The 144,179-nt window shown below is 45.7% G+C and overlaps 1 protein-coding gene across 3 annotated transcripts; it reads left to right on the top strand.

Annotated features, from left to right (window-relative positions):
- Positions 1 to 642: 642 nt before the first annotated feature.
- On the top strand, positions 643 to 105,538 carry YWHAZ (tyrosine 3-monooxygenase/tryptophan 5-monooxygenase activation protein zeta). 3 transcript variants are annotated; one of them, XM_033934369.1, is made up of 6 exons: positions 643 to 800; positions 2,857 to 3,161; positions 63,115 to 63,238; positions 84,520 to 84,683; positions 84,777 to 84,872; positions 104,507 to 105,538. In XM_033934369.1, exons 2-6 carry the CDS (start codon positions 2,868 to 2,870, stop codon positions 104,564 to 104,566), a joined length of 738 nt encoding a protein of 245 aa, XP_033790260.1. In that variant the 5' UTR covers positions 643 to 800; positions 2,857 to 2,867; the 3' UTR covers positions 104,567 to 105,538. The 3 variants fall into 3 exon arrangements, with proteins under 3 accessions (XP_033790260.1, XP_033790262.1, XP_033790263.1); XM_033934371.1 differs by lacking the exon at positions 643 to 800 and adding an exon at positions 1,532 to 1,646; XM_033934372.1 differs by lacking the exon at positions 643 to 800 and adding an exon at positions 1,702 to 1,726.
- The last annotated feature ends 38,641 nt before the right edge of the window (positions 105,539 to 144,179 follow it).

Consider the following 144,179-nt stretch of genomic DNA (forward strand, 5'->3'; position numbering starts at 1 on the left):
TAAAGAAATAAAAGAAAGAAAATAATATAAGATGATATAGGTCAGCATCGGCACCAACTCTTCAAAATGATTGGAGGTGCTAAATCCAATAAAGTTATCCCACCCCTAGACACAATCAAGGAGTTTGCTCAGTGGAGTGCTCAAGCATCCATTGCACCCACAGAGCTGGCTCCTACGTAGGTCAACGCAATAAATAAATACCACCTTATATTATTCTTTTGTTGTAGTTCTTATTTATTAATTCCTGTTTCTATTTTCCAATGGACTACCACAACCGCATCTCCTTTTTAAAAAGCCCTAACCATGAGAGAAAGATAACACGCAAGACTTCCTGGCTCGATTTTATCCCTAAGAGAAAATCAAAAACTACAAATCACAGCGTGGCTTGGAACAAGCATCGAAAGGGTTTAGTTCTCCCCAGTCTTGAAGCGTAATGCGTATTTTTAATCCATAGGGCTTACATTCGAAGTAAATTTAAAAAAAATAATAAGATTAGTAACAAAATTCAAACCGTCCAGCAGTTAGCGGCCGAAAACATTACGTAAGGCACGCGACAAGACCTGACAGAAAGCACTCGCCGGAATCGTGCGGACCCTAATTAGCGGTTGCCATGGCAGCGCTGACGTCACGTTCCCTGCCCAGCCCCTGCTCACCGTGCCGGCGATTGGAGGAAACCCCGTGGATCGGCGGGCAGGCTCACTAAGGGGGAATAGGAGAGAGACTGGCAGAGAGCGAGCGAGAGGTGCACGCAGCAGCAAGGGAAGTGAGCTTAGCTCTATTTTTAGCGCTTTCCAGCCCAGGTAAGGAGCGGGAGTCCTGGCTGTGCTATCCCCTCGTTATAGTGCTGATGGCCTCCTTATTGACTTCGGTTGTTTCTTCAGCCGCGGCCGTCTTTTAGGGAAAATAGTTGCTTGCTAGGGAAGGATGGCTGATGTATTATTCATTGCTGAGATTGGAGAGAGGGAAGGGGATGACGGGGCAGCCCGGCAGACATTAGAGGAGAACGGAGCCTTGTTTTTACAGCCGCTTTCTCGGCGGTTACACGCGTGAGTCGCGCCCATCTTGCTCTAGTAACCCTACGAGAAGATCCGTGGGAGGAGGAGAGGGGACAAAGGTACCGAGTAGACGTGTAGCGCTGCCCCCCCCCCCCTGCTTTCGGTGAAATCTCCCCAAGCATGTCCCCCCCCTCCCCTCCCCCCTTGTTTTAATTTTTATCTGTGAAAGGAGCTCGGGCCGCCTCGCGCACCCTAAGCGGGCTTTTGCAGCGCAGGTGAGGCCGGCGGAGCAGCCCTGGGTCGGGCGGGGACAGCGAGAGAGGGGAGGGCGGTGGCGCTGGAGGCTCTGCGGCCGCCGCCGCCGCCGCCAACGCCTCTCCTCAGCCCGGAAAATGTGGGCGTGGAGCCCGCGTCCTGGGCATTTAGCGCTGCCACCTCCCTGACCCCGGGGCTCCCGGCAGACGCGGTGCCTCAGCCAGGCAATGCAAAGCGTGTTCTCTCTCTCTCTCTCTTTTTTTTTTTTTTTTTTTTATAATCGTCTTTTATTTTGGAAGGTTGGGGGATAATGACGTTGGACGTGTGGGTCCCGTTACTAGTCCGGCGAGCGTCGTAGGTCCGCACGTTCAGAGCATAAAAGGTGCCCGGCGACAGGTAAAGCGCTCGGGGTGGGGCCTGGCTTTGGTGCACTCTCCTTGGCGAAGAGCTGTTGCAACTCTCTGCCTTTCCTCCGGGTGAGAGGGGCGACAACGCGCCGTTTCTTCCCCCGGGAAGTGGCTTTGCACGCTTTATGACAGCGTTTCAGATTTAGTTCTAGAAAGCAAATTGGGTTTTTAGTTTAACGAGTCTTTAGTAAAAAAAAAAAACACAAAAAAACAACCCACTAGAGTTTCTTGAATTGTGCAGGAATTTCGGTTCTGTCTGGCTCTTTGGGTGTGGTTGACTTGATCTCGTCCTTGATAGTACGGGGGTGGATGAGTGTGGGGAGAAAGCAGTCGGCGCTGAATGATTTGAATTCATCTTTGTCTTCAGGGTTCCCCCCCCCCCCCCTTTTGAGTATACTTTATTTGGCTGTGAATATTTTTTTTTTCAATTTTTTTGCGTTTATTCTTTGTGAGAGCTTGCAGGTTTCTTTATTTCTCTCGCTGTTGTGTGCAGTAGGTGGTGAGTGGGGTTTCCGTTGAAAAATAGGCTGGGCTAAATGACATAGATCCGCCATGATAGAAAAAAAAAAAAAAAAAAAAAAGCTTTTTATCCTGTAACCTGGGCGGATGCTTGAAATTTAATATACTCCCCTACAAAGGTTTAAGCTTTGATTAAAAGTCAAAAGTTTTAAGGTAGGATGAAAGAGTGGATCATGATGCAGTCCTAACTGTAATAAATGTCAAATCTGTACAGAGTAACTTGCTTATTATAGTAAACTTTTTTAGTTCTCTAGCACCATTGGTATTCTGAAGGCCTGAACTAGAAGAGTAAATGAAATGACAGCCTTTTTATCCATATACAAGGGGAGGGCATAGAATGAAAGCTAAAGGGACTACAACTGCTTTTGAAAGATACATTTTTAATCTATTCCTTTATTTAATAAGAAAAGTCACAAATTGCTACATGGTATTTTTTTTAACTTGTAACCAGCAAGCTACTTCTCTTTAGTCTTCATATTGCAGTGTTTTTTTATAAACTCTGTTCTAGTAGGATGATGCATCATAATTCTGCATATCCGATATGCTACCCAGACAGACCTCTTATTATAATCTGGTAATTTACTTAAAATGCCATGTTAATGGGTTTGTCAAATTGCATGTTGTCTTATGAAATTGATTATAATGATTGCCGTATTTGAGGAACCTTTTTCCTTTTTCAGCATAAATAGCCATGGATAAGAGTGAGTTGGTGCAGAAGGCCAAATTGTCTGAGCAGGCTGAGAGATATGATGATATGGCAGCCTGCATGAAGGCTGTAACAGAAGAAGGAGCTGAATTGTCCAATGAAGAGAGAAATCTTCTCTCGGTTGCCTACAAAAATGTAGTGGGAGCTCGTAGGTCGTCTTGGAGAGTTGTCTCCAGTATTGAGCAAAAGACGGAAGGCAGTGAGAAAAAGCAGCACATGGCTCGAGAATACAGAGAGAAAATAGAGTCTGAGCTAAAAGAGATCTGCAGTGATGTGCTGGTGAGATTTATTAAATGTCTTCTACAGTTAAAGTCCAATTGAATGCATTATACAGTCTCTCTTTGGGTGAAGTATACCTATGAATTTTTCATGTTGCTTTTAGTTTATTTTCAGTTGATTCATTCTGTATTTTATTTCTTTATTTATTTTTTACTATGTGTAAGGTTTTGATTTAGTCTTTTTTTTTTTTTTTTTTTTACTTACAGCACTGTAGTTAGAGAATATGCAGTCATATAAAAAACATTTATTGTGTATCTAAACTTATCTGCACCTTTTATGTTGGAGAAATATTATATTTGTCACTATTTCATGTGCTAAAATATCCTTCACAAATAGAGAGAGGCTTTTTTTTTTTGCCAAGTTTTTAGCCAAGGCCATTGCTAAGGGGACAACCAAAGCAATTGTCTTATGAATCTAGCCCACTTGGAGCTCTGAGTCACCCTTAAGCTGAATAGACAGTCTACTGGTGGACTTCAGACCCTGCATATTTAAAACCTGCCCTGGTTATAGTCTATTTAGACGTCACAAAACTAAAAAAAATGTATCTGCTCCTTTGATTCTGCCATATAATTTTCCCTTTTTCTCCCCTAAATGGGGTGGTATCTCTGAATTCACAGATCAAAAGATGCAGTTTTGTTAGGCTGGTATAAAATTGCAGAAAACTACGTGTTACGTGTTTTTAAGGTTAGCTAGATAACTTGGCAATGTTTTTCTGCAGACTAATAGTATAGTGAACTTGCACTGTAAGAATGATTTTAGGTTAGTCTGGGTGCAAAAGGTAGAAGACAAAACTGTCATGATTCCATCAAAGAATTATAACGTTGCAAGAAATGACTGTTCTGGTTTTTCATCCAGATTTTAGTCTTGTAATTGATGTGTTTTGGTGGATTTTTGGTAGCTAGTTCCTTTATAATCCATGGCAGTTTTCAAAACTATGGCAGTGGCGTAAATTTGCTCTACAATGCGAGTCTGAGGAGGCAGAGAAGTATCTGAGAATGTCACTGGGTAGATTTTCAATCGCTTGCAAGCATCACAACAAACATTGACTGAACTTTCCCCAGAGAAGCCTGATATGAAAACAGCCAACAAGCTATCAGTTTTTTGTTGTTTTTTTTTACCAACAGGTTTTACAGTAGAAGTTACTTTGTTTTCTAAAACAAGACTATTTGCTGATGTTTTAGTGCTATGCAATCTCAACTGATTTTCACCATGTTGATGAAAAACTTTTTTTCCAAAACCCTGTGTGCTTGTGGTGCATTTAGAAAATGTAAGAGCCAAGAGAATCATTTTTTTTTTTTTTTTTAAAGGGGCCTAGATAACCTTCTTTAAACTCACTAACTAATCAGGGCAGACAGAAATTAGATACAGTGGCCAAAGGTGATAAAGCATTTCACTTTTGTATGTTTCTAATGGGTGTAAAAAAGCCTCCAAGAACACATACAAATCCATAGACCTTTACAGAAAACATCTGGGAGAGTTGAAAAGCCTTGTTCCAGACTTCTGGCAATATCTATACATGCTAAAACTGCTCTGGAGCATTTTTTGTTTGTTTGCAATTGCAGTCTGGCATGTCTGTTGCATAGTGTATCACATCTATATGATGATTCAAATGAGTAATGGTTTAGCTTTCAAGGAGTGTTGTTAAAGTATGGGAACAGGGATAAACAGTTCTGGTCCTCAAGAGCCACAGGAAGGTCAGGTGTTCAGGATATCCACAATAAATATGCATATGAGAGATTTGCATTTCAAGGAGGCGGTGCATGCAAATCCTTCTCCTACATATTCATTGTGGATATCCTGAAAACCTGACCTGCCTGTGGCTCTTGAGGACTGGAATTGCCTACATTTACAGCAGGTAAGATTCCAAGACCCTTGTAATCTGCCCATTTGTGATACAAGGCCGAATCAAAAATTAAAGGCAATTGTTAAGTTATTCAGTAACCGGAACAGAGCTAACGAAATGCAACCTATACATACAATCATGCGAAAAAAATTAGGACACCCCATGAAATATTCAGTAATTTCTTAAGAAATGTTCACATATTTATGTCAAATCCTTCTCCTTTTTTTTTATTATCTCTGGAAAAGAAAGTGATGTAGTTGCAGGTAAACAACCAAACTTTTCCTTGATTTACTCATGAAACAAGATATCCACAAAAATGTGTATTCTGAGCAATAAATTAGGAAAACCTAATAGCTAGTGTTACCCCCTTTTGCTGAAATAACTGCAGTGAGATGCTTCTTGTAGCCATCTACCAATCTCTGACATTGGTCTGAGGAAAGTTAGTCCACTCCTCAATGCAGAATTCTTTCAGCTGTGAGATGTTTGAGGGGTTTCTTGCATGTACAGCCTGTTTCAAATCACCCCACAGTATCTCAATAGGATTAAGATCAGGGCTTTGACTCAGCCATTCCAGGACTCTCCATTTCTTAATTTTCAGCCAGTCCTTGGTGAATTTACTGTTATGTTTTGGGTCATTGCTGTGTTGCAGGGTCCAGTTCCACTTCCGCTATAATTTTCTTACAGATGGTCGCACATGTTCCACAAGCACCCTTTGATACACAGTCGAATTCATGGTGGATTCTATGATAGTGAGCTGGCCAGGTCCTTCTGCAGCAGAACATCTCCAAATCATGACACCTGCACTTCCATGCCTCATAGTTGGTATGAGGTTCTTTTCCTGGAATGCTGTATTTGGTGTACGCCAAACATGTCCTCTTTTCTGGTGGCTAAATAATTCAATTTTAGATTCATCTCTCCATAGAACACTATTCCAGAAGTCCTAGTGTTTTGTCTATATTCTCTCTGGCAAACTTCAGTCTGGCCTTGATGTTTCTCTTAGAGAGCAAAGGTTTCCTTCTTGCACACCTCACATGCAAGTTAAATTTGTGCAGTCTCTTTCTAATTATAGAGGCATGCACTTTCACATCAACAGTAGCAAGAGCCTGTTGTAGGTCCCATGATGACATTGTTGGGTTTTTGGAGACTTCTTTTAGCATCTTGCGGTCTGCTCTGGGTGTCAACTTGCTTGGACGGCCAGCAGTTGTTTGGAAAGTCATCCACGTGTACACTATTTTCCAGACTTTGGAATGGGAAGGTAAAATTCTTTTGAGATTTTTTTTTTAATTCCATACCAGACTTGTAAGCTGCTACAATCTTATTTCTGAAGGCCTCGGATGGCTTTTTTGATCTCACCGAAGCAGTCATGAGCATACCAAACTAAATATCTGAGGTTTAAGTAGGGCAAACCTCCTTCAAAATGCTGAGTAACGATGTTCTAATCATGTGCACCTGATGTGATGCACCTGTGTGTGATTTGAGCCACTTTAAGTGGGAGGATATGTGGGGTGTCCTAATTTATTCCTCAGCATACACATTTTTGTGGATATCTCTTGTTTCATCGATATGTGAACATTTATTAAGAGAACTGAATATTTCATGAGGTGTCCTAGTTTTTGCACATAACTGTATACTCCCACATTGCCTCTTGGATAGTTCATCCATGCACAGTGCAGACTCGACCTTTAGTTGTGTGGCAGCCACTAGGTCAGAAACATGGACACTCCATTGCAAGATTGCACCATCAAAGAACAACGTGCAGTAGTACGCTTTCTTTGGACAGGAGTGAAACCTTTGGAAATTCACAATCAGATATTGACTCAATATGGACATAGCACCATGAATCAACAAAAGACTTGAGTAGGTAAAAAGGTTTAAATCAGTAACCTACGTAGGTAGTTCTGGTCACCCATCAACGTCGTGCACACAAGAGCACCTTGATGGGGCAGATGCCTGAATTGGAGAAGACCGATGGCTAACTGTGTCTCAGCTGGTCGCCCATCAACGTCGTGCACACAAGAGCACCTTGACGGGGCAGATGCCTGAATTGGAGAAGACAGATGGCTAACTTTCAGCCAAATCTGTAGGCAGCCAACTATCTGCTATGGATCTGCATTATGTATGATGACTTGGGATATGGGAAAGCCTGCACATGATGGGTTCCTAAACAGGTACATGCAACAGCATGTGGAGATCATGACTCAGTTTGAGACGGTATGAAGATACATCTGGAGAGGAATTGTAACCGGCGATGAGACATGGGCACATCACTGTAACCCGGAGAGCAAAAGATAAAGCATGACGAAGTAAAGGAAGTGGTGCTCACCTGGCTTCAGAAACAGCAGTAAAATTTCTTCTCTGCAGGCATGCAGAAGCTAGTTGAACAATATAACAAATGTCATTTTGCATGGGGACTGTCTGGGAAAGTGATATGTTCAATTGCTCACAGTTCTATTAAAGTTGTTAAATGTATTTTGCCTTTACTTTTTGATTTACTATTGTATAAGGCTGCAGGATCTATCTGGGTATAGTATTTTACCTACATCTCATGTTCATGATCAGTGCAATATTCATTCTTACAGACTGCCATTTTTACCAGAAGAATGTATCCACCTTTTCTGTGAAATTTCTTTACTTTTGGATTTTTTTTTTTAGCTTCACAATTCTATTATTCTAAACTTTTTTTTCTACCAGAAAATACTTATCTTTTCTATATTTATACATTTTTAGAGGCATAAAAAGGCAAAACTTAGACTCTTTAGGCTTTCTCAACTTGAGTGTATTTTTTTGCCTGAAGAAGTGTGTGTGATCTTTGCCTTATTTGCTCCAAAATGAACTTTTTTTTGGCTGCATATTGAAGTGTATATTCTGTTTATTGTTTTCCTGAATAGACTGATACTACACTTTCCAAAGTGGCAACTGTTTGCCCCATTGATCTGCATGTAGATACTTTGATTCAAAACATTACTACTACTGCACAGTAACACCTTTATTTAAAAATAATCAAACCTTCAATTCTATGATTAACTAGAAAAGCTCATGACATTGTAGCAATTTTATATATACTCTGGGATTCTGTTCACTGGACAGTAGGTGTGCCAAATTTTATACTTGAAATTCATTGCTTTTACTAAGTTGTGTGGTATTTCTCTCAAACTGCAGTAGAGCCAGCTGAGTTAATCTTAACCAGCTATGGTGTCCCAATGCATAATCATTTTGTCTAGCTGCTGTGAAATTTTTTTTAGTATTACAACCTTATATCAAATGGAAGTAAGCTTTTTAACTCAAACAGATATACCAAACTTATCACTTTGAACAAATTGGCAAATTGTATTCATGTCTTATTCATAATGCCTAAATTTTGACATGTGTGAAAAGTGAAGTTATTAGTCATCCTTCAAACTTCTCTCTTCTCCCAAGAAACAAAAATATAATCTTGGGGTTTTAGGCAGCTTTTGGTGGTGGTCAAAAGTTATCTTATAATAGGTTTTTATATATTGAATAAAACTAGGGGGTCCTTTTACTAAGGCGAGCTAGCCAATTTAGCATGCACTAAATATTAGTGTGCACTAAATGCTAACGTGTCATTATATTCTATGGACACGTTTGCGTTTAGCGTGTGCTAAATCGGCTAGCGCCTTATAAACCCATATAACATTTAAACCATACATAAAAATCTTACAATCAATCTCGGTGCAAGCCTTCTGGAAAATGGAAACTTTTCTCACTTTACAAAAAAAAACACAAAATTACAAAACTGAACAAAAGTGGATTCCTAGGGAAAACAAAACAAGAACATAATAATTGCCATACTGGAACAGACCAAAGGCTCATCCAACCCAATATCCTGTTTCCAACAGTGGCCAACCCAGGTCCCAAGACCTTGACCTTTCAAATATTTCAAACTCCTGGTGCAGTTCAGTAAGCATAGTTATAAAGAACTGGTGCATAACTAAATGGTTTGGTGTGTGTTGTTTTCTCTCTGTCTGGTAGATACCAGTTTCATTTTGACCAGACCGGGCACATTTAATAATGCTTGAATGAGCATGGAACACTTGAAGGACTATACTGTTAAGAGCTCAGCAAGATATTTGTAGGTGTTATATAGTTTGGTATCTTAAACATAACTCTCCAAATTAAAGGAGATAGTCAATAATTACTGGTGTTGAACTATAATCGATAAAAATACTCCAAGTTGAATAAAAAGGATACATCGAGTGCAAAAAAATGCTATAAAGTGCCAATAAATATTAATAGAGTGCTCGGTCACCAACCAATCTGTGCAAAACCTACAAGCACCAGTTGTAAACAGGGACCACCATAGCACTGGCAACAGGTCCCTTAACCTTCCATATATTCAGTGAAAAAGATTTTAAAAAATCACTTATCTTTTAATATATGAGGATGGTAGTAGAATGTAGTATCCTGCGCTTATATGAAATCTCAATCTCTCTTGTAAACCCCCGTGTTTGAAATTCCCATAGCCTCCCTTCGACTCGAGTTTCGCGTTAGCATCGTAGGGAGGGAGGCATAGGCTAGAGGAGGGGAGGGAACACCCATCTAAAAGTATTGATAGCACTTTTGCTGCAGTGTTCTGCAACAAATGTAAATGCCTAATAATTCAAGGGCAGTCAGTCCCTGATAACCTCTACTATAAACATATGAGTTGCAAATGAGTGCATAATTATTAGATTCTGTTCATAAAACTTATGTTCGGATAACTTTCAGATTGGCAAGTGTATGAATGTGATTTTCTTCCATTTGTTCCAACAAAATGTCTAGCCCCAGTATAATCCTTAGATCTTATTTTAACTCCCAGGATAGAAGGTGCAAGAGTGACATTTCTGAATTTTAAAGAGAAATCCAAGATAAATGGTTAATTTTCATCCAAGCACAGTATGAGAGGAACTGCAGGTTCAGATATTTGGTGTATGTGCTTGGCTGTGGAGCCAATGGGGCGAAGCTACCATCTGTGGGATTATGATTGAATGCCTCGGTCAGAATCCCCCCCTAAATGGAACGATAGGTTAGTTTTACCCTACTGATGATGTGTCGTTGCGATAGTAACTTATTTTCATTTAACCAGGCTGCCAAATAGAAACATGACAGCAGATAAAGGCCAAATGGCCCATCCAGTTAGCTCATCCACTATCTCCTCCTCTTCCTAAGAGATTCCTTGTGCCTGTCCCATACTTTCTTGAATTCAGAGTAGAAAATATGGGGACAAATGTTTTCCCATTCCTGTCCCTGCCCCATTCCTATAAGCTCTGCCTTAACCACACAAGCTTTGAACACTTATGATTTTAAAGTGTTTGATGCTTGTGCAGATAAGAATGGAGCGTGTAGGAATGGAACAGGAAAGGAACTCATAGGGATGGGGAAATTTGTCCCCTTGTCATTCTCTAATTCAGACACAAGACCTCTACTGGAAGACTGTTCCACCTATCTGAGAATTTTTGCATGCAATGTCTTCACTGCATACAAATCTCTCATGAATATTCATTGAGGATAGCTTGAAAACCTGAATGACTAGAAGGGGGAGGAGGTATGTCTCCAGGATCAGGGTGTTTTTATCATAGTAAATGACAGCAGATAAAGACCTGAATGGTCCATCCAGTCTGCCCATAATCTATTAGATTAACTTTTCTCTTCTTTGATATTTCTGGGCTGTAGACTGTAAAATCTCTGGTATTGTCCTTAGTTCCAAATGCTGAAGTTGCTGTCCAAGCTCACTCCAGCCTATTCAACCATCCTGTTGTTCGCAAGACATCTACCGTAAAGTCTGGCCAGTAATATTCTCCTATTCCCATATTAGTGGAGTTCACATTTATGCCCACCCCAGCCCATCCTACACCAAATCACCATATAGTGGTACCTCAGTTTACGAGTGCACCGGTTTGCGAGTGTTTTGCAAGACGAGCAAAACATTTGCAAAATCGGTGCCTCGGAAACCGAGCATGGCTCGATTTTACGAGCGCACCCCCCTGCCACAATCCAACCCCCCCCCCCCCCCCGCCGCTTCTTACCCTCATCTGGGCACTCTTGAAGATCGGCCTACTCGTCTGCTGGGCCTTGAGCATCTGAGCATGCTCAAGGCCTGCGAGTTCACGTTCTGAACGTGAATGTGAACTCGCAGGCCTTGAGCATGCTCAGATGCTCAAGGCCCAGCAGACGAGTAGGCCGATCTTCAAGAGTGCCCAGATGAGGGTAAGAAGCGTCGGGGGGGGGGGGGTGCCCAATTGTGGCGGGGAGGATGTCGGATCGTGGTGGGGGGTGCCTGATCGCAGGAGGGGGCCTTCGAGGGGAGCAATGCCGGTTCTCGGGGGGGAGGGGGAACACATCAAAGCGAGTTTCCATTATTTCCTATGGGGAGACTCGCTTTGATAAACGAGCATTTTAGATTACGAGCATGCTCCTGGAACGGATTATTCTCGTAATCCAAGGTACCACTGTATATGGAACACAGACCGTGCAGGTCTGTCCAATACCGGCCTTGGTTCTTTACTTTACATCCTTCATTTTCTAATTAGGAATCCTCTATTTATCCCAGGACAAGCAGGCAGGTATCACATATGGGTGACGTCATCCGACAGAGTCTCGATGCGGACGCCTCACAAACAAACTTGCTTGAAGAAACTAGAAGTTTCGAGTCGCCCACACCGCGCATGCGCGAGTGCCTTCCCGCCTAGTGCACAGGGCGCTTCTCCTCAGTTCTTAGTTTTCCGCGGAGCTGAGAAGTCCGTCTTTTTGGCTCTCTCCGATAACTTTGTCGTTCGTGCCTTCTCTCACCGCAGTTTGTTTCTTTTTCTCACGAATCACTGTATTAGTCTTCGACTTTGTGTCAGCTGTCTTTTTGTCTATGCCCCAGCCTGTCACCGGTTTCAAATGGTGTCGCAAGTGCAAGCGCACGATATCCCTTACGGACCCACACGGACGCTGTCTCAAGTGCCTTGGGCCGAAACATCATCCTACCTCATGCCTGCCTTGCCAAACACTTAAACCTCACGCTTTTAAGCGTCGTTGCGTTCTGGTGGATAACCTATTCGAGTTGGAGTCTTCTACTCTCTCGGCATTGAAGGTGTCTTCGGCATCGGCCCCGGTCGATGCCTCTCCTTCTACTGCTTCCACCTCGAGCCTCATCAGACCTTCCTCCTTTGGAGCGGCTCTTTATTTGACGTCCTCAGCTGCCATATCTTCTCCTGTCTCCTCAGGTCAGATAGCTCAGCACTCGGTTCCGCCAGTGGTGATTAAAGTTTCGAAGCCTTCCAAGTCGAAACACTCGCACCACTGTGCGAGAACCTTCAGCTAAGGCAGGTGGGCCGGTTTCAGTCGCGGTACTCTCCTTGCCGGCTATACCCCAGCCCTCTTTGGAGGGAGCAGATTATTAAGGTCCTCACTAACATGGGACCCACACTGCTTAATCTGCTTCAGCCTGAGCATGTAGAAGTCTCCCGTCCGCCTGTGCCCCGGTCTGATCCTCCACACTCGATGCAGGGAGCGGAGTCTCTGCGAATGTCTGGTCGGGCTTCCAAGCACGAAATGCATAGAGCAGAGTCTGTGCGAGTGCATCGATAGGATACCTCCCATTCTACCAAGGGAGTCCAGTCTTCGAAGTTGCTTCAGGGCTCCTCCATGCCTATCGATCTTTGATCAACTGCTACCGAGGCAACCTCTGCTCGATCTTCGAGACACAGTTCTCGACATTACTCGAGACCTGCTTCGAGGCCTTCTTCGAGACAATCATTCCTCAAAGCCTCGGTCTTCTCCAGCCTTGACGAGACCTCCAACTCCTCATTCCAAGTCTCCAATGCCGGCCCTGGAGGATATCCCGATGTCTAGTGACTCGTCCAAGTCTCCCGGTTCCTTCATACCATGGTTTCCTGTTGAGGCTTCTTCTTCTTCGACTCCAATTGCCTCGACGTCCTCGAGTCCGTCTTGAAGCCGTGCCACTGCAGATAGTTATCTTTTTCCTCATTTTTGAGACAGATGACTATAGACTTGAGCGTTCCTTTGGACACTGGCTCTAAGTACTCTAAAGCAGTGATTCCCAACCCTGTCCTGGAGGAACACCAGGCCAATCGGGTTTTCAGGCTAGCCCTAATGAATATGCATGAGAGAGATTTGCATATGATGGAAGTGATAGGCATGCAAATTTGCTTCATGCATATTCATTAGGGCTAGCCTGAAAACCCAATTGGCCTGGTGTTCCTCCAGGACAGGGTTGGGAACCACTGCTCTAAAGAATACCTCGAGACCATGCATCTTCCTCAACCTCCGGCTGAGTCTCTCAAATTGCCATTACACAAGCTTCTTGATCAGACTTTTACTAGATGCATGGAGACTCCTTTTTCCATTCCAGCAGTTCCAGGAAAGTTGGATGCCAGATATAAAACAGTGCATCATAAAGGTTTTGACAATTCCCAACTGTCACATCAATCCTTGCTTGTGGAATCCTCTTTAAAAAGATCCCATTCTTCCAGAGTGTATGCCACAGTTCCTCCTGGTAGGGAAGGGAAGACCATGGATAAGTTTGGACGCTGCATTTATCAAAATGCTATGATGTCTTCGGTCCTCAGTTATAACTTTCATTTTATTACTTATTTTGAATTTCTTTTGTCTCTTCTGCCGAAATTTTTGAGTTACTTAGATGATAGCATGCATTTTAAGTTCCAAGAAGTCATTGCTTCTTTCTCTCAGTTGCGTATCCATCTTTTGCAATCATCTTGTGATGCCTTTGAGCTCTCTGCCCGAGCAGCGGCTTGTTCTAGGCCATGCGTCGTCTAGCCTGGCTTCGCACCATAGGCATGGACTCTAACCTCCAGGATCGCCTGGCGAACATCCCTTGTGAAGGCAATGACCTTTTTGATGAGTCCATCGAGGCTGCCACCAAAAAATTGTCTGACCATGCTAAATCTTTTGCCTCTATAGTCAGACCTAAGCCAGCTCCTTCTAGGCCTACACATCCTCCTGTTATCTACCAGAGGCGTTTTCCTCCAAATCTGGTGCCTTACACTCGCCCTCCTTTGAAGAAGCAACCACCTCAGAAGCAACAGAAGCCTCAACCTTCTGCTCCACCTAAGGCTTCTCAGCCTTTTTGACTGTTTACACCAGAGCATAACATCCATCGTTCTGTCTCTGACTCCTTTTCCACCTATAGGAGGTCATCTCCATCTTTTTTACAACAGATGGACGATCAAAACATCAGACCTCTGGGTCCTTTCCATCATCAGGGAAGGATACTCTCTTCATTTCAATCAAGTTCCTCCAGAGCTTCCTCCAAGAGAGTATCCTTCCAGTCCGTCCCAGACCGCCCTTCTTCTTCAGGAAGCTCAAGCTCTGCTTCGTCTCCATGCCATCGAACCAGTTCCCTTGGAACAGCAGAACAGGGGGTTTTACTCCCGTTACTTCCTTGTTCCGAAGAAGATGGGCGATCTGCCACCCATTTTGGATCTCAGGGCTCTCAACAAATTTTTAGTCAAAAAGAAAAATTTTGGCTGCTCAAGAGGACTATACTCGCATCCCCATTCACCCGGCCTCCGTCAGTATCTCAGATTTCGGGTGGGGAATCTGCATTTTCAATACAGAGTACTACCCTTCGGCCTGGCCTCGTCTCCCAGAGTGTTCACCAAGTGCCTGGTTGTGGTAGCGGCAGCTCTACGGAATCATGGTCTTCAGGTATTTCCCTACCTTGACGACTTGCTCATCAAAGATTCCACCTCTCAAGGGGTTATTGTAGCAACCCAACAGACTACCTGGTTTCTACAAAGTTTGGGATTCAAAATCAACTTTCCCAAATCTCAGCTTCAACCCTCTCAGAATCTACAATTCATTGGAGCTGTTCTGGACACTGTCCAATTCAGAGCATTCATTCCACAACAACGTCTGGAAGCTCTTCTTCAACTCTGTCATACAGTGTCTTCCAGCTCTTCCATCTCAGCGAGACACATGATGCACCAAGCAAACAAACAACAACATTGGCTAGACAGTTACATTAATAAAGCTGAACTGACCTACAATGCTTTTAGAAAACTTATAAAAACTACCTTATTCGACAGATATATCACCTAAACAGAACCTCACCAAACACTCTGTTTCTTTTCAAAATGCCCTCTGAAATCCTAATCGAGCAGCATTTGTAATTTCAGGACCTTTCTTCTAATATGTCTGAATCTCTAAACAAACTGTATATTGTAATTTTCTCTTTTTTTTTCTTAGCAAACAGTATATTTTGTAATTTCGATTTCTTAAAATCTCTGTACTCCTTCTACATATTGTAAATCGCTGAATGTCCAGCGCTCTTGAATGTAAACTGCCTAGAAGTCGCAAGATTGTGGCGGTATAGAAGAATAACGTTATTATTATTAGTTATTACTTCTTCTGGGTCACATGGCCTCCACAGTACACGTGACTCCTTTTGCCAGACTTCACCTCGGATTTCCTCAGTGGACCCTGGCATCTCAATGGACGCAGGTTTGCGACCCTCTTTCTCAACACATAACAGTCACTCCTTCATTGAAGCAGTCTCTCCATTGGTGGATGCTCTCTTCCAATCTCTCTAGAGGCTTGCTTTTTTACATGCCCCCTCATCAGAAGGTCCTCACGACAGACTCGTCGACCTACGCTTGGGGCGCTCATCTCTGGACCAGTACGGATCGTCAGTGTCATATCAATCAGTTGGAACTCAGAGCGATCCTCAAAGCTCTCCATACTTTTCAACATCTCCTTCACGACACAGTAGTCCTCGTCCGCACGGACAACCAAGTCGCCTTGTATTATGTCAACAAACGGGGAGGGACGGGGTCTGCCTCCCTTTGTCAAGAAGCTCTGGACGTTTGGGACTGGGCGAACCGTCACAACACCTTCCTCAAAGCTGTCTACAATCAAGAGGCTCAGAATTCCTTGGCAGACAACTTGAGTCGTCTTCTGCAACCTCACGAATGGACTCTCCATTCCTTGTCTCTTCATCACATTTTCTCACAGTGGGGAACGCCTCAGATAGACCTCTTTGCAGCTCCCCACAACTTCAAACTGCCTCAGTTCTGCTCCAGGATGTACTCTCCTCACCGCCTTGAGGCAGATGCTTTTCTCCTACAATGGACAAATCTATTCCTCTACGCATTTCCTCCATTCCCTCTCATTCTCAAGACTCTAGTCAAATTGAAGAACGATCATGCCACCATGATTCTAATTGCTCCTTGGTGGCCGAGACAATCATGGTACTCCCTTCTACTTCAACTCAGCAGCAGGGAGCCATACCTTCTACCAATTTTTCCTTCTCTGCTTCATCCCAACCTGCAGTCTCTACACCCGACAGCCTGGTACCTTTCAACATAACTCCTCTTCAGTTTTCTCAATCTTTCGGAGATATTTTAGAAACTTCTCGAAAGCTTACAACTAGACAATGCTATCACCAAAAATGGACTAGATTTTCTACATGGTATTTCTCTCATCATAAGAAGCTTCAACATTCCTCCTTATCTGTTTTGGATTATCTTTTGCATCTATCCAACTCTGGTCTCAAGTCTACATCCATTCGAGTCTATCTCAGTTCAATTGCAGCTTTTCATCAGCCTATTGAAGGGAAACCCCTCTCTGCTCATCTGGTAGTTTCCAGATTCATGAAAGGACTTTTCAATGTCAAACCTCCTCTCAAACCGCCTCCTTTGGTTTGGGACCTCAATGCTGTCCTTTCTCAACTCATGAACCCTCCATTTGAACCAATTGATAAGGCTCATTTGAAGTATCTCACTTGGAAAGTGGTGTTTCTCATTGCTCTCACTTCTGCTCGACGAGTCAGTGAGCTACAAGCTTTGGTTACTGATCCACCATTCACTGTGTTCCATCATGACAAGGTGGTTCTTTGTACTTATCCGAAATTCCTACCTAAAGTGGTCTCAGAATTTCATCTCAACCAATCTATCATACTTCCAGTGTTTTCCAAAGCCTCATTCTCATCCTGGAGAATCAGCTCTTCATACTCTGGACTGTAAATGTGCTTTGGCCTTCTACGTGGAACGCACCAAACCATACAGAACTGCTCCTCAACTTTTTGTCTCTTGATCCAAATAAGTTGGGACATCCAATTTCTAAATGCACCATCTCTAATTGGATGGCAGCTTGTATATCTTTCTGCTATGCCCATGCTGGATTACCACTTCACAGTAAAGTCACAGCCCATAAAGTCGGAGCAATGGCAGCTTCTGTAGCTTTTCTCAGATCGACACCAATTGAGGAGATTTGCAAGGCTGCTACTTGGTCCTCGGTTCATACCTTCACTTCTCACTATTGTCTGGATACTTTCTCCAGACGGGATGGACAGTTTGGCCAAACAGTATTACAAAATTTATTCTCCTAAGTTGCCAACACTCCCATCATCCCATTCTGGTTAGCTTGGAGATCACCCATATGTGAGGAAACCTGCCTGCTTGTCCTGGGATAAAGCACAGTTACTTACCGTAACAAGTGTTATCCAGGGATAGCAGGCAGCTATTCTCACAACCCACCCACCTCCCCTGGTTGGCTTCTCTGCTAGCTATCTGAACTGAGGAAACGCACCCTGGGCGGGAAGGCACTCGCGCATGCGCGGTGCGTGCGACTCTAAACTTCTAGTTTCTTCAAGCAAGTCTGCTTGTGAGGCTTCCGCATCGAGGCTCCGTCGGATGACGTCACCCATATGTGAGAATAGCTGCCTGCTGTCCCTGGATAACACCTGTTACGGAAAGTAACTGCTTTATATCCCACGCTTTTTTGAATTCCATCACCATTTCCCCCCTCCACCACTTCCTTCAGGAGGGCATTCCAGGCATCTACCACCTTCTCCGTAAAGAAGAATTTCCTAACATTGCTCCTAAGTCTTCCTTCCTGTAACCTCAAATTGTGCCCTTTAGTTTTACCTTTTTTTTTTTTTTTTTCTTCTCTGGAAAAGATTTGCTTCCATATTAATGCCTTTCAAATATTTAAACATCTGTATCTTATCTCCTTTGTCCCTCCTCTCCTCCAAAGTATACATATTTAGGTCTTCCAGTCTCTTCTCGTACTTCTTTTTGTTCAGACCTCTTACATTTTCATTGCCTTCCTCTGGACCGCTTGAAGTCTTTTATATCCTTTGCCAGATACGACCTCAAAAACTGAGCACAATACTCCCAAGTGCGGCCTCATCAACAACCTATACAGGGGCACCTCCCTTTTTCTGCTGGTTACTCCTCTTTCTATACAGCCAAGCATCCTGGCTGTAGCCACAACCTTATCACACTGTTTAGATGCCTTTAGATCCTCAGACACAATCACCCCAAGGTCCCTCTTTCTGTCAGTGTTTTATCAGCCTCTTACCTCCCAGCACATATGTTTCTCTCAGATTTCTACTCCCCAAATGCATCACTCTGCACGTCTTCACATTGAATTTTAGTTGCCAGACGTTAGACCATTCTTCTAACCTTTGCAGATCCTTTTTCATGGTTTCCACCTCCATCCCCACCCCCCCTCCAGATGTCCACTCTGTTACAAATCTTGGTATCATCCACAAAGAGGTTAACCTTAGCTTCTAACCCTTCAGCAATATCACTCACAAACATATTGAACAGAATTGGTCCCAGCACCGAGCCTTGAGGCACCCCACTACTCACCTGACCTTCCTCTCAGCGAATTCCATTTACCACTACCGTCTGGCGTCTGTCCATCAACCAGTTTCTAATCCAGTTCACCACTTTGGGCCCTAACTTCAGCCCACAGTTTTAAGAACCTTCTATGAGGAATCGTATCAAAGGCTTTGCTGAAATCTAAGTAAATTAATAATAACTACTTTATTTTTTTCTATACTGCCTCAATCTTACAACTTCTAGGCGGTTTACAGTGAAGAGAGCTGGATAATCTACGAATACAAATAGCGAAGATGTCGCAGTACAGTCAGCGAATTACAGAATACAATTAGTAAAAGTAAACATTTCTCAAGTTATCAACATAGTGTTAATCGTTTTAAAATGGTATCTGATTAGGAGATAAATCTATTAAACAGTGCTGTCTTAATTTCTTTCCAAAATGCACCGTAGGTCAACCTAGCTCTGTTGATGTAATTGCCTAGCCAGGTCTGCTGTTTGCTAGCTTGAAACTTCAAAGTTCTGTCCAGAAAGGACCTATATTTGCAATCAGTGATCCTTGGGTAGGCAAAAAGATTGCAATTTCTGGTTGTCCTAGTGGGGATGTGTAGCTCGAAATGTGGTAAGAGATAGGTAGGGGCCATTCCCCACACCAGTTTAAAGTTTAATTACATCTAGCGCACATCCTTGACCCAATTCTCTGGTCACCAGTCAAAGAACATAAGTGTCCAGCAGTCCACTCACGTGGCGGCCCCCAGGTCAAAGACCAGTGCTCTAAATGAGTCCAGCCTCACCTGTGTACGTTCCAGTTTAGCAGGAACTTGTCCAACTTTGTCTTGAATCCCTGGAGGGTGTTTTCCCCTATAACAGACTCCGGAAGAGCATTCCAGTTTTCTACCACTCTGGGTGAAGAGAACTTCTCTACATTTGTACAGAATCTATCCCCTAGAGAGTGCCCTCTCGTTCTCCCTATCTTGGAGAGGGTGAACAACCTGTCCTTATTTAATAAGTCTACTCCCTTCATTATTTTGAATGTTTCGATCATATCCCCTCTGTTGCCTCTTTTCAAGGTAGAAGAAGCCCAGTTTCTCTAATCTCTCACTGTACGGCAACTCCTCCAGCCCCTTAATGTAATGTAATTTATTTCTTATATACCGCTAAATTCCGTTAGGATTCTAAGCGGTTTACAGAAAAAATAGACAATAGGGTACATTAAAATTATAAGTAAAATAGGTACTTGGATATTCCCTTACTGTCCCGAAGGCTCACAATCTAACTAAAGTACCAAGAAAAATGACAATTAGTAGAGTAATGAAAAAATAAAATAGAGATAGAAGAGAAAAAATAAGAAAATAAACATTCTAATAAGACTACAATGGTCTAAAGGACTTTGAAAGGTTGAAAAAAGAAGGGAGATAGGAAATAGAAGCAGAAGGGAGAACCATTGAAACTATAGAATTCTTGGGAAATTTAAATGAAATTTAAATAATAAATAGGAAACAAAACCAAGTGGCAAAACAATGAATGAGATTTAAAAAAATTTTAGTCGCTCTTCACTGGACCCTTTCGAGTAGTGCCGTGTCCTTCTTCATGTACGGTGATCAGTGCTGGACGCAGTACTCCAGGTGAGGGCACATCATGACCCGGTACAGCAGCATGATAACCTCCGATCTGTTCATGATCCCTTTATCATTCTAGCATTCTGTTCGCCCTTTTCGCCACCACCGCACATTGCGCGGACGGCTTAATCAACTTGTCGATCAGCACTCCCAAGTCTCTTTCCTGGGAGGTCTCTCCAAGTACCGCCCCGAACATCCTGTATTTATGCATGAGATTTTTGTTACCGACATGCATCACTTTATACTTATCCATGTTGAACCTCATGTGCCTTGTTGATGACCATTTTTTGAGCTTGATTATGTCACGTTGCAGATCTTCGCAATCCCCCTGTATCTTCACTACTCTGAATAACTTCGTATCATCCGCAAATTTAATCACCTCGCTCATCCGAAGAATTCAATCAAATTCATTTGGCACGATTTATCTTTAGTAAACCCATGTTGCCTTGGATCTTGTAATCCATTAGATTCTAAGAATTTCACTATCCTTTCCTTCAGCAACATTTCCATTATTTTTCCAATAACTGAAGTGACACTTGCTGGCCTGTAGTTTCCCGCTTCATCTCTACAACCACTTTTGTGAAGAGGGACCACATCCACTCTTATCCAGTCCCATGGAATCTCTTCCACGTCTAAAGATTTATTGAGTAAATCTTTAAGAGGATCTGCCAGAACCTCTCGGAGCTCCCTCAATATCCTGGGATGGATCCCATCCAATCCCATAGCTTTGTCCACCTTCAATTTTTGAACGGTGCAATATCCATTCCATTCTTAGGTGTAACTTTGCTGACCAATTGCAGTCCTTATCCATGTTTTTCTTCTGGGAACACTGAACAGAAGTATTTGGAAACCAGACGGGAATTATGTAGAATCGGACTCCCATAAAGCCGAACTATTAAATGAATACTTCTGCTCAGTCTTCACCTGCGAGGCACCGGGATCTGACCCACAGTTGCAGACAAGGGTGAACTCGGAAGACCCGTTTTGAAATTTTGAGTTTACGTCCATCAGCGTCTACTATGAGCTATCAAGACTCAAAGTGGGGGGACCAGACAAACTACACCCCAGGGTGCTTAGGGAGTTGAGTGACGTCCTGGAGGAACCGTTATCCGCGCTCTTCAATCTTTCCCCAAGTACAAGAAGAGTCCCGTTGGACTGGAAAATGGCTAACATCATGCCACTCCACAAAAAGGGATGCAGGACGGAGGCTGCAAATTACAGACCGGTGAGTCTCGCATCGATAGTGAGTAAACTCATGGAAAAACTAATTAAACACAAATTGGATACGATCCTGAATGAGGAGAATCTACGAGATTCCCACCAACATGGATTTACAAAGGGAAGGTCCTGCCAATCCAATCTAATCAGCTTCTTTGACTGAGTAACAAGAAAGCTGGATATGGGAGAGTCCCTGGACGTCTTGTACTTGGACTTCAGTAAAGCGTTTGATAGCGTCCCACACCGCAGGTTATTGAGCAAGATGAGTTTGATGGGATTAGGTGAAACATTAACTGCATGAGTTAAGGACTGGCTTGGAGGTAGACTTCAGAGGGTGGTGGTGAACGGTACCCTCGCCGAAACGTCGGAGGTGATCAGTGGAGTGCCGCAGGGCTCGGTCTTGGGCCTGATCCTCCTATTTAACATCTTCGTAAGAGACTTGGCTGAGGGGCTTCGAGGTAAAATTACATTATTCGCCGATGACACCAAACTATGCAACATAGGCAAAAGCACAGTGCTCGACCTACTCTTACTAGAACATTGGTCAAAAACTTGGCAACTAAGTTTCAATGCCAAAAAATGTAAGGTCATGCACCTTGGCAGCAGAAATCCATGCAAAACTTACACCCTAAACGGTGAGACCTTAGCAAGGACTGCAGCAGAACGAGACTTGGGAGTGATCATTAGTGAAGACATGAAGACTGCCAATCAAGTGGAGAAAGCTTCATCCAAGGCTAGACAAATCATCGGTTGTATCCGTAGAAGTTTCATCAGCCAAAAGCCTGTAGTCATAATGCCTTTGTACAGACGCATGGCGAGACCTCATCTGGAATATTGTGTACAATTCTGGAGGCCACATTACCAAAAAGATGTGCTGAGTTGAGTTGGTTCAGGGAATGGCCACCAGGATGGTCTCAAGGATCTTCCATATGAGGAACGACTGGGTAAGTTGCAGCTATACTCACTCGAGGAACGCAGAGAGAGGGGAGACATGATTGAGATGTTCAAATATGTCATGGGCCATATCGAGGTGGAAGAAGATATCTTTTCTCTTATAGGACCCACGACAACAAGAGAGCATCCGTTGAAAATCAGGGGTGGGAAATTCCATGGCGACACCAGGAAGTATTTCTTCACCAAAAGGGTGGTTGATCACTGGAATTATCTTCCACTACAGGTAATTGAGGCCAGCAGCGTGCCAGATTTTAAGAAAAAATGGGATAGGCATGTGGGATCTCTTCATGGGGGAAGTTAGGAGTGGGTCATTAGAGTGGGCAGACTTGATGGGCCGTGGCCCTTTTCTGCCGTCTTTTCTATGTTTTATTTGCTTTTTCCTCATCACTCTCCCCATAGTGATTCGTACCTTCTTTCTTTCAGTCTTGTAATTCCATTTTTTGTCTTCCTCCTTTCACTAATATACCTGAAAAAAATTGTCTCCCTTTCTTATATTATAGCCATTTGCTCTTTCGTTTGCGCTTTTGCCAGACGTATCTCTCTCTTGACTATTTAGTTTCATCTGATATTCCTTCCTGTACTCCTGTTCTTGAGGTTTTTTATATTTCTCAAACACCAATTCTTTTGCCTTTATTTTTTCCGCCACTAGTTTGGAGAACCATATCGGTTTCCTTTTTCTCTTGTTTTTCTTTATTCTTCACTTAAAGGTCAGTAAAGTCCCAGTGAGTCAGCAAGATCCCTATCAGCAGTTCTATAGGAGGACCTAGCAATTTGAGACACTGTGATACAAATTCTGCTGGCATATACTTTTTTCCCCTTTTTTAAATTCTTAATATCCCAATAAATCTAGCTAGCAGTTTCTGTGCTTTAATCTCCAACTGCAGATTACACCTTAAAGCTGCTTTCTGTTCTGACTGGCTTTGTAAAATAAGTCTTGCCTGCAGTAGAAAAGACAAGAGTTATCCCCTCTAATGACAGAGCTAAGCAGAAAAAGGAGGGGGAAGGCTTTTTTGTTTTTGTTTTTAGGGGGGGTGTAGGTTAGACAGAGAAGTTACTCCCATACTATAGACAAACAGTCATTTAAGTTTAAGTCCTAATTATTAAATAATTAATAAAGCCTGTGCTCAGGTCTAGAGAAACACAGCCAACAATTTTAAATCTCCGAATTAAATATATACTAAAATTTGTGTTCAAGCCTAGAGAACAGCCAACAATTTTAAATCTCTGAATTAAATATATACTAAAATTTGTGTTCAAGCCTAGAGAACAGCCAACAATTTTAAATCTCCGAATTAAATATATACTAAAATTTGTGTTCAAGCCTAGAGAACAGCCAACAATTTTAAATCTCCGAATTAAATAAATAATAAGGTTTGTGCTCAAGTCCAGAGAATCAGCAGTTTTAAATCCTAATAATTTAAATATTAAAATTAATGATCAATTCTAGAGTAAAAATATTTCAGGTACCAAAATCTATTTCTCATCAGTTGAGATATTTAAGAATAAAAACAAGGCACTTAGCAATTTTCCAGTTCAGCTTCTAGTAGAACACCACATGGAGGTCATGAAACATATCCCAATTGCGAGCTCTATCCCCTTATCTACTTCCGCTTCCAGCCTCCTCTTCCTCCATAGCTATGGATGTTTTTGCAGAGCTCTTCATGGCCATGATTCTTTTTTTTTCCTTTCCTTCTGCTTCAACAGCAGCCTGAAGATTCTCTCTGTTGTATCTTTAAAGATCTACTACTAATGTCAGTAGTGAGAGGAGCTCAGTAGAAAAGGCCTTATTTTCCTGGTAATTTCAGTTGTATGGGTGGCCTGTTCAAAACACAACAAGACAAAAGACAACAAGACAAAAGATTGCTTGTTTGGAATTGAAAACTAATTTTAAAAAAAACCAAACAAACCCACAACATGACAAAGAGTCCAAGAGTCTAGATCTTGATGAGGGTGCATGTTGCTCCATTGAAAATAGAAGAGGAGCTGAAGACAAAACTATTGGTTATCTGTAAAACTGTTCTATTACCACACCCTAGCCCTAGGATGGTGTGGTAGTGCCCATTCACAAGGCCTTAAAAGATAAATGTTTAGGTGAAAACAATTGTCCGTGCATCTCCATGGACAAGATTCAGAAGCCTCCCAGATTTGAGAAGCAACAGGTTCCTTACTGTTGTCGCATGCCAAAAGCATTAGAACAAACTAGTCAGTGTCTTCAAAGAAGGATGTGTGAACTGTAGAGATGAAGGAAGCAATTAGAGACAAGAAACCTTTGTTCAAGGAATGGAAAAGGTCAAAAACGGATGAAAACTGGAACAAGCACAAACAACATCAAAGCAGGTGCCATAAGGCGGTAAAAGGGGCCTAAAGGTACTACGAGGAAAAAATAGCCAAGGAGGCGAAGAACTTCAAGCCATTCTTTCAATATATTAAGGGGAAACGACCTGCGAAAGAAGCAGGGCTGTGGAATCGGAGTCGGAGGAAATTTCAGGTACCTGGAGTCGGAGTCAGAAGTACAAAAACTGAGGAGTCAGAGTCGGAACATTTATCTACCGACTCCATTTTTTAACTTGGCATACCAATCACGAGCGATTCTTTCAGCTGTAGCACCCACTGTATACACAGCACAAATGTTGTGAGCAGCTTCTGCGGCCTTAGAACCTTCTCTCAACTTGACATTCCATTTTAACAATCTGAAAATTAACCAGTGCTGTGGAGTTGGAGTCGAGGTGTCGGAGTCGGAGGAAATTTCGGGTAACTGGAGTCGGAGTCAGAAGTACAAAAAACTGAGGAGTCAGAGTAGGAACATTTATCTACCAACTCCACAGCCCTGGAAAGAAGCGGTGGGACCGTTGGATGCCCATGGAATAAAGGGAGCGCTAAAGGAGGACAATTTTGCGATAGACTGAACACGTTTTTTGTGTCTGTATTTACCGAAGAAGATTTACACAGCATACTGGAACCCATCAGGCTGTATGCTGGAAACAAAGATGGAAAGCTGACAGGATTGACGGTCAGTCTAGAGGAGTTGTGTAGGCAGTTTGATAGGCTTAAGAGTGATAAATTCTCGGGGCCGGATGGCATCCATCCGAGGATCATCAAGGAACTGAAAGGCACTATAGCTGAACTACTTCAACTAATAGCCAATCTGTCAATCGAATCAGGAAAGATTCCAGAATTCTGGAAGGTGGCGAATGTTAGGCCAATCTTCAAGAAAGGTTCTAGGGGAGATATGGGAAGCTACAGACCGCGAGTCTGACTTCGGTACCAGGAAAGATGGAAGAGTCGCTGATAAAGGACCGCATCATTGATCACCTTGACAGACACGGGCTGATGAGGACCAGTCAGCATGGTTTTAGCAAAGGCAGATCATGTTTGACGAACTTGCTGCACTTCTTTGAGGGAGTAAACAGACAGACAGACAAGGGTGACCCAGTAGACATTGTATATCTGGATTTTCAGAAGGCGTTTGACAAGGTTCTGCATGAACAACTACTTCGGAAAATTGCGAGACATGGAATTGAGGGTGAAATACTCACGTAGATTAAAAACTGGCTGGAGCATAGGAAACAGCAAGTGGGGGTAAATGGACAATACTCAGACTGGAAGAGCGTCACCAGTGGGGTGCCGCAGGGCTCGGTGCTTGGACCCGTGCTCTTCAACATCTTTATAAATGATCTGGACATTGGTACGATGAGTGAGGTGATTAAATTTGCGGCGATACGAAATTATTCAGAGTAGTGAAGACACAGGGGGATTGCGAAGTTCTGCAACGTGACATAATCAGGCTCGAGGAATGGGCATCAACGTGGCAGATGAGGTTCAACATAGATAAATGTAAAGTGATGCATGTAGGTAACAAAAATCTCATGCAAAAATACAGGATGTCCTGGGCGGTACTTGGAGAGACCTCCCAGGAAAGAGACTTGGGAGTTCTGATGAGAAGTTGATGAAGCCGTCTGCTCAATGTTTGGCGGCAGCAAAAAGGGTGAACAGAATGCTATAATGATAAAGAAGGGGATCATGAATGGATTGGAGAGGTTTATCATGCCGCCATGGCGCGCCCTCATCTGGAGTACTGCGTCCAGCACTGGTCGCCGTACATGAAGAAGGACACGGTACTATTCGAAAGGGTCCAGAGAAGAGCGACTAAGATGGTTAAGGGGCTGGAGGAGTTGCTGTACAGTGAAAGATTAGAGAAACTGGGCCTCTTCTCCCTCGAACAGAGGAGGTTGAGAGGGGACATGATCGAAACGTTTAAGGTACTGAAGGGAATAGACTTAGTAGATAAGTGCAGGTTGTTCACCCTCTCCAAGGTAGGGAGAACGAGAAGGCATCCTCCTAAAATTGAAAGGGGATAGATTCCGGACGAACATAAGGAAGTTCTTCACCCAGAGAGTGGTAGAAAACTAGAACGCTCTTCCGGAGTCTATCATAGGGGAAAACACCCTCCAGGGATTCAAGACAAAGTTAGACAAGTTCCTGCTGAACCAGAACATACGCAGGTAGGGCTAGTCTCCAGGGCGCTGGTCTTTGACCAGAGGGCCGCCGCGTGAGCGGTCTGCTGTGCACGATGGACCACGGGTCTGACCCAGCAGCGGCAATTCTTATGTTCTTAACCTGGGGTTTTTCTTTTCAAAATGCTGTGCTTTCTTTCCACATACACTGAACTGGGAAGAACCCCCCCCCCCCACCCCCCAAATATTTTTTGTTATCTTTCACAGAACACAGCCAATTCTTACAACATTTAGAGCTAGTTTTTTATTAAGGTATGCTATGCGCTTTAGCGCACGCGCACCCTTTATAAGGATGGACGTGTTAGTTTTTCCTTTTTGGTGTGTGCAGTATGTGTCTGTACTTTGACGTTTGATTTGCCTAGTGTTTGAATTTCCAGCTTCTTATTCATAGAGAAATTATGCTTGTGATTTACAAAGGCTCCTGAGGCAGGTCGTAGAGGCCGAAACATGTGCATGTCAAGCTACCTCACTATTCTGTGATTTGACTAATGAAATTACACATCAACTCTTTTGGACCTCCACGTTGGTTTGTTAGGTCTTAATATAAGCCCTACCTCAAGAGCCCTAGTCCCTGGATTTGCTGGAAGGGAACGCTTCCCCCTGCTCACGGTCAGTTTTGACTTCAAAACTACAATTCAAGCCTGGATAGACAAAAAAAGGCTACATGCTTTGGGGTGGAGGGTGGGGAGTTCTTCCTAAAAGAATTTGAATCGGGACCACTCTGAAACTTATGAGCACTTGGGGGTCGGTGATCAACATGTGGCACATGCTGCCCTCTGTCCCAGCCCCACGCTAGGCTTGTACACGCTGACAAGAGAAACATGTAAAGTGAAAGGCAGCTCGTGCAGGAGTTCCGGCTGCAGCCCACTACCTGCTACGCTATGCCGTCTTGTGCTGCCGGGGTCTAGCTGAGTGCCACCTCCCTCACTGCACCACGCACTAGTGACAGTGGGGGGGGAACTTGCAATACGCCACTGACTCTTGCTCCCCCTGCAGCTCCCACTAGTGCTTGAAGTTGGACTGCCGGGACTGTATTTAACAGAACGGGAGGGAAGGATAGAGGGTCAGCGAGGGTGGGGCTGGGGTGCTCAAGGGTTCTGCTGCACAAGGGGAGGGAGGAAAGGATAGAAGCTGGGCAAGGGTTTTGCTGCACAAGGGGAGGGAGGGAAGGATAGAAGCTGGGCAAGGGTTCTGTACAGGGGGATGGGAGGGAGGGATTGAAAGATGCTGCAGAGGGAAGGCACTTAGGATGAGTGAGAGGGGAGGAAAGATGCTGCATATGTGGGGAAGAGAAAGAAAAGAGAAAATTGGGGTGAAGGAGAGGAAGGGAGAGATGATCATAAGCTCCTACCCCGAAAATAAGATAGGGCGTTTTTGGGCCCAAAATTAATATGACACTGTCTTGTTTTGGGGGAAACATGGTACTTAGTAGATTTTAAATTGAAGAAACTATTTCTTCTTCACTCAACGTGTAATTTAAACCCTGGAATGGTGAAATAAGCTTTGCAGGGTTTCAAAAAATATTTGGATAATTTTCTAAAAGAGAAGTCCGTAGGTCATTATTAAGATGGCTTAGGAAAATCCACTGCTTATTCCTTGGACCAACAGCATAAAATCTGTTACTACTTGGGATCTAGCTAGGTATTTGGGACCTGGGTTGGCCATTGTTGGAAACAGGGTACTGGGCTTGATGAACCTTTGGTCTGTCCCAGTACGGCAATTCTTATCATCTTATATTTTAGATCTGATGTTATCTATCCAGTGGTCTTTTTAGAATTGCAGACAGTACTTCAGTTGAGGTCTCACCAGAGATTTTTCTCCTTTTTCTTTATAACTGTTCTTACCTAATATACCAAAGTAATTTTGTTTGTCTGTTGCCTTTCTGCCTGTTTAATTAAAGATCATCGGAAAAAATCAACATGGATTCACTAGAGGTAGGTCTTGATCAATTTCTGATCAATTTCTTTGACTAGGTGCCAGAAAATTGGATAGAGGGAGTACGCTAGATGTGGTATATTTAGATTTTAACAAAGCCTTTGACAGTGTTCCACACTTATGTCTAATAAACTGGGTACCCTCTGGATGGTCCCCAAAGTGACGGGCTGTGTCAGGAACTGGTTGAGTGGAAGACGACAAGAGAGCAGTGGACAATGGAAATCACTCTGCGGAAAGGGATATTATAGTGGTGTACCTCAAGGTTTTGTTCTTGGGCCTATTCTTTTTGATACTTTTATAAGTGATATTGCTGAAGAGCTGTCGGGTAAAATTTGCCTCTTTGCAGATGATACCAAAATCTGCAATGCAGTAGATGCCCCGGATGGTGTGAAAAACATGAGATCTAGCGAAGTTTGACAAATTGTCTAAAATTTGGCAGCTAAAATTTAATGCTAAGAAATACAAGGTCATGCATTTGTGCTGCAAAAATCTGAAGGAACTGGTATAGTTTAGGGGTGAAGAACTTATGTGCACAACAGAAGAGTGGGACTTGAGTGTGATTATATGTGATGATCTTAAGGTGGCCAAACAAGTTGAAAAGGTGATAGCCAAAGTTAGAAGGATGCTAGGTTGCATAGGGAGAGGTATGGCCAGTAGGAAAAAGGAGGTATTTATGCTCCTGTTTAAGACTGGTGAGACCTCATTTAGACTATTGTGTGCAATTCTGAAAACTGCGCCTTTTAAAAAGGATGGAGTCGGTGCAGAGGAAAGCTACTAAAATGGTGCATGATCTTAGTCATAAAGCGTATGGCGACAGACTTAAAGATCTCAATGTGTATGCTTTGGATGAAAGACAGGAGAGGGGAGATATGATAGGCGTTTAAATACCTACATGGCGTAAATGCACATGAGTTGAGTCTTTCAATTGAAAGGAAGTTCTGGAATGAGAGGGCATAGGATGAAGTTAAGAGGTGATAAGTCTCTGGAGTAATCTAATGAAATACTTCTTTTTTACAGAAAGTGTGGTAGATGCGTGGAACAGTCTCCCAGAATTCAAGAAAATTTGTGATAGGCACATGGGATCTCTTAGAGCAGGGGTGTCCAACCTGCGGCCCAAGGGCCGCATGTGGCCCGGTGAAGTATTTTGTGCGGCCCCGGTCGAGGGCGATGCAGTGTTTTCCTCTGCTGCTCCTGGGTGTTTACTGTCTTGCCGGCTCCCATTTCTGTCTTGCTGCAACGTTTGCGCGGCCCCAGAAAATTTTTTTCAGCCAATGCGGCCCAGGGAAGCCAAAAGGTTGGACATCCCTATCTTAGAGAGAGGAAAAGATAATGGTTATTGCGGATGGGCAATTATCTGCCATCATGTTTCTATAAGAATTGCTATACTGAGTCAGATCAAGAGACAATCTAGCCCCGTATCCTGTTTTCAAAACAGTGACCAGTCCAGCTTACAAGGTACCTGGCAGAGTCCTAACAAGTGATAGGATTCCATGCTACTTAATTTGAAGAATAAGCAGTAGCTTTCCCCATGTCTACTTTAACACTTTATGACCTTCCAGGAATTTGCCCAAACCTGTTTAAAACCCAGCTACATTACTGCTTTTACCGCTTTTCAGGAGAAAAAAAAAATTTACAACATAAATAGACACTGAGTGAAGAAAATATTTTCTATTGTGTTTTTATATATCTGTAATTTCATGAAGTGTCCTAGGTTTGTTTTTGTTTGGGGGGGGGGGGTTTATACATTTGTTTTTAAAATACCATTCTGTTTCCTTGGGCTTTTTTGGTCTCTAAATGTATGATTCTACACCAGTATAAATGTTTTATTTTTGCACTGTAAACTAGAGTTCTCTTTGAGTCTTATCTATATGCTGTTTCTAAAACCTTTCAGTCCAAATATGTTTTAAGAAGGCTTTTATAATAGACATGCTTTTACCAGTACTGACTTGGTCATAGTATACAGCTTTACTGTGAGCAGTAGTACTTGGCTTTTTTTTTTTTTTAGAATTTAGGTATAGCTAAGTCCCAACTTACCTTAACATGCACTTTTGTTAGGTTTGGACCATACTAGCAGTGATGTAAAATGGAGCCTCTTGATATATGAGCAATCTGATACTATTTTACACCATTAAAGTATACCTGCCCTTGACTCGGGAAGTTACTTAGATTTCAATAGAAAGCTGGCGGTAAAAGTTTAAGCTGTTATGGGAAATTATTACTATTGCATGTATTAAGAAAGCGCAAGGGTAGAAGTTCTATAAATGTGAATTGAGAAAAAATCTGAACCAAACTCATCTATAAAGGATGTGTACCCTTTTAGTCTAGTGCTTAGTGCTGATTCCTGTGCCAAACTTATGCCTGCCGAAACTTTGTGTAAGTACTAGCACCCAAGTTAAGCGTGCTGAGGCACTATTTTGTAACCACACAATGTTTTGGAATACTCCTGGCACATCTGTTGCCATGTCCCCTTTTGAGTTGCTTGGTGATAGTTAGGCACTATGGGCCAGATTCTCAAACCTTACCGTGCCTTTAACAATGGGTCACTAAACCAGTTCCAGTGGTTTAGTGTACCAGTGTTTTACCGGCTGATTTATCAGAACGGCTCAACAGTGGTCTTTTCCGAGCTTGCTTGCAGATTCTAACTCTGCCCTGCAAATGTAGTATGACGAAGTAATTACTATTAAATGTTAGTAAAATTGGCTCATTAATATTTAAACAACCACTCCGGGCAATTCTCTATCATCACTGGGCAATTCTCAAACCTCGTTGCCTACATTTGTGGGCAAAATTTTCTGGCAGAATCTGAGTTGTAGTAGCCTTACTTTCCGGCACTGATTTGGCTCAGGCACTCACAAGAAAGTAAAGCTTGATAGCTCAGACACACAAAAAAAGAAAAATTCCTTCCTCCCCTCCCATCAGTCCCCACCCAGGGCCATTTCATGTGATGCACCCCATTCAGCAGGAGGGATGCCCACTGGCATTTTATGCTCCCTGACAACCCCACGACAGCCCCTGCACCTTTAAATTGATGGACGGTAGGAGGATGTTCACTCCTTCCTGTCGCCACCGGGTGTCGCTGCCCCCCAACAACCCCCCTGTACCTTTAAATTACGTTAGGCACAGGCCTAAGGCCCTGATTGGTGAAATTCCTAAGGTCCCTCCCCTGGACGGGGCTATAGGCATCTCAACCTTAAGCCCCTCCCAGTGCATCACAGGATGCACATGGAAGATGACGATCCGCCACTTTGAAAAGGCGGGCCTACCGGCCGGAGGGTGTAGCCATCCCTCCAGCCGTCCTTCAGTTTCAAGGTATGGGGGAGTGGGGAGGGCTTATTGTAAGGGTGGAGGGAGGATGCCGGCTAGGGGAGGGAGTGGGCATACCGTATTTTCGCGGATATAACGCGCACCCGTGTAAAACGCGCACACGGGTATAGCGCGCAGAAATCACGATGATATGTACAAAAACTTTGGTATACCGCGCTCACGGGTATACCGCGCATGCTGCCCGACGCTCCTTTCGCCCGCCCTGACTTTCTGTGCGCTGTCCCGACTCTCCGTTTACCCCCCCTGACTTCCGTGCACTGTCCCCCCTTGAAGGTCTGTCCCCATCCTGAAAGCCTGATGCCCCCCCCCCCGACGTCCGATACATCCCTCCCCCCGAAGGACCGCCGACTCCCCAACAATATCGGGCCAGGAGGGAGCCCAAATCCTCCTGGCCACGGCGACCCCCTAACCCCACCCCGCACTACATTACGGGCAGGAGGGATCCCAGGCCCTCCTGCCCTCGACGCAAACCCCCCTCCCCCCAACGACCGCCCCCCCCAAGAACCTCCGACCGCCCCCCCAGCCGACCCGCGACCCCCCTGGCGACCCCCCCTGACCCCCCCACCCCGTACCTTTGGTAGTTGGGCCAGAAGGGAGCCCAAACCCTCCTGGCCACGGTGACCCCCTAACCCCACCCCGCACTACATTACGGGCAGGAGGGATCCCAGGCCCTCCTGCCCTCGACGCAAACCCCCCTCCCCCCCAACGACCGCCCCCCCCAAGAACCTCCGACCGCCCCCCCAGCTGACCCGCGACCCCCCTGGTGACCCCCACGACCCCCCCACCCCCCCTTCCCCGTACCTTTGATAGTTGGCCGGACAGACGGGAGCCAAACCCGCCTGTCCGGCAGGCAGCCAACGAAGGAATGAGGCCGGATTGGCCCATCCGTCCTAAAGCTCCGCCTACTGGTGGGGCCTAAGGCGCGTGGGCCAATCAGAATAGGCCCTGGAGCCTTAGGTCCCACCTGGGGGCGCGGCCTGAGGCACATGGTCGGGTTGGGCCCATGTGCCTCAGGCCGCGCCCCCAGGTGGGACCTAAGGCTCCAGGGCCTATTCTGATTGGCCCACGCGCCTTAGGCCCCACCAGTAGGCGGAGCTTTAGGACGGATGGGCCAATCCGGCCTCATTCCTTCGTTGGCTGCCTGCCGGACAGGCGGGTTTGGCTCCCGTCTGTCCGGCCAACTACCAAAGGTACGGGGAAGGGGGGTGGGGGGGTCGTGGGGGTCGCCAGGGGGATCGCGGGTCGGCTGGGGGGCGGTCGGAGGTTCTTGGGGGGGAGGGGGGTTTGCGTCGAGGGCAGGAGGGCCTGGGATCCCTCCTGCCCGTAATGTAGTGCGGAGTGGGGTTAGGGGGTCGCCGTGGCCAGGAGGGTTTGGGCTCCCTTCTGGCCCGATATTGTCGGGAAGTCGGCGGTCCTTCGGGGTGGGGGTGCGAGTGGTCCTGCCGGGGGGGGGGGGATGTATCGGACGTCGGGGAGTCGGCCGGGCAAGAGGGCTTGGGCTCCCTCTTGCTCCGATCGTGGATGCGGGTGCGGGTGGGAGCGCGTGCGAGCGGTCGTTCGGGGTGGGGGTGCGAGCGGTCCTGCTGGGGGGGTGAATCGGGCGTCGGGCGGGGTGGGAACTATGTTTTAAAACTGTTGTATACCGCGCTCAGGCATATAACGCGCGAGGGGTATGCGCAGTACGTAAAAACACGTATAACGCGTGCGTTATATCCGCGAAAATACGGTACTTCCTGCCATCTTTCAATTTAAATTTATGTACTAGCACCCAAGTTAGGTGTGCTGAGGCATTATTTTCACAACTTTTTGGAACATCCTGGCACATCTGTTGCCATGCCTAGGTTTACCAGACATCTGGATTTACCCAGACATGTCCTCTTTTTTAGAGAGCGTGTCCGGGCAGCTTTTCAAAACCTGGCAGTTTGTCTGGGTTTTGAAAAGCAGATCGCGTCGGGAGGAGCATCTGTGCATGCCCTCCTGACCGAGACAAGCAGGCTGAAGGGAGCAGGGCTAAGGGGTGAGGCTGGGGTGTTTGCTTGGATGGGTGGGCTTGGGCGGGACTATGGGTCCGGATTTTATATATGTAAAATCTGGTAACCCTACCATGCCCCCTTTTCAGTTGCTTGATGATAGGCACTGTAAGCCAGACTCTCAAGCCTTATCGTGTGTTTAACAATAGTTGCTAAACAGGGGAGAAGGGAGAGGGGGCCCCCATGGCAGGAAGGAGTGGGCATCCTTCCTGCTGATCCTGTACTGTGTTTGGGGGGGGGGGGGTTCTGGGACGGAAGATTTTTATTTCTGCTGTTCTCTCTGCCAGTTAATCGGCTGAACCGGCAGGACTCGGGGAAAGAGCTGTGGCTCAGTTGATCAGGGAAGGGAGAAATGCTTAGTGAGCACCAGGCACAGTTCTTCCTTCTCTTTACCAGTGATTCTCTGCACAAATAGTGTGCGTATACTTTGCATGCTATTATACTGAGAATCGCCACTACATCGATTCACCAGATTTTACCGGCAAGTTTTGAGAATCTAGCCCTGTGTCTTACAGCATGCAGCCAGATGTGCATGCAAATCCTAATTGGTGCCAGTTAATGTCAGTTGTTAGCAACCAATTACTGGTAGTTAGAGCTCATCATTCAATTTGGGAGCCTTGTATAGAATCCTGGGGAAAATATATATATTGAACAGAGATGCTGCCTATTCCTCTAATTTAGCGAGTGAACTACAAGTATCCGTGCTCTAGTTTCTCAATGTGGCTGTTTTTAAATTTTCTGTTTTTTGAACTGACTGAATGCACATAAAAATGCAGAATGGCCTTGAGTTTAGATAAGCATAATCACTTAAGCTTTAAGAAAATGAGTTTGCTTTAACTTTCTTTATATCCTATTACTCTTAAAAACATTTTTCAACAAGGTTGGTTCCAGGTTGAGGAGCCACTGCAAGTAGGGATTATATTTGAAACAAAAGATCCTCCATAGATAAACTAAATTATTATAAGTTGTAGGGGGGGGGTTCTTTTCATTTCCTGATTTATATTCACAATTTCTACACATTTTTACTCTGCAACATCTTAAATTATTCCTTCATTTAGGAAAGTACTACCAGAACATATTGATTAATGCTGCCCACCGAGACTACAGTATCTGCTTATGGACCTATTGCTGAATCTCTTAGTTTGCACAATATACCACCCTTGTTAAATTCATATAATCCCTCTTCTCAAATCACAACAAACCTCATCTGATGCTGTATTCTTTCTGTGGCTCTTCAATTCTTCTCACCAATCTTCAAATGTTCCTTTTTCCAAATGCTTCTTGTCAGGTAAGCTTCTATTAATTCTAAATCTCGTTTGACAGGATTGAAAATACTTGGAACAGCCTTCTGAACTTTTGTTAAGCTTCCTCCTTTTAGACTGAAATACAGCCTGAAGATTCACTGTAGTTGATTCTGTTTTCTCTATCATATTCTCTACTGCAGGACTGGCCAAACAAGAGCTCTGCCCTATGTGTACTAGTGCTGCCCGATTCACGATTCACCGATTCATTTCGGGTGAATCGGTTCGAATCTATTCAAAAACAGAAAAAATTGGCCTCCCGATTCGGCAACTGACACTCCACCTTCGCCTCCTAAAGCAGGATCGGCAGCGCTGCCTCTTGCTGGTCGGCCGCTCCTGCTTTAGAGGGTGAGTGGGGAGTGTCAGTCGGGAAGTGCTTCTATCCGGTTTCTCCCCTGGCCTCCCGGCATCAATTTACTTAACTTCAGCAGCCTGCATAAGATCGCTAGTGCTAGTGATCTTTGCAAGCCGCCATCGGGTCTTCCGAGCTGCCTTCTCTCTGCTGCGGTCCCACCCCTCCTCTGATGTCAGAGGAGGGGCGGGACCGCAGCAGAGAGAAGGCAGTTCGGAAGACCCGATGGCAGCTTGCAAAGATCGCTAGCACTAGCGATCTTATGCAGGCTGCTGAAGTTAGGTAAATTGAGGCCATGGGGAACACGCAGGCCTTCCGGGGGGGGGAGTTGTACAGGCATTCTGGGGGCACATGCAGATCTTCCGGGGGGGGGGGGGGGTTGTACAGGCCTTCAGGAGGGACAGGCAGGCCTTCAGGGGAGGGGGCCCTGGTGTAGAAGTACACGGAGGGAGGGAAGGGGGGTTCAAAGACACATGCATATGCCAGACTTTAGGGGTGAAGAAATAATGGGTCTAAAAATAGAGGAGAGGGAGAGAGAAGATGCACAATTGGATTTAGGGAGAGAAGTTGGACACAAGGGATGGTGTGGGGGGGATAGAGATACTGGATAGGAGGGAAAAGAAAGGGAGAGATGGTGAACCCTGGGGTGATGGGGAAGGAGGGAGCGATGCTGGATAAAAGGGTAGTTGAGAAAAGATGGCAAGGTGGATGGAGACGATAAAAAGGAAAGATGCCAGACCTCCGGAGAAGGGGAGGACAGAGATGGCAGATGGATGGTTAGCATGGAGAAAGAAGGAGACCCTGGTAAGCAAGTTATCAGAAGACAACCAGAGCCTGGGACCAACAAGATTTAATAATGACCAGACAACAAAAGGTAGAAAAACTAATTTTCTTTTCCATTTTCTGATTACAGAATGTCAGATTTGAAATATGTATCCGGCCAGAGCTGGTGTTAGACCGCAAACGTGAGCTAGGATTTAACAGAGAGGAAAAGTCTTTTTTGTTTGTTTACACCACAGCGCCAGTGTGGTTAGGAGAAGGCAAAGGGGGTGAAGAGGTTATAAAATAAACCCACCAAGATGTTTTTAAAAAACACCCAATTGGGCAGGAAAATCAAATCGAAAAATCGATTGAATAGGCTGAATTGAATTGAAATTTTTTTTCCTGAATTGGGCAGCACTAATGTGTACTCTACCTTTTTCAGTGCTAAGCTCTTGCTTAGTCTTTCCTCTTAAGATGTGAGCAGAAAATCTCCAGAGGATGTAAACCTGCCAATTGTGAATCACTATTCAGAATCTTAACAGGAACCTGTTTTTTGGCTACTGACTGCTGTGTACATTTTGTGCCACAATTGCCAGAATTTTCAGATGTTATGAATCAGCATTTCTGCTGAATATATATTTCTGATACTAGTCAAAAAGTCTTGAGCAGGATTTGCTTTTAATAGCTCAGTTCTGCTTAAATTTTATGCCAGGTTTTAGAGGTAGTGCTGTTAAGTTACCTGTTGTCAAAGGTTTGAACTCTATGCTTTAAGCTATACAATGTTAGTATATTCAGTCCCAACTTTGATGTCTGAAATGAACTGGGATGATCGCATGATGCATGGAAGTAACAGTGTTGCCCTATGAGTTTTAGAAAGTCTACTGGCACAGATTATAATGGTCATGAAATGGACTTCTGCTGAATTAAATTACCTGAAAAAGTGGAGAGAGGGGGGGGGACAAGATGCAAAGGATGGATAGAAACTGGGAAAATGGATAACAGGCAGATGAGAAATTTAAAAACGAGCTGAAAGATGTGGTGTTGTGTAGGAATGAGAAGTGGAGGCTTATAAAGAGATGGAAAGGGGAAAAATGGAATTCCACAATTTCTACTGGAACATACATCTTTAAGAATATGCAGAATTATCCCAGGACAAGCAGGCGGCATATTCTTGACTGATGGGTGACGGCACCGACGGAGCCCCGGTACGGACAATTTTAGAGTGATTGCACTCTAAGAACCTAGAAAGTTCTAGCTAGGCCGCACCGCGCATGCGCAAGTGCCCTCCCACCCGACGGAGGCGCGCGGTCCCCAGTTTCTTAGTTTCCGCGGAGCTAAGAAGACGCGTGTTTCCAACGGCTGTTGGACTCTCTTTTTTTGCCTTCCCGCTCGCGTATTTTTTCTTGTGAATTTCTTCACATTTTATTATTTTCTTATTTTCTAAAAAAAAAAAAAAGTCTATTTTTTTTTACTTTTTTCGGTCGGCCCCGGCGGGGCCTGTTGGCACCATCGAAGCCTCGGGCTTCGATTTTGCTACGCCATTTTTCCCTTCATGCCCCCTTCACCGGGTTTTAAAAAGTGTCAGCGGTGTGTACGCCCTATTTCTTTATCCGACCCGCACAAGTGGTGCCTGCAGTGTTTGGGTCCGGACCATAGGGCAGAAAAAACGTGCACCCGCTGTAGTTCTCTTCAAAAGAGAACTTTGAAGAATCGACAAATTCAACAGCGGATTCTTTTCGGTGCCGCTATGGAAGTCCCACCGGCATCGACTCCGGCAACTTCCTCTAAATCGACACCGGTGGTTTCGACACCACAAGATTTATCGTCGGTGTCGCATCCTGTAGGTAAGCAGGCTAAGAAGCCATCCCCTACTGTTCTTGGCCCGCCAGTCGAACAAGCAGTGAGCCAAGTCCTGCAGACTGCGCGCCGGCTCCGCTCCCATAGAAGTCACTGCCTCTTCATCGACTTCGCCTGAGCGTCGAGCTGCACCGCAGGTACCAAGCAAGAAAAAAGCGGTACCGGTGCCATCGGGACCATCTCTGGATGAGCGTATAGCATCCATCCTTCAGGTCCAGCTTAAGGAGCAATTACAACACCTGCTCCCGGCTCTGCTAACTCCGAACCTTCCGGTGTCTGTTCCCACTGAGCCTGCGGTACCGATCATCGACCAACCTATGTTGTCGGCATCAATGTTATCGGCACCGCTTAAATCTGCCTCTTCCATCTCTATGCCTATTTTATCGGCAGAGCCAAAGTCTCTTTGACGTACGGCTCACTCAGCCTCTGATCCGGAACCGCTCTCTGACACCCGTCCCACTTTACAGTCACCGGGTACGGTGTCGATGCGTTCAGGCAAATCGGTACGCAAAACCAGGCATACCGAATCCTCTGTCTCAGGGCCGTCTTCCATCAGTACATGACCCAGATTTATGGGATGACTCCGATGATCCCCTCGGTACCGAGGAGGATTTTTCATCGGATGAGGCTGACCCATCGGTGCAGGATCCTGCTAGTAAGCCAGAGCACTCTTCCTTCACTAAATTTCTGAGAGAAATGTCAGACACCCTTTCTCTTCCCTTGGAGTCTGATTCTAAAAAGTCAAAAGCATTCCTGGAGGCTTTGGACTTTGACCAACCCCCCAAAGAATTTTTAAAGTTACCCCTTCATGATATATTAAGGGAAACTTTTTACACTATTCCAGGAGCTACAAGGAAATTGGAATCGCTTTATAAAGTTATTCCTATTCCAGGGTTTGACAAACCTCAGTTCCCACATGAGTCTTTGCTGGTGGAGTCAACCTTAAAAAAATCTGCAGGCTCTAGTGTGTACGCCTCTGTCCCTCCTGGCAGAGAGGGCAAGGCCATGGACAAATTTGGTAAACGACTTTACCAAAATGCTATGTTGGCCAACCGTTCAGGTAACTATGCGTTTCACTTCTCCTTTTACCTGAAACATCTTATTCAGCAGATGGCCACTTTTCAGAAATATATTCCTGACCGCTCTCTGCTTTTCAACAATGCACTGCCAGTCTCTTGCAGCTCAGGAAGTTTATGGTCCGTTCCATCTATGACACTTTTGAACTGACATCCCGAGCTACTGCTATGTCTGTAGCGATGAGATGATTGGCATGGCTTCACGTCTCAGACCTTGATGTGAACCACCAGGACCGCCTTGCCAATGCTCCCTGCCTCGGTGATGAGCTGTTTGGTGAATCTCTGGATACTACCACTCAGAAGCTTTCTGCCCATGAGACGAGGTGGGATACCTTATTGAAAAACAAAAAGAAACCCCCTCCTCGTCCTTTTAGACAGCAGACGTCGTATCAGAGGCGTTTTTCTGCTCGGCCAATTCAGCCTCATCCTCCTCAGCCTCGGAGGCAACGGCAACAGCAACAACAGGCTCGCCAACAACAGCCGCCTGCCATAAAGCCTGTTGCTCAGCCTAAACCGACTCAGCCCTTTTGACTCACTTCTCCAGGGCATTGCCAGTCTTCCTCCCTCATGTCCTCTTCCACAGCCCATAGGAGGTCGACTAAACATTTTTCTGACTCGATGGGCAGTAATCACCACCGACCAGTGGGTGCTCTCTATCATAGCCCACGGCTACTCCCTCAATTTTCAGACTCCTCCGACGTTAGGCCTGCCAAAAGAGTCTGCTTCCAACGAGTCTCAATCCCTCCTTCTCGCTCAAGAGGTTCAATCCCTCCTTCTCAATGCCATCGAAAAAGTTCCTCAAGATCAGCGAGGTCAGGGATTCTACTCCAGATACTTTCTAGTTCCCAAAAAGACCGGAGACCTCAGGCCTATATTAGATCTCAGAGATCTCAACAAATGTTTGGTCAAGGAGAAGTTCAAAATGCTCTCTCTTGCCACCCTCTACCCTCTTCTCACTCAGGGCGACTGGCTATGCTCCCTCGATCTAAAAGAGGCTTACACACATATTCCTATCCATCTGACGTCCAGGCAATATCTACGCTTTCTCATCAATCAAAATCATTATCAGTACAAGGTGCTACCCTTCGTTCTGGCCTCCTCTCCCAGGGTATTCACCAAGTGTCTGATTGTGGTAGCGGCCTATCTCCGCTCTCACAATTTTCAAGTCTTCCCTTATTTGGACGACTGGCTGATCAAGGCTCATTCTCCTCAGACGGTTCTGCTTGCCACCAACCAGACCATTCACTTCCTTCAACTGTTGGGTTTCAAAATCAATCTACCCAAGTCGCACCTCATTCCAGCCCAGTGACTTCAATTCATTGGAGCCATTCTGGACACTGTTCTGTTGAGGGCGTTTCTTCCACCCAACCGCCTTCAGACCATCCTTCATCTCTGTCGGCAGGTGTTTCAACAGATGACCATCTCTGCCAATCACATGATGGTGCTCTTGGGGCACATGGCTTCCACAGTACATGTCACCCCCTTCGCACGTCTCCACCTGCGTACTCCTCAATGGACCCTAGCGACTCAGTGGTCACAAGCGATGGATCCTTGCTCACAACACATATCTGTGACCTCGTCTCTTCGACAGTCACTTCTTTGGTGGTTGACATCTTCAAATCTATCCAGAGGTCTACTGTTCCATCTACCTCCTCATCATTTTGTGATCACCACAGACGCATCCCCTTATGCCTGGGGAGCTCACTTGAACGAATTCCAAACTCAGGGGTTTTGGACTGCCCAGGAAAAGAAACACCACATCAATTTCCTGGAACTACGAGCAATGTTTTATGCCCTCAAGGCATTTCAACATCTTCTCTTTCCTCAAGTACTACTCATTTGCACAGACAATCAAGTTGCAATGTACTACATCAACAAACAGGGAGGGACGGGCTCTCGCCTGTTGTGTCAGGAAGCCCAACGGATTTGGTCTTGGGCGACAGCTCGTCATTTATTCCTGAAGGCTGTCTACATTCAAGGGGAGCAGAATTCCTTAGCAGACAATTTCAGCAGAATTCTCCAACCTCACGAATGGACTCTCGACCCCTTGACTCTCCAGTCCATTTTCACTCAATGGGGCACTTCTCAAGTGGACCTTTTTGCAGCTCCTCACAATTATCAGCTGCCCCTGTTTTGCTCCAGACTCTACTCTCCTCACCGTCTGGCACCCGATGCATTTCTCCTGGATTGGACCAATCTCTTCCTATATGCATTTCCTCCTCTACCGCTCATGCTGCGGACATTGTTCAAGCTCAGGAGGGAACAAGCCACCATGATTCTCATCGCCCCACGGTGGCCCAGGCAACATTGGTTCTCCCTTCTACTTCAACTCAGTTGCAGGGAACCCATACTTCTTCCACTGTTTCCTTCTCTGCTTACTCAGCATCAGCAGACCCTACTGCATCCCAACTTACAGCTTGGTATCTCTCGGGCTGACTCCGGCTAATTCACTCCTTTCTCAGCCTGTCCGTTCTATCATTGATGCTTCCAGGAAACCGACCACGCTTCAGTGTTATCAACAGAAGTGGTCTCGGTTTTCTTCCTGGTGCCTCTTACATCACCATAATCCCATGTCTCTAGCAGTGGGACTGGTGTTGGACTATCTTCTTTCCTTGTCTGACTCTGGTCTCAAATCTACTTCTATCAGAGTTCATCTTAGTGCCATTGCTGCCTTTCATGAGCCAATTCATGGAAAACCCCTCTGGGCTCATCCTTTGGTTTCTAGGTTCATGAGGGGCCTTTTCAATCTGAAACCACCTCTCAAGCCCTCTCCTGTGGTTTGGGATCTCAATGTGGTTCTTTCCGCTTTAATGAAGCCTCCTTTTGAACCTTTGGCCACAGCACATTTCAAATTTCTTACTTGGAAAGTGGTCTTCCTTATAGCTCTCACTTCTGCCAGGAGGGTCAGTGAGTTGCATGCACTAGTGGCCGATCCACCTTTCACTGTTTTTCACCATGATAAGGTGGTTCTCCGTACACATCCAAAGTTTCTCCCTAAGGTTGTGTCTGACTTTCATTTTAATCAGTCCATAGTCCTACCTGTATTTTTTCCGAAGCCTCATTCTCATCCTTGTGAAACAGGCTTTGCATACCTTGGACTGTAAACGTGCTTTGGCTTACTATCTTGAACGCACTAAACCTCACAGATCATCTCCTCAACTGTTTTTGTCCTTTGACCCTAACAAGTTGGGTCATCCTGTATCTAAACGCACTCTATCCAATTGGCTTGCTGCTTGCGTTTCATTCTGTTATGCTCAGTCGGGCCTGACACTGGAAGGTTCTGTCACGGGCCACAAAGTTAGAGCTATGGCAGCGTCTGTAGCTTTCCTCCGCTCCACTTCCATTGAGGAAATCTGCAAGGCTGCTACTTGGTCCTCAGTTCATACTTTTACATCTCACTATTGTCTGGATGCATTCTCCAGACTGGATGGACACTTCGGCCAATCTGTTTTACAAAATTTGTTTTCCTAATGGCCAACCTTCCCTCCATCCCTCTTTTTATTAGCTTGGAGGTCACCCATCAGTCAAGAATATGCTGCCTGCTTGTCCTGGGGTAAAGCACAGTTACTTACCGTAACAGATGTTATCCAGGGACAGCAGGCAGATATTCTTGCGTCCCTCCCACCTCCCTGGGTTGGCTTCTTAGCTGGCTTATCTTAACTGGGGACCGCGCGCCTCCGTCAGGTGGGAGGGCACTTGTGCACACGCGGTGCGGCCTAGCTAGAACTTTCTAGGTTCTTAGAATGCAATCACTCTAAAATTGTCCGTACCGGGGCTCCGTCGGTGCCGTTACCCATCAGTCAAGAATATCTGCCTACTGTCCCTGGATAACACCTGTTACGGTAAGTAACTGTGCTTTACTGTTATAATCTTCTGAAGCTAAGAAACTATAGAAATATATACATCAACATGTAACCCGTTCTGAGCTCTTTGGGAAGAATGGGATAGAAAACTAATCAAATAACAAACAAATGATATGTTACATTATCTAGTCAATATTTAGGTAGTTGAAATTGCCCTTATTATTGTGTTATCCAGTTTTAGTCCCCTAATTTCTGATAACATTTCAGCATCTGTCCATTCAACCTGGTCAGGCAGATGGTATAGTACACTTCTATCACTATCCTTCTCCCCCTTACACATAGAATTTCTATCCATAGGGATTCCAAGGTGTGTTTCTGCTCCTGTAGAATTTTCACTTCCTTAACATATAAAGCTATGCCTCCACCAATTCAATCTACCCCAAAACTATGATGTAGCTTATACCCCAGTATGACAGTGTCCCATTGGTTATCTTCCTTCCACCAGGTCTCACAGATGCCTATTATATCTATTTTTTCATTTAATGCAATGTCTCTTAAACTGTGTGCCACGGCACAGTGGTGTGCCATGAGAGAGATTCCAGAATTTCGCTTTTATTTTTTTAAAATTTCCTTTATAAGACATAGATGTGTATTGTTGCATACACAAGAGTCCGTCAATGTTACGAGTGTTTGTGTGCGTAAGTATACAACCGTTCAGATAAGCATCATTCTTTGATGTGATTGGTCCTTGAAAACTAAACGGCAAGTAATTTAGCTTTATTTTTTTATGCAATTTGAACAAAGCAATCAAGGCTTTGTTACTCTTTGGATCTTCTCATCTTTGCGAACTTGGATTTTCAGCTCTTGACAAATTTTTTTTTAAAAAGAGAGAATGATAGCAGATGGTGGATGATGAAATGCATGTTTGCTTGTTGATTCGAGCCACATTTGAGTTCATTTGCACTAAAAAAACAAGTACATCATCACGTTGATTAGCAATGTTACAATTACCCATACATAGCTTAAAGAACTTTAAATAAATAACTCAAATTTAATTTTGTTGGTTTTATAATTTTATTTTAATTATAATGTATTATGAAAAAACATTTACATCGTTTAGGACCTATTTTACAAAGCCGCACCGCAACAGCCCTGAAACCCTTTAAATCTCTATGGGCTTCGGGGCCATTAGCGCAGCACAGCCGTTAGCACGGCTTCGTAAAAGAGGCCCTTAGTGTTCCAGAGCTAAAGTTTGAGAGACACTGATTTAGTGCAATATATTCTAACTCTCCTATCTTGTTTCTTAGGCTTCTGGCATTTACATACATACATTTCAAACAATGTTTTATATCTATTTACAATTTGTTCAGTAGTTGGCATGGATAATTTACAATCTTTAAAATCAGCCTGCTCTATTTAAATCTGATCTACTATGGCCTGTATTGCAATCTTACTATTTGAATGCTTTGTCATCTCTTTTGTGATATCTTAAGATACCTTGTCCCAAACCATGATCTTTTGCTATTTGGGATATAGCTAGGTTCTTGGGAACTGGGCTGGCTACTGTTTGGAAACAGGATACTGGGCTTGATGGACCTTTGATCTGTCCCAGTATGGCATTTCTTAAATTCTTACTTCAGGGTTGGCTTGATATACAGTCTTGATACAGAAATTCTTTTAGAAATTTCCTCAACCTGAGGTAGTGGTCATAAGATTGTATGAATTATACTATATACAGTATAAAAAAATCTAAACTGAAATAGTAGAAAACAAAGTTCTTTAGTCGTCTTTGACAGATTTGATAGGTAGTGTATGACTGCAGACTGATGGGTAATTTCATTCCATAAAGTGGTAAATAGAGGAGAGCAAGAACGGAAACTGACTCCTTGACTGAACGCCTTTAAATGATGGAAAGACAGCTTATAAGCAGTAGATGATCTATGGCCACTTTGGGCTAGATGCACTAAGCGTTCCAGTTCGGTACTGATGGTTGCTAAACCAGTTTGACTGGAAATTGCCAGCCCAATGTTGAAAACGGCTCACTGCATGCAGTAGTACATTCTCTAATTATGGCATGCAAATAACCTCATTACTATAAAATGAAGTCATTTAATATTAAAATAAGCCATCCAATCGATGGCCTAACATTGCATGCCGTAATCTAATCAGTATTACCAACCCGAAAAAACCTACAGGTTAGTAACTGTTAACTGACAGGTCTAACATGTTTGTGTTTTTTCTATGGGCATAGATGGTGGGTGTGTATTAGCCCCCCCCCCAAAAAGAGGTGCAACACCTCCTCTCCCCCTCCCCCCCCCAAGAACAAAAGTGGAGGCAGGAGGGATTCCCACTCCTTCTTGCCACTGCGAAACTCTCCCACACCAAGCTGAACCGCACCCCATGCAGGAGGGGCCTTAGATTCCTCCCTGTATGCTCCAGGAAGGCTTGCCAAATGGCGAGCCTGCAAGCAGGATTGGGCATCTCTCCTGCCACTTTTTTACTGAAGTGCAGTACGGGGGGTCCTGCATGGGAGTGTGGTTAAGCTTTGTGCAGGGGAATTTCACAGTAGCAGGAGGCGCACATCTTCCTCTATTTTGGTTCTGGGGTGGGGGGAGAGAGAAGCTCTTTTTTTTTTTTTTTTTTTTCTTTTTTTTAATGAGGACAGATATTGTGCGTGTGTAACACACGCCCACATCTGTGCTGTTAAAAAGAAAAAAGCCTCAACAACTAAGTGGCAGGAGGCTGCTTTGGGGCTTCCCCTACCCAGCTCTGTGCATGTGAAAGCCGGTTTCTAAGTGAGCAATTGGATGGGATTACAACTTCCCTCCGCAAAACTCATTTGCATGGGAGCCGTTTGAACATCAATAGCTGTTTAGAAATTAGCCAAAAAATCAATCCACAGCAACTTGCGCGGTCTTAACAACATTTTTTAGTACATCTAGCCCTTTTTCATGACACATCTAAAGGCAATGGTACAACTGAGTCACCTAATTCATAAAATATTTTTAAAACTAAACAGGCACATTTGAACCTGACACTTGACTGAATATGAAGCCAATGTAGTGATCTTAAAAGTGGTGTGATATTTTATATATATATATATATATATATATATATATATATATATATATATATAATCTTTTTTTTTTTTTTTTTTTTTTAAATCAGCCATATCAGTGATGTTTTAAAATACCTTACTAATACTACAATAAACTGAACAATCGTGGCAAAATGATGCTGATTAAAATAAATATTCTTGATGATTATTCAAATAAACAAGTCTTCTCGAGTCTAAGAAAATAAGTTTCAGGCAACAATTTAGTCTTCATAAGGTTTAACTTCATCATGGTCAAAGTTGACCACTGCAACAATCTGGTAATACAAGAAAAAAATACTGCATTAAGCAAAATTATTTAAATCTGGACTAACTTCTTGTAGTATAAGATTATCATCTGCATTTTCTATTTATAAGTGTTTTTCAACAGTAGACTCTGTTGTCCAGCACCCATGGAGATTGATAGATGCCGGATAAATGTAGATCTAACTAATACTATATACCATACCATAAACTCTGTTTTGACTTGATATCAATATTTGAAATACAGTAAATAAAAGCAAAGAATTCCCCTATCCTAAGGCCCAAAATTGTTTTTTTGCCTTTCTTTCTCTGGTTCCAGCCTCCTCTGTTTTCTCACTCCAATTGTCTCCCTTCCCACCTCCCCTGTCTGGTCTCGAGTCACTCTCTCATCCTCTCTCTATCATGTCCCCCCCTCCACTGTTCCTTCTTTCCCACCCTCCTTTCTGGTTTGGATCACTTTATCTCCTCCCCCCCCTAACTTATGGTTCCAGCTTCCATCTCCCCTCCCATGCCCTTTACACTTTTGGTCCTCCCTCACTTTGCACGGGTCTGGCCCCCCTTACTTGCCTGCGACTCTCCCAAAAGCATCAGCGGCAGCCACAAATCTTCCTCCAGCCTCCAAAGCGGCAACTGGTCCTGATAACCTCCAGCCTCCAAAGCAGCAGCTGGTCCTGACAACCCCCCCCCTCTCTCTCTCAAGCCTCCAAAGTGGCAGCTGGTCCTGACAACCCCCTCCCCTCTCTCTCAAGCCTCCAAAGCAGCAGCTGGTCATGACAATCCCCTCACTCCATCACCTGAAACAGTAGAGGCAGCCAGTGAGCAGAGACAGTGCCATGAACAGGCTGTTTCCGGACAGCCCTTCCACTTGGGAAAGCCAGCACCACCAATATTGGAGCACTAAACGGAACCACTTTTTCTGTTGTGCACCAGTGCTGAAAAGTTTCCCATGCCTTAGCAAAAACGGAGACCATTGCAGGCTTCTTAGCTCTGAGAGTAGCAATGACTACCTTTGAGCATTCTTAGCACTCTAACACTGTGCTTTCAAGAGCCATGCCATGCCGTCAGCCCAAAGCAATACGATTCTTCTGTGACCACTAATCCCTGGGAAAGATGATCAGGCTGAACCTGCAATCTGGGCTCTTTGTTCCTCTGAAGATGTACTAGGTCCGCATACCATGGCCTACATGGCCAATCCAGAGCCATGAGAACTACTCTCCCTCGGTGGTTTACTATTTTGTGAATCCATCCAATCATGGGCCATAGAGGAAACCCATACGAGCTTGTTCTTTAGTCACGGCTGGACTATGGCATCATGGCCTTCTCATCTGGGCTCAGATCTTCGACCGAAGAAAAGGTCCACCTATACCTGGACTCGAGGTTTTAGGGCAATCTTTAGGGAGAACTAAAGGGTTGACCCCTGTTCAGATGGCTATGGGGCCAGACCCTGATGTTCTACCTAAGGACAAAGTAATCACTCTAAACGATGTATGGTTAATTGTTAACAGAATAGAGTCATCCTTACAAAAAAAGTCTCAAACTTATGTCATTTTTCATCTGATATTATTGTTAAAATTAATGAACAAGAAGTTAAATTTGAAGAAACAGCAAAAAAGTTGGAAAAATTAGATCAAGTGGTAAATACTTTACATAGTAACATAGTAGATGACGGCAGATAAAGACCTGAATGGTCCATCCAGTCTGCCCAACCAGATTCAATTTAAATTTTTTTTTTTTTTAATTAAATTTTTCTTCTTAGCTATTTCTGGGCAAGAATCCAAAGCGTCTCCCAGCCATTGAAGCCCTCCCCTGCCCATCCTCCACCAAACGGCCATACACAGACACAGACCGTGCAAGTCTGCCCAGTAACTGGCCTAGTTCAATATTTAATATTATTTTATGATTCTAAATCTTCTGTGTTCATCCCACGCTTATTTGAACTCAGTCATAGTTTTACTCTCCACCACCTCTCTCGGGAGCGCATTCCAGGCATCCACTACCCTCTCCGTAAAGTAGAATTTCCTAACATTGCCCCTGAATCTACCACCCCTCAACCTCAAATTATGTCCTCTGGTTTTACCATTTTCCTTTCTCTGGAAAAGACTTTGTTCTACGTTAATACCCTTCAAGTATTTGAACGTCTGAATCATATCTCCCCTGTCTCTCCTTTCCTCTAGGGTATACATATTCAGGGCTTCCAGTCTCTCCTCATACGTCTTCTGGCGCAAGCCTCCTATCGTTTTCGTCACCCTCCTCTGGACCGCCTCAAGTCTTCTTACGTCTTTCGCCAGATACGGTCTCCAAAACTGAACACAATACTCCAAGTGGGGCCTCACCAATGACCTGTACAGGGGCGTCAACACCTTCTTCCTTCTACTGACTACGCCTCTCTTTATACAGCCCAGCATCCTTCTGGCAGCAGCCACTGCCTTGTCACACTGTTTTTTTGCCTTTAGATCTTCGGACACTATAACCCCAAGGTCCCTCTCCCCGTCTGTGCATATCAGCTTCTCTCCTCCCAGCATATATGGTTCCTTCCTATTATTAATCCCCAAATGCATTACTCTGCATTTCTTTGCATTGAATTTTAGTTGCCAGGCATTAGACCATTCCTCTAACTTTTGCAGATCCTTTTTCATATTTTCCACTCCCTCTTCGGTGTCTACTCTGTTACAAATCTTGGTATCATCTGCAAAAAGGCACACTTTTCCTTCTAACCCTTCAGCAATGTCACTCACAAACATATTGAACAGGATTGGCCCCAGCACCGAACCCTGAGGGACTCCACTAGTCACCTTTCCTTCCTTCGAGCGACTTCCATTAACCACCACCCTCTGGCGTCTGTCCGACAGCCAGTTTCTGACCGACAGCCAGTTTCTGACCCAGTTCACCACTTTGGGTCCTAACTTCAGCCCTTCAAGTTTGTTCAACAGCCTCTTATGAGGAACTGTATCAAAGGCTTTGCTGAAATCCAAGTAAATTACATCTAGCATATGTCCTCGATCCAGCTCTCTGGTCACCCAATCAAAAAATTCAATCAGGTTCGTTTGGCACGATTTACCTTTTGTAAAGCCATGTTGCCTCGGATCCTGTAACCCATTAGATTCAAGGAAGTACACTATCCTTTCTTTCAGCAACACTTCCATTATTTTTCCAACAACTGAAGTGAGGCTCACCGGCCTGTAGTTTCCTGCTTCATCCCTGTGACCCCTTTTATGAATAGGGACCACATCCGCTCTCCTCCAATCCCCAGGAATCACTCCCGTCTCCAGAGATTTGTTGAACAGGTCTTTAATAGGACTCGCCAGAACCTCTCTGAGCTCCCTTAGTATCCTGGGATGGATCCCGTCTGGTCCCATCGCTTTGTCCACCTTCAGTTTTTCAAGTTGCTCATAAACACCCTCCTCCGTGAACGGCGCTGAATCTACTACTTTTTCAAGTGTAACTTTACCAGACAATCTCGGTCCTTCTCCAGGATTTTCTTCTGTGAACACAGAACAGAAGTATTTGTTTAGCACATTTGCTTTCTCCTCATCATTCTCCACATATTTGTTCCCAGCATCTTTTAGCCTAGCAATTCCATTTTTTATCTTCCTCCTTTCACTAATATATTTGAAAAAATTTTTATCTCCCTTTTTTACATTTTTAGCCATTTGTTCTTCCGCCTGTGCCTTCGCCAAACGTATCTCTCTCTTAGCTTCTTTCAGTTTCACCCTGTAGTCCTTTCTGCTCTCCTCTTCTTGGGTTTTTTTTATATTTCATGAATGCCAACTCTTTCGCCTTTATTTTCTCAGCCACTAGGTTGGAGAACCATATCGGCTTCCTTTTTCTCTTGTTTTTATTGATTTTCTTCACATAAAGGTCCGTAGCCATTTTTTATCGCTCCTTTCAGCTTAGACCACTGTCTTTCCACTTCTCTTATGTCCTCCCATCCTAACAGCTCTTTCTTCAGGTACTTTCCCATTGCATTAAAGTCCGTACGTTTGAAATCTAGGACTTTAAGTATCGTGCAGCTGCTCTCCACTTTAGCCGTTATATCAAACCAAACCGTTTGATGATCGCTACTTCCCAGGTGAGCACCCACTCGAACATTAGAGATACTCTCTCCATTTGTGAGGACCAGATCCAATATCGCTTTTTCCCTTGTGGGTTCCGTCACCATTTGTCTGAGCAGAGCCTCTTGAAAGGCATCCACAATTTCCCTACTTCTTTCCGATTCCGCAGATGGAACATTCCAGTCCGCATCCGGCAGGTTGAAATCTCCCAACAGCAGAACCTCCTCTTTTCTGCCAAACTTTTGGATATCTACAATCAGAACCTTATCAATTTGCTGTGATTGAGTCGGAGGTCTGTAGACTACACCCACGTAGATAGAAGTTCCATCTTCTCTTTTCAGAGCAATCCATATCGCTGCTTCTTCTCCCCAGGTCCCTTGCATTTAGGTCGCTTGGATATTGATCTTTACATAGAGAGCTACTCCTCCACTTTTATGACCATCTCTGTCCTTCCTATAAAGATCATATCCCGGTATGTTTGCATCTCATCCATATGATTCACTGGATCATGTCTCTGTGACAGCAAAAATATCTAGATCTGCCTCTAACATCAGGGCTTGCAGATCATGAACTTTGTTGCTTAGACTGCGAGCATTTATGGTCATCGCTTTCCAGCTATTTTTCAGCGATAATCTCCTTTTTCATATGGATTTTTGTGTCGTTTCACTTTCCGTTGCAATACTAAGAAATGAGTTGCTGATATTGCTTATGTTGCAGCCTTTACTACTATCACATCTTTTCTTTTGCCGGGGGTGGTCTCTATAATTGTCCTTCGTACATACACCTCCCCCACCTTCTAGTTTAAATGCCTAGAAAAATATTGTCTAAATTTCTCTGCAAGGTTTCTTTTTCCTGCTGTAGTAATATGTAGCCCATCAGTGCAATATAGCTTCTTGTCCTTTCATGTATTTCCCCATCCTCCTATGTACCTGAAGCCTTCTTGATGACACCAGGCTCTGAGCCATCTATTAAAATCCTCTGTGTTTTTCACTCTTTGCTCTCCCTTTCCATATGCAGGCAGTATTTCAGAAAAAGCTAAAGTCTTTACAAAAGGTTTCACGCCCTCACCAAGCTCCCAAAAAGCTTTCTGTGCTGCAAGTGTGGAGTTGTTGGCCAGGTCATTTGTTCCCAGATGGATAACAACATCAGTGTTAAAATCCTTAGTTTCTTCCTTAATTATAGTCAGTATTTGCCTGGAACTCCTGGTAGCTGAGGATCCTGGAAGACATTTCACTATTTTGGTCTCCTTGCCCTGTGTTCCAAGGTTAATGCCTCTGATGATGGAATCCCCCAACAGTAATAGTTTTCTGTTTTTGGCTTTTTTATTTGTACTTGGGGTGCGCTTGTTCTCTTGAGTTACTACCTTCATTGGTTCCAGTCCCACCTCCCTTCTGTTTTCTTGAGTATCGCAGTGCACTAGTGGTGCGAAGGAATTCTGTAGAGGTAATATTAGTGAAGGTAATATTAGTGATGTTTCTGTGTTACATGCTGCCATTAACATTAAGGATGGTATGATAATACATGCTAAATTAGAGAAACTGGAGAATTCTATAAGGGCTAAAAACCTTTGTCTTTAATTTTCCTATTACACATTATCTCTCTCCATTAGAACTCTTAATTGAGGGATATATTACATTATACTAATGTGGATACTTTTGATGTTGACAACCTCTATTACATTACAAGTCTAAGGAAATAGCAGAAGATAATATGAACCAACTAGTTTCACCTGGTAGTTTGAATGTATAACAGTTTCTCAAATCTTCTAAAGATATAATTAGTAAACGGGCAACTCTCTTTGCGGCCTTCAAGACATACCGTATTTTCACGCATATAACGCGCGCGTTATACGCGTTTTTACCTACCGCGCATACCCCTCGCGCGTTATATGCGTGAGCGCGGTATACCAAAGTTTTAAAACATAGTTCCCACCCCGCCCGATTCACCCCCCCAGCAGGACCGCTCGCACCCCCACCCCGAACGACCGCTCGCACGCGCTCCCACCCGCATCCACGATCGGAGCAAGAGGGAGCCCAAGCCCTCTTGCCCGGCCGACTCCCCGACGTCCGATACATCCCCCCCCCCGGCAGGACCACTCGCACCCCCACCCCGAACGACCGCTCGCACGCGCTCCCACCCACACCCGCATCCACGATCGGAGCAAGAGGGAGCCCAAGCCCTCTTGCCCGGCCGACTCCCCGACGTCCGATACATCCCCCCCCCCCCGGCAGGACCACTCGCACCCCCACCCCGAACGACCGCTCGCACGCGCTCCCACCCACACCCGCATCCACGATCGGAGCAAGAGGGAGCCCAAGCCCTCTTGCCCGGCCGACTCCCCGACGTCCGATACATCCCCCCCCCCCCCGGCAGGACCACTCGCACCCCCACCCCGAACGACCGCCGACTTCCCGACAATATCGGGCCAGAAGGGAGCCCAAACCCTCCTGGCCACGGCGACCCCCTAACCCCACCCCGCACTACATTACGGGCAGGAGGGATCCCAGGCCCTCCTGCCCTCGACGCAAACCCCCCTCCCCCCCAAGAACCTCCGACCGCCCCCCAGCCGACCCGCGATCCCCCTGGCGACCCCCACGACCCCCCCACCCCCCTTCCCCGTACCTTTGGTAGTTGGGCCAGAAGGGAGCCCAAACCCTCCTGGCCACGGCGACCCCCTAACCCCACCCCGCACTACATTACGGGCAGGAGGGATCCCAGGCCCTCCTGCCCTCGACGCAAACCCCCCTCCCCCCCAAGAACCTCCGACCGCCCCCCAGCCGACCCGCGATCCCCCTGGCGACCCCCACGACCCCCCACCCCCCTTCCCCGTACCTTTAGTAGTTGGCCGGACAGACGGGAGCCAAACCCGCCTGTCCGGCAGGCAGCCAACGAAGGAATGAGGCCGGATTGGCCCATCCATCCTAAAGCTCCGCCTACTGGTGGGGCCTAAGGCGCGTGGGCCAATCAGAATAGGCCCTGGAGCCTTAGGTCCCACCTGGGGGCGCGGCCTGAGGCACATGGGCCCAACCCGACCATGTGCCTCAGGCCGCGCCCCCAGGTGGGACCTAAGGCTCCAGGGCCTATTCTGATTGGCCCACGCGCCTTAGGCCCCACCAGTAGGCGGAGCTTTAGGATGGATGGGCCAATCCGGCCTCATTCCTTCGTTGGCTGCCTGCCGGACAGGCGGGTTTGGCTCCCGTCTGTCCGGCCAACTACTAAAGGTACGGGGAAGGGGAGTGGGGGGGTCGTGGGGGTCGCCAGGGGGATCGCGGGTCGGCTGGGGGGCGGTCGGAGGTTCTTGGGGGGGAGGGGGGTTTGCGTCGAGGGCAGGAGGGCCTGGGATCCCTCCTGCCCGTAATGTAGTGCGGGGTGGGGTTAGGGGGTCGCCGTGGCCAGGAGGGTTTGGGCTCCCTTCTGGCCCAACTACCAAAGGTACGGGGAAGGGGGGTGGGGGGGTCGTGGGGGTCGCCAGGGGGATCGCGGGTCGGCTGGGGGGCGGTCGGAGGTTCTTGGGGGGGAGGGGGGTTTGCGTCGAGGGCAGGAGGGCCTGGGATCCCTCCTGCCCGTAATGTAGTGCGGGGTGGGGTTAGGGGGTCGCCGTGGCCAGGAGGATTTGGGCTCCCTCCTGGCCCGATATTGTTGGGGAGTCGGCGGTCCTTCGGGGGGGGGGGGGAGGGATGTATCGGACGTCGGGGGGGGGGCATCAGGCTTTCAGGATGGGGACAGACCTTCAAGGGGGGACAGTGCACGGAAGTCAGGGGTGGTGAACGGAGAGTCGGGACAGCGCACGGAAAGTCAGGGCGGGCGAAAGGAGCGTCGGGCAGCATGCGCGGTATACCCGTGAGCGCGGTATATCAAAGTTTTTGTGCAAATCATCGTGATTTCTGCGCGCTATATTCGTGTGCGCGTTTTATACGGGTGCGTGTTATTTGCGTGAAAATACGGTAGTTAGAAAAACAGGCTATTTTTTTTTTTTTTTTTTTTAGTTCAATCATCTTTATTGAAGAGTTTTGTAAAATATACAACAATTGGGTAACAATGACCAATAAGCTGGGTAATTAACAGCAGTATTAATGCATTTTGACCATCATTACCGCAAAAGGAAATCTAGGGTAGGAAACTTCCTACCCAAACAATAACCAATGAAAAAGAGAAAGAAAAAAGAAAAAGATAAACTGGTCAGACGTGTAAAGTACAATATTCAAGCAGAGTAGATTATCAATGTTGTTATCAGGATGAGCAAATGTATCGGTACACAGCAGTAGAAGTAGACTCGCAGGAGGCTGCAGAGGAACATGCCATATCAAGAGGGCTCAAGAAAGGTAAGTAGAGGCAACCACATTCATTCAAATCTAATTAGTGAACCACGCCGTTCCGCTGCAATACTTTCCTATTTAGCATATAGACATAATGTATTCCACCATTCATTATGAGAAACATTAGTGAAATCTTTCCAATTAGCAAATATAAGCCGAACTGCAACCAATATCATGAATTGTAGTAATGGAATGTTATCCTGCGATATGGTCAGGTGAGAAGCAGTCATAAAAACAGGCTCTTTTGAAAATTTATTTATTTATTATTTTTTAAACAAGATCTGTTTTGTGGCCTACAAGTGATAATTTTTCCGGATGTCTCAAGACATACTCAGTTTAAAAGGAAGCAATTCCTCTAACTAAAGCCCAAAGCTTTGGCAGTTGGAGCTACTTTCTTTTTAAAATTCCCATGTAAATGCCTTATTTCGTATGGAAGTGACAAATATGTGTATTTTTGATCCAACCCAGTTAGAAGATTTTATTAAGGGAGAATCTTTGTTGAAAGTTTAATTTCTGTTATCGTTATTTTCATTTTGGGAGAATGATGTATGATATATAAAGCAAGCCACAATTTTGCCTATCTATGATGGTAGATTATAGATAGAGTTGATTTCCTAGTTAAAATTCTGGCGCCCAGTATAATGTGGACGGGATCATGTTTCAATGTATTTTAGGATATTCATGAATATTTGTTATATTGTAAAGAATAATCATTGAGGGCTTCCTTTCACTTAATTTATAAACATTCTAGATATTATAGTGTTTGGGCAGCACTGCACAGTTTATTCAACATTGAAGTTATAGAACTTTGTTTTCTAGTATACATCCATCTTTAGCATTAACTTTTAACATTCAACTTTCTTCCATTTTTCTTATTTCTTCCCAAAATCTATCTACTTTTCCTTGTCTTCCCTTCCCATCTATCCATGTATATCATCTCCTTCTTCTTTCTTCTCCCCTATTCCCATCTATCCATAAGAAGCCCTTTTTTCTCATCTCTTCCCTGCTACACCCATTGGTGTGCACCATCTCCTCCCTCTGTCTCCTCTTCTCCTGTATCCTTGTGTACCCTCATCCTTCTCCCATGGTCCAACAATTCTGTCTTCCCCCCTCATATGGTCTGACATATTTTTCCTCTCCCATAGCCTGGAATCTCTCTTCTCTCTCCTTCCCTCCTCCTCCTCTCCCTTCTGCGTTCTGGCATTTCTCCTTCCTGCATTCTGGCATTTCTATCTCCCCTCCTTCCCTTCCATTTTGTGGTCTGGCATCTTTCTCTTTCTCCGGAATCTTCTTTGAGTCTCCACCACTATCATGTCCAACAATTCTTCCTCTTCCTCTTCCCCAAGTATTCCATCTCTTTCCCTCACACCCATGTCGAAAAATTTTCTTTTTATCCCAGAACAAGCAGGCAGCATATTCTCTACATGTGGGTGGCATCACTGACGGAGCCCCTTAGCAGACGTTTTAGCAAGCAGACTTGCTCGAAAACCTTCAGGCTTGCGATTGGCCCGCGCATGTGCACATGCCCTTCCCGCCCTGCCTAGGGCATGCATCTCCTCAGCGCGGCTCTTCTTTTTTTTTATGTCCGGCCTCGTTCCAGTTTTTAAAACTGCACTAAGTGCAACTGGGTTATCTCCATCACCGATCCTCATCATTGGTGTGTGGAGTGCCTGGGTGCGGAGCACTGCGCTGAGTTGTGTCCCCGTTGTGCGACTTTGCAACCACAGGCTCTTCGTCGGTGGGTGGCCAAGATTCTCCAACTCTTTGGCCCCATGAATCCTGTGGGACAGGCCTCGGCACCCTAGGTGGGTGCCTCTGGTAAGTCCACTTTCCTCCTCAGGTGTGCCGGCAAAGAAGCCTTCCTCTGAGTCTCATGTCAGGCCGCCTTGTCGGCCTCTTCGAGACATCACTCTAAGCATGCCTCCTCACGTAGGGAATATTCTTCTTCGAGGTCGCCCCTGAAGGAGCGCACTGCTACACCTCCGACCCACCTACCTTGTGGTCTTGGTGCCTATGTTCGAGGACATGCTTAAGGCTATTATTACCACACATTTTTCCTCGGTGGTAAGCCAACTAGTCCCGACCTCGACGACTTTGACCTCGGTCTCGACCCAGTCGCGGTCTGGCCAGCCTGAGCATCCTCTTGTTTCTCGAGGCCTTACTCGTAAGACCCGTCGGGTTCTCTCGAGCGAGTCTTCTCACCTGAGTCCCCAGTGACTTTTCAGGGGTCCAGGCCCAGGGCCAACTTTTCCCCTGCTACCGCAGCGAGGCTCGCTTCTTCTAAGAAACTCCGGTCTTCTCCGCCCTGTCGGGGTAGGTCTTCAACCTCGAGACCCTCTAGACACACACTTGTCCTCGAATTGGACTCTAGTGTCTGTTCTCCTTCGAGGCGCTTACCGGCTTCTCAAGGACCTCCTTCGAAGCCAGTTGGAGAATTTTCCTATGCCCCTTCTTCTCCGAGGCTTCCCCAGCGGTTCCCTCAGACCCCGGGATCTTCCCCGATCCATCTGGCACGGGGCCGTTCCTCGACGCCCCCTACACGCCTTAGTCAAACCTCTTTGGTCTCCTGTTCACGAGACTCTGAGGCTCCGGCTTACTATTCCAGGGAGGTTTCTCCCTCTTTTTCTGCTGCACCCCGATCTCGGTCGGAGTCTCCTCCGGAGGATGAGTCTTCTTCTCGAACCTCCTCCTTTTCTCGTTTCATCTCCGACATGGGTAGAGCTCTGAACTTAGATCTTCAGTCCGACTCCCGCTTTACCCAGGAATACCTGACGGTATTGGGAGTTGACAACACACCTCGTGAGACGCTTCGCCTCCCGTTGCATCAGGTTCTCTGGCAGACGTTTCTCCGGAACCTGGAAACACCATATGGTGTTACGGCTATTCCCTCCAAGTTGGAGTCCCGTTACCGGACAATCCTGGTAAAGGGTTTGAAAGTGCTCAGCTTTCCCACCAGTCCTTGGTAGTTGAGTCTTCTTTGAAGAAATCAAACCCCTCCAAGGTTTATGCTGCTGTCCCTCCGAGCAGGGAGGGCTGCAAAGTGGACAAATTTGGTCGTCACCTTTATCAGAATTCAATGATGGCGAACCATGTCCTTAATTATAACTTCTTCTTCACTTCCTATCTCAGGTTCTGTGTGGATGTCCTCTGCTCGTTCCGGGAAGTCATTCCAGAGCCTCGACGTCAGGAGTTTTGTCTCCTCAAGGAGACCCTCTCCCAACTCCGCCTGTATATGTTTCAGGCCTGTACAACGCCTTTGAATTGTCCTCGAGAGTTACAGCCTTTGCCGTCGCCATGTGTCGCCTCGCTTGGCTCCGGATTGTGGACATAGATTCGAACCTGCAGGATCATCTTACCAATCTCCCGTGTGTGAGTCATGAGCTCTTCGATGTTTCCATCAAAGCTGCCACGAAGCGCCTCTCGGACCACGAGCGGACCTTTTCGTCTCTGGTGAAACTTAAGCCAAAGGTCCCTCCGGCTCGCCAATATAAAATTCCTCTCCGTAGGTACCTGCAAAAATCCACTCCTGCTGTCTCGAGGCCTCCTGCAAAACGGCCCCTGCAGTAGCAGCCACGTCAACCTAAGACTCGGCCACCGGCCCCAGCAAACACCGGGCCGTCTTTTTGACAATTCCAGCCCGAGCCTTCGGGCTCCCTTTCTGGAGTCTTCCCCCTTCCCCATCGGGGGTCGTCTCCATCATTTCTACACCTAGTGGGAGAGTCTTACCACCGACAGTTGGGTGCTGTCTATCATCTGGGAGGGGTACTCCCTCCACTTCAGTCGCGTACCCCCAGACATGTCTCCAAGAGAGTTTCCTTCTGCTCAGTCCAGCTCCCTCTCCTTCTGCAGGAAGCTCAGGCCCTGCTTCACCTTCGAGTAGTCGAGGAAATTTTATTTCCGGTACTTTCTGGTACCCAAGAAGACGGGGGATCTACGTCCGATCCTGGACCTCCGTGCCCTAAACAAGTTTCTGGTCTGGGAATGCTTCAGAATGCTCACCCTTCCCACATTGTATCCCCTTTTGGATGAGGGGGACTGGCTGTGCTCACTAGACTTCAAGGAGGCGTACACACACATTCCGATACACCCGGCCTCTCGCTGGTATTTGAAATTCCGGGTGGGGGATCTCCATCTCCAATATTATGTTCTTCCCTTTCACCTGGCAGGCTCTCCGAGGGTTTTCCGAAATGTCTGGTTGTGGTAGCTGCGGCCCTGTGTCTCCACGGCCTGCAAGTATTTCCTTACCTCAACGACTGGTTAATCAAAGCGTCCTCTCGCGACGAAGTCCTGCGAGCGACGAATCAAACCATCATGTTCCTTCAGAGCCTCTGCTTCGAGGTGAACTTTCCCAAGTCTCACCTCTGCCTGTCCTAGTCTCTCGAGTTCATTGGAGCAGTCCTGGACACGGTTCGTCTCCGCTCCTTCCTGCCTCGGTTTCGTCAGGAGGCCCTTATCCGTTTGTGTCCCCATCTGCCCTTGGCGCCAGCTCGGCTCATGATGGTCATCCTTGGTCACATGGCCTCTATGGTTACGTGACTCCTTTTGCCAGGCTTTACCTACGTATTCCTCAATGGACTCTGACGTCCCAATGGAACCAGGACCAAGATCCTCTCTCTCGACACATTGTCATGACTCCTTTGAAGAGGTGTCTCTGTTGGTGGATGCTCTCTTCCAATCTTTCCAGAGGTTTTCTGTTTCACGCTCCTCCTCTGCAGAAAGTCCTCACAACGGACTGTCGACCTATGCTTGGGGGGGCTCATCTGGCTAGTCTGCGCACCCAGGATCTTTGGTCCCATGTCGACCGCCTTTGTCACAACAATCTTCTGGAGCTTCGAGCGATTTTCCTCGCTCTGAAGGCCTTTTGTCACCTGCTTCGCGACCAGGTGGTGCTGGTTCGCATGGACAACCAGATTGCCATGTATTATATCAACAAATAGGGGGGCACGGGGTCCAGGTCCCTGTGCCTGGAGGCGGTGTGGCTCTGGGATTGGGCCATTCACCGCAACATATTCATTCGAGCTGTCTACATTCAGGACCAGCGGAACTGTCTGGCAGACAAATTGAGTCATCTTCTGCAGCCTCACATGTGGTCGCTCCGCTCCGGGACCCTGTGTCAGGTGTTTGTTCGTTAGGGGACTCTAGACGTCGATATGTTCGCGTCCCCCCTCAATCACAAGTTGCCCCGCTTCTGCTCCAGTGTTTACACCCCTCTCGGGATCGAGGCGGATGCCTTCCTTCTGGATTGGACGAATGAGTTCCTATATGCGTTTACTCCATTCCCTCTGATTCTCAAGACTCTCGTCAATCTCAAGTCCACGAGTGCCACCATGATTCTAGTAGCTCCTCGGTAGCCCTGACAGCCGTGGTTCTCCCTTCTGTTGCAACTCAGTGCCAGGGAGCCTCTTCCTCTACCTATATTTCCTTCTCTGCTTACGCAGATTCGGGGTTCTCTGCTTCATCCCAACCTCCAGTCTCTGCACTTAACAGCTTGGTTCCTCGAGATGTAATGCCCTCGTTCCAGTACTCCCAGCCTGTGCTGGATGTCCTGGAGACGTCTAGGAAGGAGTCCACTCGCCTCTGTTACCATCAGAAGTGGACCCACTTTTCTTCCTGGTGCGCTACTCGACAGCTGGAGCCTCTATCTGCCTCCTTGTCTGCTGTCCTGGATTATCTGTTACACTTGTCTGGTGCTGGGCTCAAGTCCTCTTCGGTCCGAGTCCACCTTAGTGCCATTGCTGCTTTTCATCAGCCGATTGACATAAAGCCTACCTCTGTTCATCCTGTGGTTTCCTGCTTCATGAAAGGACTTTTCCACGTTCATCCGCCCCTTAAACCTCCTCCAGTGGTTTGGGATCTTAACGTGGTCCTTGCTCAATTGATGAAACCTCCGTTCGAGCTGCTAGCGCGAGCTCACTTGAAATATCTTACTTGGGAAGTTGTGTCTCTTATTGCTCTCACTTCTGTCCATCGAGTCAGTGAGCTTCAAGCCTTGGTGTCGGACCCACCTTTCACTGTCTTCCATCATGATAAGGTGGTTCTCCGTACCTATCCTAAATTCTTGCCTAAGATTGTTTCTGAGTTTCACATCAACCAATCTATTGTTCTTCCTGTGTTTTTCCGAAGCCCCATTCTCATCCTGGAGAGGTGGCTCTTCATTCTCTTGACTGTAAGCGTGCGCTGGCCTTCTACTTGAAGCGCACCACTCCTCATCGTTCTGCTCCCCAGCTGTTCCTCTCTTTCGATCCAAATCGCTTGGGTCGCTCGGTTTCTAAGTGTTCCATTTCTAACTGGTTGGACGCTTGTATCTCTTTCTGTTACGCTGAGGCTGGTCTCTCTGCTGGGTCGAGTCACAGGCCACAAGGTCCGAGCGATGGCGGTGTCTGTTGCTTTCCTCAGCTCGATTCCCATCGAGGAAATCTGTAAGGCTGCCACTTGGTCCTCGGTTCATACATTTACCTCGCACTACTGTCTGGATACTTTCTCCAGGTGTGATGGCCATTTTGGCCAGTCCGTTTTGCGCAATCTGTTCTCTTAAATTGCCAACTCTCCCTCCATCCCATTCTGGTTAGCTTGGAGGTCTCAAACATGCAGAGAATATGCTGCCTGCTTGTCCTGGGATAAAGCACAGTTACTTACCGTAACAGGTGTTATCCAGGGACAGCAGGCAGATATTCTCGCAACCCACCCACCTCCCCGTGGCTGGCTTCTTTGCTAGCTATCTGAACTGAGGACACGCTGAGGAGATGCATGCCCTAGGCAGGGCGGGAGGGGCACGCGCGGGACAATCGCAAGCCTGAAGGTCTTCGAGCAAGTCTGCTTGTAAAAACGTCCACTAGGGGGCTCCATCGGTGACGTCACCCACATGTTGAGAATATCTGCCTGCTGTCCCTGGATAACACCTGTTTACGGTAAGTAACTGTGCTTTCTCTTCCCTCACCCACCGGCAGCATCTCTTTCCTTCCCTTCTTAACTCCCAGCCTGTGCAGCCTCTGTCCTTTCCTTCCCAACCCCAGCCCTCCCCTCTCAACTGGATCCTAAGGTACGACAGTCCCTAGTTCCTGACTCCCCCCACCTACCACCTCCCCGCCACTGAAATTTAAAATCTTTGGGCCGTCAACCTGCCCCGGAAGTGTTCTTTCTGCAGCACTTCCTCTTCCTGCTTAGGCAGGACACTGCAGAGGCTAGAGGCTGACTTTACGTCCGATGCATGAAGATTTTGAATTTCAGCGGCTGGGGAGTGTAATGTCGGGCATACAGTAACTGAGGGCCACATAAAATGGCCAGGCAAGCTGGATTCGGCCCGCAGGCCTTTTGTTTGACACATGTGGATTAGATTATATTGGGGGGGGGGGGGGTTTAAATTACGTCTATCTTTATATTTTGCACAGTATTAGGAAGTGTCACTGTTTGTGGTGTTTCATTGTGTTCAGAGTCTGTCTTCTTGGCAGTTCAGTTTAACTTTGTCTACATATTTCTATCTTTAGTTTGTGATTGCTTATTCCATACCGGGCAAGGGTGCATTGTGTTCTGTGCATATGAAAAGGACATGGTTTTCTGTTAGCACTGACAGTGCGTGATTGATCTGTATTAATCTGGTTTATTTAGTTTTACAATGGGTGTATTGATAATCTAGTGCTCACTGCAGTATTTAAAATACTGCCTTTTTCTAGATGCACCCTTGGGTTGATTCGTGGATTATTACGAGAGAGAGAGAGAGTTAAAATTAATCGGCCCTGGGTGTCAAATGTACTAGGTACGCCACTGAGCTCTGTACTATCGCCTGGTTTGTTTAGTCCAGTGTTGAGCACAGCTGTAGGGTAACAATGGGGGAAAAAAATCAGTTTATTGCATCAATAGTGACTATGCACCTTTTCAGTGGCATACCCAGAAAACTGTAAATATTGGGATTTTTTTTATTAGCTATCATGTATAGTATTCAAGCCACATTATATATACATGACTGAGTATCAGTATAATAGTAGATTATAATGAAATACTGTGTGCTTTCATTTCATCCCTAAATATGTGGGTTTTTCTTTTTTCCTCATAGAGTCTATTGGAAAAGCACTTGGTTCCTAATGCCTCACAAGCAGAAAGTAAAGTGTTCTATTTGAAAATGAAAGGCGATTATTATCGTTATTTGGCTGAAGTAGCTGCTGGAGGTGAAAAGCAAAGTATGTTTAATTTTTATTCCATTGGTTAATCTTGCTTTTTTTTTGTTAAACCTTATAGTGGACTTCATTTTAGGTTATTGACTGGTGAATTCTCTGAGGAGAAGCAGAACTGTGAATCCTCATGCATGGATGACATTGCTGATGGAGCTTGGTTTAGGCTCCTGATCAGTATAATTTTGTAACTGTAGAGTTTGTTGCTGTGACTTTTGCAGATGTCTCAAAAGACGCCCAGCAACTTCAAAATATGTTCCCCAAGTTCAACAGGATCTTTTTGGTTACAAACTTGACAATGATTTCTCATATTGTAATATTTCTTTCACAACTGTTGAAGGATCTGTGGTAAGAACATAAGAATTTCCATACTGGGACAGACAAAAAAGGTTCATCAAGCCCAGCATCCTGTGGCCAACCCAGGTCCCAAGTACCTAGCAAGATCCTAAGTAGTAAAAGTTTAATGCTGCTTATCTTAGGAATAAAAGATGGATTTCTCCAAGCCATCTCAATAATGACCTATGGACTTCTCTCCACTGTTTATTCTCCTCCATTAAGAAAAATGACCATTTAACCCTACCCTCTGTTTTCTATATGATAACCAGTTCCTAATCCACAGCTGAACTTTGCCACCTATCCCACGACTCTTGTGCATTCTTCCGCTTATCAGCCACCAGCCATCCTGAAATGCTGGTGGCTATTATTGAAAATAGCGTTTCAGGATGGCTGGTGGCCGATAAGCGGGAGAATGCACCAGGCACGTTTATTATAATAATAATAATAACAGTTTATATACCACAGGACCGTGAAGTTCTATGCAGTTTATAATGATTATTAAAGTAAAAAGCAGAGCGTGGCAGAAAGATTTTTTTTTCCGATCTCCTGAAGAAGCTGTGCGAAACGGGTCCCGTTGAGATCTGGAATTACAGATTGAACCCACTGTCTTCAGTCTTCAGTTTTTTGGATAAGTTAAAGATCGAAAATATAATTATCAGCACATATTTAATATTTATTCATGGAGGAGGTGGTATGACCAATTATTATAAAGCCCTATGAAGTAGATTGACTCTAATGAGTTTAGGCTGCATAGGATTATAGGATGGCTTAGGATTATTTGAATGACAACTATCAAAATAGTTTCATGATATTGAATCAGCCAATGCATTTGCATATATTGAAGGAATATATCTTTGAATATTTTCATGTACCTGCTCCAAATTTTATTGGTATAACTAGATTGTAAGCCATTTTTAAGAGGAGTTTGTGGAGTTTTTTTAACAACCAAACTATGCATGTTTATTTAACATTTTATGCTTGTTACTATGGAAACCGTACAGGTAATATATGGTATATATTTTTGGTGTACAGCGCTGTGTATGCCTAGTAGCAGCAGCAGCAGCACTAAAGTCATTAGTGTCCTCAGAGTGCCCTCCACTTAAGGATAGCTTGTCCTCCAAGCCATTGGAATGGATGCATGAGCCTCTATGAGCCTAAGACTCTGGTTCCAGTATTCCTCTAGTGATTCGGTGTCCACTCTTACTTTGATACCCCTTTCTTTGTTAATGGAAGCTTTGAGGAGTAGCTCATGCAGAATTTCAAGGAACAGATGGAACTCTTTTTTTTTTTTTTGCTCAACATGATGCTGCAGATTCAACATAAAGGACAAAGGGGCAATCCCTTTCTGAATGATGACTTGATGTTAAGGTTGGCTGCATCAGTGTCTGTTTCCAGTGCATCAGATGTGGAAGCTTCACCTGGGGCAATAGGAATTTAGTGTCTTGACACCATAGGAAAGGAAGCCTTACTATTTTCTGTCTGTAGTGAAAGAGGCAAAAAATCAGACTTCATCAATTGACTGCTACTATAAGTCCGAGTCAGTATGCTCCTTGGATTCTGATGAAAAATTCTAATGATACGTATGTATAAACACACAAGGAGGTGGCAAATGCCATCCCAGTAAAGTTAGAAACTGAGGCACCTAGAGCAGAAACGTTAGATATTCTCCAATTCCTTGACTGACCCCATTCCAAGGGATTGACAGTACCTGTTTACAGAATCCAAAAGGATGTACAGTTAAAAATTGTCTGAGGGGCCCACATCGCCAATTAATTTGGATGACTACATACGAAGTTCAGGAGGATCAGGGATTTGAGAGGCAGCAGTAGCTTAACTATTCCATGGTTGTCAAATCCACTCTCAAGAGCCAAAAGTTCAAAGACTCATTCCTTAATGCCCCCTTAAGAGGCAAACTTGGAGGTTAGAATCTTGTGGGACATAGTACACAGTGATGCAGAGTTTGTGGATACATTTCCAGACTTAAGGCTGCGGAGCGAGAATACTGTATTTCCCCATATATAGGCCGCGGCCTATACATAGGTTTTACAAACCCGTTTATGGGGCATGGCCTAGTGACTGCCCATTTGTTGTCTGATTCTTCCCTCTCTCCTTAAAGAATGACATAGGGGACGGGAACAGTGATGAATTTTGTCAGTGTCATTCTCTAGTTGTATGTATAGAGAGCAAATATGCTGGATCACAATCTCTTTTCAATGAGTCTCTAGAGTCGGGAGTGGTACCGGAGGACTGGAGAAGGGCGGATGTGGTCCCTCTCCACAAAAGTGGAAAGAAGACGTAGGGAATTTACAGGCTTGTAAGTGACTTCTGTGGTAAGCAAATTAATGGAAAACTATTTTAAAACAGAGAATGGTCAAGTTTCTGGAATCCTGTGGATTACAGGACTGCATGCAAAATGGATTCACTAGAGGTAGATTTTGTCAGACAAATCTGATCAATTTCTTTGACTAGGTGACCAGAGAAATGGATAGAGGATGTGCACTAGATGTGGTGTATTTAGATTTTAGCAAAACCTTTGACAGTGTTCCACACAGATGTATAATGAGTGCCCTTGGGATGGGTCCCAAAGTGACGGGCTGGGTCAGGAATTGGTTGAGTGGAAGTCAACAGAGGGTAGTGATCAATGGAGAATGCTCTGAGGAAAGGGATGCTACCAGTGGTGTGCCTCAAGGTTATGTTATTGGGCCTGTTCTTTTTAACATTTTTATAAATGATATTGCTGAAGGGTTGTCGGGTAAGATTTGCCTCTTGTGAATGATACCAAAATCTTCAATAGAGTAGACACGCTGGATGGTGTGAATAACATGAAGAAAGACCTGCCAAAGCTTTAAGAATGGTCTGAAATTTGGCAGCTAAAATTAAAATTAATGCTAAGAAATGCAAGTTCATGCATGTGGGCTGCAAGAACCAGAGGGAACGGTACAGTTTAGGAGTGAAGAACTTATGTGCACGACTTGGGTGTGATTGTATGTGATGATCTTAAGGTAGCCAAACAGGTTGAAAAGGTGACAGAAAAACCTAGAAGGATGCTAGGTTGCATAGGGAGAAGTATGGCCAGTAGAAAAGCACAGTTACTTACCGTAACAGGTGTTATCCAGGGACAGCAGGCAGATATTCTCACACATGGGTGACATCACCGACGGAGCCCTGGTATGGACATTTGAAAAGTGAATCGCAATTTTAAGTTTAGAAAGTTTGCAATCAGCCTGCACCGCATATGCGCGAGTGCCTTCTTGCCCAACGTAGGTGCACGGTCCCTTCAATTAAGATAAGAACATAAGCATTGCCTCTGCCGGGTCAGACCCAGGGGTCCAACGTGCCCAGCAGTCCGCTCCCACAGTGGGCCCCCAGGCCCATGACCTGCAAGTGATCCTTCACCTAAACATTCCCTATTCATTTACCATCCTGTATAGTTACCCTCTGTGTACCCTTCAATCCCCTTCTTCAGGAAGTCATCCAATCCCTTTTTGAAAACCAGCTAAGAAGCCAACCAGGGGAGGTGGGAGGGTTGTGAGAATATCTGCCTGCTGTCCCTGGATAACACCTGTTATAGTAAGTAACTGTGCTTTATCCCGGACAAGCAGGCAGCATATTCTCACACATGGGTGACCTCCAAGCTAATTAGAATGGTATGGAGGGAGAGTTGGCCTTTAAGAAAATAAATTTTGTAATACTGACTGGCTGAAATGTCCATCCCTTTGGGAAAAAGTTTCCAGACAGTAATGTGAAGTGAATGTATGAGCTGAGGACCAGGTGGCAGCTATACAGATTTCCACAATAGGAGTGGATCTAAGGAAACCAACTCGACTCTAGAGGCAGTCTGTTCTATGTGTAGCAGAATGAAATATCGGCAGCTAACCATTTGGAAAGAGTTCTTTTGGAAACAGGATGCCCCAGCTTGTTTGGATCAAATGAGAGGCACAGCTGGGGAGATGTTCTATGTGGCTTTGTTCTGTTGATATAAAAGGCCAATGAACGTTTACAGTCCAGAGTATGAAGCACTGTTTCTCCAGGATGAGAATGAGGCTGGGGGAGGGGGGGGACTGGAAGAACAATCGATTGACTGAGATGAAACTCCGTAAGAACTTTCGGTAGAAACTTAGGATGTGTGCGTAGAACCACCTTGTAGGGTGGATCTGCCACCAACGCCTATAACTCACTGATTCTTCTGGCAGAAGTGAGCGAGATCAGAAAAATAACTTTCCAGGTGAGAAACTTGAGATGAGATGTGGCCATTGGTTCAAATGGTGGCTTCATCAGCCTGGAAAGAACTACATTAAGGTCCCAGACTACAGGAGGAGGTTTGAGAGGTGGTTTAACATTGAAAAGACCTTTCATGAATCGACTGGCACGTGAAAAGCTGTAATAGCGCTAAGATGGACTCTGATAGAGGTAGACTTGAGACCAGAGTGAAACAGATGGAGTAGATAGTTCAACACTAATTGCACTGACAAGGAAGTTGGATCATGATGACGGAGACACCAGGAAGAAAACAGAGTCCACTTTTGTTGGTAACATTGTTGAGTGGCAGATTTCCTGGAGACGTCAATAATATCACAACTTTGAACAATAGCAATGGTAACATCCCTTTCCTCAGAGAGATCTCCATCGACCATACCTTCTGTCGCCTTCCACTCAAACAGCTCCTGACCCAGTCTGTCACTTTGTGGCCCACCCCAAGGGCACACAGTTTATTTATTAAGACACCTGTGTGGAACACTGTCAAAGGCTTTGCTAAAATCTAAATACACCACATCTAGCGCACTCCCTCTATCCAATTCTCTGGTCACCCAGTCAAATAAATTGATCAGGTTTGTCTGACAAGACCTGTCTCTAATGAATCGCATATTGCCTCGGGTCCTGTAATTCACTGGATTCCAGAAACTTCACTGTTCTCTGTTTTAAAAGCATTTCCATTAATTTACTTACCACAGAAGTCAGAATTACTGGCCTGTAGTTCCTACTTCTTCCTTACTTCCACTTTGTGGAGAGGGACCATATCTGCCCTTTTCCAGTCCTCAAGTACCACTCCCAATTCTAGAGAAGCATTGAAAAGGTTAGCCAGCGAAGCTGCCAGAACTTCCCTAAGTTCCTTCAGTACCCTTGGATGTACACCATCTGGCCCCATTGCTTTGTCCACCTTCAGTTTAGCTAGCTCCTCATGAACACAGTCCTCTGAAAATCAATCAGCCAGCCACACCTCTCACTATTTGCATTTGTCTTCTGCGGTCCTGCTCCTGGTGCTTCAGTTGTGAACACAGAGCAGAAATATTTGTTAAGGAATTCAGCTTCTACATATTTCTCCCCTTCACCTTTGAGTCTCAATGCCACTTTTGCACTTCTTCCTATCACTAATATACCTAAAAAGTCATCCCTGTTTATCCTTGTTAGCTGTTTTTCTTATTTTTATTAACACATCCCTTCTACTGTCCATCTGTATGTTAAATGTTTTACTTCTTCCCTCAGACATAAAGGTGAAGTACAAAATAGTCAAAATGATTAAAACTTAATTTTTATATTACTCATCCTTGGATCAATTCTTGACCTTAGGGCCTCAACAAATACTTGTTGAAGGAGAAGTTTTGCATGGTCTCTGGGAGCTCTTCTGCCTCTTTTAGGAAGCTTGCCCTCCTACCCACTCATAGAAAGTATCTTTGGTTTTGCATTGGTTCTCAACACTTCCAGTATAAAGTCCTACCCTTCAATCTGGCTTCAGCGCCTCATGTTTTCATAAAATGTTTAGTGATGGTGGAGGCAGCCCTTCATTCATGTTTTTCCCTTTTTAGACAAGTTGATCAAGACTCCATCATAGCTACTAGCTCAGCATATCATCTATCTCCCGGAGCTGCCTTCAACCATCAAAAATCACATCTCCACCCATCTCGGACAACGGAGTTCATAGGAACTCTCTTCTACTACTCAAGGTTGAGCCTTTTTTTTTTTTTTTTAACTGCAGCAGAGAGTCAGCAATCTGATTCATCAGACAGTCTCCACCCTATCACATATAACTGCACACCAAATACTACACCTTCTAGACCACATGGTCTCCAAAGTACATATCAGTCCATTTGCACTTCTCCACCTCAGGACTCCACAGTGGACCCTATTGACCCAATGGTCTCGGGCTACAAAATCTCTGCTCCAATCCAGATTGCCTCAGACATCTGTTGTTCCCTCCAGTGGTGGATGGTTCCTTACAGCCTTACTCAAGGTCTTCCCTTTCAGCCCCCTCACTATGAAAAACTCCTCACCACAGATGCTTCAATGTTGGGCTGGGGCATTCATCTGGACTGCCTCCATACTCAAAGTCTGGTCACCTCATGAGAAGAGCTCTCCATATAAATAAATCTTGAGCTCCTAGCTATATGCAGTACACTTATGATGTTCAAAGACCAACTCCTCCAGCAAGTAGTCCTCATCAAGCCAACAATCAAGTTGCCATGCTCTGTCTGAACAAACAAGGGGGAACAGGATATTACATTACATTACATTAGGGACTTCTATTCCGCCTATACCTTGCAGTTCAAGGCGGATTACAAAAGAGCCAACTGGACATTTCCAGTGAAGTTACAACAGTGGTTTTTTTGAGGGGTTTTTTGGTTACAAGAGAGGAGAGATAGCTGGATTGATTCTGGAAGAACTTGCAACTTGGATATTAAATTGACTGTACGTTACTGTGTGATATAACAAATAAATTACAGTTAGAGTACAAATAAGATTACGTTACATTTCAGGGATCTGAATACTTGGTTGGTGTTTTGGGGAGGAAGAGATTATTTAAGTGGAGGTTTTGGGGGAGAATTTAACTAGGAGGAGGGGGAAGGTTTGGGTTAAGATATCTGGATAAATTTTTTGAAAAGTAGGGTTTTGATTTCTTTTCGAAAAGTTTTGAAGTCGCCCGTTGCCGTCAACAGGTTGGAGATGGAGTGGTTAAGTTTTGCTGCTTGCGTCACCAGAAGGTTATCAAACATCTTTTTGCACTGAGTACCCTTGAGTGGAGGGAAGGCAAACAGGTTCGGAGATCTTCTTTGTCTTGAGGTGAGGATCTGGTTTAGGCAGTTGTTAGATTAGGGGGGGGGTGGCGGAGCCGTTTAATGCTTTGAATAATAGACAGTAGAATTTGAATTTAATTCGTGCTTGCATAGGTAGCCAGTGAGAGTCTAGGAAGGCAGTTTTAATATGATCATATTTTCTCAGGGAGTAGATCAGTCTGAGGGCAGTGTTTTGTATAGTCTGAAGTTGTTTTATCATGTTGGCAGGACAAGGTAGATAGAGGGAATTGCAATAGTCCAGTAGACCTAAGACTAGGGATTGGACAATTAGTCTGAATTGTGCTGAGTCGAAGAATTTTCTTATTTTACGTAGATTTCTCATAATTAAAAAAGCTTTCTGGGATGTTTTATTGATTTGGGACTGCATTGTGCAGCATCTGTCTATCGTTACTCCTAGGAGTTTGAGTTCGGGCTGTATTGAGTATTTGGTGTTTATAATTTTCAGTTCTGTAATGGTGGGAGTTTTGGCCTTTTCGAGCAGAAGGAATTTTGTTTTATCTGAGTTTAGTTTCAGTTTGTGGTCTACCATCCATTTTTCCACTGCATCTAGGGTTGTTTCCAGCTTTGCTGTTGTGGGGGGCTCTGATGGGTCGAAGGGGAGGAGTATGGTGATGTTGTCTGCGTAGCTGAAGGATGTAACATTTAAATTATCTAAAGTGGCTCCAAGGGAGGAAATAAAGAGCGTAGGTGATAGAGGTGATCCTTGTGGAACTCCGCATGGGTTGGACCATGGTTCTGATTTGATTTCATTGGACTTTATCCTGTAGATTCTTGATTTGAGGAATCCTTGGAACCAATTGTAGACCTTGCCTGAGATCCCAGTGGCGTCAAGTATCTGTAGCAGTATGGAGTGGTCGACCAGGTCAAATGCTGCGGAGAGGTCAAGTTGGATTAGCATCATCTTTTTGCCTTTTCTAATTTGCTGTCGAGCTGTGTCTAGTAGTGTTTCTGTGCTGTGGTTGGTTCGAAATCCTGATTGTGAGGGGTGAAGTAGGTTATGGTCTTCCAGGTAGTTGGTGAGGTATTGTGCAACTAGACCTTCTATTATTTTAACGTATATTGGTATTGAAACAATAGGTCTGTAGTTGGGGGAGTTATCTATTGGGCCTTTGTGATCTTTCATGATTGGAGTGATTATGATCTCTCCAAGGTCTTGAGGGAATTGATCTTCTGTTAATGTGGTTTGAATCCATAGCATGAGGTTGGCTCTGAATGTGGTGGAGGCGTTTGATAACAGATAGGTGGGGCAGTTATTTAGGTCGCAAGAAGCTTGGCTGTATTTTTTGTAGAGTCGGTTCATATGTAATACGGGGAAGTTTGTCCAGCTTCTGTCTGCGGCGATGGCTTCTCCTGTTGAAGGGTTTATTGTTATCTTGTCGAGGTGGGTGTGAGTATTGTTGAATGCAGTTCTGATCTTGGTGATCTTATTTTTGAAATGGTCTGCTAGTTGGATAGCTGTCGGTGGGTGGTTTCCTTGTGTAGCTAGGTGAGGTTTGGTGTCGGTGAGATTCTTTACTAGATTGAATAGCTTTTTTGTGTCTAGGGTTTCTGTGCCTATCATTTTGGAGTAATAGGCTTTCCGTTTTTCCTTGAGTTTGTTCTTGTATTGGTTGATTTGAGTTCTCCATGCTGTTTTTGTGTGTTCTAGGCTCTTTTTTTTCCATTCTCTTTCTAGTTGTCTGCAGAGCTTTTTTAATTGGAGAAGTTCACTGTCGAACCATTTGTCTGACGGTCTGCAGATTCTTAATTTTGATTTTTCAGGAGCTAGCTCATTCAGGATGGTTTCGCTTACAGTACGCCATTGTGATATGAATTCGTTGGGGGCTATATTGGTGATTGTGGGTTCTGTTTTGTCCCAGAATGTGGAGGGTTCGATTTTTTGGTGTGTTTTGTAGGAGGTTTTGAGAGGGGGTTGCTTGTTATTGCGTTGAGCCCAATTGATGTTAAAGGTGTATTTGTAGTGATCTGACCAGAGGGGGGAGGGGTGCCAGGCCCCATTTGAGATGTGGATTCCGGGATTGTGAGGGTGTTGGGACATGTATGCAGCGACATCTAGTTAGTGGCCTTTTTCGTGTGTGGGTTGGGGTTGAGGATCTGGTAGTTCAGTGCTTTGAGGTATGAGAGTATATTTTCTACTTGTTTGGAGGTGTGGTCTTCTAGGTGGAGGTTTATGTCTCCAAGGAGTAGGTTATGAGGTGATGTTAGGGAGTTCTGGTAAATGAATTCTTCGAGAGCTTGTTTGTTAGCATTCCATTTTCCTGGCATGTAACAAAGAATGCAGGTTAGAGTTCCTATGAGTGTATCATCGGATAATTGGCAGGCTAGGAGATCTAGATGGGGAGTGGAGTGTTTGTCTAGGACAGGGGTGTCCAATGTCGGTCCTCGAGGGCCGCAATCCAGTCGGGTTTTCAGGATTTCCCCAATGAATATGCATGAGATCTATTAGCATACAATGAAAGCAGTGCATGCAAATAGATCTCATGCATATTCATTGGGGAAATCCTGAAAACCCAACTGGATTGCGGCCCTCGAGTTCTGACATTGGACACCTCTGGTCTAGGGTCTTTATGTTGATGTTGTTTTTGAGTATGATGGCTAGATCTCCTCCTCGTTTTTTTTCTCTGCAGACCAATTCTATTTTGTAACCCTTCGGGCAGAGTTCTGTGATGCTGGGATCTGAGTCAGAGGTTAGCCAGGTTTCGGCTAGGAATAAGCAAACTTAACTGTTTTTTAACTATCCAGTCCTTTATAAGGTCTGCTTTTGTGCTTATTGATCTGATGTTCATATATGCATAGGCTAATGAGGTATAGTTTGTGTGGGGAGAGAGGGTGCATTTTGGGTGGAGGAAATTTTTAGTTTGAGGGTGAGAATTGTGGACTGAAGATCTTGGTTTTGGGGGTGGTCTTTTTCCCCAGCTGGTAGGTATGTTGATAATGGTTGAATGAGGAGCAGTCTATCAGGTTTCTGGTAGAGTAGAGTTTTCTGGATGGTTGAAGATGCCTGTAGGATTCTGTTAAGGTTGGGATTGAGGATGTATGGTACCCTGCTGTTTTTCTGTTGGTTAGGAATAGGAAGAGTAGTAGATGGACGAGTAAACTTGTTGTTAAACCGGGAGACGTGTTTTTGTGTGCAGAGAGGTATCACCCTCTTTGCATGGAAACAATCTAAATTTGGACTTCAAGGGCAACTGCTCACTGCATTCTTACCAGAGGAGTTTATCTGACTCAGCAGACTTTAGTCTTACAAGTGGTCTCTCAGATAACCACCTTGCATCAGATTTTGTCCAAAATGGGAACTCCAGAAATAGATCTCTTAGCTTTCCCCTACAACCACAATTCCACTCTTCTGATCCAGACTATACTGTATACCACCAATCACAAGGAGTCATATGCCTTTCTAATCGACTGGGGAATAGATTCCTCTACACGTTTTCAATACTTCTCATAGGGTGGACTTTACTGAAACATCACCAGGAATGGGGCACCATGATCCTCCTAGCACCTCGCTGGCCACACCAGTCTTGGTTCTCATTCTTTCTCCAACTTGACCCAGGAACCTTGCAATCACATCCGTATCCAGTGTTATCCCAGGACAAGCAGGCAGCATATTCTCAACATGTGGGTGACGTCACCGGAGCCCCCTAGCGGACATTTTTGCAAGCAGGGTAGAAGGAGGAGACGGCGGGGCAGGGCGGCTGCTGCTGCTAATGGTGCTGCTCTCGTGCGGCTCTTCCCTCCCTCTCTTGGCTCTCTCTGTGCACAGTCACCGCGGTTTGGGGAGGGAGGGAGGAGGGCGGCCCAGCACGTTGGGCAGCCAGAGTTGGTAGGCCCGTGGGAAAAGGAGGGCGAATTCGGCGCCGGCCTGTTTCCGATGGCCAGTGCAGCCTTTTCCCGGCGGTGGTGGCAGCATGGTGGTGGTAGCGGTGGTGGCATGGGAGAGGGAAGGGAGAAATAGACATCATTTTAAGCGTGCTTCCTCACGTAGGGAATACTCTTCCTCGAGGTCGCCCCCGAAGGAGCACACTGCTGCACCTACGATCCAACAGCCTTTGGTCTCGGTGCCTATGTTCGAGGACATGCTTAAGGCTATACTTACCACGCAGCTTTCCTCGGTGATGAGCCAACTGGTCCTGACCTCGACACCTCTGACCTCGGTCTCGACCCAGCCTTGGTCTGACCAGCCTGAGCATCCTTCTCTCATGTCTCGGGGCCGTGCCCGCAAGACTCATCGGGTTCCCTCGAGCGATTCTTCATCCCCCGAGTCACCTGTGACTTTTCGAGGATCCAGAACAGGGGCCCGCTACTATATCAAGGCTTGCCACTCCTAAAAAGCCCCGGTCTTCTCCGCCCCTTCAGGACAGGTCTCTGACCGCAAAGCCTTCCAGGCACACCCTTGTCCTTGAGTTGGACTCTAGTTTGCATTCCCCATCGAGGCATATGCCAGCCTCTAAGGGGTCTTCTTCGACACCAGTGGAGGAATTTTCCTTTGCCCCATCTTCTCTGAGGCTCCGCCAGCTGATTCCTCGGACTCCGGGGTCCTCCCTGGTCCACCTTGCATGGGGTCGTTCCTCGACGCCCCCCAGACACTTTAGTCGAGCCTCTTTGATCTCCCATTTGCGGGACTCCAAGGCCCCGGCTTACTTACTATTCAAGGAAAATTTCTTCCTCTTTCTCGGCTGCCCCCAGATCTCGCTCGGGGTCTTCTTCTTGAAACTCCTCCTTTACTCATTTCATCTCTGACATGGGTAGGGCCTTGAACCTGGACCTCCAGTCTGAGTCCCGTTATATCCAGGAATTCCTGGTGGAAATGGGTGTTGATCATCAGCCCCGTGAGACACTGTGCTTGCCATTGCACCAGGTTCTCTGGCAATCATTTCTCCGGAACCTGGAGACCCCCCTATGCGGTCAAGGCCATTCCCTCCAAGTTGGAGTCCCGTTACCGGGTGATCCCGGTTAAGGGGTTTGAGAGTTCTCGGCTTTCTCACCAATCCTTGATAGTTGAATCTTTCTTGAAGAAGTCCAACCCCTCGAAGGTTTACACTGCTGTCCCTCCGGGCAGGGGGTGCCATACGATGGACAAATTTGGTCGCCGTCTTTATCAAAACTCAATGATGGCGAACCGTGTCCTCAACTATAATTTTATCTTCAAGTCCTACCTCAGGATCTGTGTGGACACCCTCCGCTCATTCCGGGAGGAGGTGCTGGATTCTCGGCATCAGGAATTTCGTCTCCTCGAGGAGACACTCTCCCAGCTCCGCCTCTATATGTTTCAGGCGGCCTATGATGCTTTCGAGTTGTCCTCGAGGGTCACAGCGTTTGCATCGCCATGCGTCACCTTGCTTGGCTCAGGATTGTGGACATGGATCCAAATCTCCATGATCATCTTGCCAATCTCCCTTGCATGGGTAATGAGCTATTTGATGATTCCATAGAGGCAGCCACCAAGCGCCTCTTGGAACACGAACGGTCCTTCGCTTCTCTGGTGAGACTTAAGCCGAAGACCCCTCCGGCTTGGCAATACAAAATTCCTCCCCAGAGGTATCCGCAGAAATCTACTCCTGCATTCTCTCGACCTCCTTCGAAGCGGCAGCAACAGCAGCAGCGACAAGCTAAAGCCCAGGCTCCGGCAAAGCCTGGGCTGTCTTTTTGACAATTCCAGTCTGAGCCTTCGGGTTCCCTTCCTCCTGGAGCCTTTCCCCCTCCCCATAGGGGGTCGTCTCCATCATTTCTATACCCAGTGGGAAAGTCTTACCTCCGACAGTTGGGTACTTTCCATCATCCAGGAGGAGTACTCCCTTCATTTCAGTCACGTGCCCCCGGACCTTCCTCCAAGAGAGTTTCCTTCTGCCCAGTCTCAGCTGCCTCTCCTTCTGCAGGAAGCTCAGACCCTTCTTCACCTTCGGGCGGTCGAGGAGGTTCCTCCAGACCAGTGGAATACCGGATTTTATTCCCGGTACTTTCTGGTACCCAAGAAAATGGAGGATCTGTGTCCGATCCTGGACCTCTGTGCTCTGAACAAGTTTCTGGTCAGGGAACGGTTCAGAATGCTCACCCTTCCTACCTTGTATCCCCTCTTGGACGAGGGAGACTGGCTGTGCTCACTGGACCTCAAGGAGGCATACACGCACATTCTGATATACCCGGTCTCTCGCTGGTATCTGAGGTTCCGGGTGGGGGATCTCCACCTCCAATACCGTGTTCTTCCCTTCGGCCTGGTGGCCTCTCCGAGGGTTTTCACGAAGTGTCTAGTTGTGGTAGCTGCGGCCCTGCATCTCTGTGGCCTGCAGATGTTTCCCTACCTCGATGGCTGGTTAATCAAAGCGTCCTCGCGCCAGAAAGTTCTGCGAGCGACGAATCGGACCATCTTGCTCCTTCAGAGTCTCGGCTTCAAGGTGAACTTCCCCAAGTCCCACCTCTGTCCGTCCCAGTGTCTGGAATTCATAGGAGTGGTCCTGGACACGGTTCGTCTCCACTCCTTCTTGTCAAGAGGCCCTTGTTCGTTTATGCCAGAGGGTGGCCCATCTGTCTTTGGCCCCGGCACGGCTCCTGATGGTCCTCCTAGGGCACATGGCCACCACGGTTCACGTGATTCCTTTTGCCAGACTTCACCTCTGTATTCCTCAATGGACTCTAGCGTCCCAATGGAACCAGGATCGGGACCCTGTCTCTCGACTCATTGTCGTGATTTCTTTGTTGAAATAGTCTCTCCGTTGATGGATGCTCTCTTCCAATCTTTCCAGAGGTTTTCTGTTTCATGCTCCTCCGCAGAAGGTCCTGACGACAGACTCGTCAGCCTATGCTTGGGGGGCTCATCTGGACGGTCTTTGCACTTAGGGTCTTTGGTCCAGTGCCGACCACCTTTGTCACATCAATCTGCTGGAGCTTCAAGCGATTTTCCTCGCCCTGAAAGCTTTTTATCACCTGCTTCGCGACTGAGTGGTGCTGGTCCGCACGGACAACCAGGTCGCCATGTAGCCATGTATTATATCAACAAACAGGGGGGCACGGGGTCCCTGTCCCTGTGCCAGAAGGCCATGTGGCTCTGGGATTGGGCCATCTGCCGCAACATATTTATTCTAGCAGTCTACATTCAGGGCCAGCACAATTGTCTGGCGGACAAGTTGAGTCGTCTTCTGCAGCCTCACGAGTGGTCCATCCATTCCTTGACCCTGTATCGGGTGTTTGTTCATTGGGGGACTCCGAATGTTGATCTGTTCACGTCCCCTCTCAATCACAAGTTGCCCCGCTTCTGCTCCAGGGTTTACACCCCTCTCAGGCTAGAGGCGAATGCTTTTCTGCCAGATTGGACGAACCTGTTTATGTATGCGTTCCCTCCATACCCTCTGATTCTGAAGACTCTCGTCAGGCTCAAGTCCAAGCATGCCACCATGATTTTAATAGCTCCTTGGTGGCCCTGACAGCCATGGTTCTCCCTTCTATTGCAACTCAGTTTCAGGGAGCCTCTTCTTCTGCCTGTTTTTCCTACTCTGCTTACGCAGAGTTGAGGTTCTCTACTTCATCCCAACCTACAGTCTCTGCACTTGACAGCTTGGTTCCTTGAGACTTAATGCCCTCGTTCCAGTTCTCCCAGCCTGTGCTGGACATTCTGGAGGCATCTCGGAAGGAGTCCACTCGCCAATGTTACCATCAGAAGTGGACCCGCTTTTCTTCCTGGTGTGCTACTCGGCAGCAGGAGCCACTGTCTGCCTCCTTATTTGCTGTCCTGGATTATCTGTTACATTTGTCTGGCGCTGGACTCAAGTCCTCTTCGGTTTGAGTCCACCTTAGTGCCATTGCTGCTTTTCATCAGCCGATTGACAGGAAGCCTATCTCTGTTCATCCTGTGGTTTCCCGCTTCATGAAGGGCCTTTTCCACGTTCATCCACCCCTTAAACCTCCTCCTGTGGTTTGGGATCTTAACGTGGTCCTTGCTCGCTTGATGAAATCCCCGTTCGAGCTGCTAGCGCGGACTCACTTGAAGTATCTTACCTGAAAGGTTGTGTTTCTGATTGCTCTCATTTCTGCCCATCGGATCAGTGAGCTTCAATCCTTGGTAGCAGACCCACCTTTCACTGTCTTCCATCATGGTAAAGAGTTTCTGTGTACCCATCCTAAGTTCTTGCCTAAGGTTGTCTCTGAGTTTCACATCAACCCAATCCATTGTTCTTCCTGTGTTTTTTCCGAAGCCCCATTCTCACCCTGGAGAAGTGGCTCTGCATTCTCTTGATTGTAAGCATGCTCGGCCTTCTAGTTGTAACGCACTGCTCCTCATCGTTCTGCTCCCCAGCTGTTCCTCTCTTTCGATCCAAATTGCTTGGGTCGCTCTGTTTCTAAGCGGACCATTTCTAACTGGTTGGCCGCTTGTATCTCTTTCTGTTATGCTCAAGCTGGTCTCTCCCTGCCGTTTTGAGTCACGGGCCACAAGGTCAGAGCGATGGTGGCATCTGTTGCTTTCCTCCGCTCAACTCCGCTTGAGGAAATCTGTAAGGTTGCCACTTGGTCCTCGGTTCATACGTTTACCTCGCACTACTGTCTGGATACTTCTCCAGGCATGATGGCCATTTTGGCCAGTCCATTTTGCAAAATCTATTCTCCTAAATTGTCAACTCTCCCTCCATCCCATTTTGGTTAGCTTGGAGGTCTCCCACATGTTGAGAATATGCTGCCTGCTTGTCCTGGGATAAAGCACAGTTACTTACCATAACAGGTGTTATCCAGGGACAGCAGGCATATATTCTAGCAACCCACCCACCTCCCCGTGGTTGGCTTCTTTGCTAGCTATCTGAACTGAGGCCACGCTGAGGAGACACATGCCCTAGGTCGGGCGGGAGGGCCAATCGCAAGCTTGAAGGTCTTCAAGCAAGTCTGCTTGCGAAAACGTCCGCTAGGGGGCTCCGTCGGTGACGTCACCCACACGTTGAGAATATCTGCCTGCTGTCCCTGGATAACACGTGTTACGGTAAATAACTGTGCTTTACTACATAGAATAACGGCACTTACTGGGGGGGGGGGGAAAAAGACGTCGGCTAAAGATTAGATGGCCCATACACATCATCCACTATCTCTTCCTCTCCCTAAAATATCCTACATGCCTGCCCCATGTTTTCTTGAATTGTCTCACATTTTCTCCTTCATCCAAACACTCACTTGTTAACACTCGCATGGTTTTTTTTCACTGAGCAGGTAACTTCCTTCACCCTCTTTGTTGCAGTCTGTATTGTCATTGAAGCATCCAGGAAACTTCTACTCAGCAATGTTATTATTTCAAATGGACCAGATTCTCTGCCTGGTGTATATTATGTTCTCTTGAACCTGTCGCATGTCCACTCCCACCCCCCACCCCCCGCATAGAATCTACTCATCCTTGTCCTCTTCATCCTACAGACTGCCACCCTAAAACTAACCTAACAATGTTAAACTCGTTTATCTCTAACACCTATATCACTAATGTAACTCATCTTGCTGTAAACCACAATGATTCCCTGTTGAAAATTGTGGAATATAAGAAGTTGCATGGTATACAAGATTCTATCATGACAGAGTAGTCCTTCAAACTCATCCTAAATTCCTACCTAAAGTTAACCTCAGAATTCCATCTCAGCCAGTCCGCAGTTATGCATGTTTTCTTCCCAAAACTACATTCCCACCAGGTAAAGCAGGTCTTCACACCTTAGACTGCAAACATGCTTTGGCATACTACTTGGGCCAAACTAAGCTTTTTAGAAACTCTTCCCAACTCTTTGTGGTCTGACCCTAACAGACTTAGAATTCCTGTTAACAAGAGAACCATTTCTACTTGACTGGCGAATTATATCTTTTTCATGCATACTTGGGCTGGGCTGATGCTACAAGGCTGTATGACAGCCCAAAATGTAAGAGCTGTGGCTGCCTCAGTAGTTCGCTTCTGCTCTACATCCATTGAGGACATCTGCAAAGTGGCTACTTGGTCCTTAATCCATACCTTTTACCTCTCATTACTGTTTTAGAGCAAAACTCCAGAGGAGACTGGGCAAACAGTTCTGTAAAATGTGTTTACTTCCTGAGTGCCAACTTTCCTTCCAACCCTGTAGGGCAGTGGTTCTTAACCTGGGTTCGACCGAACCCCAGGGGTTCGGTGAGTCAGTCTCGTGGGTTCGGCGGAGGTCAAAACACACCTCCGACTCGTATAGCGCTTCGGTCACGTTCAATCATCTATCAGTTATTCAGTGATTTTGATCAAGACTGATCGTGTACTCGGTTTCTTGATCTATCAATCTTTAACTAACGCCTTATATACATCAATCAATTCCTGATCAAAATTTGTGATTTAACTGATAGATGATTGAACGTGACCGAAGCGCTTATGATTCGTGATGATACGCCCCGCTTGTCCATAATTGGCTGCAGGTGATCACGCAACATCGCTTGGCCTATCTGTGCTGCAGGGGATTTGATGTGCACAGTAGTCGAATTGTAACTGTTGTGATGGTACGTCGTGTGATACCTATCTTAATATTTTAATCCCTTACTAACTATGTCGAGCAAAATACGAAAGTGGTCGGACGAAAGTGGTCAGATTCACATGTATAACGGAACGTGATGGGAGTCAGCGTCCTAATTGCATGATTTGCAATGCCAAGTTGAGTAATTCTAGTCTAGCTCCGGCAAAACTAAGGGAACACTTCCTTAAGCTGCATGGAGATGGAAAATACAAGAACACAACGCTCGCTGAATTCAAGGTGAAGAGAGCAAGATTCGATGAAAAGGCTACTCTGCCTGTTCTCGGCTTTGTACCCATCAACAAACCGATCCTCACAGCATCGTACGAAGTTTCTTACCTGATCGCAAAGCAGGGCAAACCACACACCTTTGGTGAAACACTCATAAAACCAGCTGTGTTGAAGATGGCGAATATCGTGCTGGGAAAAGCGGCTGAAGTTCAGTTATCTGAAATTCCTCTTTCAAATGACATCGTCAGCAACAGAATAGAGGACATGAGCAAAGACATCTTGGCTCAAGTAGTTGCAGATCTGATTTCAAGCCCGGCAAAATTCAGCCTTCAACTCGACAAAACCACAGACATTTCCAATCTAAGCCAGCTTGCAGTATTCGTGCGCTATGTGAAAGACGACGTGATAAAGGAAGATTTTTTATTTTGTAAGCCTCTTACAACAACTGATGTGAAGAAACTTGTGGATGACTTCAAAGACAACAATCTTTCTTGGGATATGGTTTCTGCAGTTTGTTCGGACGGAGCTCCAGCCATGCTCGGAAGAAAGTCCGGTTTTGGTGCGCTAGTGAATGCCGATGCACCACACATCATTATTACGCATTGCATTCTGCACAGGCATGCGTTGGCAACAAAAACCTTGCCTCCAAAACTGGCAGAAGTTTTAAAAATTGTTGTGGAATGTGTGAACTATGTTCGAAATAATGCTCTGAAGCACCGCATCTTCAAGGAGCTGTGTAAAGAAATGGGATCTGAATTCGAGGTACTTCTGTACCATTCTAACGTTCGGTGGTTATCCCGGGGACAGGTGCTGAATCGTGTTTTTGCCATGCGTGTGGAATTAGCTCTGTTTTTGCAAGAGCAACAACATTGTCATGCAGATTGCTTCAAAAATTCTGAGTTCATTCTCATTTTAGCGTACATGGCTGATATCTTTGCAGCTCTCAATCATCTCAATATGCAGGGTGGTGGAGTCAACATCATCGAAGCGAAAGAAAACCTGAAAGCTTTTCAAAAAAAGCTACCATTATGGAAACGACGAACAGAAAACGATAACTTCGCAAACTTTCCCCTGCTAGACAACTGTGTAAGTAAGATTGAAGATGTATCTGGAATCGGAGACATTTCTGTACCCGCGGAACTGAAGCAAACTATTGCCACGCACTTAGATGAGCTTGCAAAGTCTCTTGACGGATACTTCCCTACAAGAGAGTCATATCCAGCATGGGTGAGACAGCCGTTCATGTTTAGTGTTGAGACAACAGATGTCAATGATGAATACCTCGATGAAATCATTGAAATTCAGCAGAGCCAGGTTCAACAGCAACTCTTCAGAAAACAATGCTCTCAACGTTTTGGTGTCAACAATTGGTAACGTACCCTGTTATTGCTAAGAAAGCTCTGGAAATTTTCATACCGTTTGTTACAACATATCTTTGCGAGCAATCCTTTTCGAGGATGCTGGACATAAAAAAACGAAGAAAAGGAACAGACTTTGTTGCGAAAATGACATGAGTGGCACTTGCCAAGGTAAAGCCGCGCATTTCTGAACTGGTCTCTGAGAGGCAACAGCAGAAGTCACACTGATTTGCAGTAAATTTCATTATTATGTTATTATTATTCGAAATATAGGAGAACTTTTTTGTTTTCAAAATTGATATTATTTTTTCCCTCACTGTATACCTATGTTTTGAATTTGTAAAAATCATTTTATTTTTCCAATAAAGAAGGGTTCGGTGAACACGCATATGAAACTGGTGGGGTTCAGTACCTCCAACAAGGTTAAGAACCACTGCTGTAGGGTCTAGCCAGGATTATTTTTGTTTAATGTTAAAACCTCTTTCAGAGATGGGATCTTGGAAGCTTGGGAGGCTCACATGTGAGAATATGCCTGCTTGTCCTCAGAGAAAACAGTTAACTGTAGCAGGTGTTCTCTGAGGACAGCAGGCATATCTTCACAAACTGCCCACCACCCCTAGTTCGCTTCTTAGCTTTGTTACTGAACTGCAGGTCCCACAAGCAGTCAGGAAAGCACTTCCATGCGCACTGCCTTAAAAATTTTAAGTAACAGTGCACTTGGTAGTATCAATACTGGGTTCCGTGGATGACATCACCCACATGTGAGAATGTATACCTGCTGTCCTTGGAAAACACCTTCTACAGGTAAGTAACATAGCTTCACTAAGTGGTTACTGTACAAACATTCTAAAACATGTGATGCTTTAGCATATGGCACATTGAAACATTTTTTTACTGTTAGGTGTGTAGTAGTGTCTAAAGCAGCTTAACAAAAGTACCCCTATGTAAGTACATGGTGTAAAGAACTTTTCCACTGTAAAAGTAGCAAAAAATGTTTTATACTATTTAATTTGCCTTTATTAGTGGTACCTTAGTTTACGAGCATAATTTGTTCCAGAAGCATACTCGTAAGCCAAAGCACTCATATATCAAAGCAAAGTTCCCCATAGGCCATAATGCAAACTCAGAAGATTTGTTCTACAACCAAAGTTTGCTATGGTGGTCCCGGGGTGGGTACCTGCCTGTGGGTGCTGCAACCCCTTCAGCCGGGTGGCTTCCTTCTCTCGGGGTCCCCGTGCGGCTGCCCTCCTGCTTCGGCCGATGCCTCTGCCGTCCACCAGCAGCTCCCGATTCAAACCGGCCGCCATTCTGCAGAAGCATGCATAGGACCTCTCAACTCCCAAGTCAAGCCGGCCACTGCTCGACAGCACACGCGCCATGTCATGCGTGCTTGTACGTGGTATGCATGTTGTCGGGGTGGCGGGCGACTTGATTCGGGAGTTGAGAGGTCTTGTGCATGCTTCTGCAGGATGGCGGCCGGCTTGACTCAGGAGCCAGGAGGCGCTGGCAGACGGCAGAGGCATCAGCCGAAGCGGGAGGGCAGCTGCACAGGGACCCTGTGAGAAGGAAGCCACCCCGCTAAACGGGCTACGGCACCCACAGGCAGGTACCCACCCCTGGGCCACCATAGCTGAGAGCTCGTTTAGCAAGTCAACACTTGTTTTGTGAGTTAAGGTTTGCAGGAGTGTTTTGCTCGTCTTGGAAAACACTCGCAAACTGTGTTACTTGCAAATCAAGGTTTGACACTACTGCTATTAATGTCAAAAGACTTTAGAGTAATGCAAAACTAAATTTAATTACATCTTTTTAAATTATAGATATAGTGGAGCAGTCGCAGAATGCATACCAAGATGCATTTGACATCAGCAAAAAAGAGATGCAGCCAACACACCCCATCAGACTGGGTCTGGCCCTGAACTTCTCAGTGTTTTATTATGAAATACTCAACAGCCCAGAAAAGGCCTGCAATCTTGCAAAGAATGTAAGTATGTGAATGTGTATGATGTGTTTAGTATTTCTTGAAGATTAGAAGGGAGGGTTAAGTAATATGTAGTAATCTTACTTTTTATTTCAGGCTTTTGATGAAGCTATTGCAGAACTTGATACATTAAGTGAGGAGTCATACAAGGACAGCACGTTAATAATGCAGTTACTGAGAGACAACTTAACAGTAAGTTGAACATATTAGTCTTCTCTTTGCAACTGTAGCAATATATTGTCTTTTTAAATAGTTGGAGCTGAATATTCCAGTTTCATAGACTAGGAATGAGTAAAACGGTGTAAGCTTTATAATTTTTCATCAGTGTGTAAAGGATTGCCTCCATGTAAAAATCAACAAAAAAGCAAAGGAGTAGGGGGTCTACAGTGTCTGTAAAGTTTGAACAAAGATTTTTTCATCCAATGTAAAGTTTAATAAAATCAAGACTCGACATGGAACCGTGTTTCGGCGGACACTCACCTGCATCAGGAGTCACAAATTCAGTTTGAAAATCTCACTGTGTTTCACAAAGAAACATCCTGCAACAGTAAACAGTGAGAGATTTCAAACTGAATTTTTGATGCCGCTGAAGGCGGATGTCTGCCAAAACACAGTTCCATATTGAGTCTTCACTTGATTAAACTTTACATTGGATGAAAAAGTCTTTGTTCAAACTTTACATTGGCTAAAAGACATTGCCAGACCCATTCTCCTTTGCCTTTTTGTACATTTTTCATATCATGAAAATGCCATATTTTTTGCTCCATAAAACGCACTTTTTATCCCCAAAAAAGAGGGTGGAAATGTAGGTGCGTCTTATGGAGCCAATATAAACCCCCCGTCCCCTGGTACCTTTTTTTAAAAAAAATTCCGGCGATCCAGCACTGTCGGCAGGAGCTTTCCGCGCTCCTGCCCCTCCCTCACTGGATGGCTGCTTCTGAGTCCTCATCTCTTGCAGAGAAAAAGTTGTTCTATCCAATGCTTTTTGAACCAAAGTGATTGCTGGTGTCAAAACTGAAATACAAAGCTTTAAAAATGGGTAAAATTTGTTGTTAAATTTTTGCTGCTCTGTTTGACTTGCGATATCTTTGCAAATAAACGAAAGCAGACTTTGAAATTTTCGTAGATGAATAGTAATCAATAGTTGAGCAGGTATACCAAGTAAGAAGTCGCCACTTAAATTTGTTACAAATCTATGGCACCCCAAAGATGAAGCCAAAAATTAGCAAATTGAGTTTTTGGCCAACTTTGACATTGAGGCATCAGAAGAGCACTTAACCTAGAGTTTTGAAACTCTAAAAGCTGATTAAGTACAAAAAGTTGTACATGTAGATTAAATTTCAGGCTGATGTTAGCAATACTCTGTGTACAGGAGGTCCTTGAAGTTGCCCGTTTGTTTCGTACAACACGCACAAAAAGTTTAGGGCCTCTACTTGGGCACCTCTTACTAAGTGAATTTCATGTTTTCAAGGTTGAAACTTTGCATAGCTTAGTGCCATAAGTTAGGGTACTTACATGCCAAGTTTCATTAAAATTGAAGATGGTAAGATGGGAACAACTTGGAACAGTTGACATGGAATGACCCAATACTGTTTTCAACACCTCCAACTTCTCCTTGCTCTTTGCTGCCCCCAGTCATTATTTCTTCTGCAGGCGAGCCTGTAGGAGCAACTTTGATCTGCTTGGCCATCTTTTTTGTTGTTCATGCATTTTTTTTGTGGGATTTTGTGTTCGTGTTCAGCTCTAGCATGCGTGAGAGGAGCAGATTTCAGTTTGCAGCTGACAGGTAGATCCTGCGGGGAACTTCTCAACCAGCCTACTTGAACTGTGGAACTCAGGGGTTTCCCCTGCTGTTTTTGCTCACTCCTTGATTTGATCAGGAGTGGTACGGCTATGATACAAAGATAAGTGGGTAAGGGATGGGCTGAAGAGAAAAAAAAAAAAAGATGAGGATAAGGAGAGGAACTGTGGGGTTAAAAGAGCAGGAGGCTGAGAAGAGAGGATCAGGATAGAGAGATGTACTCGTAAGTAGCAGGAGTGGTGAAACTACATAGGAAGAGAAATCAAGAGCAAACAAAAGATAATTTTCAGATTTTTGGAGGCATGGTTTGAATGGCTGTTCCTTTTCTTACCTCATATGTTCTGTTTCCTGAGAATTCAGAGTACCAATCCATGTAGACCTAATTCACTCAGTTTTAATAATAATAATAATAATAATAACTTTATTCTTATACTAGTCTTTAAGCCCGTTACATTAACGGGTGCTAGAAAGCAGCCCCCTTTCCCTCTCCCCCTCCAGTTCCTCCCTGTCTCTCCGTAGCCCCCCTTCTGTCTTCCCCCCTAAGCAAAATGATCTGCCTCCCAGCACACCCCTCCCCCCCCCGAAGCAGCTCCCTTTCCCTCTACCCTGCCAATTCCTCCCTGACAGTGTCTCCGTGGTCCCCCTTCTGTCTCCCCTCCCAAGCAAAGCTGTCTGCCTCCCAGCACACCCCTCCCCCCCAAAGCAGACCCCTTTCCCTCTACCCCTCCAATTCCTCCCTGACTGTCTCTCCGTGGCCCCCCATTTTTTCTCCCCCCCAAGCAAAGCTATCTACCTCCCAGCACACCCCTCCCCTAAAGCAGACCCCTTTCCCTCTGGCCCTCCAGTTCCTCCCTGACTGTGTCTCCGTGGCCCCCCCCCCTTCTGTCTCCCCCCCAAGCAAAGCTGTCTGCCTCCAAGCACACCCCTCCCCCAAAGCAGGCCCCTTTCCCTCTCCCGCTCCAGTTCCTCCCTGTCTCTCTGTGGTCCCCCTTCTGTCTCCCCCCCAAGCAAAGCTGTCTGCCTCCAAGCACAGCCCTTCCCCAAAGCAGGCCCCTTTCCCTCTCCAGCTCCAGTTCCTCCCTGTCTCTCCGTGGCCCCCCTTCTGTCTCCCCCCCAAGCAAAGCTGTGTGCCTCCAAGCACACCCTTACCCCAAAGCAGGCCCCTTTCCCTCTTCCTTCTTCCCAGTTCCTCCCTGTCTCTTCGTGGCCCACGCGATTTTCTCTTCTCGCGGTCTGGCCAGCTCCCCTAGTCCCTTGCCACCGCCGCCACCCCCTTCCTTTCCCGCGGTCGACAAACCTCTTGCCTCCAGCAGCCGCCGCAGCACTGTAAACACGTTGCTTCGCGGCCTCTACTGCCCCGATTTGCTCTTCCATGTCCCTGATGACGTCATCAGAGAAACGGAAGAGCAAATGAAGGCAGTAGAGGCCGCGAAGCAGCGTGTTTACAGTGCTGCGGCGGCTGCTGGAGGCAAGAGTTTTGTCGACCGCGGGTAGGGAAGGGAAGGTGGTGGCGGCGGCAAAGGACTAAGGTAGCCGGCCAGACCGCGAGAAGGGTAGGCTGAGAGGAACTCGGGACCATGGCAGAGGCTCGTTGCACAGTGTAAATACAGTTGCTCAGTGTGAGGCTTCCTTCGCTCTTCCGGGTCTGCATTCCGACTCCTCAACCAGCCAGCCTGAGCCGGCATAGGCGGTTGAGGGTGGAAGGTTGTGGTCGGAGTTGCTAGGCTGCAGCGGATGTGTGAGTTGCGAGTGTGGGGCCTGCAGCTGCGCGAGGTGGAGACGGAGAGCAGGCTGTGGTGACGTTGTAGGCGCGCATGCGCACTCGTATTTTCCCGACGGACCAGGGAACACGTTTTTTTTAGTGCGCATGCGCGGCCTATCATTTTATTATATTAGATACCGCCAACAATCTTGCGACTTCTAGGCGGTTTACAATGAAGAGAAACTGTACAGACAGCGAATTACAGAGTATAGCATTGAACATCAAGTGATAGTAACAGGAGAGTTACAGGGCTGTGTATTACATGGTTTCACAATGAGTAGCATTATAAGTCGACGATATTCAGAGCATAAGTAGGAGAAGAGAAAGGAGATTGCGCTTTGAGTTACAAAGGTGCAAGGCTGTGAAGGTGAAAAAGATAACATAAGATGTTGATGAGAAGTAAGTTGTTAACTTGGTACATTTGAATGAAGGACGGGCACCAGTGGGAAAAATTGGTAACAATTAAAGATAGAAATTTTGGCAGAAGAGGGTAGACGGACTCCTTGGGATGGGAGGAGGCTCCGATTTTAGGAGAGAAGTCTGGTTAGGTTATAAATTTCTTAAACAATGTGGTTTTTAGTTCTTTCCTAAAGATACTATATGATTCTCTGGCGGCATAAGTGAAGTAGCCTGTCCAAGTTTGCAGTCTACCTGCTTGGAATTTGAATGTTCTATCAAAGAAGGTGCGATATCTACAGCCTATGATATTTGGGTAGGTAAAGAGGTTACGGTTTCTGGTAGTAAGTAGTAAGAGTGATAGTAATAGTAGTAAGAGTGATAGACTGCATTGAATGCAGCAGAAATATCAAACTGCAGCAGGACAGTGTTTACCTTTGTTTAGTTAGGTTTTAACTTTTGAGATTCTAGCAATAAGGATTATATGCAAGTTCACAAAGTCGGGTGTAAAAGGCACAGAGGACTGAGAACCCCCTTCAAGAGAGAGGTTAGACCACCTTTTTGCCTTGGGGCCATCAGAATCTTTACTAGGCACTGGCACCACATCATGGGACTCCAAGATGGTGTTATCATCACCTTTCTGTCCCAACAGACATTTGACAGCATTAATAAGATGGTCAAAGGCTGAACCCGAGGTTCATGCCTTTCCAGCATGCGCAGCAGAACATGTGGTGTAAGGGTGCTCTTTGGATGCCCAACTGGCACAAATGTCATATGATTTCATGTCATTAGAGCATGAGGACTCCACCATCAGGATAAAAAAAACAAGGTATTTTGAAGAAGTTTGAGAATTAAGTTTTCAAATGAGGAAAAAAATCCAAGATGGCCAGTACCAAGATTTACCGCTGAAAAACAGCTGTAACTTCAACGGAGGACCTTAAAAACCCAGCAATTTTAGGATTTCTGTGGTGGGGGAACAAGGATACAACAAAATATAACTTCAGAAAACACAATTTCAGACACCCCCCTCCTCCAACTGCCCCATGGGCTGTGACAACCCTACTCAGACCAGACGCTGGGAAGATGTGCTGCAGCCTGTCACAGTTCCTCTCATGATAGCTGGAAGTAGGAGAGGACCTCTGCCACCAGGAAAATTGCCTGTTCTTTAGCAACTCTCCAGCCCAGCATAGGTTAATCTTACAAACAGGTATATATCTCATCATGACCAGCAGGTGGAGACTGAGACAAAACTTTGGAACTGTACGTATCTGGCTCCCTCCCTTATTACCTCGGTCTTCTCTCAATCTCCAGCAGATGTGGTGAGCCCTTGGTAGGGCTGTTGGAATTTGTTTAGAAATTTTTGTCCTTTTTTGTTGCCGGACTGAGCTTGGGTGGACCCTGTTTGGGGGTCCATCTGACCTCGGGGGGGGGGGGTCAAACCCAGCGGGTCTCGAGCAGGGTCCCTCCCCCTCTTTCTTCTACCTCCCCAACATTTTTCTGGAGGTGCCTCAACAGTAGGTCTTACCCCCTGGTGGTAAGGTATATTGTTTAGAGAGCCAGTAGAGTCTGTTCTGTGGGGAAAAAAAACCCTGAGGTAGTGCCAGTCTGAAAGGTTGCTTTCCCTTTAAATATGCTATAAATTACTGTATTTTTCAACTGACTGGCACTTTTCTTTCAGCTAGGTCGCTTATGGAGCATTTGAGCACTTCTCAGGAAGAGAGGTGCATAATTTGGTCCATATGCGAGGCACTCGCAGCCAGCCTGAAAACAGCTGTTCGAGCCGGTACGGTGGAAGAACCTTGGCAGCAGGTGCCAGTGTCCAGGGCTCGCCACCGCTAGTGCCTCACAAGCTGGCAGAGCTTTACAGGGAAGCCCGGTGTTTTCTTGCCACCCAAGGAGGGATTTCCTTAGCCGCCACCGGTGCAACTGGTGATTTCCTGTCGCTGGATTTTTCTCCCAGCTGATGCCAGCTTTTGCCTGCTTTACCAGCTGGGACAGGTCAGTCTTCTCAGCTGCTACAGGACCTGGAGGGGTTATTTTTGGTGCTTTTTTTTGCTGATTTTCCTCAGATAGCCCCTCCATCTTGTATTTAGCCTCAGGTGACTTCTCCCTGTTTTGACATAGCAGGGACAGGTTACAGCTGGGACCCCTGCTAGGGCAGGGAGTCCATGGGGCCACTGGGGGGGGTTCCCCCTCATTTTCTTTTTTATGTAAAGCGCATTTTCTGGCTGCCGGGGGTCTTGGGGATTTGTTTCCTCTGTGCCCCCTGATATTTTGACCCTTTAATTCTTTTCACGTCCCCTCTCCTCTCTCAGATGAGGACTTGTTGTCTGAAGAGAGTTTTAACTAATGCATGAGGACCTGGACCCTTGGGAGACACCTCCAGGATCCTCTCGAGGGGATGGCCGCTGGTACCGGGAACTTGTTTTATTCCGTCTACCAGCGAAGAGGCATTTGAAGTGTGCCTTTTTCAGAGGGACAAGCTCTCGGATCTGATTCAGTAGATCTCCTCGGTGTTGCGCTTTGAGGAAGCACCCCCTGCAACCCCGAGTGTTGAGAACCCTCTTTGGGGGATTTCCTCTGCTTCCCACTCTTGTCCAATACATCCATTTTTTTTCTAGATATTATCCTGGCACAGTGGACTTTGCCGGAGGTATATTTTTGTTTTGCGCACTCCTTGGCTTGTTAGTATCCCGTCTCGGTGGGGGATAGGACTACCTTAAAGTCACCAGTGATGGATGCAGCGGTCTCAGCTATTGCTACGCGGCATACTGTGCCCGTCGATTGCAGTTCTGTCTTAACAGACTCTGAGGAGTGTAAGTTGGAGACCATTCTTAAACAGAATTTTGATGTCTGCTTTGGGGGTCCAGGCAGCTATTTGTGCGGGTCTGGTGGCTCGAGCCATGTTTCGGTGGGCCGAGTGGGTCTGATGGTCAGGAAGTGGCGGAGATTCAGATGGCTGCCTCTTTCCTCTGACGCCCTCTGTCTTGCAGACATCTGCCAAATCCATGGCTGTGCGTCGGGTTTTGGGCTTGGTTGACGGATGTGGTGTCCATCACTAAAACTAAATTTTCTTTTCGGGGGTCCTTGTTGTTTTCCAGAGGTTTTGGACTAGTTAGTTCAAACTCTGACGGACTCTATATAAAGTGCCCTGCCTGCCTGAAGACAGTGCTTGCCAGGTTGTTCAAGGTGGCACTGCTCGAGGGAGTCTGCGAGATTTCCACAGGAACCGCCCTGAGCATGGAACTGCTCCCTACCCGACCTCTGATTTTGCCAGGGGTCATTTATTTCAGCGAATGCAGTCCTGTCATGCCCATCAGGAGGCTGAGAATCCCTCCGCCGGTTCCCCCACTGTCTATCCTGCCCAATGACTTTGTGCCCGCACCCCCTCTGGTTCCGGTGGGTGCTCGGCTGGAGGTGATTGGGGACGGTTCTGCTCTGCAGTTTGCCCATTTCCTGCCAGATCATTTGCTAACTTCTCCTTGTCAGGCAGCGTGGAAGAAGCAGTTTTTTTGCCAGATCCTTAAGATTGCTAGATCTCTAATCTGTTGTTTTGGTTCCCCCTCAGGCATGTTGCACTTTCAGGTACTCGATTTACTTTGTGGTGCCCAAGAAAGTTGGGTCCTTTCGGCCCATCTTAGACTTGAAGGGAATCTACAGGGCTCTCAGAATTCTGTCTTTTTTCTTGGAGACACTGCGATATGTGATATGTGAGCAACAAGAACTGCAACAGAGAAGTACTGAAGGACCAGTTCCGGATGCTAGGAAGGAAGCTGAGGAACAGAACACAGAGGATAGCATTCTCGGAGATCCTGCCGGTACCCAGGGCAGATGAGCAGAGACGGATGGAGCTGCAAGCAGTCAACGCGTGGATGAGGTGCTGGTGTGAAGAAGAAGGATTCTACTTTGTGCGCAACTGGATGTCGTTCTGGGGAAAGAGCAAGCTATTCAGGAAGGATGGACTCCACCTTAGCAGAGACGGAACGAGGCTACTTTGCAAGCAACATCAAGAGAGAAGTTGAAGTTTTTAAACTAGGAAGAAGGGGAAAGCCGACAATTGACCGAGAGATTCGATGATTCGGGAACCGATATACCCAGAGGATACTGTGCAGGAAGATGGCAGGGAAGACTCACCAGATCGCAGACAAAACAGACCGAAAGATACACAAGAGGGAAGGACACGCAAGAAGGGAACAGGCTGCAAACTCAAGTGTATGTACATGAATGCAAGGAGCCTTAGAAATAAGATGGATGAATTAGAAGCTATGGCACAAAAGGATAACATTGACATTGGCATCACGGAAACATGGTAGAATGAAAATGTCTGGGACACGGTGCTACCGGGATACAAGCTATACCTCAGAGACAGAGTGACTCAAAAAGGAGGAGGCATTGTCATATACATCAAAGAGGGAATTGAATCTACTGGAGAGAACATGCCACAACAAACAAATAAGTTAGTCTCTATGGGTCAAAATTCCAGGAACAAAATGGACCAGAAACGAGGATAGGCATCTACTACCAACCCCCAGGGCAGTCCGAAGAAATTGATGAAGAAATGACGGATGAAATTAAATGCAATTGCAAGAGAGGCAACGCAGTTATCGCGAGCAACTTCAACTATCTGGGGATAGAATGGAACCTAAGCTCCTCTGGCTGTGCTAGAGAGACCAAGTTCCTGGAAACTGTAGGCGATTGCTTCCTGGAACAACTTGTCAAAGAAAATATGAGAGGAAAAGCAATTCTGGACTTAATTCTAAATGGTCTGCAAGGACCGGCACAGAATGTAGAAGGGATGCTGGGAAACAGCGATCGCAATATGATCCGCTTCAACATGGAAATAGGAGCGAAACATTGGTCCAGAACGACTGCCACGGCGCTAAACTTCTGAAAAGGGAATTATGAAAGGATGAGACGCATGGTGGGGAAGAAGATTAAAAAGAAGGTAAAGGCGCTAGAACAAGCTTGGTCTCTTTTTAAGGATATGGTCACTGAGGCGCAAAATCCTATATATACCATGTATCATCAAGGGCTCAAAGAGGAAAAAGAATAAAGAACCGGCGTGGCTCGCTGTAGAGGTTGAGGAAGCGATCAGAGACAAAAAAAACCTCATTTAAGAAATGGAAAAGATAAAAAACGGATGAAAACTGGAATAAGCACAAACATCATCAACACAGGTGCCATAAGGGGATAAAAGGAGCCTAAAGAGACTACGAGGAAAAAATAACCAAGGAGGCGAAAAACTTTATGCTGTTCTTTCGATATATTAAAGAGAAACGACCCGCGAAGGAAGCGGTGGGACCGTTGGATGACCAAGGACTAAAGGGAGCGCTAAAGGAGGACAAAGCAATTGCGATAGACTAAACACGTTTTTTGCGTCTGTATTTACCGAAGAGGATATACACAGCATACCGGAATCCATCAGGTTATATGCTAGAAGTGAAAACAGGAAACTGATAGGGTTAACTGTCAGTCTAGAAGAGGTATGCAGGCAGATTGATAAGCTTAAGAGTGATAAATCCCCGGGACCAGATGGCATCCATCCGAGGGTCATCAAGGAATTGAAAGAGACCATAGCTGAACGGCTTCAACTAATAGCCAATCTGTTGATCAAAACGGGAAAGATTCCGGAGGATTGGAAGGTGGCGAATGTTACGCCGATCTTCAAAAAAGGTTCATGGGGAGACCCAGGAAACTACAGACCGGTGAGTCTGAATTAGGTACCAGGAAAGATGGTAGAGTCGCTGATAAAGGACCGCATCATTGATCACCTTGATGGATACGGGCTGATGAGGACCAGTCAGCATGGTTTCAGCAAAGGCAGATCTTGTTTGACAAACTTGCTGCATTTCTTCGAGAGAGTAAACAGGCAGATAGACAAGGGCGTTCGACAAGGTTCCACATGAACGACTACTTTGGAAAATTGTGAGCCTTGGAATCGAGGGTAAAATACTCATGTGGATTAAAAACTGGCTGAAGCATAGGAAACAGAGAGTGGGGGTAAATGGACAATACTCGGACAATACATCGTCAGTGGGGTGCCGCAGGGCTCGGTCCCATGCCCTTCAACATCTTTATAAACGATCTGGACATAGGTACGACGAGCGATGTGATTAAATTTGCAGACAATACAAAGTTATTCAGAGTAGTGAAAACACAGGGGGATTGCGAAGATCTGCAATGTGACATAATCAGGCTTGAGGAATGGGCATCAACATGGCAGATGAGGTTCAACGTGGATAAGTGTAAAGTGATGCATGTCGGTAACAAAAATCTCATGTACGAATACAGGATGTCCAGGGCAGTGCTTGGAGAGACCTCCAAGGAAAGAGACTTGGGAGTTCTGTTCGACAAGTCGATGAAGCCGTCCGCGCAATGTGCTGTGGCGGCAAAAAGGGCGAACAGAATTCTAGGAATGATAAAGAAGGGAATCACAAACAGATCTGAGAAGGTTATCATGCCGCTGTACCAGGCCATGGAGAACCCTCACCTGGAGTACTGCGTCCAGCACTGGTCACTGTACATGAAGAAGGACACGGTACTACTCAAAAGGGTCCAGAGAAGAGCGACTAAGATGGTTAAGGGGCTGGAGGAGTTGCCGTACAGTGAGAGATTAGAGAAACTGGGCCTCTTCTCCCTCGAGCAGGGGAGATTGAAAGGGGACATGATCAAAATAATCAAGGCAATGAAGGGAATAGACTTAGTAGATAAGGACAGGTTGTTCACCCTCTCCAAGGTAGGGAGAACGAGAGGGCACTCTCTAAAATTGATAGGTGATAGATTCTGTACGAACATAAGGAAGTTCTTCTTCACCCAGAGAGTGATAGAAAACTGGAACGCTCTTCCGGAGTCTGTCATAGGGGAAAACGCCCTCCAGGGATTCAAGACAAAGTTAGACAAGTTCCTGCTGAACCAGAACGTACGCAGGTAGGGCTAGTCTCAGTTAGGGCGTTGGTCTTTGACCAGAGGGCCGCCGCGGGAGCGGACTGCTGGGCATGATAGACCACTGGTCTGACCCAGCAGCGGCAATTCTTATGTTCTTATGATATACGGTGTGGGGAGTGGTGTCTTCTCATGTTTCCCTGCCTAACATCTTAAAGTTCTTGCAGGATGACCTGGACAGGTGGCTGGCTTGGTCTTCTCTCCGGGTTCAGCTTGCAGCCCTGTCAGCCTTTCATGGTTTATTACTGGGTCAGTGTCTGACTGCCATTCCTGATATCGTTCACTTCTTGCGGTCGGCCAAATTGCTCAATCCTCCTGTGCGACCATCTGTTTCCTCTTGGGATTTGAATCTGGTTCTGTCCGGGCTGGTGTGCTCCCTGTTTGATGCCTTTGGGTACCTATTCGTTGAAGGACCTTGCTGTTCAGGCGATCTTCTTGGTAGCTATTACTTCTGCTAAACGTGTTTCAGAGCTGCAGGTTTTCTTGTAGGTCTCCCTTCCTGGTGTTTTCTATGGAATGGGTCGTGTTATTGGCTGTTCCTTCCTTTCTGCCAAAGGTAGTTTCTCTTTTTCATGTTACTCAGTCGGTGGTCCTCTCAGTGCTTGGTAGTTGGGAGGGTTCTTCTGAGCAGAAACAGTTGCGCAAATTGGATGTTGTTTGGGTCCTTCGGGTCTGCATGCGGAGGACCCAGGAGATCAGGAAATCAGATCATCTTTTTGTCCTTCTAGCAGGACCTCGTAAGGGGAATGGCGCTTCCATTGCAAGTTGGATCAAGGAGACTATTGCTTCTGCTTACCTTCTTAAAAAAAAAAAAGCCTGTTCTGGAATTTCTCAAGGCTCATTCCACTCGGTTTCAGGCCACTTCTTAGGCTGAGTCTTTGCTGGTGCCTCCAGTAACACTGCTGTTTGGTCTTCCTTGCATTCCTTTGTCAGATACTACCATGTGGACGTTCAGGCGCGTTGGGACCCGGTGTTCGATGAGTGTGTTCTGGTGTTGGCCCTTCGGACATCCCACCCGTGATGGGGACTGCTTTGGTACATCCCGCTTGTAAGATTAACCTTTGGTCTGGAGAGTTACTAAAGAAGGAGAAATTAGGTTCTTATCTGCTAATTTACTTTCTTTTAGCCTCTCTAGATCAGCATAGGACCCCATCCTGTCTATTGTCGTGTTCGTGCATGCAGATTTTGATTTTTCAGTCAGTTTCTAGTATTTTTCTAGGGCCGGCGAAATTAAGAACAGCGGCTGTGGCTTGGCTGGCGTAGCTGGCGAGCTGTGGAGATCTTTGCTATTTGCATTTTCCAACAGCATTCCTGTTTTTATTTGTTGATACTTCTGTTCGGAGTCCTGTTTGTTTTCTGTATATGGTTCTTAGTTCTGCTTGGCTATTCGGCAGACTGAGGTAACATGATATGTACAGCTCCAAAGTTTTGTCTCATTCTCCACCTGCTGGTCATGATGAGATATATACCCTCTTGTAAGATTAACCTATGCTGGTCTGGAGATGCTAAAAGAAAATAAATTAGCAGGTAAGAACCTACTTTTTCCTTCTGACTTTTCAGCTGCCAGTCAGACCCCAGCCAGACCGAGCCTCAACCCCCAGTATCAGAATTCAAAACACCACGAAGAGGGGAGAGGAAAAGTGCAGCCGACAAGTGTGCGCTCTGAAGAAATGCAATTGGTTCCTGTACAGCCTGTGCTAGCACTTCTGATCGTCAAGGAGTGAGCAAACAGCTGGGTGTATGGGCCTCAATTGCATTTCTTCAGAATGTACACTGTGTTGGCTGCACTTTTCCTCCCCCCTCTTCATGGCATTTTAAATTCTGGTACCGGAGGATTGAAGCTCAGTCCGGCTGGGGCCTGACTGGTAGCTGAAGAATCGGAACAGGCAGTTTTCCTGGTGGCAGAGGTCCTCTCCTATTTCCAGCTACCCTGAGAGGAGCTGTGTCAGGCTGCAGCACATCTTCCCATAGAAGCATCCTTGCCACCGAAATTACTGAAGCCCTAATTTTGACATAATGTACACTTCTTGTAAAATCCCACTTTATTCTGGGACCAGTGAGTTATTTCCCTCCACCTGCCAGGGTCTGAAGGAAGCCTCAAAACATCAGAGGCTTTCCCCCCCATCCCTTACATATCTCCTCTCTGAGCATGCTCACCAGTCTTTTTTTCTTCCTACAAAGCCAGGCTGTAGGAGCTCATCTTTCCTGCTCGTGTTTTATTTTGTGACCTTTCAGTATTTTTTTGTTCATGGTTTTCACCCTTGTGCTGTGGAGATTTTCTGTGGGGACATCCTTGACTGCAGGAGATTGCAGACTGTTGGAGAATATCTGCTTCTGGGGGGTTCCCTGCTCAGCAGTAAGCCCTCTGGACAGCCTGCACATCAGATCGGGGCTCTGGGACCTTTCCTTTGGAAGCTAGCTCACCCCAGGTTCGTCCGCTAATGGGTATAGTGCAGGCTGAGACTGTTCATGAAGGCACGAACGGGATCAGAGCCAGACTGCATCCCTCCGCCAGGCGTTTGTGCAGCGTGTCCACAGGTGGTGGAGGTCTCCAACTGTGGTGATCAGGCCGGTGGGACAGTCAGAAGACTTGAAATCCAGATTTCCAGTTGACTGAGCTAAAGGATTTCCCTGCAAGCTGTTCAGCTGCAAACAGTTTCATTCCGCACAGTGAGTAAAAGGTTTCAGTTTCTCCTGTGAGCACATGGTTATGTGAGAGCAAACTGACAGCTTGAATCAGAGATGGGGGGCCTTTAAAAAGGGGGGTTTTAGGTGGTTTCCCTGCATGTCCTATGCCTCACCCCACCCTAAAATCTGTTTTTGAGGGTTCTCTGTGGTTTTTCTGGGCCATTTTTAGTCAAAACAGGGCCTCAGTGATCATTTTGGATTTTTCCAGATTTAATTTCAAAGTTATTTTTCATATTTGCCAGCTTCATTTTTTAAAGAAAAACACAGATGACATCCCCAGGGCAGGATGGAATGGATTCATTCCTCATTTGCAGTGGATGATTGTTGGTTGCGCAGCCGTGTTCAACATGTGCTGAGGGGGGAATATTTACTTGAATACGAGGAGGATCCTCTGGGGAGGATCTTCAAGTACCTTATGCCCTGCCTCCTACGAAATTGACATCAGGGGTCCTGAGGCGTGCGCTGGTGGCATTTTGGTGAATTGTAAGCACAGCTCCAGTGAAAACCTCATGAATCTTTCAAACATTCCAAATCTGAGGTGAAGTCGGCTTTCACCGCAGAGGATGGTTTTCCCCTGAAATTTGTGCACATGTTTTATCAGGCATACTTAGTTTAAAAGTCCCTATCTGTTTACCTTCTACCAGCTTCAGTGCCGGTCACGGACCCTTGCTCCAAGGGACCAGGGTCTGTCTTCCTGTGAGTATACCAGCCCACAGTTTTGCTAGACACTCTTTCCATTCCTCTGCTTTCACAGGATCCGGGTGGTGCAGAGCCTGTGATTTGGGGGAGGACCCCCACTGTGTGCAGGTTCTTCAAACCTGCACACCTTGTGGATTTAATCTCTGATTCTCTGCAGGAATTGAAGCTACAGATGGAACAGCCAGTCTCTGATGAACAGTCTGCCTCTTTTCCGGATCATCCTGATGTTGTCTGGATTCTTACAGATATCTGTGAAACTTCTGAGGGTCCCTGGAAATGTGCTCGAGCCATGGCATGGCTTTATTCCATGGCGGATGGCTTTAACAAGCGCTTTACTTCTCCGAAGGTGGATTCTTGGCGTATATTACCAAGCACACATCGCCATATATCTCTTCATAGCAATTGGAGATGTGTGGTCCTGAAGGATGTCCAGGACCAAGGCGTGAATTTTATCCTTAAGCGTCTGTTTAATTTGCCATGGCTGGGGTCAAAGTGGAGACGGTCTCCTCGTGGCACGGGCATGTCACTCCAAGCTGCGTCTTGATCCTGGCACTGTGGTGCTTTGGGATTTCGATTTTCTCATTCTCCGGGTTGGCACCTATTCTGTTTTGGCTCGCAAGATGCTCTGGATCCAGCAATAGTCTGGTGATTCATCTTCTAAGGCTACTTTAAGCCAGTTGCCCTTCAAGGATCAGCTCCTGTTCAGTAAGGGTCTGAGTGACCTTATGGCCAATGTTAGGATCTTAAACCCAAGGCATTACCTGGGCGCAGGTCCTGCCCTTCTGGACGTTCAAATTTTCATCCCTTTCAGCATTCTTGCCCATACTCGAGCCCTTCCACAGGTCATCATTCCTCATCATCTGCCAGACCACACTTTGGCAGGTCTCGCTGTCAGCAGTCTGCGCCAAGTCATCCAGCAGCTGCTGCCAAGAAACAGTTCTGATGCCAAGCTGCTGCCCCCCTCTGAGCATCGGGGTGCAGTTGTCAGTCTTTTTGGCAAAATGGGAGGCCATCATCTCCAACTGCTGGGTTCTGGAGGTTCTCCGAGGTGGTTACAAGTTGGTGTTTCTCTGTCCTCTGACCGAGTGTTTTCTGGATTCCCCTGCCAGCCGCCACAAGAAGGTGGTTCAGGTGTAGGCCACAGTCTGTAGACTTTTGGATATTGCAGCCTTAGAACCCAGAGCAAGACTCGGACTCTGGGAGATATTCGATATACTTCATTGTTCTAACAATTGGAGACCAATTCTGAACCTCAAGGCAGTCAATGCAGCCCTGAAAGTCCCTCAATTCCGCATGGAGACGGTATGCTTGGTGATCGCATCAATGGCACCAGGAGAGTTTCTAGCTTCCCTGGATCTGAATGAAGCAGATCTCCACATTCCCATTTTCCTGGACCACCAGAAGTACCTGTGATTCCATATTCTGTGCAACATTTCCAGTTTGCGGCACTGCCTTTGGGTTAACAACAGCACCCCGGACCTTCACCAGATTGATATTGGTGGTGACGGCCCATCTGGGTGTCCTGGTTCACCCTTATCTGGATGACTGATTGATCAGAGTGTGCTTTTTGTCTGGAGGCATCAGGTTGTCCATCAGGTGGTACCGTTGCTGCAACGTTTGTGTTGGGTGATCCATTTCAGAAAGAGTCACCATGAGCCCACTCAGGATTTGGAGTGCCCGGGAGTTCGGTTTCACATGGGTCAGCACGTGTTTCTGCCCATGTCCCATCAGGAGAGGCTATAGGAGGTTATCAGGGACCTTCTGGCCACTCTGGTCCCGACAGCATGGCAGTATCTCCAGGTTCTGGGGGACCATGGTGGCATTGATCAATGTGGTTCCTTGGGCCAGAGCCTGCCTGCGTCCGCTGCAGGATGCCCTGCTTTCACGCTGGAATCCAAAACAGAACCAGTTACATAGATCCCTGCCCTGGATGACGGTGGCTCACAACAGCCTAGTATGGTGGTTGTGTCCTCTCTTTGTCCCAGGGTGTTCCACCCCGTGTCTCGGACTGGGTGATCTTGTTGACAGATGCGAGTCTGAAAGGATGGGAAGCAGTGTGCATGTCACTCTGTTCAGGACCGGTGGGCGCCCTCAGAGCGCAAGAGCTCGATCAGTTGCCTGGAACTTCAGGAGATTCAGCTGGCCCTTCTCTTCGGGTGATTCAGCTGGCCCTTCTCTTCGAGAGTCGTCTCTGTCATCGAGCTGTCCGTGTGTTCTCGGACAATACCATGGTGGTGGCTTACGGCAATTGTCGACATGAAAAGTTCCCCTCTGAGCGAGGAGGCTCAGCTGCTCTTTTGGTGGGCAGAAAGATGCCTCGTGGCACTGTCTGTGGTGCAAGTGGCAGGAGTGGACAACGTCCAAGCAGACTCTCAGTTGTTAGACACTGGACCCTGGAGAGTGGTCACTCTCTCGAAGAACATTCATTTGCATAGTGGATCATTGGGGTTTCCCACATTAAACTTTATGGCGACGGTGGCCAACAAGAAAGCTTATAGTTTCTTCAGTCAGCGAGATGCCAGAAGCAAAGGCCTGGATGCTCTGGTTCAGCCCTGGCCCCAGGAGGGTTGTGTTTGTCTTCCCTCCGTGGCCCATGATAGGGTGTCTGTTGAGGTGCATAGTGGCCCATGAGGGTCTGGTGATTCTGTTGGCACCCGATTAGCCCAGGCGGCCATAGCATGCCGACTTGGTTTGGCTCAAGCAGGTTGGGGGCTCAGGCTCTCTTGTCATTCTTGCCTTCTCACACAGGGTCCGTTTGTGATGCAAGATCCTGACTGCTTTGGTCTTACGGCATGGCTCTTGAGTGCACGGCCTTGACTAGCCGAGGCTATTCTTCAGCAGTGACTGCCACATTGCTTCACAGCAAGCGGAAATCCACAGTTGGCAGCCTATGTGAAGGCTTGAAGGTATTACCAGGCCTGGTGCGCCCTGTTGACCAGTAGACCCTTCTTTTCCATAGATTCCTCGGGTCCTGGAGTTTCTGCAAGATAGCCTGAAGAAAGGTCTAGCAATAGCTTTGCTCTGGGTACAGATTGCTGGGCTTTTGGATATGGACCCTCCTTCCCCGAGGGGCTCATTGGCAGTCCATCCAGATAGGTTTGTTTTTTGTGGGGAGCGTTGCAGTTCGGGCCTCCCTTGCACTTTCCCTGTCCAACCTGGAACCTTAATCAGGTTCTTCGTTTTCTTGCTCACCCTCAGTATGTGGCTTTAGAGCAGGTGTCACTGATGGATCTCATGCTCAAGACTATCTTCTTGGGGGCTGTTTCCACAGTCCACAGGGTTTCAGAGCTACAGGCCCTCTCCTGCAGGATTCCTTTTCCACAGATTACAAATTCCACGGTAATGCCACATATTCTTCCTTCCTTTCTCCTGAAAGTGGTTTCTGCTTTCCATGTGAATCAGGAAGTCTGGCTTCCTCTGGTTCACGGGAGCAGGACCGGGTGTTGCGGGCCTTGGACATGCACAGAAGTTTATTGTGGTATCTGGAGGTCACCGAGTTTCGCCTCTCTGACCACCTGTTTGTCTTGGCGGGTCTTGCCCACAGAGGGAAGCCAGCTTCTACGGCTACCATTTCCAGGTGGATTCTTATGGCCATTTCAACAGCACATGTGGCATTCGGAAAGAGGCCCCCCTCTCGGGGTCCAAGCTCCTTCAACCAGAGAGGTTTTCCTCCTCTTGGGCAGTCATCGGGTATTTCTATGGATGAGATTTGCTGGTCTACTACCTGGTCCTCCTTGCATACATTCACCAAGTTGGCCAAGGAGGATGCAGCTTTTGGTGCCTCTTTGTTAGCAGTGGGCTCATCAGTCCCACCCTGAATTTTCGGGACTGCTCTGTTAAATCCCACTGGTCCCAGAATAAAGTGGGATTGTACAAGAACAAAAAGTAGGATTGGACATGAACAAAAGATTAGGTTCTTGCCTCTGCTAATCTTTCTTGTAAATCCATACTTTATTCCAGGAACCCGCCTTATACTTGTTGTTTCACTGATTGTCTGCCTTTACAAATACCAATAAGCTAAGCTTCTGTCCATTTTTTATTAGAGTATCATCAGAATGGGGTTAGCACTCAGTTTGGGGGGGTCACCAGTTAGGGCACCCTCTTCTGTCGGTGCATTTTTTTTCTACTACTAGCACTATTATTGTCATTCAGGTCACTGATCTTTGTTAACCTGATTTGATTATGTTCCCTTGTTGCTGTTTTGCATTTATAATTGTGAGCAGAATATACTTACTTGTGGGGGGAGTGTCCCCGTACCCCTCCCTCTCGTTCTTATCTTCTACAGATGTTCCTGGCTTTTTTCAGACTGGTGAGCATACTCAGAGAGGAGATATGTAAGGGAGGGGGGGAAAACCTCTGAAGTTTTGAGGCTTCCTACAGACCCTGGCAGGTGGAGGGAAATAACCCACTGGTCCTGGAATAAAGTGTGGATTTACAAGAAAGAAGATTAGCAGAGGTAAGAACCTAATCTTTTGTTACTAACCCATCACTAACCAGTTTTAATGTCCCCTCTGACCTTGGGGATCAACTCAATTGATATACTGTATTTTCAGCACCTGGGTCAAAATACCAGGGGATTTCATAATATATTACTTTAAAAATCAACAGGAAAACTTTATAGATAATTCAATATTTTACTGGTAACCAATGAAGTTTTCAGTAAAGATGTTACATGATCTAATCTGCTCCTTCTACAAATCCACCGAGCTGTGGCATTTTGAACAACTTGCTAAACTTTACACCTTACAGATGTCATCCCTAAGTACAGCACTTTACAATAATCTAGTCTCTGGAAATTAACAATTTGGATTACAATAAGAAAATTATAAGTTGATAACATCGATTTCAATCTACTAAGTACTCGCATCTGAAAGAATGTAGCTTTGACCCACAGCTAGCACATCATGATCCTTCATACTCAAAAGTAAAATTGAGCCAAACTCCTAGTATTGTAAATATCTTATGAACAATAATTCTCATATTAACTTCAACATATTGTGGCCATCTAGGATCTTCATTCTTTCCAATCAACATCACATCAGTCTTGGTAATGGTAATGGCCAACTTATGGCCATTATCCATCTGTCAACAGCTTGTAAACACATGGATAATTTTGATTATAATTCAACATTCCAATCATCTATTGGGAAGAAAAACTGAATGTCATCTGCATAGAACAGATAACTCACTTGCAAGTTTTGAAATACATTCCCTAGTGACATCAAAGGTTATACATCAATGCTGAAAGCGCAGAGCCTTATGGAACCCCCTATAGGTAGTCACTGCATCAGATACTCCACCATTATTCTGAACGCTAATTGAGTGCTCTTGGAAACAGGATATGAGCCAGTCATATACAGTACCACCTATTCCCATTACCTTCAGTTTGCCTAACAGAATGTATCAAACGTAGAAGATATATCAAGGAAGACAATACAAAGGTGTTAGTTTTATCTATCTAGTTCTTGCTTGTTTGGATTGGATGGCTATTTGAAATCTGCTTAAGTAACCAATATCTTTTGTGTTTGTGTTTTTCAGTTGTGGACATCAGATACCCAAACAGAGGAATGTGGAGAAGGAGAAGCAGGGGAAAATTAACCAGCCTTTTTTTTGTCTGCCTCATTCTATTAGTTACAGAATAAACAATTTGTCATTCATATTGTCCTAAAAAATGTTTTTTTTTTGTTATTTTTTTGTTTGCAACAGGTTTTGTTACTATTAGATTTATGTGTTCCCATGTGGTTTTCTGTTTAATAGGGGAATAGAGCCAGTTAACATTTGGGTGTTTTAATATCTGGTTTTGATCTAAGGTGGCCTACATGGGTTGTGGAAGTTATACATATTTTAAATATTTGGCATAATAATTTGTTACATTGTGTCTTACCACAAGGCCAGTGTTTGAAACACTTCATGCCCAGGCAGAGAGCTGCCTTTTGTATAATAGTGGGAACATAGGGAAGAATTCATTCTTACAATAGGCACACACTGCTGCTTTTGAACTAAAGCAAATATGGCTGAAAAGAGTCCATACCTATGAATACCATGCAAATTAAATGAACCTACATTGCCCACCATGTGTCTCTACATCTGTAATTTCACAATGTTCCTCATTTAGACCAAGTTTAGTGTGGAAAAGGGCATAAACTTTGCATTCCATTATTTGTAATTATTTGCTTTCATTTTTTAGCTACACTTGTTCTATATTTGTATTTAAACGGTTTAGACCACCTAAGAACAAATGTTACTAGTACAGATGCAGTAACGCTTGAGATCCAATTTCACTGTATGTCAAGCAGAGCAGTAAATTGAAATCCCATGTATTTAATTTTTTATTTTTTTTTAGGTTTTTATTTTTGCATTTTGTGGGGTTTATTTTTAACTTTTCTTTTGATACTTGCTTAACATGCATGTGGCTTGTAAAACAAAAAATAACAGGGAAGTAATTTGAGATGATGGCTAGCTTTGTTAAATGTCTTATTAAATTTTCATGAACAATCCAAGCATAATTGTTTAAAAAAAATTTAAAAAAATGTAAGTTACTGTAAGTGGAATAAAAGTTTTATGAATGGACTTGTTTCCATATGTGTTAATGGTCAAATTCCTAGTATTGTCTAAATATATCTAAAACTGACTATTAATTTGAAATATCAACTTATTTACATTTTGTAAATCATCTTTACAGTAGGATGTTCAAAGTGGGAATACAACTTAGTGTAACTAGATTATATCTTCATCAAGTTTAAAGTTTTTATTAAAATTTGATAAAACCGCTGATTCAATTTCTAAGCGAGATATAAATTTAAAAAAATAAAGGGAAGGCAAAAATAGGCTAAAATAAAATACGCTAAGACAGTACTTTAAAAAAGTAAAACAGAAAAGTTCAAAAGTGTAACTATTACATGACTTACTGAAACAAAAGGGAAGAGGGGAAGAAATCCATTTAAAAAGTAGAAATAGTAACAATCAGCCATACCCATGGATGTTGTCATCTATTTATTTTTTTATTATTCATCTTAACATTCAAAGTATTAACTTTGAAGGAAATAACAGAAATCATTACAACCAATATACATTGGATCAAATACAAAGAAATAAGAAACATACATAATTACAGTCCTCACCTATAGAAGGAGTGGTATAGTGGTTAGAGCTACAACCTCAGCATCTTGAGGTTGTGGGTTCAAACCCCACGTTGCTCCTTGTGACCCTGGGCAAGTCACTCAATCCTCTATTGCCAATGTTAGATAGATTGTGAGCCCATCAGGACAGATAGGGAAAATGCTTGAGTACCTAGATAAATACCTTAAATAAATAGAGGAGCAAGATTAGAAAATTCTAGGAAAAAGGAAATAATCCATTGAAAATAATCCAAAAGAAATAGAACAGGCTAATCCAATGATACAGATTATAATAATAATAATTTTATTCTTAAATACCGCCAAAGCCATAGTAGTTTGAGGCGGTTTACAACAAGAAGAGCTGGACAATCAGTGAAAATAATTACAATGACGTCGAGTACAAGTGGAGAAGGGCGGATACAAGTTGAGTGGGAGTGAGTCAGAGTGATAGACACAGAGTAGGTATCGAGTACATGTAGGAAGCGTACATGGTAAGGCATTAAGAGTTCTTGGTTACAAATCGGTTGAACAGGTTTATTTTGACCAGTTTTCTAAAGTTAAGATAGGTGTGCTTAATGATGTTACCCAGCCAGCCGTTCTGTTGGCTTGCCTGGAAAGCAGGACTCAAGTTACCCTGGTTTTTCCTGAGCTGCCATTGATATCCCCTTACCCTCTAGAAAAAAACTGCAGTTGAACAGGGTCATAAAAAAATATATCTTATCTTGATAAGAAATAAAACATTTACATGGAAACCTTAATTGATAAACAGCTCCTAAGTAGAGAATGACACGGAGACCGTTTACCGCGATAAACCATGGTCACTGCAGTAAATCCACAGGAATGGAGACATTTGCAGTGGGTTTACTGCAGGAACGGGGACAAGACCTTTTACCGCCCCGTGGGAGCGGTGAAAAGTCTTGCTCCTGTGGTAAAAAAAAAATTGCACCTGTGTCAGGCTTAGCATCTCCTCCCCAGCTCCTCTTGCGCCTATTTTACCTTCAGGAGTCAGCCATGCCACGAAGAAGACAGAAGGAACCCAAAACCAATGTGATTTGAAAAATATAATTACCAGACAACAGGTAGAAAAAAAATGTATTTATTTTATATTTTGTGATTAGAATATTTCAGATTTGAAATACCCTGTTTCCCCGATGATAAGGCAGGGCCATCAAATAAGACAGCCCCTCCTTTTTAGAAAAAAATGTAAAATAAGGCACCCCCCCCCCCCCCGCAAATAAGCCATCCACCGATACCTGCGCTTACCCGAATCGGGTGGTACGGTGGGTGACTCCGTGTGGTCCCTCCATCTACCGTATTTGCCTCCATGGCTGCGTGCCGTGCCTCGTCATGAAGTGAAGAGGAGGAAGTGACAGGACTGCAGCGCGCGCACGTGACTCCGCGCAAGGAAACACAGGCAGCTTCCCTCATCCCTCCCTAACGGAGACTGCAGGAGTTTGTTCACGGCCAGAACATCCAAAAGTGAGACACGCAGACAGGTTTCTTTTGCTGTGAGCAATACCACTTACTGTATATAAAGCCTGTTTAAAATGCATACGGTATATAAACAATGGTTTCACATTGTCAAGTCCCCTCTGATGCTGCACTACAGAATAATCTCTTTACTGTGTTTCCCTGATGGAGAACATTGGGGACATTAAATGGTACAATATATGGTATGATGGATAAAGCTGGCCATACACGGTACGATTTTTCGGCCGACCGATTCTTCAGCCGTCAAATAAGACAGCCCCCCCTTTTTAGAAAAAAATGTAAATAAGGCATCCCCCCGAAAATAAGCCCTAGAGCATATTTTGGCCTTCCAAAAATAATAAGACAGTGTCTTACCATCGGGGAAACAGGGTATGTATCCTGCTAGAGCTGGTATTAGACATAACTGGGGACTGCAAAGCCCAGGCTCTGCTGCTAGCTTCCAGCTGGCTTAGGGCTCTTTCTCTGACCAGGGAGCAGTTGCCCTAGTTGCACTCCCATAACACTATTCCTGCCATGTGTGACTAAAGTATTCTGTTAGCTTGATTTTTCTATATAGCATTCTGTAGTAATTTGGTTTGTTTAGTTTTCACAATAGTGGAGGGGAGACGGGTTTTGTTGATCTTTGCTCTATATTATTTGTGTTTATAAAATGATAATTATACAGAATATATCTCTTTTTATACTTTAATAAAATAAGTTCAGTATAAAATCATAACTATTTGAGGCTTGTGCGAATAGGATCTGACAATTTGCAAGGTGGGGACAGGGACTGAGCTCACGGGGCAGGGACGGGGACTGGGCTCACAGGGATGGGGCTGGGACGGGGACCAAGCTCATGGGGACAGGGTGGGAACGGTGATAATTTTTTTTTCCCCATGTCATTCTCCACTCCTAAGGAAATCACCTTATTGCGGTAAGATAAAAATTCCTTCCTTCTAACTTGTGTCCATTTTGAGACATCTGGAAACATAAATCCTTTCTCCTAAAAAGGAGACTTGTTTTGAGTTATAATAGAGATGGTACTAAAGCTTTATCTTGAAAAAATACAAAAAACCAAAAGTGTGGCTCGAGCAATAAGTTCTATGCCTGATGATTCCAACAAAGTGAAACCTCAATTTCTTCTCCAAGAGGCTTTAAATCTTTCTGTGATCTTTTCAAAATGTAAAGTTTCTGTAGAGGAGGAATATTATCTTCTGAGATCTTTAAAGCATTAATCAGAAAATTTTTAAACAAATTTCAAGGAGTACCGTATTTTCATGCATATAACGCGTGAGTTTACAAACCGTGCATAACCTTGTGCGTTATACGCGTGAGCGCGTTTTACAAATTTTTTTTTACATAGTTCCCCCCCGATGTCAGATTCACCCCCCCCCCCCCCCCGCAGGACCACTCGCACACACCCCCACCCCGAAGGACCACTCGCACGCACTCCCACCTGCACCCCCACCCTGAAGGACCGCTCGCACCCCCACAGCCTCCCGACCCCCCCTCCCTCATCATGTAGAAGCTCCTACCGGTGTCCTGCTGCTTCCTCTTGGCGGTCCCGGCCCTTCTGTGAGCCCTGCGTCTGTGCTGCTTGGGCGGGACCACCGGAAGACAAAGCGCAGACGCAGGGCTCACAGAAGGGCCGGGACCGCCAAGAGGAGGCAGCAGGACACCGGTAGGAGCTTCTACATGATATGGGGGGTGTCGGGAGGCTGTGGGGGTGCAAGCGGTCCTTTGGGGTGGGGGTGCGAGTGGTCCTGCCGGGGGGGGGTGAATCGGACGTCGGGGGGGCATCAGGGTGGGGACAGGACTTCAAGGGGGAGAGGAGAGTCGGGGCGGGGGAAAGGAGAGTCGGGCGGCGACGGGAGAGTCGGGGCAGCATGCGCAGTATACGGGTGTGCGTGGTATATAAAATTTTTTTTACATATGTCGGTTTCCCGCGCGCTATACCCGTGTGCGCGTTTTACACGGGTGCGCATTATCTACGTGAAAATACGGTAATATATTTAGGAACAGGAAAATTTAAAGCTCTTTATATCAGAGGTGCCCACACTTTTTTGGCTTGCAAGCTACTTTTAAAATAACCAAGTCAAAATGATCTACCAACAATAAAATTTTAAAAAACACAAAACACACTGTTCATTATCATTTTTAGACAGGGTTTTTTTTCCAAAGAGGTCAAGGCAGATAACTTTAAAATATGCAATGTCACCTCAGAAACAACTATTCAAAATATACCCACTCCCTATTTGCTAAACCACAATAGCAGTTTTTAGTGCAGGGAGCTGCGTTGAATGCCCTGCCCTGCTCTCAAAGTTCATAGGCTCCCTGTGCTAAAATCCGCTACTGCGGTTTAGTAAAAGGGGGCCATAGTGCAAAATATAGACAGCAGATATAAATTCTCAAACTGGACACATTTTTATCACTAAATTTAAAATAAAATCATTTTTCCTACCTTTGTTGTCTGGTGATTTCATGAGTCTCTGGTTGTGTGCATGTAATATTTTGTACCTCCTTTCTGCGTCCTGCATGCTTCGTCTCCTCCAGACCTCATTCCATTCCCCAACCAACATCTCTGTCCTTCCATGAGTCCAACTTTTTCTTCCTCTCTCCATGCCTGCCACCTGACATACTCCATTCCCTCCCCCTTCTCCTTCCGCTCTCCCTGCCCCTCCCCTTTCTTTCTTTCTGTCTCCCTACCCCCTTTCTTTTTTTCTTTCTGTGTCTTTCTTTGCCCCCTGTTCTTCTTTCTCCATAACCCCCCCTTTTTTTCTGTTTCCCCTTTCTTTCTCTCCAAGCCACCACTGGGGCTGTTGTCTGGGAACGGGCCCCCAAACCGCTGTTGCCGCTGAGTTCTCCCTGTTTCCCGACGCTGCAACAGGCCAGCAGCCTTCCCCCCGATGTCAATTTTGACATCAGAGAGGAAGTTCCGGGCTAGCCAGGCGATTGGCTGGCCCAGAACTTCCTCTCCAACGTCAGAATTAATGTCAGGGGGTAGGGAGGAGGCTGGCTTGCCCGGCGCTTCTTTAGTCGCTGCTGGCCTGTTGTGGAACAGGGAGAACCCAAAGGCAACGCAAGTATCGCAGAGCCCTGGATGGGCTTCAGAATCAACTCACATTGCCTTTGCAATTGACTGGTCGATCGTGATTGATCTTTTGGGCACCCCTGTCTTATATAGACTTCTATTCTGATTCTCCAAATTTTTGATTTTTTATCAAAAGCAAAGCTTTGTCGAGCAGCTGTTGCTTTAATAAATTTTATGTTGCAATAGTTGACGTTTCAATTTTTGCAATATCAGTCGTATGTTTTTGAATTAACGTCTCTACATGGGCAAGTAAGGTTTAGAGAAGTAGTCATAAACTTAGTACATACCATGTGAAGATTGTCGATGGTAGACCAGAGTGAATCCTGCGTTACCACTAAAGATCTTTTGAGTCGCTTGAGTGCAGGTACTAAGGCCCCAGTGAACTCTGGACCTGGGCTTTCTCTACACTCCCCACCACTTGCCATTAGAGGTACTCTACTCCCATTTAGTTGCAACGCCACTACTGGCGTCGAAGCTTCCTCTTCTGGGTTTGCTGAAGTCACACTTGGAAAGATCTGATGACCCTCCATGAATGGCTGATATGCTACGACCTCTCTGAGAGCTGGGGGTGGGTTGGGGTTCAGCCGGGCTCAATGAGAAATCGTAGTCCAAACTGAACTTTTCCTGCGGCTCAACAGCAGAAACTCTCGGAGTCACTGGAGCGACTGTGTACAATGTTATAACAGTCTGCCACAGAGATGAAGTAGCAAGTATGGGTAGAAGGTAAACACTTCTTTTGGGCATCAAAATTTTTAGTTAGAAAATTTTTACGAAGAAAAAAGAATCCCTCGAAGAAGGAGCCTTTAACTACACATCCTGTTCAGTCGCCAGCTTACCCTCTGGATGTTATCTCTGATGACACCAGTTCATATCCACCCTCCCAGAGCATAGAAAAGCATATAAAGCTTTCTCTGCATGGTCCTTCCCAACCATCCACACATAGCCCATCTCCCTTAGTCATCTTAACATAGCAGAATGGTAGCAAAACTGAATCGGACAAATGATCCATCTTACCCAGTATCTTGCTACCAGCAGTAGCCAATCCAGGTCACAAGTTTCTGGCAGAATCCCAACTAGCAAGATTCCATGTTATTGATTCCAGAGCAAGCAATGAATTCCCCAATGTCTGTCTCAATAGCAGGCTATGGACTTTGTCCAAACTTTGTTTTAAAACCAGCCACATCTTCTGACAATGATTTTCAGAGTTTAGTAAGTTGAAAATACTTCCTTAGCAGCAGATGAATCCAGAGACTAGTGGGTTGTGCCCTTCAACCAGCAGGTAAGAACATAAGTAGTCGCCTCCACCGGGGCAGACCAGAGGTCCATCCCGCCCAGCGGTCCGCTCACACGGTGGCCCATCAGGCATATTGCCTGAGCATCGGTCCCTGACTAATTTTATACCTACCTAGAGATAGAGTATTGATTTGCACTCTGGCTTATTGGATGGCAAGCCTCTTGGTCACTTAGTATGTTCCATTTCCAGCAGGCAAATGGATGGGCACCTACCAGTCTCTGGGCTTTGCTTTAGAGAATGACACGGTGACAAAATTCATCACCGTTCCCGTCCCCGCAGATAACCGTGGGAAATAATCCCATGTCATTTTCTAGTGTCTATTTCATCCTCGGTCCTTCTACACCAGCATTCTTCAAAGCAAAGCTTGCGGTTCAGTGGTTGTGGCCATTCATTCTCTGATTCTTCCCTCTTTCCTTACAGAATGACATGAAGATGGTTTCCCGCGGTTATCCGCGGGGACGGGAACAGTGATGAATTTTGTCACCGTGTCAGTCAGCTTCTTCACTCCTGAGCTAGTTTAGTTCATTGAAACTGAGGGGTGTTCTGGCTGTGCGGTGCCAGCTTTAGGGGCTACACCTGGTCACCCCAGGTCCCTTCCCCACCCTGATTTGAGGTGCAATTTTCTCCTTTACCACATAAAAAAAATCAACTAAATTGGAGCATAGTTAAGCTTACCCAGTTGCCTGTGCTGATAAGGAATGAGTGTCCTCTACTTCCCGGAGCCATTCTGAAGTGGTTTTATTGCTGTGGGTTTCAGCCATGAATTTGGTGAGTGGCCATTTAAGAATTTTATTACTGTCGGGTGCAGTGTCTTTCTGAATAGCAGCTGAAGTAGTGAAATACTGCTTGTGCTGTGGGAAGCACTGAGTCACATCTGGAAGCTGTTCTGAGGGCTGGTTGTGTTGGCTCCAGAGAACTTTCCCATGCGGAGGAGTGATGGCCTGCTTCTCCCCAGCTCACCGTGGACATTTAGTCAACAAAGACTGGTGTTCCTGTAGTTTGGGGGGGGGCAGTTTTGCCTTCTGGCACTAGCTTACAAACTGGTTTCAATGGAAAGGGTCAGTGCAGTGGCGTACCTAGGGTATGTGGCACCCGGGGCCCATCATTTTTTGACACCCCCCCCCCCCCCCCCCCCATGTAAAATTTTTTTTTTTTTTTTTTTTTTGCAATAACCATGAAATGGAATAAATGGTCAGAATAGAAACGGCACCAAAAAAAAAAAAAAAAAGAAACAGGCAGTGAAAATTTTCTTTTATTGAACCTCATTTATGTAACCATTATTCCAAACATAACATAACATAAATTATGTCGGAATTGTCATGACATCAGAAGTACATATGGAGTAGTTGCAGCTGATGCTTGGGACAGTTCTGATTATGTTAGTTTGGTTTTATGTGTTTTTTGAATAGAAGGGTTTTTATTTCTTTTTTTAAGGTTTTGTAGTTTGTGGTCGAGGTCAATAGGTTGTAGAGTTGGGGGTCAAGTGTTGCAGCTCGAATGGCTAGGAGGTTGTCGAACAGTTTTTTTCTTTTGACGTTTTTGGTTGGAGGGTGTGTGAATGGTGCGTGAGTTCTCCTATGTCTGTTTGAAGTGGATTGAATTATTTAGCTGAAGAAATTAGTTACCCCCCCATTCCACACACATTAATTCTCTTCCATTTTTGTTCCCATTATAAAAAAACACTGATAAGTTCCCAGGAAAAAAATACATTAAAATAAGAAGTGAAAACAAAGGCCCCTACAGATGAGAACATAACATAAGAATAGCCTAACTGGGTCACACCAATGGTCCATCATGCCCAGTAGCCCATTCTCATGGTAGCCAATAGTGCTGCCCGATTCAGAGAAAAATATTTCATTCGATTCGATTCACCCTGTTTTCGATTAGATTCACTGTTAATGACACCGCTTTTTAAGTTTAAACAAAGTATAACAATAAATTTCACAACAACAATAAATTTCACAAAGTACTTAAAAAAAAAAAATCACATTTTTCCATTAAAGCAGTTCTGGAGACATTTGCTTGAACAGTCTTTTTTCCCAGTCCATAAGCAAGCAATATGAAAAAGATTTCCTTAATTATCTACTCAAACATTTTTGCTATTTACTTTCATTGTACCTAGACTATTATTCAGTAGAAAAAATTGTTGCTGCTGAGTGCACCAATCCAGGGCAAGCAGACGCTTCCCCCATGTCTTAATAACAGACAATGGACTTTTTCTCCAGGAATTTGTCCAAACCTTTCTTAAAACCAGCTACGCTATCTACTTTTAACATAACTTCTGGCCACTTCATTTTTAAGCTTAGATCTTTCCTTCCAAACAGAGACCTTGCTAGATGTCAAATACAGCACAAGGTAACTTCACATGGACTTAACTGTGCAGGAAATGAATCTCCTCATACACCCACCATATAGTGCAAAAATGTGCAAAGGTCTGTTTTTTTCTTTCGATCACTACATAGCCTAATGCCACACAAGCAGCGCTGTTACAAACATATTCTGAAGGTCAATGCTAAGGTTGACAAAGTTTCCTTCCTTGGACCAGAAGGAGATACTGACAAACCACTGGAAGAGATTCTAAAACAACTACCCAGAAATAACACCCAAAGACCCACTCAGTGTGTGAACCAGTTGAGTGGAGTGGACTAACTGGGGGTGGAAATGGGCCCAGAGTTTGCTCAGCAGAATTTCCCAGACTACCTCTTCCTCTCAACACACTGACATGCTACCACCACCACCAACACTAGGAACACCTCACCGAGTATGCCAGCAATGCTTATAAACTTTATAAAACACATTATTATATTTTCTTATAAAGCATATATTTTAACTGAACTCAGCCTTGCCATTCACAAAAATAGAAAAGTTCCCATTTCAAGCTGTCTCATGTACACTTTTCAAATCTAACATATTGTAATCACAAAACAGAAAATAAAATTATTTTTTCTACCTTTTGTTCTCTGATCAATATTCAAATCTTGTTGGTCCCAGGCTCTTGTTGTCTTGCTTGCCAGGGTCTCCTTTCTCCGTGCTAACCATCCGTCTGCCATCTCTGTTCTCCCCTTCCGTTTCCCTTCCCTCCCCCGGAGATCTGGCATCTTTCCTTTTTTTTGTCTCCATCCACAGATTCACCTTTTCTCAACTCCCCACCACCCCAGGATCCACCATCTCTCCCTTTCTGTTCCCAACTATCCTCCTATCCAGTATCTCTATCCCCCCTCCACACCATCCCCTGTTTCCAAGTTCTCTCCCTTTCTGTTCCTTCCCTCCCTAAATCCCATTATGCACCATCTCTCTCCCACTCCTCTGTTTTTAGACCCATTATTTCTAACCCCCAAAGTCTGGCATATGCACGTATCTTTGAACCCCCCCTTCCCTCTCTCCCTCTGTGTACTTTTACACCAGGACCCCCCTCCCCCGAAGGTCTGTCCCCCCTCAGAAGGGCTACACCCCACCCCTGAAGACCTGCACCCCCCGAAGGACTTTACCTCCCACCCGAAGGTCTGTCCCCCTCTGAACGCCTAAACCCCACCCCTGAAGGCCTGCACCCTCCCCGAAGGATTGTACCCCCCCACCCGAAGGTCTGTCCCCCCCTGAAGGCCTGCACCCATCCCGAAGGCCTGCACCCACCCCGAAGGCCTGCACCCCCGAAGGCCTGTCCCCCCCCCTTGAAGGCCTGACCCCCCCTTGAAGGCCTGCCTGCTTGTCCCCCCTTGAAGGCCTATCCCCCCTTAAAGGTCTGCCTGTCCCACCCCCTTGTAGGCCTGTCCCCCCTTAAAGGTCTGCCTGTCCCACCCCCTTGTAGGCCTGTCCCCCCCTTGAAGGCCTGTCCCCCCCTTGAAGGTTGGCACCCCCCCAAAGGCCTGCACCCCCTTGAAGGCCTGTCCCACCCCCTTGTAGGCCTGTCCCCCCCTTGAAGGCCTGCCTGCTTGTCCCCCCCTGAAGGCCTGCCCCCCCCCCTGAAGGCCTGCCCCCCCCCTTGAAGGATGGCACCCCCCCAAAGGCCTGCACCCCCTTGAAGGCCTGTCCCACCCCCTTGTAGGCCTGTCCCCCCCTTGAAGGCCTGCCTGCCTGTCCCCCCCTTGAAGGCCTGCACCCCCTTGAAGGTCTGCACCCCCCCGAAGGCCTGCACCCCCCCGAAGGCCTGTCCCCCCACTTGAAGGCCTGCCTGCCTGTCCCCCCCTTGAAGGCCTGCACCCCCTTGAAGGTCGGCACCCCCCCTGAAGGCATGCACCCCCCCTGAAGGCCTGTCCCCCCTTGAAGGTCTGCACCCCCCCCCCCAAAGACCTGCACCCCCCCTTGAAGGCCTGCCTGCCTGCCTGTCACCCCCCTCCCCCTGAAAGTCTGCCTGCCCGCCCGCCCGCCCCACCCTGAAGGCCTGATGCCCCGACCCACCCCGAAGGACCATTCGCCCCCCTGGCCTCCCCGCACTACCTATGAAGCAGCCGCAGCAGGATCGCGACGTCAGCTATCTTTGCGCTGCTTAGGAGCTGCTTATCCCAGGACAAGCAGGCATGATATTCTCACATGTGGGTGACGTCATCTACGGAGCCCCGGCGCGGACAGCTTTTCAAGCAAACTTGATTGAAGTTTCAAGTTTGCACACTGCACCACGCATGTGCGTGCCTTCTCGCCCACTAGAGGGCGCATCCCACCTCGTGGTCCTCAGTTCAAATTTTTCCGCGGAGCAAGAAAGCCCTGTGGATCTGAGCTCCAGTGTTTTTGCCTTCTAGCTGCCGCGTTTAGTTTGTTTTCCTTCGAATTAGTTCGCGGTGCTGTTTCTTTCTTTTCGTTTCTCATCAAAAAAAAAAAAAAAAAAAAAAAAAAGTCTTTCGTTTTCATCGGACTCCGGGGGCTCCCGGAATCCGTGGCCGCGGGACGTCGGTACGTTCCCGGCCTTCTCCTTTTTCTTCGTGGATGTCCCGTCCTGTTACGGGATTCAAAAAGTGCAACCGGTGCGAGAGGTTGCTTTCCATCACTGACCCTCACCGGTGGTGCATCGTCTGCCTTGGGCCCGAACATCCGACAGACTCGTGTGATCGCTGTGCTACCTTCCAAAACAGGGCCCTCCGTCGCCGTAAGGCAAGAATGGCCGAATTGTTCGCCGTCGACGCGCCGCCTAAGGCCTCGACGTCGGCCTCGGCTTCGGCCCCGGCCTTGACCTCGGCCTCGGCGTCCTCGGGGGCCTCGGCCTCGCCTCGGCCCTCCTCCTCGAAGGCGTCGTCAGTGAAGCAAGCTTCGGGTAAGTCCTCTGTTCCATCCCCTTCAGCAAAGAAGCCATCCTCGAGTCAGGCCAAGGCGGGTGGGTCGACCCCGGCCCCGCATCGGACCTCGACTCCGCACACCCCGAGGGAATACTCGAGACCGAGGTCGCCCTCCAGGGAGTGTGCCCCGGACTCGGAACTCCCCACCTTCGTGGGGATTCCGGCCTTCTAGGATCTCCTCCGAGCTCTGATCTCATCGGAGCTGTCGGGAGCCCTGGAAGTGTTGCAGCGTGCTGCGGTTCCGGCGGCCTCGACCTCGGCCTGGACGCCTTCGGTCTCGGAGGCCCCGGCCTCGGCTCCCTCGGGAGCCCCGGCCTCGGCGACCTCGGTCCCGGGTACTGGGACCCCGTTCACCTCGGTCTCGGCCCCGCCCCGGACCTCGACCTCGGGGGAACCCCCTGAGCGGAGTGTAAGGCCCAAAGAAAAGTTGCGCAGAGTGCGCCGTCTTTCCTCCTCTTCCTCCGGGTCTTCCAGACACGCCTCGCCCTCGACGCGACCTCGGACGGGGCGTCGATCGAGGAAGTCTAAGCGGCCCCGAGGCTCGCCTCGGCGCGACCGTTCCTTGTCCTTCGGGGGCGAGGCGTTGCAGGTGTCGGAGTTGCGCCTCAACAACCCGAGGCTCCTCCGCTCACCCCATGGGAAGTCTTCCCGGGCTGCCTCGCCGAGGAAACGGGAGAGTGTCCCACGAACCCCGGGGTCCTCACCCAAGGGTTCTGCGAGGAGGACAACTTCCCCTTCCCCCTCGAGGGCCCTCGAGAGGGGATCCTGGGATTCGGGATCGGTTAGGGATCCTCATTACTCCCACGAGGCCTCCCCCCTCTCCTCGGTGGGGCGGTCGAGAACCCCCTCTCCCCAGGCTAGGCCGTCCTCATTTTCATCTTTCGTTCAGGACATGGCCCAAGCCCTGGGGATTGACCTGATGGTAGGCTCTCGGTATTCCAAAGAATTTTTGGAGGAACAGGACCTCCCCATTCTTCCTAGGGAGGTGCCTAGACTCCCTCTCAACAGTGTCCTTCTGCAAACCTGGCTGAAGAACTTGTCAAACCCTCTTACAGTCACGTCCGTGCCTTCAAAAATGGAATCGAAGTATAGGACGATTCCCCCTAAAGGGTTCGATAAGGCGCAGCTCTCACACCAGTCTCTTCTGGTGGAGTCCGCTCTTAAAAAAATCACAGCCCTCACGGGTTTCGGCGGCGGTTCCACCAGGCAGGGAGGGGCGGACCCTGGACAAGTTTGGCCGCCGCCTCTATTCAAATTCCCTGATGGCCACCAGGGTTCTAAACTACGCCTTCACCTTTTCCTCCTTTTTGCGTGGTATGGTGAAGGACCTCCCTCAATATCGGAACTCGTTACCGGACTCCCAAAGAGCAGGATTCGACAAGTTTATGTCCAACCTGTCTCAATTGCGGTTGTACCTATTCCATGCAGTGTACGACGCCTTTGAGCTGGTTTCGAGGGTGTCGGCCCTCGCGGTGGCCATGCGCCGCTTGGCCTGGCTTCGCACCCTCGACATGGACCCAAACCTGCAGGAACGCCTGGCAGACTTGCCTTGTGTGGGGTCCGAGTTATTCGACGAGTCATTGGATGCGGCGACCAAGCGCTTGTCGGAACAGGAGCGCTCTCTAGCATCCCTGGTCCGCCCCAAACCTAGGCCCCCGCCGCAGAAACCCTTTCGGCCTCCGCCGCGCCGATACCCTCAGAAGTCGACCCCGGCTTTCTCGAGACCGCCACCGAGACGTCCGTCTCAGCGAGGCAGAGGGGGACAACCCCAAGCCCCGGCGCAGGGCCCTTCTAAGCCAGCGCCTTCCTTTTGACGGGATGAGCGGACGGGGCGGGTTCCCCTCCGCACTTTCTCAGGAACCCCTCCCTATCGGGGGCCGTCTTCGGTTCTTCCGGGAGGCATGGACCGGGATTACCTCAGACGCTTGGGTGCTCCGGATCGTCTCCGAGGGCTACTCGCTCAACTTTGTGTCCTCGCCGCCGGACAGTCCCCCAAGTTTAGTCCCCTGCAACCGTTCACAGCTACCGACCCTTATAACCGAAGCCAAAGCCCTCTTGAAGCTTCGGGCGGTCGAGCCGGTCCCCAAGGACCAGTGGGGTACGGGGTTTTACTCCCGCTACTTTTTGGTCCCAAAAAAGACCGGGGACCTGCGCCCCATACTGGACCTCAGGAAGCTCAACAAATTCCTGGCCCGGGAGAAGTTTCGAATGCTATCTCTCCCGGTTTTGTACCCCCTCCTGGGGGAAGGGGACTGGATGTGCTCCCTCGACCTGAAGGAAGCATACACCCATGTTCCGGTGCACCCCGCCTATCGAAGATTCTTACGATTCCAGGTGGGGGACCTCCACCTCCAGTACAGGGTACTGCCCTTCGGCCTGGCCGCGTCCCCACGAGTATTCACGAAGTGCATGGTGGTGGTTGCGGCAGCCCTCAGGTCACGTGGACTCCATGTGTTCCCTTACCTGGACGATTGGCTCATCAAAGCCCCGACCAGGGAGGGGGTTATCTCAGCGACCCGACAGTCTATTGCCTTCCTGCAAACTCTCGGGTTCGAGATAAACTTTCCAAAGTCTCAGTTGAGACCGTCGCAGTCTCTTCAATTCATAGGTGCGGTGCTGGACACGGTGCGCCTACGCTCCTACCTGCCGACCCAGCGGGTGGAAACCTTGGTACGGATGAGCCGCCAGGTCTCCCAACTATCGAGGGTGTCGGCCAAGCGCATGATGATGCTGCTGGGCCATATGGCCTCAACGGTACATGTCACGCCGTTTGCGAGGCTTCACCTGAGGATCCCTCAGTGGACCCTCGCGTCCCAGTGGCGCCAGGAGTGCGACCCGGTGTCTCGACTCATTTCGGTAACTCCGCCCTTGCGGAAATCGCTGCGTTGGTGGACAGACTCTTCAAATCTGTCCATGGGGCTATTGTTTCGCACTCCGCCCTTTCGCAAGGTCCTGACCACGGACTCCTCGGAGTACGCGTGGGGAGCCCATCTCGACGGTCTTCGCACGCAGGGCCTGTGGTCGTCAGAAGACCGTCAGTGTCATATCAACGTGCTAGAGCTGCGAGCCATCTTCCTAGCACTTCGAGCCTTCGTTCACATATTGCAGGACCAGGTGGTCCTCGTCCGCACGGACAATCAGGTGGCAATGTATTATGTGAACAAGCAGGGAGGAACAGGGTCATGGCCCCTCTGCTCCGAAGCTCTTCGCCTCTGGGAGTGGGCGGCCTCCCGGAACATCTTCCTCCGGGCAGTCTACATCCAAGGAGAACGGAATTGCCTGGCGGACAAACTGAGTCGACTTCTGCAACCGCACGAGTGGACTCTACACTCAGCAGTTCTACGCGAGGTCTTCGCTCGCTGGGGAACGCCACAGGTGGATCTGTTTGCCTCTCCGGAGACACACAAACTACCACTATATTGTTCTCGGATGTACTCGCAGGACCGTCTGGAAGCGGATGCCTTCCTACTCGACTGGGAAGGGAGGTTCCTGTATGCATTCCCTCCGTTCCCTCTGATCATGCGAACGTTGGTACACCTAAAATCGTCCACGGCCACGATGATCCTCATAGCACCTCGGTGGCCGCGTCAGCACTGGTTCTCCCTGCTGCTCCAGCTCAGCGCCAGAGAGCCTCTTCCCCTGCCTGTCTCTCCTTCTCTGCTGTCTCAGAGTCAAGGATCCATGTTACATCCCAATCTGCAGTCTTTGCACCTGACAGCCTGGTTTCTTGTTCCCTGACTCCTCCGGACCTGTCTCAATCGGTGAAGGAGGTGTTGGAAGCCTCCCGCAAGATCTCGACGAGGCTTTGCTATGCGCAGAAATGGACCAGGTTTTCCACCTGGTGCTCGTCTTTTCACCTGGATCCGGTATCAGTTCCGGTATCCTCGGTTTTAGAATATTTGTTTCAGTTGTCGCGCTCCGGCTTGAAAACCACTTCGGTGCGGGTTCATCTCAGTGCGATTTCTGCTTTCCACCAACCTCTGGAGGGACGCCCTCTGTCACTCCATCCCTTGGTGACACGCTTCATGAAAGGGTTACTCAGGGTTTGTCCCCCTCTTAAGCCTCCGTCTGTCGTGTGGAATTTGAATGTGGTTCTGGCTCAACTGATGAAACCCCCGTTTGAGCCACTCAACAAGTCCCTCTTGAAATTCCTGACTTGGAAGGCGGTGTTTCTAATTGCCCTCACCTCCGCCAGGCGGATCGGGGAGTTGCAAGCCTTGGTTGCGGACCCTCCTTTCACTGTCTTTCATCACGACAAGGTGGTTCTCCGCACCCATCCTAAGTTTTTACCGAAAGTTGTTTCTGACTTCCACCTCAATCAGTCCATTGTCCTTCCTGTGTTCTTCCCGAAGCCCCACTCCCATCCTGGCGAGACGGCGCTTCACACGCTTGACTGTAAGAGGGCGTTGGCATTTTATCTTCAACGCACCAAGCCTCATCGGAAGGTTCCTCAATTGTTTTTGTCCTTCGATCCCAATCGATTAGGGCATCCAGTTTCCAAGCGCACTCTGTCTAACTGGTTGGCCGCTTGCATTTCCTTTTGCTACGCTCAGGCTGGCCTTCCTCCCCCGGGTCGAGTCACGGGGCACAAGGTCCGAGCGATGGCAGCTTCGATAGCCTTCCTCCGATCCACTCCGATGGAGGACATATGTAAGGCTGCCACTTGGTCTTCGGTTCATACATTCACCTCTCATTACTGTCTGGACACTTTATCCAGGAGTGACAGCCGGTTTGGCCAGTCAGTTTTGCAAAATCTGTTTTCCTAAATTGCCATCCTCCCACCTGCCCTTTTTTGGTTAGCTTGGAGGTCACCCACATGTGAGAATATCATGCCTGCTTGTCCTGGGATAAAGCACAGTTACTTACCGTAACAGGTGTTATCCAGGGACAGCAGGCATATATTCTCACAACCCGCCCGCCTCCCCGGGGATGGCTTCCTTGCTAGTTATGGAACTGAGGACCACGAGGTGGGATGCGCCCTCTAGTGGGCGAGAAGGCACGCACATGCGTGGTGCAGTGTGCAAACTTGAAACTTCAATCAAGTTTGCTTGAAAAGCTGTCCGCGCCGGGGCTCCGTAGATGACGTCACCCACATGTGAGAATATATGCCTGCTGTCCCTGGATAACACCTGTTACGGTAAGTAACTGTGCTTTCCTGCGCCGGGCTACCTTAAGCTACTGCCCCCCCCACGCCCGAAGGACCGCTCGCCCCACTGACCTTCCAGCACACCTATGAAGCAGCCCGCAGCAGGATCGCGACGTCAGCAATCCTTCAGCTGCTTGGGCGCTGCTTCCTGCGCCGCGGTCCCGCCCCCTCCTCTGACGTCAGAGGAGGGACGGGACCGCGGCGCAGGAAGCAGCGCCCAAGCAGCTGAGGGATTGCTGACGTCGCGATCCTGCTGCGGGCTGCTTCATAGGTGTGCTGGAAGGTCAGTGGGGCGAGCGGTCCTTCGGGCGTGGGGGGGGACTGAGCGGCAAGGCCGGGAACACCCCCTCAGGGCTGGTACCCGGGGCGGCCCGCCCCCCCCCCTGCCCCCCCCTAGGTACGCCACTGGGTCAGTGTAGTCAGAGTACTGGCATGGGATTTCCGCTGTAGAACAAGCCTTTTCCCCCAGAATTTGTTCTTTTAATGCACAAAGCTTTTTCACTCAAGGCAGCAGGTGGAGAGAGGGCAATGGCCTTCCCTGAAGCCTTGGGGGGGGGGGGTTGGTGCTGCCCTCTCCTTTCTGGGATAAGGTGAAGGCATAACTTGGAAAAGAAAGTGGATTTTGCCCAGCTTGAAGGTAGACTTACTGTCTCCTTCCCCAGCAAAATCCGGAAGGGATCTGGTGGTGAATTCCCTCTGGGAAGATGGTGGAGAAGAGGATTCAGTGGCTCATGAGTTTGATGACCCCACAGTAGTGAGTTTTTGTTTTTTCACAGAGAATAACTCCCCCTCCTTTATTTCCAAGGCACTACAGGCTTTTGACATTTCGGTGCCAGAGCAAGTCTCCGCTGTCATGCTAAATTGCTAGTCACATGTAAGCTGCCTAAAGCTTTTCCCATGCATGAAGCTATCCAAGAACTGATTTCAGCTCAAAATGAGACACCCCGGCTTCAGGGTTGTGGGTTGCAAAATCTGTCTCAACTTTACCCTATCTCACAAGAGGAGTTGGGAGACACTCAACTACCATGAGTGGACTCGCTGGTAGCAGCAGATACCGAAAAAGACCATACTGCCTGTAGGAGGAGGGATAGCTCTTAGACGTACAGGACAGGAAGCTGCAGGCTTGCTTGAAAATGTCATTTGAAGTCCCGTTTCTTTCCTTGCTCCTAAGCTGCAAGAGTATGCCTCAGCTGGATACAACAGGTGTTAGATTCCGCAGGAGACTTGAAACTCACCTTCCTGCCAAGTTTCTAGATATGGAGTCTGGTGTAGCCTATTTGGCAGATGCTTTATATGATATGGTTAGAGTCAAGCTGCTAGATATCTACCAGGGCCTTTTGCAGTATTGCAAGTTACCAATGATTTTTGGAAGGCAGATCATCTATTTGTACTATTATCCAGCAATAAAAAAGGTTGAGGCCTCAAAAGTGACGGTGACACAGTGGATTAAAGAAGTGATTCTTTTGGCATACATTTCATTGGGGCATGCACTGCCCTTGACAGGTCACGTTTTGACCAGATCGATGGTGATTTTGTGATGGTGATTCTCATCGTTTTTCCTTGAAAGAGATCTGTTGGCCGGCAACATAATTTATTTTTATATACCGCCTATCCAGCAGTTCATAACGGTTTACACAATAGGTACTCGGCATTCAATATAATAATGACATCATACATGGTCTTTCTGGCATGCTTTCTCAAAGCATTAACAATTGGATGTGCAAGCAAGGTAGGATTCTGTTTTTGGAGTGTCTGTTCTGGCAGGGGCGCTGTTGGAAGCCCTCCCAACATATGGAATGTTTTACTACATTCCATTAGTCTGGATTCATCTGCTGATGATGCTAAGGAAGGAAAAATTCTTACCTGATTTTTTTTCCTTTAGACTCAGCAGAGGAATCCAGAGTCCCACCTTATTTTCAGTCACATGCTGGTCAGCAATTGTTTGTTAACCAAACTGCCAATACTGATAAAAGAGCAAACCTTCGTAGCAATGTTTTTTCTTAGTTTTGGTTTATCTGTTTTTGTGGTTTAGTGTGGGAAAGGAGTTTATAGCAGGATAATTCTCACATGCTTGATGAAGAGCAATACTAAGGCCCGGATACACTAAAGAGTCTGTATTACCGACTGGATTGGCTTGTAATGGCAGTAGGAAGTGGGCATTCCTACTGCCATTTTCGCTGATGGGGCATTTTGTCATGGGCAGGGGAGGTGCATTTTTTTTTCTTATTTTTTTTTATGGGTCAAATATTTTGCACGTGTAACACATGCAAAATCTGTGTCACCGAAAAAAAAACAGGCTGACGTGTTGGTAATACAGTTACTGACAGGTCTAACCTATCGTTTTTCCGATAGTTAAAACCCCTGTTTTGTTTTGTTTTTTTGCATAGCCAAGCGATATTACTGCATCAATCACATGGTTTCTTTGCATGGGGTTTTAACTAATTTACATGGCCGGATTGAAAAATGGGTGATTGAAGGGGAAAACGCACGGTGAACTGTTTTGTGAATAGGGTCAATAATAATGATTGTCGCTAACGCTGTGAAAATAGGTTTAGCAAAGATCGCTAACTTTAGTGCATCTAGCATAAGTCGGTGTTTCTCAACATGCAGTACATGGGCTGGCCACCGCCCGGGATCTCTCCCTGCCTTCCCACCACTGAATCCACCACTATCTCCATTCCTCCCTGCCTCCCCACCTACTGCATCCTTTCCACCCCCGAAGCCAAGCCTGCTACTCGATGCTCGCTATTCCCCCTTTGCCACCGCAATTCCAGGCAGGTATGGGCCAGGTGCATGCAGGGACTGCACACAGCCAGCCCACAAGCCTTCCCCCGACATCGATTCTGACACTGGAGAAAAGGTTTTGGGTCAGCCAATCGCTGCCTGGCTGGCCCGGAACCTTCTCTCTGACATCATGGGAGGGAAGGCTTATGGACCAGCCGCGTGCAGTCACGTGCCAGGCAGGCTTTTGTGTGGGTTGGCTTCAGGGGAGGGAAGAAGGGGGTGTGTGGGCAGTGCAACTTAATTTTGGGACAAAGGCTGGAAGGGGGGAGGGGGCATGAACTCAGAGAAAGAAAGTGGGGCATTAACACGGGATACAGAATGGAGAGAGGAAGGGGCACTAACTTGGAACATAGAGGGGGAGCGAATAGAAAGGGAGAATTGTTGGGTGTGAGTGTGAGATGGTGCAGTGTGGATCAATTTGGAAAGAGGAAATGATAAATATATTTATATTGGTATGATATACAGGCCTCCACAGACGTGCCTCCTTAACAGATGGAAGAAGTAGATAGAGATTTAATAGTAAACATTCAGAATATATCTAAAAAAGGGGAAGTCTTGCTACTAGGTGATTTTAACATGCCGGATGTTGATTGGGGTATCCCTATTGCGGGGTCTTCTAGAAGTAGGGAGATTCTGGATTCTCTACAAGGAGAACTGTTGCAGCATGGATGGGGTCATACTGGACTTGGTGCTTACAAACGGGGAAAGATGTTACAGTGGATGATTATCTGGCATCCAGTTATCACTGTATTGTATGGTTTAATATTAAGATGGATATAGAAAGGGCTCATTCAAAAGCAAAGGTTCTAGACTTTAAAAAAAAAACTTTGTTCAGATGGGGGTTTATGTCAAGGAATTGTTTGGGTGGGAACGTCTGGAAGAAGTGGAAATGCGGTGGGCAAAACTGAAAGCGATTGTAAGGGCGACAAACCTTTTTGTGAGGTAAATAAAAGTAAGAGGAAAAGGCCGCTTTGGTTCTCAAAAGTAGCTGAGAAGGTAAGGAATAAGGTTAGCTTCATAAACTACATAAGATCGCAGAAAGAGGAAGACAGGTAAAAATATCTGGAAAAGTTAAGAGAGGCTAGTCTTGTAGTCAGGAAAGCAAAGATGCAAATGGAAGAAAAAATGGCTGACAGACATTTTTTTGATATATTAGTGATAGGAAGAAGTGCAAAAGTGGCATTATGAGACTCAAAGGTGAAGGGGAGGAATATGTAGAAGCTGATAAAGAAAAGGTCAAATTGCTTAACAAATTTCTGTTATGTGTTCACGGCTGAAGCGCTGAGAATGGGACCGCAGAAGACAAACATGAACAGGGATGGAGGAGTAATAGACCCTGATCAATTTTCAGAGGGTTGTGTTTATGAGAAGCAAGCTAAAATAAAGGTAGGCAAAGCGATGGGGCTGGACGTCTTAATTTTAATCCCTTTTTTACTCTTTTAAATTAATCTCCCTGCCCTTTTGTTCTTTCCATTAATGTCTCTTCCATTTCCTATAACTATTGTATTTCTCCCCCCTTTACCTTATGTGTCTTTTGTTCGTTCGTCTATAACAACTTTGTATGTATTATAGTTCGTCTGTAGTTTTCTTTTTTTCTTTAAAAAAAGTATGTATTAATTGTAATATTGTTTGTCTAAAGGAAAAATTTTTTTTTTACTCTGTACAACGCTTTGTAGAATCGATAAGGCGTTTAATCAAATAATTAAAATAAACAATAAACAATACATCCAAGGGTGCTGAAAGAACTTAGGGTAGTTCAGGTAGCTCCACTGACTGACCTTTTCATTGAGTCTCTAGAGTCGGGAGTGGTACCGGAGGACTGGAGAAGAGCGGATGTGGTCCCTCTCCACAAAAATGGAAGTAAGGAAGAAATAGGGAATTACAGGCCAGTAAGTCTGACTTCTGTGGTAAGCAAATTAATGGAAACACTTTTGAAACAGATTATGCTTCCCCCCTCCTTATTCGTGGTGTTAAGGGAACAGCATGGCAACGAATACAGAAAAACCGTGAATAACCTGACTGTTCCTGTGCAGCTACTTTCTCTGTGCATCGCTTGGGCAAATACCACTGGCTGAAAAGGAAAGTGTGGGTCTGGATACTGAGAACCACTTCAAAACAGAGCACAGGGCTACCACTGCACAAGGGAGAGAGCAGTAACCTGCCACCAACCCTCCACCCATGCGTGCTGGGATCAGCCTGTGGGTTCAGTACACCCGCTTGAGTGTTGAGAAAGTTAAGAGGTGATAGGCTCTGGAATAATCTGAGGAAATACTTTTTTATGGAAAGGGGGGTAGATGCGTGGAACAGTCTCCCAGAAGAGGTGGTGGAAACATAGACTATGTCTGAATTCAAGAGGGCCTGGGATAGGCATGTAGGATCTCTCAGAGAGAGAAAGATAATGATTACTGTGGATTGGCAGATTAGATGGACCATTTGGTCTTTATCTGCATCATGTTTTATGGGGGAAAGGAAAATTGGGCATGGGGAGAGAGGAGTGAGATAGAGATACATGGAGAGTAGAAGGATGAGAGGGAGAAATGGATATGGTGGTGGAGAGGGACAGATTGAAGGGGATGCAAGGAGGAAGAATGTTGGACATAGTGATGGAGGGAGTGATGTTGCATAGTGTTGGTTAGGGGTGATAGAAGGAGAAATGGGGCTGGTGAGAAGTAGTGAGAAATGTTGGATGAGGCCGTAGAGAGGGTGGAGAGATGCCTGGATCTCTCAAGACAGATGGACAGAGAGAGGGAGACTTGTTGCCAATAAGGATGGAGGAGAGAGTAAGAAAAGTTGGACGTTGGACTCGTGGAGAGACAGAGAAGAGAAATGGTTGGGAAATGGAATGAGGTCTAGAGGAGAAGAAGCATGCAGGAGACAGAAAGAGAAATATTGGATGCATAGTCAGAAGGAAACACAGAAACATAGAAATAGACGGCAGATAAGGGCCACGGCCCATCTAGTCTGCCCACCCTAATGACCCTCCCATACCTTTCTCTGTGAATAGATCCCACGTGTCTATCCCATTTGGCCTTAAAATCAGGCACGCTGCTGGCCTCAATCACCTGTAGTGGAAGACTGTTCCAGCGATCAACCACTCTTTCAGTGAAAAAGAATTTCCTGGTGTCACCTCACAGTTTCCCGCCCCTGATTTTCCACGGATGCCCTCTTGTTGTCGTGGGACCCTTGAAAAAGAAGATATCTTCCTCCACCTCGATGCGGCCCGTAAGATACTTGAACGTCTCGATCATGTCTCCCCTCTCTCTGCGCTCCTCAAGCGAGTATAGCTGTAATTTGTCAAGCCGTTCTTCATATGGAAGATCCTTGAGTCCCGAGACCATCCGGGTGGCCATTCTCTGCACCGACTCCAGTCTCAGCACATCCTTGCAATAATGTGGCCTCCAAAATTGCACACAGTATTCCAGGTGGGGCCTCACCATGGATCTATACAATGGCATAATGACTTCCTCCTTACGGCTGACGAAACCCCTTCGTATGCAACCCATTATTTGTCTTGCCTTGGATGAAGCCTGCTCCACTTGATTGGCAGACTTCATGTCCTCACTGACGATTACCCCCAAGTCTCGTTCTGCTACCGTTTTTGCTAGGGTCTCGCCATTAAGGGTATAAGACTTGCATGGATTTTGGCTGCCCAGGTGCATAATTTTGCATTTTTTGGCATTGAAGTTGAATTGCCATGTCCTAGACCAGCGCTCCAGCAGGAGTAGGTCGTGCATCATGTTGTCGGGCATTGAATCTTCGTCTGTTGTGCATTTGCCCACTACATTACTTAGTTTGGCGTCATCGGTGAATAATGTTATTTTACCTCGAAGCCCTTCTGCCAAGTCCCTTATAAAGATGTTGAATAGGATTGGGCCCAAGACTGAGCCCTGTGGCACTCCACTGATCACCTCCGTCATTTCGGAGGGGGTGCCATTCACCACCACCCTTTGAAGCCTACCTCCAAGCCAGTTCCCAACCCATTGCGTCAATGTGTCACCTAATCCTATAGAACTCATCTTGCCCAGCAACCTGCGGTGTGGTACGCTATCGAATGCTTTGCTAAAGTCCAGGTACACGATGTCTAGGGACTCCCCAATATCCAGCTTCTCTGTCACCCAATCAAAGAAGCTGGATATCCTTAGTAAATCCATGTTGTCGGGGATCTCGTAGATTCTTTTCATCCAGGATCTTATCCAATTGGTGTTTGATTAGAGTTTCCATTAGTTTGCTCACTATCGATGTTAGACTCACTGGTCTGTAGTTTGCTGTCTCCATCTTTGAGCCTTTCTTGTGGAGTGGAATGACGTTAGCCGTCCTCCAGTCCAACGGGACGCTGCCTGTACTAAGGGAGAGGTTGAAGAGCGCAGACAGTGGCTCCGCCAAGACTTCACTCAGCTCCCTAAGCACCCTGGGGTGCAGGTTGTCCGGCCCCATTGCTTTGTTAACCTTGAGCTTTGACAGCTCACCGTAGACACTGCTGGGCGTAAACTCAAAGTTACTAAAAGGGTCAACTGAGCCAACCCTTGTCTGTAGCTGAGGGCCAAGCCCCGGCGCTTCTCGGGTGAAGACTGAGCAGAAGTATTCATTTAATAGTTGGGCTTTTTCCGAATCCTTATCCACATAGTCTCCGTCTGGATTCCTAAGACTTACAATCCCGCCTGAGTTTTTTCTTCTGTCACTGATGTACCTGAAGAAGGATTTATCTCCCTTCTGGATGTTCTTTACCAGAGACTCTTCCATGTGGAATTTAGCCTCTCTGACTGCTGTTTTGACGGCTTTTGATTTGGTCAGGTAGTCTGCTCTAGAGTCCTGCTTCCCTGATTTTTTGTAAGAGATGAATGCTTTTTTCTTCTCCTTGATGAGGTCTGAGATCTCCGCAGTAAACCACTGTGGCTTATTGTTCCTTCGCCGTTTACTTACTGATTTAACATAGCGGTTTGTTGCTTCTTGTATGGTGGCTTTCAAAGTCGACCACATTTCTTCCACATTATCAGTTTCTGCTAGAGACTCATGAAATCACCAGACAACAAAGGTAGGAAAAATGATTTTATTTTCAATTTAGTGATCAAAATGTCAGTTTTGAGAATTTATAACTGCTGTCTATTTTGCTCCATATACACTTCTCCCTCTGTATTCACGGTTTCTGCACTCGCGGTTTCGCTTATTTGTGATTTTTTGCATGCTGATTCCACCCTTAAAAATTACATCAATTAGTAAAGTTCCTTTTATTTTACTGTAACGATAAAGTTTAGCACTTACCAACATTCACTCTGAAAATCACTGCTTCCATGCTTTCTCTCACAAAATCGCTGCTTCAAATCTTTCACCCTCAAAATCACTGCTTCCCCGCTTTCATAAACGCTGCTTCACAGCGTGCATAGAGAGAAACTCTATTACCCTGAAAATCACTGGGAATCATTGCTTGCCTATTATCAGCCTGAAAATTGCTATGGGTGCAGGATTGCTACAAAAAGAGAATCCCGCTAGACCAGGGGTAGGGAACTCTGGTCCGCGAGAGCCATATTCCAGTCGGGTTTTTAGGATTTCCCCAATGAATATGCATGAGATCTATGTGCATGCACTGCTTTCAATGCATATTCATTGGGGAAATCCTGAAAACCTGACTGGAATATGGCTCTCGAGGACCGGAGTTCCCTACTCCTGCTCTAGACTATGATGATAAGAGGAAAGGCAAAGTCTTTGTATCATAACTTGAAGAGCAGGGAAGGTGGAATGTTGCAATCCACTGACTTTCTGGCCAGTAAAAGGTGGTTTGATAAATTCCATCACAGGTATGGCCTTCGTCATGCTAGAATGACAGGAGAAGCAGCATCTGCCAACCACGAGGCAGCTAGAGTTTCCTGATACCTTTAAGGAAATTATTGAAGAGAAGGGATATGAACCTGAGCAGGCATTCAATGCTGATGAAACTGCTCTCTTTTGTAAGAAAATGCCAGAGAGGACATTCATTAGCAAAGAGGATAAGCGAGCACCAGGTTTCAAGGCTGCAAGGGATAGATTAACTATGCTGCTTTGTGCAAATGCAGTAGGCCATATGATAAAGCCAACACTGATTTATAAAGCCGCAAACCCCCGAGCCTTGTAGGGAAAAGATAAGTTCCAGCTGCCTGTTTACTGGATGAGCAACAAGAAGGCTTGGACAACCAGAGCTCTGTTCCTAGAGTGGTTTCATCAGTGTTTTGTGCCTGAAGTAAGAAAATACCTGGCCAATAAAGGAATGGAATTCAAGGTTCTGTTGGTATTGGACAATGCCCCTGGACACCCAGAAACACATGAGTTCCACATTGAGGGTATTGATCGTTTATATGCCCCCCAACACATCTCTCATCCAGCCTCTCGACCAGGGGGTAATAAGGACCTTCAAAGCACACTACACACGGTATTCATTGGAGAGGACTCCATGCTATGGATAAAGGCCCCAACGTGGAGAACATCATGAAAAATTGGAAGGACTTCACTATTGCCAATGCCATCAATATTATTGAAAGAGCGGTGAAAGCTGTCAAGCCAGAGACGATGAATTGTGCTGGAAGAATCTTTGGTCTGAATGTGTAAAAAGGGATAATACTGTCAATATCACAGAGCCAGGCCAAGAAATTATGGAAGACGACATTGACTTGACAAAGCAGGTGGGTGGGGAAGGTTTGAAGATATGGACATGGAGGATATACAAGACTTAATAGACACCAGAGCAAATGAACTAATGGAAGATGATCTCATTGACCTGACTGCTCCTGAAGGAGAGGCAATACTAGATGAAGAGGAGGAAGGAGGAGTAGAAGAAGTGCTAGAAGACAAGTTTTCACTGGATAATATTGCAGAGGGCATACGCAGATTCAATGGTGCGATTGACTTTTTCTATGACATCGACCCATCCATGGTATATGCGTTAAAGATGAGGGAGTTAGCAGAAGCAGCAATTTCTACGTACAAAAATATATATAAAAAAATGGTAAGCAGAAGAGCCAGATAGAAATCGCAATGTATTTCCAAAAGATACCTAGTCACTGCCTCTCCATCCACTGTCTCACAATCCACCTCTTCCACCCATGAGGAGGCATCCCCTTCGTCTTAGTCTTCCTCCTACTGAAGACCCACTTCCACTACCTGAGGAGGCCCCTGGTGCTCACTTATCCTCTTCCTGCAGTACTTGTACAGGACGATGAGGATGAAGACACTGCCTGAGTATTTTTTAGTACTGTACTGTATACAGTACAGGTATTCCAGTATTGAACTCTCAATATTGAACTTTCTTTTCCTTGTTGAGAAACCAGTATTCAACTTTTTTTTGCCCTGAGATTATTACTGTACACTACTGTTTTGTTGTGCAATGAATATTGTAGTTCCCCCAAAATTGTGAATTTCAATAGTAATAATAAGTTTCAAGTTTCAAGTTTATTAAAATTTTTGATTAATCGCTTTGTCTTTTTTCAAAGCGATGAACATACATATATATAAATAGAAATAATTAATATTACAATATAAAAAATAAAAATTAAGACATTAATTATACATGACCTTAAAAATTAATTTAAAAAAGAATAAAAAATCCTAAATACATATTTAACAAAACATGAGTAAAAGGAGAAAGGGATAAGAACTACAAAATATAATAAAAGAAGGTTGTTTCCAAAAACCGCAAATAACAGTTGAAAAGTTATTCACGGTTTCAATAGTAAAAACACTGGCTTTTACAAAAAACCGCAAATAACATGTTATTTGCAGTTTTTCCATATTCGCAGCTATGTTCCACCCGCATCCACCGCAAATACGGAGGGAGAAGTGTATGTCTTTTTCTATAGTTGTTACTTATTGCATATTTTAAAGTCATCTGCCTTGACCTCTTTGGAAAAAAAAATGAATATAAATAATTTAACATTTTTTGTGAGTACAGTGTGGTTTGTGTTTTTTAATTTTGTGGTTACCATTATGTATTGAGATTAAATTGTGTGTATATGAAAAATAGATGGAAGAAATTGCATTACAATTAGTACTATTATGGGGTGGGGTCTTTGGAGTTAGGACGGGTCTGGGGCAGAGCTTGGGTGAGGGTACTCGGTTGGTATTTGTTAGGCTTAAGGGGTACTTGGCATGAAAAGGTTGAGAAACATTGCCCTAAGTGACCAGGAGGCTTGCCATCCAAAAAGCTAGAATGCAAATCAGTACTCTGTCTCTATATGCTTGTAGATGGACACACTCCACTAGTCTCTAGCTTCATCTGGTGCTTAATCCTAAGGAACCTAGCATCAGTTAACTGAATTAGCTGACCTCCGCCCAATGTACAAGGAAATAAGGATTTATGGACAAACTGTACAAAGTAGATTAAAAGGACTTGTTCCTTGTTGTGTTTCTTTTTTGGGCCTTCAGCTGAGACAAATGTTCAGGCCAGAAGGGATCCATTTAACCCATATCCCACTGTTGAGAATGTTAACTGCTTCACCTCCCCCTCAGATGGCGATGGCAATGGCAATAAAAAAATTTAAAGCCTCAATATGTATTTGGTAAGTATAGTGCGAAGGGGTGCTGAAAAGATAAGGTTCAATCAATGATCTGAAACAATGTTAAAATATAGAATTTTGTTTCTGTAAATTGGCACTTAATAAAATAACTCTTTCAGCTACGATGGCAAAATAATGCTCAGCAGTTGGTTGGTTAGGTTGAGAACTTTTCAACACCGCCTCGTATTCTAAGGGCACAGCTTCTTAAGAAACAAGCTGTTGACTCAATACCTTAAAATTAATTAGCTGTATGAGCTACAAATCATGTCATACAACCAAGACATCTTTTTCCTCAGAATCATCTTAAAGTTGCCTTGATCCTGCATTTGAAACCAAATGAAAAAGCACACAGCCTCCAAGGATGGGTTAGCATCTAAAGCTGTGTTTTGGCAATACACCTGCATCAGGGTTTTCAAAATGTTCTATAGAGTTGCTTAGGTGATTAGCTGATAAGCTAATTAGCTATTAATTACTCTGGTTAGAGTTTCTGGTTTGTCTTGTTTAGGTGGGAGTGCAATTTTGCCCTAAAGTTGTCCCAAAACAAAGAAAAGGGTTCTCACAAAGGTTTTGCTTGCAATATGCGAGAAGGCCACACTTTGGAAATATATAGTAATCTATTGGTAATATAATTATTTTTATAGGTATATTATTATGACAAAGCAATTACAAATTTAACAGCAAAACCTATCAGTTCTTGTCAAAAACAGTGAGGTACCAATAGCAGTGCAACTAATTATTCCTGCTATAAGCTGATAAGAATACAATATCACCAAAAGAGGACTGGAGCTTTTTATTAGAACTTAAAATCTTCAAAAATTGAACTCCAAAAAATTTCACATGAATAGAAGCATATAGGATACCTATAGAACAACGGTCTCAAACACGCGGCCCGCAGGCTATTTTGCAGCCCGTGATCTGGATGTGATAATCAATTGCTCCCTTGCTGCAGTTGATTTTTCCAGTCAAAGCTGCAGCCGGTGGTGGCGGCTCCTGGCGCCATCCACATCAGCATTTCTCTTCCCCCTTCCCTTCCTTGTGGAGCAGCAGTGTTTCTGGCCGGCTCAGTCGATCGTTCAGTTCAAAGCTGCGGGTGACAGCTCCTCACACTATCCACTCCTGCATTGGAAGCCTCTCTGACGTCACAACATCAGAGAGGCTTCAGACACAAGCGCGGATCTCGCGAGGAGCCGCCACCCGCGGCTTTGAACGGAACGATCGACTGAGCCGGCCAGACACGCTGCTGCTCCACAAGGAAGGGAAAGGGGAAGAGAAATGCTGCTGCATAGGAAAGGGGGACCCTAGGGACATGCTGCTGTACAGGGAGAGGGAGGGAAAGGGGAAGAGAAATGTCTGCTGCACAAGAAAGGGGGAAGGGAAATGCTGCTGTACAGGGAAAGGGAGAGGGAGGGAAGGGGGAAGAGAAATGCCTATGCTGCACTGGAAAGGGGGAAGAGAAATGCTGCTGCACCCAATTGGGGAAAGAGAGGGAAGGAAGGAAGGAGAAGGAAGAGAAGGGAGAGGAGAGGAACAAGAGGTGCCAAGTTCATGGGAGGAAGGGAAGGAAAGGAGATACCAGACCATGGAGGGGGAGGGAAGGAGACAGAAGCCAGATCAGGGGAAAGGAAGGAAAGGAGGGAGAGAGAAAAAGGAAGGAAAGAGATGTCAGATCATGGAAATAGGACGGAAGAAGAGAGAGATAGGAAGGGAAGGTAAGACATGGAAATGTAGATTTTGGAAAGAAAGCAGAAAAATTGAATATTAAGTTAATTCCAAAGATGGATTCAAAGCAGAAAGTGAAGACGGAGAGAAAACCAGTCAAAGGACAAAAAGGCCCTGGAAACATAGTTAAAAGCACAGAAAAATAAAGTCACCAGCCAACAAAGGTAGGGAAAATGATTTTATTTTCAATATAGTGATTGAAATGTGTCAGTTTTGAGAAAGAAAAGATATTAAACTTTAAATGTGAGGGCTGCAAAAAAAAAAAAAAATATATAGAGTACTTGGAGGGCCACAGAAAAAAAATAGTTAATGTCTTATTAAAGAAATGACAATTTTGCATAAGGTAAAACTTTATAGTTTATATATCTTTCCTCTTAACTGTTAAAGGAAAGTTTTATAAACTATAAAGAGTTTTACCTCATGCAAAATTGTCATTTCTTTAATAAGACATTAACTATTTTTTCTGCAGCCCTCCAAGTACCTACAAATCCAAAATGTGGCCCCGCAATGGGTTTGAGTTTGAGACCACTGCTATAAAAGGAAAAGACTCAGACCCACATTATTTAATTCTTGGATGTCTTCTAATCAGCACAAAATCCTCCTATAGGATGTATTTAAACATCTAAAATAAAAAAGTTCTTATTGACATCACTTTGTTCTACAAATCTTATAACAATGGTCCATCCAATAGTGGAAATAAGAGCCTTACTCTAATGAGAGGGGTCAAAATGACTTGAAACTCCAAAAACCAGACCTTCTCTATTCTCCAGACACTTGAAGGGTTTCAGGCTAACTGAGCCCCTTGTACCAAATGTATGGTTGGAAATTATAAACAGAGTGTTACATCAGTAAGTAGGAACTCATGTGGAAGGTTTTATCTGAATGCACCAGGGTTCAACACCACCAAATGCACCAACGTGCTTGGCAGATATTACCCACTCATTTTAAAACACTCCAATAGTGGGCCAGTGTTTTGAAGTAATCACACCACTGCCTCAGTAGAGTGATTCATGGTAGTATACAAAAAATCATCTTTGTCAAATCTCCTCTCCATGAGGCTTGTTTTAATCCACTTGGTTTTTCTTACTCATGTCAAATTTCAGCTTGATTAGACAAAGTTTAGAGGTCATCCCAGCATGCACTGTTTGCTTGTGTGTTGTATATGTAGGTGACTGTGCATGATTAGTTTGTATGGTGGTGTCTAGTTTGTGATCTGTACCGGAAAATTGATTCCTTGGGAAGTCAGCTATCAACTTCTTGACTGCCATGTGAACTGGATGCTCTTTGATTGGTCAATTATCAATATGATGAAAGAAAACCTTTTCCAGAAAGCTATAAATTGGCGCATGAGTCCGTGAGGATGGTATTGGATTAGAGTCAAGATACTGGCACAATGCACAGACTCTTGTGTTAGGAAGTTGAAGAAACTGTCTACTCTCAACACCTATCCAAATAAATCTTTTACAAACAAGGCACTCAGCCATTTCCAGACATCTACCGTATGGTTTCTGTCTGAGCACCTACCAGCAATTGCCTCTTTTGATGACAGAATTGCACCAGAAACAAAACTATGAATTGTGCAAAACTTAGTGTCCACTGTAGAGAGTTGCTTAGGGACAGAAATCCCACTCGTCCCCGTGAGGAATCCCACCCGTCCCTACCTGTCCCCGTGAGGAATCCCCTCCATCCCCGCCCATCCATATAAACTTCAGAAATAGTTATTTCATTTAATTATGCTACTGAATTAAAGGCTCTGGTAGAAACCCATTTACAAATAAGCAAAGAGACTTTATTAATTTGGAAATATTGGGAAGAATACATACTTTGTAAACGGGTTTCTACCAGAGCCTCTAATGTTTATAAATTTTTATCAACACAACTAATATACTACTTTATCCTGAAGCAAAAAAAAATAGAAATATAATTTTTTTCCTACCTTTGTTGCCTGGTTTCTGCTTTCCTCATGTTCTCATTCAATTCCTTCCATCCACTATCTATCTTCTCTCTGCGTCTTCCATTTGCTCTTTTACTGTGCCTCTCCCTTTCTCCCCTCTTCCAAATTGGTCTGGCACCCATCTTCTTCCCTCCGCTCCCCCCATAGTCTGGCATCTCTGTCTTCTTCCCTGCCAGCGTCTTCGCCCCACTCTCTCTTCCCCATTTCCTTTCAGCGTCCTTCTCCTCCGTCTGTCTTCCCCATGTGCTTTCAGTATCCTTCTCCCCCTCTGTCTTCCCCATGTCCTTTCAGCGTCCTTCTCCCCCCATATTCCCCATGTCCTTTCAGCGTCCTTCCCCTGTCTTCCCCATGTCCTTTCAGCGTCCTTCCCCCCCATCTTTCCCATGTGCTTTCAGCATCCTCCCCCTCTGTCTTTCCCAGTGCTTTCAGCGTCCTTCTCCCCCCTCTGTCTTTCCCAGTGCTTTCAGCGTCCTTCTCCCCCCTCAGTTTTACCCACTTCCCTTAAGCGTCTTTTCCTCTCCACTCCACCTTTCCTCCCTTTTTCCCTCCCTGCCCCTTATCTTCAGGGCGCTTCCCCGCCCGACTGATAACAGAACAGGCCTGGTCCGACAAACCTCCCTGCCCTGAATCCAGCTACTGTAAGAAGGTAATTTAGATTCGTGACTACAGGGCACGGAGGTTTGTCGGACCAGGCCTGTTGTCGGTCGGTCGGTCGGGGGAAAGCACCATGAAGGTAAGGGGATCTGGCCGGCTCTGCACCCCCGCTAAGGCTGCCCCAGGGTGGACCGCCCCCCCCTTAGTACGCCACTGCCTTGAATTTTTCCTACCTGCCCTGCCGCAGCACACAGCTGACCAGAAGTCTTCCTGATGTCAGCTCTGACGTTGGAGGGAGGGCTTTGCTTAAGCTCTCCCTCCGACGTCAGCGCTGACATCATGGAAGACTTCCGGTCGGCTTTATGCTGCGGCAGGACAGGTAGGGAACAGAAGACGAGCCTCGCGGCTCGAGTGCATCCAACCCCATAGGAATCCCGCAACCCTAGGGGGCGTCCCCACGGGATCCCCTTGACCCAAAGGGGGAACCTGCAGGATTCCCGTTGCCCCGATCCCGTGCAGCTCTCTAGTCCACTGTTGGCAGACACATCACTATGTCGCATGTGTACAGATGAAACAAAACCTGTGACCTTTGAAAGTCTTATAAGAGAGCACAATCATTTTTTGATCTCCTAATTGAAGGAGGAACAACAGAAGCAAAAATATTCTAGAAGAAACATCCCACAGAGTGGACTGACAATCCAGTTTTCAAGGAACTTTAGAATCAGGCATCCAAACTAACTGTTAATGATGTGGTGGAATAAGGGATAAGCCTAATTGAAAAATACAATACTTTAACAAAAGATGAAGAACAAAAGCAATTTGTTCTTTAGCTAGTGGCCAAACACTGAAAGAAGTTTCCTTCTATGTAAAAGGTGGTTCTTATGTCATAGACCATTGATTATATGTCAAATGCACAAGAAGTACGATATACTGTTAAGCTTAGTGGTAGTTTAAAAAAAAAAAAAATAGCGAGGTGGGGTGACCTCTAAACTTTGTTTTAAGTACAATTTTGTGTGTTTTTAATTTTTGTATAAAGGAATAAAATTAGCCTTGTGGACAAATGAAATGTGTTAATTTTTTGGACCACCCTACTGCCTCGGGCACTTTTAAGGATCTCTTCGCTTCTGTAATACAAATTGGATATTGTCAATGAATTTGTGCCAAACTATCAATACAATCTTATACAATTGTGTAATACCCACTAAGCAGAAGACTGTCATTGCCTCTGTGGACACTAATATAGTGGCCCAATGTGTTGTACAACTGTTTAAAACTCAGAGAAACCAATCCAGCTCTTTACTTCAGTGTGATTGGATCTCTTTTCACCTGTTTAAAAAAAAAAAAACAACAACTCTCAACAAAACATGCTAACCATTCATACATACAGTCAACAGTTCTTAGAATTTTCAAGGTTTCATTCAGAATCCAAAAAAAAGAAGCACTCAAAAAATAAAACAAGTTCATCATTCCATTCAAACTTTGTGCTATCCAAAACTGCTCCCGCTGTTGTAGCTTCTATGTTAATCTTGGGGGCTACAAGGGACATGTTCTAATATGAAACATAAATCTTTCTACATATATTTAATGGCACAGTTTTACATTCACATATAAATATTTTAAATTTTCTAGAAGTTTCTCTAACATATTCTAGTGTAATAGGTGTGTCATTCTGGACAGTAGGGTATGCTCCCAGTGCTTATGAACTGTGCAGAAAGAGAATGGATTCTTCAACTCTTCTCCAAAGGGCTCTGTTGCCCTCTTCACTCTTTCCTTCTGTATGTGAGTTGGAAGGTGTCAGCTCCCAGGTGCAGGGGAAATCTTTATCAGTGTGGGAAAAAAGCAGATTTGGGGCTGCAGCCATCAGATTAATTTCTTGGGGACCTGTTTTGCCAGCATACAGAAAACTTTGTGGAGGTCTGGGTCCTTATCCCTAGTAGCTTATCTTGCCTATTGAATCACAAGGGCTGGAGTGCAGGCTTTTAGGCATCTGCAGGAGGCTTGGGCTCTTCAGTATGCCAGCTGAGATTTTGTTTCTCCCCTCCCCCCCTTCACATGCGCAATTCCACGGGGATTCAGGATAAGTCTGATTGGAAGCCCGAAGAGCTCAGCGTTTGGAGGTTTGGCTGATTGAGGCAGGGATTCTCACAGATCCAGCTGTTTCTTAGAGCACATCACAGTGAGTAAGGCTATTACAACCTATGGCAAAAGGGGGAGGGGAATCTGAATAACCTTTTTTTTTTTTTTTTTTTAAGGTTTCTGCCACATCCTGTAGGGGTTCCCCATCTCTATAATCCTGTCTTCAGATTATCTGAAGAATCGGCCTGTAATATATGATAAATTATGCAAGCTAATACTATTAAATATTGAACTAAGGCCAGTACTGGGCAGACTTGCATGGTCTGTGTCTGTATTTGGCCATTTGGGGGAGGATGGGCTGGAGAGGGCTTCAATGGCTGTGAGGGTTTAGATGGGATGGAGTAGGTTTTAACGGAGATTTCGGCAGTTGGAACCCAAGCACAATACTGGGTAGAACTTTGGATTCTTGCCCAGAAATAGCAAAGAAGAAAAAAATTTAAATGGAATCAGGTTGGGCAGACTAGATGGACCATTCAGGTCTTTATCTGCCATCATCTACTAAGTTACTTTAAACTTAATTTGCCTCTCAACCGATAACCAATGAAGATTCTTATATGCTAATGCAATACTTTCATAGTTTTCTAGACCAAAAATTAAAAGCATTTGCAATTTTTTTGATAAATTTTGATGTTCAAATATAAAGAATTACAGTAATCAAGTTGAGATAGCACATCTGAACCAACAGTGCAAAATGATATTCAAAAAAGCATGACTTCACTAATCCTAGGTTTCTTCATAATATATAAAATCTTCCTCCATGAATTAAAAATTTAACCTTCAAATGTAAAAGAATAGTCTAAAAGAATACCCAAAAATTTAGACGTTTTATCTACTTACAGGGTAGTACCTGATTGTAGAATAAGAAATGAAGGAACAGAAGATAGTGAATTATGAAACCAAAGAACCTTCGTCTTATTTGCATTCAATTTCAATTTAGTAGTAGAAGCCAAATCTCCAATTCTATTCATGCAATCAGTGATCTTAGCTGAAATGTTCTCTGTTTTTGAACTTAACAGAATTAATTAAAAATATATATCAATGTAGGATAATGTGCAAACTTTGACAAACTTTTTACAGAGTATTCAAAAAGATATTAAAAGGTGTAGAAGGAAAAGAAGAGCCCTATGGCATTCCACAGAAAGAAGCTCAGCTCCTAGAAAAGGTTCCATCCTTCAGCACACTATATAATTCCTGTTTACTAAAAAAATTAAACCAATTAAGTACAGATCCACCTAGACCCAATTTGTTGATCAACAAAATATGATCGACTGAGTCAAATGCTGCACTATTTTATTTATTTATTTATTTAAAGTATTTCAGTTATCTAAGCAGTTTACAATCAGGTACTCAATTATTTCCCTCTGTCCCAGTGGGCTCGCAATCTATTTAACGTACCTGGGGCAATGGAGGATTGCTTAACTTTAGTTGTTAATGTTAGCAAGATGCTGGGTTGTTATATTAGTGTCTGCAGAGATCATGATTGTCTTTTACTTAGTAGGTGTAAAACAATTGTGTTAAATTACATTGATAACTTGGCATAGATTTATTTGTCTTATTTGTATTACAGAAAAAGTCCTTAAAAGTCCCTGAGGTAGCAGTGCAAAACCTGGCCACTGTTGGATGGACCATCATTGTCTTAGAAGTGTTCCATAAGTCTTTTAACATTATATTGATTTCACTAAATGAATCGGATTGTGTGTTTGTTTTTTTATGTTTAAATTTGTTCCAATGGGAAGTTTTTATGCCAAAGATCAGAAGACAACCGAGCATGAAGTACTGTGGTGTCTCGTCCTCCTATAATAGGTGATGACATATATGCTTCCATTCACAGGAGTAGTTTCTGGAGTTCAAAGTTTAACCTTCAAAATTAAACAATATCATAGAAGATAAGTAATTTTGTTTCTATCTTGTTGTTACCAGATTGCACAGCACAGAGCTTGACTAAGGAGATTTTTTATGCCAGTGAGGTTCGCTACCCTCTATACCTTTAGCCATATCTTTGCTTGGCAAGAGTTGGGTTCTGAGGCCTATTCCTTCTCTTAAGTTTTTGATTGAGCCTGTGCTGGCAGTGCATATTGCACATTTAATATCTTATGCTTAGTACCTAGCATGTTTCAAGATGGATGAGTTTTGAATCAGTTAAATACATTTAATATACAGGATGCTATCAGTTAGGTTTCTGTACTACTTTAAGAATTATTTGATCAGACTTTTTTACACTGTCTCATCTGACAAGGTTGACTTTGTGGATGATGGCAAGTGCATTGTAGTCAGAGAGAAACATAAGATGGACGTCCTTAGTCAAGCTGGTGACAGTCATAGAGAAAGAAAGCAAATGAAAATGCTACCGGACCAAAAACTAATAAAACAGCGGTTTAAAAAAAAACTAAAAACTCTTTGACATAAAAGTATCAGTAAAAGTGATTCATACTGTTTATATAATTTTAATAGTTATTCAGTTCTCTGTTATGATTATCAGCAGATCTAAGGGCCAGCATTAATCTAAGATTATAAAAGTGAAACTGATAGTACTACATACCTACTAAAGACTGTTTACTACTTATAGAAAATTAAAACCAGGAAAACTGCAAGTCTGCATGAATCTGAGGTTCTGGTGACATCACAAAACATTCAACCTTTGGTTCTTATGACATCAGCAGAACTTTGTCCCTTAGTGGCTATGTAAGCTTGTTCAAGTCTGTCAGTATCTATTTACAAGGTCACCTATCCACAATATTCAAGATCAACTCTAAGAAAAGAGTGAGGCAAGGTGTTACCTGTAACATGTTAATATCTATTATGCACCCTTCCTATAACTAATTCAATGTATTGGAGTTGCAGACCATGAGAATCTGGATGACCTTTTGATGATAAGCCTTTTGGTGGTCTTATAACCTTCCAGCGCTAGTCCTCAGTCCCTTGTAATGCATCATGTACGGTATGTTGTTTATACCTATTATTATTATGTATCTGATATCTCCATAGTTGTGAAGAAGGAAGGGGAAAGCCAGTGATCAACTGGGTTCTATGGCATGACTCCAAAAAACAAATTGGGCTGAGCAGTTGGGCCTTATGATCTTTATCTGCCATCATATTCCATGATTCAATCAGAGCCATAGCAAATAGTCTGGCATTCCTACAAATAGAGAGAAAGCATACTGTACTTGTTTGAAATGTAAAATTTTAATATTACAAGCATATTAATTTTTTCTGTACATAACACCTTTAGTTCAAGAACATATCTGAGCTTCACCCTACTAGAAAGGTAGTAGAGGTGTACTCTCTCCTTGCTTTTAAATTAGATCATCTGATAAGATGGAAATAAAGATTAACCTATATACATACATACTCAAATAAATAAAATGTGTTAGCTTTGATTGGACTAACCTAACAATAGCATAATTAGCTTTTAGGAGTGATTGATTTTAAGAACCATTTACCCAAATTATATGCAGGTAAAATGTTTGCACACAAAACTGAGAGACAGCAGAATATTTCACAACTGGGTGCCTTCATCCAGTGGAGCCTAAGTGGGGAAAAATAACTTCTAGAAGTTGTTTTTTTTTAAAGACTTGCCACACATATACTGCACTTCCTACACTTCCAGTATTGCACCATCATGCAATTTGTACTAAGCTTACAGAATTCAACCCCTACAGGAGTTGGGTTTGCATCCTGCAATCCTTGGAGAATACCTGCTAAAGGTAAATTAACTTAGGGTTCCTTTTACAAAGCTCTGTTAACAATTCCAGCACGGCAAATGAATGGACTTCATTTCAGTTGCTGCTCTGGAACCACTAACTTGGCTTTGTAAAAGAAGCCCTTGGTTTTTTCCAAGGATTAGCAGGATAACAAGTCCTCAGATCAGGAGTTTTTAAACGATAGGTTGCCCTTTTAATATATAAGAGGAAAGAATGGAAGAGCCTGCAAACAGTTTAACAACAATATTTTTGTTATCAACAGACCTTTCTCACCTTGTATATGTGTGTGTTTCTTTAACAAAGGCAGTCTGGAAATTAAAAGAATTGATTTTAAGAAAGATGAACTTTTGTTCTAAACCTTAAAGAAATTCTGAAGGTCTTTTTCTCCACTTCCTTATATTTTTTAAAAAATACTATCTTT

Source organism: Geotrypetes seraphini, chromosome 2 (assembly GCF_902459505.1).
Source record: "Geotrypetes seraphini chromosome 2, aGeoSer1.1, whole genome shotgun sequence".
Classification (NCBI taxonomy): domain Eukaryota; kingdom Metazoa; phylum Chordata; class Amphibia; order Gymnophiona; family Dermophiidae; genus Geotrypetes; species Geotrypetes seraphini.

Coding starts and splice junctions, on each gene's coding strand:
- YWHAZ (XM_033934369.1), top strand. CDS start 2,868: ATGGATAAGAGTGAGTTGGTGCAGAAGGCCAAATTGTCTGAGCAGGCT. Junction 63,239..84,519: donor TGCTGGAGGTGAAAAGCAAA/GTATGTTTAATT, acceptor TTTAAATTATAG/ATATAGTGGAGCAGTCGCAG. Junction 84,873..104,506: donor TACTGAGAGACAACTTAACA/GTAAGTTGAACA, acceptor TGTGTTTTTCAG/TTGTGGACATCAGATACCCA.